The following is a 144,179-nucleotide window of genomic DNA, read 5'->3' as shown; positions in this document are numbered from 1 at the left end:
ATATACTAACTAGTATATGCAGTATATACCTAAAATATACTCAAATTCACTTCTGGATGATAATTTTGGCCAACAATTTCGGGAATTACAGTGGTACTTCAACACGTCCATGGACGTCAAGTTTCCTTCTTTATTTCCTTAAGTGGGTGCGATTGAAGAGTCTTTCGAGGAAGGCTAGAATGATGTTGATAGTCTAGTTAAGAGCAATCAAAACTGTCTATTTTGAATCTTTTGACATGTGTGGCATCAAATTATTTTGTGAAGGGCAATTTGTTGATATGGATCCTAGAAGGCCGTTAATGGTCATGTTAATTCCTACTTGACAGCTTCATTAATCACTGCTTCGAAGGAACTCCATCACCCCGATGGCGGCTCCAACTCCATCGGAAACTCAGTGTCTTCAATCAATTTCTACACTAAAGACGCCTCTCTCATGAACCAAAGTAGAATCCGGCAAATCAACGAGCGGAGCAACGAATTGGGGGGATAAACTTTCCAGAGAGCGTGGGAAAGCAAGAGAGTTGGACGACACATTTTTCTTCAATTCGATGGGTTTCACATACCTCAAAATCACCATTGATGACCCAATTGAAATTTCAAAGTGTGTTTCCTTCTCTGTTTCTTTTCGTGGGCATCGACTGGAGAGTCTTTTGGGGAAGACTAAATAAATTAGGGCTAAGAAAATTTTGGGAAGAAATCGAATAAGATTATTTGGAAACGTAATTTTTGATATATGGAAAGCAAGATGTTTGGAATAGTGATGCTAAAAATTATAAATATTTTTTTATTATTAACATATCTGATAGAATAAACGATTCATTCCGCAGCGAACAATGGACCAAAGTTAGTGGGAACTCCTTGAAAGAAACGAGAGAATTTCGAGAGAATTCATAGAGAATGAAGGTGTACTATTTTGGCTTACCCTAAATGTCCTATTTATAGGAGTTTGAGGTAGAATCTTTTTAATATCACATATTAAAAAATTTTATTTTATTTGATTCTCATAATATTTTATCTATAAAATATTATCTTTTCCTTTTAATGTATCAATTACACCAATTATGAGAATTTCGTGCCAAATAAAATCTTTTAATATCTCATATTAAAATTTTCTATTATTTGATTCACAATCAAATAATTATTTTATTAGTGTATCTTATATATTAATAAAATATTAATTTTACTTTAAATGTATCAAATACATTAATTCATTATTCTCTTTATTATTTAATATATTCCAAATACATTAAATATGAATTTGAACATTTCAAATTCAATTTTCTTTCAACATAATTTGGTCAATTAATGTTATTATGAGCTAGCAAGGGGACATACAGTTTATAAGCTCCAATGATACAAAATTAATTAACTAAACTCATCAATTAATTAACGTTCATTCATTAACTCAAGGTTACTCCACTATAAACCCGGAGTTGCACTTTTACGCACTGTAGAATAAGTTTTGTCTATGAATATAATCATTACATGCAAATCAATCCTTCACGAGTTGTTCGAAATTACAATTGGGTTTAAAAGTCCATTTTACCTCCGTAATTACATCTTATACCTTAAGTACCACTAATACTCTAATGAACAATCTATTATGATCCAACTATAAACTAAGTCCCTCTCGGACCAGTGAGAGGGTGAGGCTCCATTGTTCAAGTACCGAAATCGGCACTTAAGGTAACTACTCATCTACTTACCCTATAATGGGAATGAGTGACTTCTATCTTGTGAGTTTATGTTCTCAGCTCCATTTTGGTCACGTCCCCAAAATAATAGGCTTATTGAATTGGTTAGAAAAATAATTCTTACCCATGTAAATCAAAGGACATGTCCTCACAAGCAGAAGTTCATAAATTACTCAGGATTATTGAGTCACATATGATCATCCTATGAAATTATTATCTTATCTTTTAACAGATTTACAAAGAAAGATTAAATACTTCAGATCCAGTTTTATGTAAACTCAGCGTATATGATACCCTCACTCACATGTCTCCACGTGAACAATTTTTGGATCAAATCATCTCTAACATTTACAAAGTGGATCATATCAATAGTGTTACTAGGATAAGACACACAATCTTATCCATATACTACAGACTCTTTAGGTTATAACTTGAACATGATCATCTTATATGTCAACTACATATTGTTCAAGATTACATTTATAACCTTAGATTTTCACAAAATTGGATCATATTTGCACATAACAAAATAAAATAAAATAAAAATTTTATTCATAAATAATTGAAATTTACAAACTACGAGACTTTATGGCATAAATCCTAACAATATCAATATGGGCAAGTTAGTAATTTATATTTTGGCTTCCTCCTAAACGGACATCTATTTTGACAAATCTATAAATTAGTAAGATTTAAGTAATTTATGTAATTAGGTTATTTAAAGAGTCTATATGTATACTTATCCCTATAAAAAACCACGATTATCCAAGTGCAACCCTAACAAGAAAATTGTTTGGTATAGGCCTAACACCCATAAGAAATAGCACAATTGGGCTAAAAGTAGCATTGATCATTATTGTTACATAAAAAATATGACCCTTCTCACCTAGACTCATAGGCCATGTGTACTTTAAGGGAATCAAATCAAGGAATGTGAATCAATTTTTTCATTCTCTATGTTTACCAAATTATAGGAATAAAATGAAATATTGGGAACCACCTCAAACTTGACAATCTCATTTCCTAAAAATGAGCAAACTCATTCCTCTCCTGTAATCTCATTCCTCTCCTATAATCTCATCAATCTCATTCTCATTCCCTATTTCGTGGATCATACACATTAATTATAGTTACTTTACTATTTTTACCATTTCTCTCTTATGTATTAATGAGACCCATAATTTTTTAATTAATTGTTATATATACTTTGATTATTTATTTCATTTATACTACAGATAATGTTCAAGAACTACCGTAAAGGGTTCACAGGATGTGGATATGGTTGAGTGTCCTATTATAGTTATGTTGTTGGTATAACTCACTTTGTAAAATTTACAAATTATTTTATCATAATCGTTCATAGGAAGACATGTGAGTGAAGGTATCTTATATACAATGGATTTGTGTATGACTGGACTGTAAAATATGTAATCTTTTTTTGTAAATCTATTAAAATGAAAGACTAATATTTCACTAGATGAGCATATGCGACTCAACTAAATTTTGAGTGAGTTATGAACTTTTGCCTACGAAGGCATGTCCTTTGATTTACATGGGTGAGAAATACTTGTATAGTCAATTCAATAAGCATACTATTTTAAGGACAGCCGAATAAGGAGTTGAGAACATAATCTCATAAGATGAAATTCACTAATTCTTATGTAGGGTATGTAGAAGAGTAGTTTATTTAGTGCTGATTTCTAGACTTGAACAATGAAGCCCCAACAAGAGAGAAACTTAGTTTATGGTTGGATCATAAACAGATTGTTCATTACAAGATTAGTGATACTTAAGGTATAAGATGCAATTATAGAATTAAAACAAACTTTTGACCCAATCGTAACTACGAACAACTCATGAAGGATTGAATTTGATATAATCTCTCATTAATGTGAGAGTAATCTTCTTCATTTGAATAAAGAGTATTACAATGTTACTTGAAAGAAAATAGCTAACAACATATTAAAACTCCCCCCCAAATGAATGCTCATACAGAAATGAGTTTGGTTCGAAGATAAGAAGCCTAGCTGCAATGTGAGCTTTAGTGAAGAGGTCTGCCAATTAATATTAGGTAGAAATGTGAGAAAGTTCTACGTCTTTATGAACAACTCGTTCTCGAATAAAATTAAAATCAATCTCCACATCCATAGTATGACCATAAAACACAAGATGCGAGCAAGCTAAATAGCATAAGTATTATCATACCACGACATTGGAGATTTATCACTAAAGATTTATAGATCTTTGAGCAGTTGGCGTATCCAAGAAATTTCAGTAGCAGTATTAGCAAGGGCTCTATATTCTACTTCAATGGAACATCTAGAATATGTAGTTTGCTTCTTTTCACCCCATGATATAGGATTGAAACCCAAGAATATGAGCATTCCTGAAGTAGAGCGCCTATCACAAGGATCCCCGCCCAATCTGAGTCTGAATAAGCATGTAAACGAAAGAAATCCGAGTGACCTTTTCTAAAAAGTAGGTCAAGACCAATAATACCATTCAAATATCGTAAGGTGCACTTAGCAGCAACTAAATGAGAATCATAGGGATTTATGCAGGCACTAAGATAATTTGCTTACAACAAAAGTAATGTCTCGCCTACTAAAGGTTAAGTAGTGAAGAGCTTTAATGAGAGATCTATAATTTTTGGCATCCTCCATGGAAGTTCACTCTGATGAATTAGTTAAGACAAGTTAAGTAGAAGTAGACTTGCCAGTAAGCATGCCATATCGTTGCAAAATGTCTGTTGTATTTTTGGCATCCTTAATAGAATGAAGAGAATCAGACTCTGACTAATTAGTTAAGGCAAGTTGAGTAGAAGTAGGCTTGGTAGTAAGCATGTCAAATCGTTGTAAAATGTCTTGTATACTTGGACCAAGAGACCTTGTGAAGAACGAGATATTTCAAATCCAAGGAAATACTTAAAATTGCCCAAATCAATCATTTCAAATAGAAGCTTCAATTGAGATATTAAAACATCAATATAGGAAGAATTGTTCCTAGTAAGAATGATATCGTCAACATAGAGTAATAAGTAAGTAATGAAGCCATCCATATTTCGAACAAATAATGAGGAATCAGCAATGGAAGCAGTAAAACCAAGTATTGAGAGATGAGACGTGAAACAATCGAACCATGCACGTGGTGCTTTTTAAGACTATAGAAAGACTCGAGAAGTTAACAAATAGAATGAGGATGCTCGAGATCAACTCCTTGAGATTGTTGCATATATACCTCTTCCTGAAGCTCACCATAAAGAAATGCAGTTACGGTAGAGGTCAATCATATTGAAAAGCCAGAGAGAGTAGTCCAAACAGTGAGGTTTTTTTATTATTATTCATGAGTGGACTAAAAGTTTCATCATAGTTTATAACTTCTTATTGATGGTAACTCTTAGCAACAAGACGACAGGCTTTGTATCGAGGAATGCTACCATTAGTATGGTGCTTAACTCAATATACTTGTTTACATCAAATGACATTTTAAAAAACAATATATTTATTTTGTTAATGTAAATTTGTTACTTTAGATGTAAGAGAGATTACATATTTTATTAATATATATTATAAACTTAAAACGAATGTAAAATGTTTTATCTTTTGAGATTTGAAAAAGTAAAAAGTTCTTCCAAGTTAGAGGTTCTTATTAACCTTATCCTGCGATAGAAAACACTTTAGTTTCGTGCAGCACAAACTCACAGAAGGACCAAAACTGGGTACAAATCTTTGGAGAGAATGAAACTCGACCAATAAAGAATACTAATTTCAATAATGAAAATAAAACTCTGAAAATGACTTGAAATGGGGTCGTCAAAAGTGGGCACGCCGCCAGTAGGCAGCGTTGAATGGACTGACATTCCATTCAGCTTCCTACCGAAGAGGCATCTGCTTGAATATAAAACAAAACAAATACCCCACCGTTCCATTCATTCCATAAAGTCAAAATCGCCGTTATGGACTTCGCTGGCTCCCAATATTTTCATCCTGAAAACCGAACTCCCCAATCCCCCACTTCCACTTCCATTTCCACTTCCAATCATGGGGAATGGCAGCTCCAACCACTCCTCATCCTCCTCCTCCTCCGATCCCGATGCCGACGACTCCCGTCTCGCTCGCTTCAAGAATCGTCTGCACCGCCGTCGCTTTCTCCGCCGACGCCGTCGTGCCTCCAATGCCCGGGGTTCTGGTTCCCATACCAAACTCGGCTCCGAGGACGATTTCGCTGGAATCGCTGTTCTTACTCTTATTCGTGTAATTCACTTGCTCTTTTCTCCTTTGATTCTCTCTCTCGTGCTTGCTTTTGACATGCTTCGCTATTCTTGTTTCTCTGTAGGCGCGGATGAAGTTCAAGGACAAGTGGCTCGCTTGTGTCTCTTTTGGAGAGCAGACTTTTCGTACTGGAATCTCTGACCAGTTAAGTGCCTGATTCTTTCATAAAGTACATTCGCTTCCCGTTAGAAGATGTTATTGTTGGAGAAGAAGGAACTTTTAGAATATAAAGGGAAAAAGTGAAAATGGTTCACTGTGTAAGAATTCAAGAAAGCCTCATTGTGTGGAAAAGACGACTATGGGCATTACATTAGGTTATTACAGCTACACGCACGAACCATCTGGGGCGTGGAAAAAAATGGAATTTTTTTCAACTCCTGTGGCTGTGGCTGCTAAAATTGAAATGTGTGTTAAATATGGAATGGAATGTTAGAGCAGAAAAGTGATATTTGGCGGCAGATTTAGAGAAGAAGAGGAAAAACTTTCATTGAATCACATAGTTTCTTACATAAGAAAGTGCTGACAATCGAATACAACTTTTCTGATTGAGATGAACTATATCACTTAGTAGAGAGGATCTTTCTGATCGGAATAACTAATTTAAGAAAAGAAGGTATCAATGACATGGAAATAAGGAGGTGGTGCAATGTCAATGTTGGCACTTTTATTGGGATTAGTTTTTATTTGAACTTAATTTTTATCAGGTTTCAGGACTACAAATATTTGACAAAAAAAAAAGAAAAAAGAGAAAGAAGAAAAGAAAAAGAAGTATAAATGTAATAGTAGGATTTTATTGTAGAATTCCCACCACTTCTTAGGAGCTCTTGGTAAAATTGGAGCATGGTGTCTTTATCTGAATGTTATCTACGACGTAAGAATGTACCATCCTCTTTTATTTTTATTTTCTTCTGAAAAGTAATAGAACTGTATGATATCTGTGACATGTTCATAAAATTGTCACTCAAGTTATTTATCTTATTGTTTTGCGATAGTGGCTCTGCCATTTCAAAGACCCTTACATATACATATACATACGCATAAATATATATATACGGTTGAGTTTGTTGATTGGGCTTCATTGGTTCTGCAGCACTAAAGAACCAGCTTGGAACTCTGTGAGTACTCAAACCTCTATTGTTTTGCAGCAAACTAAATTTTTTTACTTGTTGTCTAATTAATTTTTTATTTGCTTTTGTATTTAGCATGCTTTTCCTATCAAAGTTGGAGTGGATCTTTGTTGTACCATCTTGCACTTTTATTTAAGTTGCACATTTATTTTCTTTTGCAAAAGTCATGTCATGTATATTGCAAGGAAAAATATGATCTCATAGCCAGAGATCAAGACGAAAAAGAAACACATAGGTCTGCCAAAATACCCACAGAGACACCATTAATAAGAAAACAAACTCAAACAAAACAGCATAAGAAACACAGCTCACAATTTGAGCGAGATAAAAAAAATACAAACCCATACATGAAATATAAATCTCAGGTAGACCCTATTAATGGGTGGAAACTAGAACGAATGCTATCTCGCCAAGTAACAACACGAACATACACATCACTCTGAACAAGAGGTAAAATAGTCGTGGTTGGATGAAGAACACTCCATGAATCCTCATGACATTTAACAGGGTCATTTAGCAGCATTCCACGAACACCAACTAGACATGGCCAGAGTAGAAGGATCCTCTGGACTCGAGTGAGACAAATGAGCCAAGTGCCCCTTCTAAAGCTACATAGTTTGTTTCTTAGATAAAACCACAGAGAAATTCTCAGGTGACTTCGTAGACAATTAGCACCCCTATCCTTTGGAGGAACCATAAAATCCGAGGTTCCTAAAGCCAATGATAAGGATCAAGAGGAACTAACCGCAGTTTTAAAGTCACAATCTGAGCGATCTAATATTGAAAACCTATTTGTAGGACCTTGTGTTGACTTTGTAGGGGAAGTGGGAGGGGGGAAATATTGAGAAACATCCACCTTAGCTGGTTGTTGGCTAAATTTTGAGGCATCTTTGGTACCCATGCCTTCTTAGGACCATGAGGGCATAAGGCACTATAATGCCTGTACACCATACACCGATCGTACTTCTTGGGTTTCCAAGAGTACTCAATAGGGATAACAAAATTCAAACCTCGAACGTGAACCTTGACAGAATTAGGAAGAGGATCATCAGCAACCACTTCTACACACATTCTAGCAAAACGCAATTTACTTTCCTCCCCAATAGCTTTATCAAGGCATTGTGGTCTACCAACTGCACTAATACCTTTGAGGAGTTAATCCACAAGGGAAACATGATGAAACTCAAAGCGTTGGAGCACAATAATGGGCATCTACTTCCATAGTATCACAGGCTTTCCTCCGATACGCTATGGCCTATTACCCAAAATCCAGTCTCGAATCTCGAGATTCCACTCCACATGGCGAAAACCAAAATAGAATAAGCCCATTTTCCAACATGATAATAGTAGGCTACTCCAAATTTTGGTCACCAGTTTAGAGAGAACATCAAAAGGGACACACGAATCGATAAATTCCCACCATTGAACCTTACCATTTTTTAATACCCTGTTCTACAACATTATTGACGGAATGACCACATTTTCACCATTAATAAGCACTGGTGATAATTTTTTCTTTGTTTCTACCAATAAGAAACAATATGTTTATTATTTTGATATTTGTGGGTTTCGAGGCCAACTTATATGCACCTTCGCTAATCTCTTGAGATAACCATTTTTTTCTTGAGAAAATTTATGGATGTTTTTGAACTATAACCTAAAAAATATCTAGTTTTATAGCTACAACTATTAGGCCAACCCATGTTGATTTTGATAAAAATAGTATTTCATTAATACGATAAAATGGAGAAAAGGGGGAAGAGGCTGTAACCTGAAGTTATTAAAAAAAGGCTCTGCAGTTCAGACTTCAGAGTGAAAAAAAATAAAGATAGTTGTAGAACTCCTAAAGGAGGAGCTACAGGGAAGAAACAGATAACCTAGAATGCACCTAATTGCATTAATCCAAAAGCGTTAGCTTGTGTGTGATATAGGATTGCCCTATAACTACACTCATGACTTTGGGGTGTCTTTAAGACTCTCTCTTGCCTTCAGGCTCATCCCATCACCTATCTCTTTCTATCAATTATCCCACGAGTCCACCAATGATGATGGGTCTTGCCTTGACTTCCGTTTATTTGTGCCTTCGCTTCACATAACATCATTCATACCTTTGTCGACCCACAATTGGATATTTGTCCCTAGGTTATGTCCTCTGCTGATACCTTTAGTCCATGGAACGCAATGTTTGTGCCGTTGCCCAAGGGATTGCGGCTCCCAATGAAAGACAATGGAGGCTCACCTCAACCCTTATTGCTAGCTCACACCATAGCACACCATGTTCCAAGGTGACTCACGTAGGCTCATGGTTCAAGAATTGTGGAGATTTTACACCATTCCTCATCTATCGTACATTTTGAGCTATCTAGGCTTTTTCATCCATGAATATCAAAATAGCAAGGAGTCACTTGCTTTGTGGAATCTACATTCTTGGCCACATGACCCCCAACTTGGCTTGTCATCATGTGCCATCTTCATATGCTCTCATTTGCATGACTTGCTCATGACACTGCCCAACCCATCTGATTTAGAACATCTTTTCTTGATTAGTTCTTGACACATCTTTAAATGTTGGTTGTAATCTCGATGTTTGAATTACATTCTTGTATTCGGGTAGCCTAAGGTATTCATTTTACAGTAGCTTTTCTTACCTAGCTCTTTTTACAGCAGGTAAATTGTGTTACCTTAGCTGTTGGATTTTACCATGAGTTGGTTGTTAGGCTGTTACTGTGGCCTCTCTATTATAAGCAGAGGCCGCTGAGATTTATTTGAAGCATCTTTAAGTGAATTAATAAAATATTCCCTCATTTGAATACATCAAGTGGTATCAGAGCGCTCGATCCAAGGCGTTTCTTTTGGATCTCTTAATGTTGAGAAACAAAACCATTGAAGTGGGAGCTTCTTCACAAATCCCTCCAGCAGACCAACACTTGCACTCGGTTAAAACAGCAGTGGGTGAAATGAAGAAAGCTACAGGCTGTAAAATGAACACCGTAGGGCTTAGACTACCTGAATGCAAGAATGTAACTCAAACATCAAGATTACAACCAACCAATATTTAAAGATTTGTCAAGAACTAATCAAGAAAAGATATTCTATATCACCATCCTTGAGTCTTAAGTCGAGACATTAATACCCTAAGTCCTAACAGAATAGACAAATAAATAAAGAGAGAGAAATTCCTCTAAAGTCAGCCGAGGAAGAAAGAGAGAAATTCCTCTCCCACAGTTGACTTGACCGGAATTCCACTGTATCTTAAAAGAATTGTTTTCTTAAGAATTCAGCACCTAGCTTCTCAAATCTTCATAAATTTGGATTACCCCTACCAGCGAAAATATTTGATAAGAGAGACTAACAGGCATGTCCTTCATCCGATGTCTCCCTAAAATACCATTACCTGGCCAACCTTTGAATGTAGCTCTCTACTCAATAGGAATTGTTATCTTTGATATCTGGAACCAAGGGGACGTACCCTGAACTACCATAAGCTAAAATATTTTCTTGGAGTTCTGATTCATGTATTATATATTTGAGAATTTAGAGATATCAGTAGGTTGTACTCTTTATATGCAAATGTAAATAATGAATCAATATTAAATAATTTTTTATGCTCATTATCAAGTTTTAAAATGCATTGTTAGGTCACATTCAATATATATATGATATCCAGAAATTACCTGATGCATGCAGCTTTATTTTTGTACAACTTTTCTTCTACAGGAAAAGAAACTTCTCTTGGAGAAAGGTGGACCCCATATGGCGAGAATCTCTGTTTTTGAGGTAGTAATCATCTTTAAGGTTAAATTGCTTTAACTTTGTTTAGGGTTTATTTTAGTTTACTGAAAAAAAAAGGTTTCTAAGCATTGAAGATTTTGGAACTTTTTTTTTCTTCTAATTAGTACTGCAATAAAAATTTCAAAACTAATTAATTTTCAATTCAAAAGTAATATAGTCCTTCAAAGAACTTTAGATATTTAAAATATTAGCTTTGCGTGTAATATATCTTAGTTTAATATAATTTTATTCTTGATTTTATACTTTTCAAAATTTTTATTAAATTTTATAAAATAATTATGTTAATAAAACGAAAACTTCATACTTGATCTGTGAAGGAAAAAAAAAGAAATCGTCGAAAGAAAATCAGAGTATAACTTTTGGAAGTTTTCAAATTCTTCAAGGACCGTATTGGCCTTCAAGCATTGAATTTCTGTCTCAGTTGAGATTACCTCATTCACCTCTTTTTGTTACTTTTCTATTAATAAAAAGAATAGTAATCAGTTATAGAATATCCTTAATGAAATTAATATAAAAAGTATAAATTTGCTTAATCTTTAGAATTCTCAAATTTTACTTGAATCACAAATAAATGGTATTGTAAATTTTACTTGAACCACAAAGAAGACAAGAAAAATCTGATTTTAAAACATCCTGTTCTTTATATGAAGATTGAGCATGATTCTTTGTAGGCATTCATTTATACTTCTTCCATGTAATTGTGTAACCTAAAATATGTAATTACTATCTTTTTGTGTTGCAGACTAATAGAATATCTCGCAACAACCTTGTAGGGTATTGTGAGATAGATCTACTTGAATTTCTATCACAAGTGAGTATCTGTTACCACTTACCATACATGCACCCATCCACGATCATTTAGTTGCATTACTTTGAACACTTCACATAGGAACGTTCATTTCTTTTTCCTGTACTTGTAACATTGTTGGAGTTTACTCTAGTGTTTTACAATTGATGAGTTACCCCCCTTTTTCTATTTTTTATTTTTTATTTTAAAGATAAGAAACCTATATATTAACAAACAAAAACAAACAGAGTACAGACTACTGCCTAAGAGTTGGGAAAGAGAGAACCCCCACCCTCAAAAAAGACTATAGAGCTTTACAGGTTTTCATAATCATGGAAAAATTGTAGTTATAAAAAAATTTCCTATAATTAAGACACCACAAAGAAGAGGTGAGCTTATCCTTCTACAAAAAAATTCAAAAGATGAAGACTTATCTCCAAAGGTGCTCCTTTCCAACCAAATATACCAAAGGAGAGCTCTAGCAGCACAATTCCTAAGAATCTTGGCTTTTAGGGGCAGCAACCAATTTGCCTAAACTTTTAACGGCCAATCGTCTATTTGATTGGGGAAGCAATTAGGGATGCCAAAAAGGTCCATCTGAAAGAACCACCCCGAGTTGCAAAGGGGCCCTGGTTTTATATCATCTATGAATTTAGAACTATTATTGCAACGAAGGTTTGCAGGTTCGAAACCTGCATGGGCCAATTTTCTTCTCTCATTATATTGCATAAGCTACACACTCCTAATGCCTTTGTAGAAAAGGTGGTAAAGGTTTTTGTAATTGAAGATTCCAAGGTTTTTCAAAAGATTCAAAAGTTTGGAGAGGTCTCTTGAATTTGATAGGTCACTTTCATTATTTTTTTATGGGGATCGATTGGAATTCCCTTGTTTTCCCGTAGGTGAATTTGTTTTTTGAAGTTGAAAGCTTACTGATGCTTGGAATTCCGCTTGGTTTCAGCTGTAGGAAGAGCCTTTTGAAGTTGAAAGGTCACAGTTCTTTTTAGTAGGATCTATTGCTCTTTTGTATTTCAGAAGTTGGTGAGGTTTTCTTGCATAAAGAATTCTTTCAATCGGGCAGTCGTGGGTCTTTGAAATGGGTCCCATATTTTCAATTTTTTGCTTGTTGTTTAGTTGTTTTGTCAAGATGCCAAGTGTTTTTTCTTCCATATTTTATTCTCTTGTAATATTTGGTGTTTTGTTCTTTTATTTTGTTCTTTAATCTTCTTTCACTCCCAAAAGGGAGTTCGTATCTTTGAACACTTTTCTTCATTTTCATCCATTAATGAATAGTTCTTTTTCAAAAAAGAAAAAAAGATCGTGTTTCAAAACGTTCTAAGCTTTTTAAAAAAACTCATTGGTCACGTGCCACCTGGACTTGGAGATTTCAAGTTTCCAAGATTGCATATCACTTTATGAATCTCTTCTTCTTCGAGGGTTCTTTCCGACCATATCTTCCAGTCTGTTTCCAGTTGGGACTATTGGATATTTTCTACCACAAACCTTTGACCCTCCGTGATGTGGTACAGATTGGCGAAAAAATTAACAACTTCTTTCTCAATCTCTTCTTCTAAATTTAGTAAGGTGCCATCTTCCTTTTCCAGGATTGAGATTAGGGATTTTGATTTTCTAATCGAAGTCCATTTGTGGAAAAAAAGCAAAATTTCATCTCCCTCTCTGAGCCATTGGAGTTCACATTTTTGGGGCCATTTCCTCTGTTCCTTTAGGCTCAATTCCATAAAAATGGTCCTAAGATCAGATCATTGAGCATTTGAGTTTGCATTAATGCCACCACTATATCAATCTCATCTATATTATCTTGAATCTGCATCAACTGAGATTCCACGTTGCTGAATGCCTACTTAGTCCATCTAATCAACTTGCATTTTAGGTCCTATTGTTTCACCATGGAAGTAAACCTCGGTCAATTGGAGCTATCCTTAAGACTTCCACCACAATCCTAGATTTGTCGGGAAAGAAGGATGATCCAACCACATATTTTCAAATTGGGAAGGAGAAGGGCCCCATTTTTGATTCTCAGATTTATAGAGAAGTGATCTGACATTATTCTAGATAGTCTGACCAACTCTACTTCCTTGAAAGAGTCCATCCAACTATGCAAGAGAAAGGATCTATCAAGGCGGATTGCCACTGGACAGTCTCTACCACCTGACCAAGTAAACAAACCATTCTTCATTGGAATGTTAACCAAGTTTATCTCCTCTATTAACAAATTAAAGTTCCTCATGCTTTTGGCAATTCTCCCTCCACTGGATTTTTCTGCAATTCTACTCACTTCGTTGAAGTCACCTCCAAACTCCAATGCACCAACTCTCGTAACACAGGCTATTGAGTATAGCAATTTCTTGCCTGAAGTCGTCCCTCCCTCTGCATGAAGATGGGCCATAAACCCCAGTAACCCACCCTTTAAAAATCGAAACAATCTTTAAAGTTAATCAAGATCGATACTGAAAAAGAGCCTAGAACTGAATCATGTACTTGTACTGAGTTCTGTTTCTTTCTGCATGATAATAATGCTGCTGCACCCAACTCAGACCAACCTATATGCCTAGAACTCCAAATGGATTTCACCAACTTTTCTTCCCACGAAAGACTTTCGTCTCTAAAAATCTTTGAGTTTCTTTCTTCCCAAAGACCCCAAATCAAGGCTTTTGACAGAATCTATGCACATAACCCTAACCAATAGCAACGACAGTCAGATTTTCTTCTTTTCACTTTGTCTTACTTTGAGAATACGATTATTATCCTACTATGGTTTTGCAGAATTCAGAGACTGATACTGAGGAACTTGAATTGTTGGATCCTTCACCACCTAATGCAGTGGTGGGCAACATTTCTGTGTCATGTTCTATCGAGGTGTGCAACATTTCACTAATATTTCTATAAATGTTTCTGTGTGGTATACCTCATAACATGGGTTTTTAGTTAATTCAAATAAGAATTTATATGAACCAGTTTAATATTATTGGCAGGACCCGATTGAAACAGAGAAACAATTTGCAAAGCGCATCTTATCTATTGTGGTATGTTCCAGTGTTCTCTTCTTATAGCTAAATTTATAAATGATATAAGGAACTATATTTTCACAGTTTTTGATAAGATTTGATATAGGTTGCTTTATTGTTCAAGGATAATTGGTAAAAATGCCTTAAAATCTCAAGTTCTCTTTTCTAACCAAATTACCCTTACCTTCACCTGATCTTTTTTCACCATTTCCTGATGTAACTAACTACACATTAGTTAGTAGAGTTTAAGTTGTTAGTTAAAAGAGTTAGGCGGTTTAGTTTTAAAAGTCTTTAAGTTGTAGCCTATTTGTCTATAAATAGGAAGCTCCATTGTAATTTTCAGTCATGAAATAAGACTACTTTTCTCTCATTTGGTTTACACCATTTCCACTCCCTGATCCAAACAATACTCCCCAAGTAAAAGACTGTTAGAGTATTAATAAGATTGTATTGAGATGGAAAGGATAAGAGTTAAGAATGAGAGAGAATGAAGAAGAAAAAATAACAAAACTTTTAAGAGAAAAAAGAAGAAATGGAGAAAGAAGGAAGAAGAAACTAAGGAGAAAGAAAAGAGTTGGGAATGGAGAAAGAGAAGGGTTGGGAAAAGAAAGAAGATGGAAAGGGAAATAAGAAACCCTAATCTAACTTAAAAAGTTTAAAATAAAAGACTTTAAAAATTAGAAAATTGATGTCCATTCATTTTAAAAGTTGAAAATTTAAATAAGTTAAAAATCTGAAATTCAATTCATTAAAATATGAAGGGGAAAATATACTTTTGGCCCCTGAAGTTTGGGGTACATGTCTATTTGGTCCCTGGAGTTTTAAAATGGACATTTTTAGTCCCTGAAATTTGGAGTTGGTGCCTATTAGGTCCCTAAAGTTCCAAAATGAACATTTTTAGTCCCTCAAGTTTGAAGAATGGTTCTAAATGGTCCCTGAACTATACTTTGACAGTTAGTTGACTAATGTTTAAATGACATGGCAGTTAAACTGTTGACTGTATTTTATTTATTTGAAAAACCCATCGAAGATGGGGCCCGCTTCACCGATGGAGGGGAAGAAAGAAATTGCAAGGTGAAAGGATGGAAATATAATTATTAAAAAATAAAGTCTAGTCATAAAAAAATAAAATAAATTAATATATTTTTTCAAATAAATAAAATACAGTCAGCAATTTAACTACCATGTCATTTAAATATTAGTCAACTAACAGAGTTGAGATAGAACCATTCTTCAAACTTAAGTGACTAAAATGTTCATTTTGAAACTTAAGGGACCTAATAGGCACCAACTCCAAACTTCAGGGACCAAAAATGTCCATTTTGAAACTTCAAGGACCGAATAGACACCTACTCCGAACTTCATGGATCAGAAGTGTACCAAAATGAATTTGATTTGAAAAGAAAAATTACAATATCTGCCCCGAATTAATAAGTGGCAGAGGTAGTACACTTTGACATGTGGTAGTACACGCTGTTCGAGAGAAGGACAATGATGGAGACTTTTCAACTTCTTTCAATTAATTATTAAATATATAATACTTTCTGGTCCACCAAGTCATTTCACTTTACCAGCACGCTCATAGAAAGAAGCTAAACGTGCCACTAGGTATGCACGATATCCACTATTTCCAGGCATTTATGCCAGTCGCCCGGATATTTCACATAGTGCTTTTGCCCATCGAGATGTCGAATCAGCCATCATGCTTACATTGTATCCCATATCTCTAAAGTATTCAGCCAAAGTAATTCCAGTATAAATTGAAGCTTCATGAGCAGCCACAGGCAATTTAGAAGTGTTAGCCACAAGAGTGGTACGCTTCATTACAGATTCTTCACGGCCATCAGGTAACGTCATCATGAATTGAGGAAAATCCATAAGAACTTCAGCCATTTCATTTCCCCTCTCTCTTCAACCAATACACCATAGAATCAGAGTTAGTATCAGAGTTTGAGTATTTAGAGAGAGTTTGACTAATGACTGTTTTTCCACAACCAAATGCTCTTGGAATAACACATGTTCCACCAAGAACGGAAGGGAAGAGGGCATCAAGCACACGCTGCCCAGTCAAAAGAGGGGTATCAGCTGCAAGCTTAGATGCAAGTGGTCTAGGAGTACGCACAGGCCAAGTCCGAAGCATGGTAAATTGCTTTTTAACTCCTTGAAACTCAAGCTCGAGAACAGTATCCTTCAATGAATATTGACTAGGTGGTGCAACATAGGTAATTTTCCCCATAGAATTAGGAGGGAGAGCGATATGGTGCTCCATTAAACTATTCTCAAAGACAGTAGCATACAAGTCTCCTGTCAATAGGTCGCCCTCACCTAGTTTTTTTGGTTGAAAATACTAATTGGTTGAAAATCCCATAGTATGTCTTTGTCAAGTGCAGGGACTGCAACACCACGAGGAATGTAGACATCTCTAGATCTCTTTACAATAGTCTTCAATGGCCTCTGCATGCCATCAATTATATTTCCCAATATTCCAGGTCCTAACTCCCCTGATAGAGGTTTATGAGTTATGAGTCCGTAGAACAGGGTCATTCACCATCAAACCAGCCGTTTCCTCATAAACTTGAATTGTGGCAGAATCTCCTTTTAATCTCATGATTTCACCAATTAGATTATCATGACCAACATGAACCAATTCATACATAGGTGCACCTCCCATGCCATCTGCCACAACAACTGGTCCAAATACCTTCCAAATGTATCCATATTCCTTCTCAGAATCTTCAAAGGTGGTCAACCAAGCTCCATACACGGACGACATTGTGGAAGATATTTGATCGGCAATAGAGTGAATTGAATTCTTAGTGGGAGATAGCAAGGATCAAATAATGAACAAAAAAAGGATCAAAACCCCAAGGACCTGATCGAGTTGGAGACAGAGATCGTGAGCCAGGGAGTGTGTGTGTAGAATGAAGAGTTATAATTATAATATATAATAAAAATATGATATATTATATAGGTATACATTCGGTTAGGTTTTCTAGTTGGTTTTCAACCCTTAAAACCAAAACCGAACCGAAATATTTGGTTTGACCATTGTACTTAACCAAACCGAATCGTGAAGCTGTAGAAACTGAAAATTCAGTTCAGTTTCTCGGTTTAGTCAGTCAATCGAACAGAATCGTGAAATGTAGAAACCGAAAATTCAGTTTGGTTTCTAGTCGGTCTCATCGGTTTGATTGTGCACCCCTAGAAGTAACGGTCTATTTCAACGTGTCATTTAGTCATGATGTATTGGATTTCTTGCAATGACTATGGTAGATTGATTATCATATAGTACCTCTATAGTACCTTCAATCTTGATCTTGAGCTTAGTGAGAAGGCGTTTTTAAGAAATGATTCAATGATTTTTCATTAAAGGTGCTGAAGCCTATTTATAGAGGTTTCAAACTTAAGAATTATGTGAGTAACTATTGTTATTGTGCAGTAAAAATAAAGTTACTTGAATAAAAACTATAGCAGTAGCTAATAAAGAAGTAGTTACTTAACTACATCAGTTTTAACCAAATTCCTTCACGAATCCCATGGGCTAACGATTGAAACTTAGCTTCAGTCTACAACTTGTTGTTTCTTATTGCACCAGGTTACTAAGTTCCTCCATACGTAGGAACAATATCCTGATGTTGACTTCCGATCAATAGGAGGTCCAGTCCAATTTGCATCAGTGTAGATTTCAAGAGCTTGATTTATGGTCTTCTTGAACATGAGCCCATTTTCAGGATTGTGCTTGAGATATCTCAATATTATATACACAACTTCCATTTCCTTTGTTCAGAAATTGACTAACCATGCTAACTGCAAAGCTAATGTCTGGTTAATGACTCTTAATACTGTTGGAACTTGGCAAACAATTCTGCAGGAATCATGACTAACTTGCCAACATCATCTGTTGTAAATGCAACATGTGTAGACTGTGTCCTCTGACCTTTATTCAACAACTTTCTACATTCTCGTTTTGTATGACCATACTTATGACAATAATTGCATACAATGATATCTCCTGAATTCGATTTTGGAGCACTTGAATTCCATCGTTGAGTGTTCGAACTTGTAGAATTTCCTTGGTAGGTGTTACCTCGATATGCATTTGTACGTCCGACCAAAGCACTGTTAGACTTGGATGACAGGACGGGTTGTGACTTCTCAATGCGAATTACTCGAGCGTATGCCTCCTCTAAAGATGCGATTTCCAAACTAGAGTAATTGGTCTTTGGCCACATCAAATCTAGGTGGAAGACTAAGAAGAAAACTCATAATTGCTAGTTGTTCGCGTTGGGCCAGCTGGACTTTTACATCAGTACTATCTGGGAGTAATGCATTAAACTCTGCATAAATTCTTTTTCGCTCCATGAAGTAACTCGTAAGAGAGTGGTCACCAAAGAAACGGCCGAGACAAAAAATAGAGAAAGAACAAAGAGATGAAAAAAAAGTAAAATAAGTTAAAAAAAATTGCAAGTAAAATAAAGAAAGTACCTTGTGGGAGAAGTTGAAGAAGATGAACAACAAAGAAGAAAGCTTGAAATCCGTGAAGAAAAAGCCAAGAAAATTACCAATAAGTCGAAGAAAATCGACGTTGTTTTGTTGTTTTTCGTGGACATCCGTAAACCAAAGGAGGGAGGCAAATGTCTTGTTTTTGGCAGAAATTAGAAATAACCTGATGGGCTTTGGGCCTTTGACTTGGGCTACAATATTAAAAAAGCTAGAAATACTTAATTCATTTAAAAAAAAAAACTGATGGCATGTCGGATGCGTGTCGGTTAATTAAAAAAAGAAATTATGGCACTCGTTTTCATGTGTTGGCGCGTGTCGGTGTGACACCTCGCCCATTTAAGCATGTCGGTGCTTCCTGGGTCCTTGATTTTGAAATATTAGAAACAACGTATATATATTTTTGATAAGAAATTCATTGAAGAAATGAAGTATTGAAAAAAAGATAATGTTACAAGAAAGCAAAGTCAAACTAGGATGATTGTAATAAAAAGAAAAAACATGAATTACTAAAATTACGAGTTACACTTGCCCAAAAGAGAAGCATTAAATTGATCATGCATATAATTCGAATGATGTTTGCTATATGGTTAATTGACCATTTGATTGATGTATATAACTTCAATTGATGAATATACAGGTGCTAGACCATTTAATTGATGTATATAATTCGAATGGATGAATATACGGTTACTGGACCATTTAATGTTTGCTATATGTCCCAATTTGATGTGTATGACTTGAATGATGCTTTCTATACGGTTACTATTCTTGATATACGGTTACTAGACCATGTAAAGAACTGTTACTGAAATTGATCATGAATATAATTGGAATGATGTTTGCTAGACATACATGCAAAATTTTACTCGAAAGAATTCTCCTACCAAAATTTTTTTGACTTTCATATTTTTGAGCGCTGTCACACTTCGACAGGATTATAATCAGGATGGAGAGCTCTCATTCTCTGAATTTTCTGACTTAATTGGTGCTTTTGGAAATCAAGTGGCAGCTTCTAAGGTTTGATGTTAGAATATAATTTTCTCTCTCCCTCTATTTCTTTTCTCCCCCTATATGCCATTGTTAGAAATGATTCTAACGTTGGTTTTATGCAAATAATACGTCTTAACTCTGAATTGTTAAGATTTAAGAACAGCTCAAACCTAGAGTTGATGTGTTAATAGAACTGCTTCTTTGTATTTCTTTCAATTGTAAACGTAGAATTTAGTCTCTTTTGTTTTGTTTTCGTTCTGAAGGATTTCTTCTTATGCTGTCTCTACATCCTTGTTACTCTTTTCTTTGTTCTTTGGGAATAAAAGTTCATTCTACTTGAAGAAAGCTTAGTCTATGCAGTTTTTAGCTCTCTGCTTGTAATTGAATTCTCTTTGAATTGGAAATAAATCTTTTATATCAAAGAATGCTGGTTAAATTCTGCTAGATCAGCTTTGGATATTGATTTTCAGTCTATTCTCCTAGTATGATTTGTCCTAATTGGTAGGCTTTTATATTTCCCTCGTAGTCACCTTTGATTGATTGTACTTTATTGTTGTTCTTCTTTCTTTCCCTTCACTCTTTGGAGAATTTGTATCTTAATTTTTGTTCCTTTTTATGCATCAATCAAAAGTTAGTTTCTTGTTAAAAAAAGATCTTTATGAAATAAATATCTTCATTTACTATCTGGTTTTATATTTGTTTTTCCTGAGCGATATATTTACTATTATTCTAGAAAGAGGAGCTTTTTAAAGAAGCTGACAAGAATGGGGATGGTGTTGTTGCGCTTGATGAATTGGCTGCTCTTCTTGCTGTTCAACAAGAGAAGTAAGGATCCATTTGAATCTAATGCTGTTCCACCTGTTTCTTGTATACACTTGATATTTTGATAAATGAAAATAAGCAGAATTTTCAGGTTTCATGGTAAACTTGTATGGCTGTTGATAGTGTAGTTATATTTGTTTTTGTGCATAGTGTTTTAGTTCAATAACCCTTTAGGGTTTGAGTATTGGCTTCTTTTTCATGAGGTGCACTACATATAAAAAAGGTAAATAAATATACATGTACACTTACATACATGGAAAGAAATGAGGTATAACAAAGTTATAAAGGAAACAAATAATAAGATATAACATATAAAATGCATAAAACTAAGCTAACGAAATAGCAGGTAAAACATGCTCTCTTCCTCTCCTCTTTCTTGTTCATTTCTTTCCGCCTTCGCCCTTGGTTTCTTAGTTCGAATTAGCTTGCAGAGTGATTCTGTAGTAAGATTTTCATTGATTAGTTTGTTGTTCTGCCTCAAGTTGGATTATTTGTGCCTTAAGGTCGTTAGAGTTCACATACTTTGGTTTTTCCTTTGCATGTTCAAATTTTTGGTTTCTTAACTATGCATATCGGGTTCTTCATATGGTGGCAACACGTAGGGTATGCTGGTAGCATTGTGTACTGGATTATGGACACTATTGGTCCTCCTTGCAGAAGTTGTCCAAATTTAAATTTTTGCTATTATATTGCTTATGGGACGTTTCCGTTGTTTTGGCATTCTCCGATTGGTGCTCTCATCAAGGGCTTCTGAATGCGCTTTTCTCTTGTTCAATATATTGGTGTAGCTTTTGCAAATTGATGGAAGTAGTTTTCGGTTGTTTCAGCTTGTCGTTTTGTTCTTTAATGTTTTATTCTCTTGTATTTTTTGGAGATTTGTTCTTTATTTTGGCTGTTTATTCTTTTTTTCGCTCCCTTTCAGAGTTTGTATCCTTAAATATTTTTCTTCCTTTTCATCCATCAATGAAAAGTTTGTTTTTTGTTCAATTGCATAATGCACTTTGGTTAAGGTTGACATTGGAATAATTTTGAATTTCCAACTCACATCTTTTTCACTGCATTCCTTATCATTTTTCTAGCATTTTACACTAGCATTCATGCTTTTCTTTAATTTGCAGGGAACCATTGATGAATTGCTGTCCTGTTTGTGGTGAAACTCTCGATGTTTCTGATAAACTAAACAGTATGATTCACTTAACACTATGTTTTGATGAAGGAACTGGAAACCAAGTTATGACCGGAGGATTCTTGACTGACAAACAGGCTGCATATGGGTAATGTTTATGTGTACTTCTTTAGGTCTTTTTGGGCTCAGTACAAGATAGTTAAACAGGGCAGTGGATCGAGTATGAAAGCAATGTTGATCACTCTTTGCTAGACTAGATCTCACTAAATTTAAGAATTGATCCTTTCAGGTTAATTTACATTCATTTTTTAGATACAAAATACTTGCAATGAAATATCTATCACTAAATACAAAAGTGGGAGAATATGACATATTTTCAGGCAAACGAGTTTAAACAAAACTCTAATTAACTTGAATGTCAAAAAATGGTAAATCACAGAGGGACTGAACCAAGAAAGTCTATTGAGAACCCAAAAGTAGCCGTGTCAACAGTCTCACGGTTAATTAGAGTGGTCATGGAGGCCAACGTATCTAGTGATAAAAGAGCTTTTATCAAAGAAGGGCAGCTCATTGATTCAATATTCATTGTTAATCAAGTTGTAAATAACAGGAGGGTGAAAGTCAACAGGCACCTATCTCTGACCAAGAGGTCATGAGTTCGAATCCCCCGCCTCCACTTGTTGTACTAAAAAAAAAACTGGAGGGTGAAAAATGTAAGGCTTCTTATTTAAGATTGATTTGGAAGGTCATGATTATGTTTTGGCATTTTGTGTATGCTACTTTTGAGAAATATTTTTGACATAAATGGAGAGCTTGAATTTCAGTCTGCTTCGTAGACACAAATTTCTCTGATTGAGGCCCAAGCGGGAAAAATTCAAGCTGAGATTTGAGAAAACAGATCCTCTTTACTTTTTGTTTTTCTTCTTCTTCTAGTCATTTTAGTCATTGATGTTGTTAGAAGGTTCTTCCACAAAGTGGACCTACCATGTGCTCCTTAAAGGCTTTTTTCCTGAGACCAGTTGGTTTTAGTTTTCTCCTTCAATGTACAAATGATTCTCTGTTGCTTTGTTCACAATCAACAGAAATTGTCACATTTTAGAGATTTCCAGACAGTGTCAAGGTTATATTAATGTGAAAAAAATTTAGTTTTAGGTTGATAGAACTCAACCAAATCAATCAAAGTTAGTTGATATTCTCACGGAGAAACCTGAAAAGATTTTCTTTTAGGAAATTTGAAGAACCAGGACCCACATGAGGCCAATCTAGTGTGTCACTCCCCTTCCTGTAAATCTCTCTCTTCTAATTATCTCCTGTCCACTTTTTTTGCACATTGCATGGTACCTCCTCGGCCAATTGACTGCACAAGTCTCCCTTAGTAGGGAACACTGAAAGTGACTTTTTGCTGCACTGAGTAGAAAAAATTGAAGGAAAAGTTCAACCAGTCGAAATCTAATAGTACTAGACTCACCTTCATTTGAGCTACCCTTTTTAAACACTCCTCTCTCTTGTTCTTCTTAAATTACCACTAAATTCAAAACTTAACTTTTAGGTTATATTGAATTTAGTAATTTGATATATAAAAAAAAAATGTAGTTTAGAGTTTTCTTGTTCTCCTTCATCCTTTCTTAATTATTAATTTAATAATTTAATAATTTAATAATTAAAGTCTGAGGTCCACTATGGTGCACTCCTCTTGTGCCCAGGTGTGTGTATTTTCGTGAGGACACCTTGCTCATGTGAGGCAACGAGCACTAATGCACCTAGTGCCTAGGCACATTTTTTTTTTCCAAAACAATGAGTCAGGGAAGGGATGAGAGTGAGTTTCGTCATAACTAATCATATTTCTGTCCTTTTCTCTTTAATGATTGCAAAATCCTGACGCTTTGCAGGTGGATGTTTAAATTAAGCGAATGGGCTCATTTTGCATCTTATGACGTTGGTCTAAACTCTGGTTCAAGTGCATCTCATATTGTAGTATGTAGCTTCTCTAATTTTGACTCCTTTTTCAAATTAAATATCTTTTTGTACACAAATGCTTTTCCATTTAATTAATAACATCTAATTAACGAATGTTTAGTGCACAATTTTGCAGCTTAAAACACATACAGATTTGTAAGGGATTATTATGTAAATGAAAATAAAAAATGGTTTCAACTTGAAGAACATATTTTGTTCCCAACTTCCCAAAGGATCTAGATATCTAAAATTTTTTGTATTGCATGTTTACTACGATTTGAAGTAATGTCAGTAGAGTGGAGAAAAGAAAAGAGATGATTCTGAGCCGCACATGTAAAACTTCATCCATCTCTTTTTTTTTTAAACTAGTTTTGTGGAAATAATTTTGAATTATTTGTAATATTATCTATATCTCTCTGAATTTAGTATTTTGATCTCTACTATTTTTCTTGTTAGCTCACAATTTATTATTTAGGTTTACGATCGGCAGAAAAAAAGGCTTGTGGAAGAGATAATTGATGGAAAGATTGTTTTGTCAATGAGAGCCATCTATCAGTCAAAAGTGGGTCTCACCCTTATGGATAAAGGTATGATTTCGTTTGTGTAGAGAGCTTGAAATGCAACATATATAAACCTGTTACAAAACTAACAGCCATATATATACCTGTTAGAAAACTTATTGATCTTTCTCCTCTATCTCCTCTATACATTGTCTTGTTTGTTATATTCATTTATATCATAATAATATCAAGTAATCCTAAACCACCGGGGTTCACCTAGTGACTTGGGAGCAAGTGAAAAAAGTAAAGGGGATTTGGAGGAATGAGTTCAAAACTTATGGTGGCCACCTAGCTCGGACATTAAAATCTTATGAATTTCTTAACAACTAAATGTTGTAGGGTCAAATGGTTATTTTATAAGATTAGTCAAAGTACATGTAAGCTAGTTCGTCGATATCAAAAAAACAAATGTAATGCTATTGGAGAGTAAAAGCAAGTCCACCACTACCATTTAATCGAATTCGACGGTGAAGTGCTTGGATTCTTCTTCCGTCCAACAAATGTAATGCTATTATCCAATAAACAAATGTAATGCTATTATCCAGTAATAACATTATCAAATAAGAATTTTTAAAACATTTTGTCTATATTGTCGGTTCATTTATCATTTACGCTTCTAATTTCGTTTTTCTACTCCATTTAACATGTGACTTTATAAACAAAACTTGTTTATTGTGATCTCTTTATTTATTTATATGCTCCATTTTTTTACTAATATTGGGTGCTACTTTTTTATTTATTTTATTTTAATTCACTCCTTTGTTCTTTTAATTTAAATGTCTAATATTTTCAGGGGTTAAAGAGCTCTTACATAGCATATCTGAAAAGCAAGGGAAGCGGATGGATTCAGTCGAATCTGCAAAAGATATTCCACATTTCATTGAATCTTTCAAGGTAATCATTATTTCCCCCCAAGTTTCACTTTGTTCCAAAATTAATGTTTTACTGTAGGAGCTTCTGCACATGATAATGCAAAGCACATAAATGTATGATGCGTTTTAAAGAAGATGGTTTTAATACTTACCTAAATAGTAAAATTAAAATGGCATGGTACATATCTTCAAGTAATTTTTTTTTTTGTCTGATGAAGAGGTATATTAAAATTAGTGCTTATTCCATTACTTTCCTTCGTGGAGAACTCTTAAAAGAATTAAGCTTTCAACTAAAATTAATTCAAAATGTTACAATGTTATACTTCTAACAATTACCATAGTCTACTTGGAATGTTATGAGTTGAGGAAATGATGAGATATTTCTTACAGGGAGGCAATTAGGAAGGTAAAGTAAAACATCTTGTTGGGTGGGATAGAGTTTCTAAACCTTTAGAAGGAGGTGGTTTGGGAATTGGTAGCCTGAAATTTAAAAATAAGGCTCTTTTAGCTTAATGGGGTGGGTATTCTTTGAAAAGCCCAATGAATTGTGGCATAAGGTGATCGAAAGCATCTGGAACAAATATTTTTGGGTGGCATACGATTAATAGGAGAATTGTGACTATAAAAGCTCTTTGGGAAGTGTTTCTAATCTATAAGGGCTGGTGGGAAAAATGTTTTATTAAAATGGAGATGATAACAGAGGTTTTTTTTAGAAAGATGTTTGAGTCGGTGACCTGCCTTTTTTTTTTTCTAATAGGAAACAAAAATTTTCAGTGAAAGAAATGAAAAATGACAAGAAAGTTACAATAACCTCCAAAAGTAGAACATAAACAACCCAACCAAGAGCCAAAAAATACAAAAACACTCTTAAGCCTGACCAAAAAGAACCAATACGATTAAGAAACCCTCATGCTTTCGACCTAAACACAAAAAAAAAAACCAAACAAAAACCTAAAAAGGCAGAGGCACACCAAGGACCATGACGAACAGATTTCTGCTCTTTTTAAGAGTTCCTTCAAATACAAATCATATAGTTTTTGATTGCTGGGATGGAGTTTGCCAATCTTGGATAGCTACTACAGTAAGAAAAAGGAATCTGAAATTGGGTAATTAAGTTCTCTTTTGGCTATTGTGGAAGGCATTCAAATTTGGGCAAAAGAATAAAATGATTAATGTGGAAGGCTATTGTGGAAGGCATTCAAATTTGGGCAAAAAAATAAAATGATTAATGTGGAAGACAAACCCTTCTGGTTCATTTGTGGTCAACTCCTTATCAAAGGTGGTTAACAATTGTTTTTCAATGCCTAAAGCTTTGTTCAGAGCTGATTGGAATTCTAAGAGTCTCGAGAAGGTAGATTTTTTCATTTGGATCCTGCTTAACAGAGGTTTAAACACTGAAGAAAAGCTTCAGAGAAAGCTCCTGTTTATAACACTGCAATCTTCTATTTGTATACTCTGTTTGAAGAAGGCAAATGAGGATCAAAATTATATTCTTTTCCTCTACTCATATGTGGAATTGTTCTGTCTGATGACATCTTGATATTTTGCCCCCATTTGTCGGATATGTTAGCCAGCCCCCATTTGTCGGATATGTTAGCCAATTAGTGGGGGGCTCTCAATTTCTTTCTTCTAGCTTCTGAACTTGCCCTAAATGTGGCTATGTCTTCACTGATTGGCATAAATTGTAGTGCTTCTGAAGTTGACTTGTGGACTAGCTTGTTTGGCTGTAGGATGGAAAACCTATCACCTATCTTGGCTTTCCTTTAGGAGGCAATAAAAAATAAGTGGTTTTTGGGGAACTGGTAGTGGACAAAATTAGTGCTAGACTTGATAAATGGTGGAACTTTCAGCTTTCAAGGGGGGAGGTTAACTTTTGCCCAAGCGGTCTTAAATGCTATCCCAGTGTATTGTTTTTCCATTCTTCACGCCTCAAAACGGGTTATTCAAGCAATGGAGAAAATCTTGAGAGATTTTATCGGTAATGGAGGTGCCCCAAACCAGTTTCTAGTCTTGTGAAGTGGAATTTGGTGTGTTTGCCGAAACAACAATGAGGTTTAGGGGTGGGTTTTTTGAAATAGAGAAATCGTGCCCTTCTTCTCAAATGGCTGTGGCAATTCTCCCAAGAAGAAGATAGATTGTGGCGTAAGATTATAGCGACCATCTATGGTCTTCAGCCCTTCGGTGGTTTACTAAATCAGCCATCAGTTTGCCCAAAGGAAGATCTTGGATCGACAGTGACAAGAATAGAGAGGTGTTCCTCAGGTTTGTGGTTTTGTCAATCATCAAGTGGGAGAAGTATGAGATCTTGGGAAGATGCTTGGGTAAATCCCACCCCTCTGTCCATTTTATTTCCCAACTCCTACAGAATGTCATCCAATTCTCCAAAGGAGTGCTTGCTGTTGCAAAGAATTTCAGCCCTCTTTTGCCTAAAGAAATCATCTCGGCAATTTGGTCTTCTAATTCTCCAAAGAAGGTCAGTGTGTTTATATGGATTTTTTTGCAGGGGAATCTTATCACTTCAGATATCCTTTAGAAAAAGCTTCCCAAACGGCTTCTTCAACCTTATTTTTTGCTTCATGTGTCTCTCTCACAACGAGCGTCAAGATCATCTTTTTTTCCATGGCTCTTATGCACTAAAATGTTGGCTAAAACTCCTCTCTTTTTTTTTAGTTTGCATTGGGTTTTCTTCATGGTCCTATTCTTTCTCTGAAGGCCTGTTTGATTTGGGTAAACGTAGTCAAAGCTATTACGTCTGAACTTTGGTTTGAGAGGAATCAAAGACTCTTCCATGAGAAAAGTAAAGATTGGGTGGAATGTTTTGAACTTGCCAGATTCAAAGCCTCATTTTGGTGCTCTACTCGCCAATTTTCAAGAACTACACAGCTAGACGAATTTATGATTCATGGAATGTATTTCTATGTTCTACTTAGTTTCTTATTTCTTCTGTTGTTTAGTATTTTCATTTTTCCTTTCACTCATTTTTGGAGTTTGTATCTTTGAACACTTGTTTATTTTCATTTCTCAATGAAAATTTTTGTATCTTGTTCAAAAAAGAAAAAAGGAGTGCTTCATAGCGGAGTGTTGGGTGCTGGCTTCCCTTTCCTGAGATTTGGGTTTTTGAAGAACTTGTTTGAAAGAGATATCTCTAGATACTGATAGGCAGCCTTAACAGAGTTTCTGGATAACAATGGAGTTTTTTTTGGCAAAGTCAACTTTTATGCATTTAACTAGGCCTTTACTGAAGTTACAAGCGCCAGTGTTAATTACTTTTGGAACTTTCGAGTTCCTAAAAAGGTGAAGTTCTTCCTCTGGTCTCTTTTCTATAGAAGTGTTAACACTGCAGAGAGGCTGTAGAAGAGGTTTCCATTTTGAGTTATTTCCCCCTCTATGTGTAGTATGTGTTTGAGTAAGGCAGAATCCGTGGATCACCTTTTTCGACATTGTCCATTTACCTTCAAGCTGCGGCTTTTATGCGGACGGAACTAGACATCTCTTTTTGTTTTCCTCAAAAGATCGATGACTTCTTGGTGGAGAACTTTGGAGGGGGCCTCCTTAGAGGCAAGGCATCTGTGCTTTGTGCTTTGGAATTGTACGGTAAGGGCCTTGTCATGGCATCTATGGGGAGAAAGAAATAGTTGGGTTTTGAAGAGAAAGAGCCTTTAGAAATGTACATCATATGGCTTCTTGGTGGTCCTTAAATAACAAGAACTTTTTTTTTTTTTTTTTTTGTGTAATTATAGCCTACAAATGATTATCATTGATGGGAAGGTTGTACTTGTGTAGAGCATGGGGGAGGGTGATCTCTACCCTCGACCCTTAGGTTGTTCCTTCTTTTAATTGCTCTTTTGAATACACTGTTTCTTATCCCAATAAAAAAAAAATTGTTGGCCATTCTGTTTACAATCCTTCAACATGCATTGGGTGTTTGAGAAAGATTCCAGGAAAACATTTTTCAGCTTCTATGTGGTGTTAAGCTCTAGCCTCTAATCTGAAGCCAATTTCATTTGGATCACTACATTAATAGTAGCTTTAATGTTGCTAAATTTAAAGTATCTTGGTGTTGATCTTTATCTTCAATTTTTATCAATCATTCCTTAGATGACAGTGATCATAATTGGGGCTTTAATGCAAATTGGATGTAATTTAGACACGATGGTTTTCCTTTTACTATCAAAGAAAGTTTGTATGGACTTTTTAATTTTTTTATTATTTTCTTTTTGTTAGTATTATATTTTAAGAAATATGATACTCTAAAAATAATTAGGAAAATACATTAGTATTTTGAAGTATTTAAAAGAATTGAATAATTTAAGACAATTTTTCTGGCATAAATATTAAACTTGTGACGGGTGAGGACAATGTGTAAAAGTTAACTAAAATCACATTCTCAAAACATGATTTATTCATTTCAAAAAGTGCTCCCTTCAGCCCAAAAGGGGCAGCCTAGTTGGCAAGTGCTTGGGGTCTCTTGGTCATATTAGCTTAGAGATCTCATATTCGAACCTTCTAGTCAGCTCAATACAAAAAACCCTTGATGTCTCTCAAGTTCGGGCCTTGAGACGGGCACGGGTGTCCCTGGATATAGGGGAGGAAAGTTCCGACTCCCGGTTATCAAAAAAGAAAAAAAAAATGATCCCTTTGTCTTCTCTGGCCCTACCTTGTTCTTTACTGTTGTCAAAGAAATCCAGCATTCTTGTGTTGGTATCCAAATAGTTGTTTTTTCTGAATTGTACTGATCCAACTTTCTTATATATTATTCTTGTTGGAAAAGAAAAATAGTTATGTCAGTCGCCCTCGCACCTTGATGTCTAGCATTTTCATGGGGAGAAATCCTTATTTCTTTCTCTGGAAATATCTTTCTTTAAATGTACTTTATAATGGATGACAATGTTTAGTGGGTTTTGTAGGATCAACTCAATTTGAGTGAGGTGAAGCATCCTTTGGAACATTTCAAGGTAGGTTATTGGTTTTTTTATTTTTATTTATTTCTTTTTTCTGGAGAAAATGTGACGACCGTTTTACTAATGCATGCATGTTTTACTATAGCAAGCCCTATGCTATCAACCTTGTTTCCACCGACTATATATTGTTTTTTATGACAACTTAGAAACATACTGTAATTCTATCTTCCAGAAATATTCTATGACGTTTTAAAAGTTGTAGAATTTTGTTGTTTTTTGAGCACATCTTGTTAAATCACCGGTCAATCCAAAAACTTGAACTTTTAGGTTAGGGTAAATTTAATTATTTATAGATTTAACACTTCCCTTCACTTGTGGGTTTGGAAATTTGCACAACGTTTTAAAAGTTGTTGAATTTTGTTGTTTTTTGAGCACATCTTGTTAAATCACCGGTCAATCCAAAAACTTAAACTTTTAGGTTAGGGTAAATTTAATTATTTATAGATTTAACAGTTCCCTTCACTTGTGGGTTTGGAAATTTGCACAAGACCCAACAAGTGATAATCAATAATAAATGGGGAGGAAATAACACTACAGAGGTTGAACACAAGACCTCATACCTAATACCATGTTAATATTCGCAGGGTTCCATTTCAAAACCAATTGCCAATAGAGGAGTAGCCCATGTATTTTTAAACTTGTTAAGTCCCTTATCTTTTTGATGTTGGATTCTTAAGATGCCCCTAGATAGTGGCTGAGTTGTGTAAGAGGTTTTGCCATTACAACTTTTTACCTATCAATGCAAAGTACCATTTTGTCCAAAAGCAGAAAAAAAAAGGAGCATTGTGCATGATAAATAAATTGCTTCCTTTGTCTCTGTGGAAGTGTTTTCTTTATCCTCGTTCTGTTGCCCAAATTTGATAGTCACCATATTTTTTTTGTTATTGCATGATTCTCGGGAATTTTTAGCACAATCCTTTTAAAATATTTGTTCTTGTAGTTTTTTGGTGTTAACAGCTAAAAAGTCTTGCGTTCGTCTTAACCTAAATGCATTTTAATGGTTGATAATACTCTGGCATTGTCAAGAGTCGGGACAAGCACCATTATGTAGATAAAATATATGAACAAAATGTTTAGCTGTTTTTCCTTGTCAAATGTGCTGTTTCCAAGAACTGAGCAAAACATTCGAAATTTGAAGGGTCCATTAGTTTATGACTTTTTGGGTTTTATGATAATAGGCTTACAATTATGGTTAGTATTAAAGTAAAGGTCTGAGCTATACCATATGTTGACATAATAATTGAAAGGACAAGCTCGGCTTAACGACTAAACTAAAAGGATAAATTGACTTTACTTGGACACCCTAAGTTATACAAAAGTAAATATTGAGAATAAGAAGCATTATGAGCTTTCCAAGTGTTAAATAGATGTCTTTAGTTTTTTAGTCAATTTTCTACAATTTTATAATGACTTGCAAATAATACTTTTTTCAAGCATCACTAGAATTGGAATGACGATAATATCACTGCCCTGTTGCATACTTGAGTTTTCTTAATGATGCATATATTACTATATTACGAGGAAGAGTGTTACAAAATTTTATTGTGTTATGTCAGCATGTGCATTACATTTCAAAATGAATATGTAATATTGTATTGTGGTAAATAATAAAACCATTTAGCTTATAGATTTAAATATAAAAACCAGTGAATGTTATTCACGTCAAACCATGTAGACTTTTGTGTTTTACAAGTTTTTAAGTTTCGGTATACTTTTAAAGGAAACAGAACTTTTCATTAAAGGCACCATTATCTTTTTAGAATGTAGTTTAATAAAGGTTTATCACCTCCATTGGTTTCGGATCTTCCCCTTTTGTACATCTATTCTATTTCATTACATTAATGAAATCTGTTTCTTCTAAAAAAAAAGGTTTATCACCTTCTGTAAAGTTGTTTTTCTGTTTGTTCAAATGGCAAAGAAAATGACAAAGATGTAAAAATCTAGTAAAAAAAGACGCCACTTAAACTATTTTAACTTTTTAGATGAAATAGTAAAAAGGAGAAAAAATATCTTCCTTAAGCTGCAATGAAAAAGTATGTGTAGCTTAGTTTGAGATCTTTGGACTGAAGGCTATCATACCCGAACTTGTGCAGAAGAACCCTTCATACATCTGTTGCCTTGAGCTTTTGCTCCACACTGAGATTACAAATATCTAACTTGAATACTGAGAATACTTCTTTCCCTTTTCCTTCATTTGTCTGCTTATCCTTTTTATGCTACTTCCTGTCAATGGAAGCAAAATGCACCAGTATCATTTATCACTCAGTGCCCTACTGTCACTGCACCCTCTGCATTAGTAGTGGCATTAATTAATTTAGCTAAGATACTAACAGCTTTGTTAAATAGTAATGATTTGAAGTGTTGTTTCTGCCAATAAAATATTTTTTGAACTCTCAAATTTGCAGACATTTAACGAATTCTTTATACGAGAGTTGAAGTCTGGTGTGAGACCAGTTGCACACGTGGAATGTGACGATATTGCAGTGTGTGCTGCTGATTGCCGACTAATGGCATTTAAATCAATTGATGACAGCCTAAGGTTGTGGATAAAGGTACTTTTTATCTTTGGTGATGTCAGTATATGGTGTATGGACTGTGCGTGTTTATGTTTACCATTAAAGTTCTTTAACAAGTGGTAGTGGTGGATTCTGCTTATAATTTTTCAAAAGTTGGGAAATTGAAAGAAATTGGTTTTCCCTGGTTGACATTTAACAAACACAGACACTACCTAGACGTTTTAGTAGAAGGAAAAATTGCAAAAAACTAAACAACAAGAAGTTGAAAACTGAGACAAAATTAGATTCAAACTATCTACGTTAAGCCTAAAATAATGCAAAGAATATATACCATCTGGGGCTTATGAGTGGCAAGAAAGAGTGAAGAGTAAGTCTGATCACAAAGAAGAAGAGAAACAATAGTTGCCCAGTTATACCATCTGGGGCTTATTAGTGGCAAGAAAGAGTGGAGTAAGTCTGATCACGTAGAAGAAGAGAAACAATAGATGCCCAGTTGGTTACACAGCCTTTTTTTTTTTTGGGACGAGAAGCGGAAAAAATGTTCTTAGTTATAAAGGAATTTACTGGAAAAGCTGTGTAATGAGAAGCGTTTTTTGTTCTAACATCTTCCATGACCAAGTCATCTGTTGTGTTTCTCTTGGTGGGTTGGGCTTGCATTATATGTTATTGAAAGTTAAACAGATCATAGCAGTAAGAAAATAAAGGGAAGGTGTAAGAAAATAGAAGGAAAAAAACCTTATTTTCCTGCCATTACCGAAAGCTTAAAGATTTGGTGGGGAGGTGGACATTTTCCTTTCAACACCCTCCTTGTAATGGATGAATGAATTCATATGAAAATCTTAGGATGCGTTTGATCGGTAATCTGAAAGCATGAGATTCAGTGAAAACTAAAATAGAGTTGTATTCTATGTTTTTAATGTTTTCGAATATATGTTTGGTACCGGATATGAAAATTGAATCTCAATTTGAAAAATTGCTCTAAGTGTTTAGTTGTATATTTGTAAACTAGTGGCAGTTACCGACTTAAATAATTAGTTCAATTTAAAATCATATTAATTATTGTACTAAAAAAAAAATATTAATAAATATATTAACATATATGGTATAAAATTTGTAGAATTATTATTTTACAATTATATATAATTTGTAATATTTTATCTTTTAAATTTTAACAAAAATGAAATGAGTTTGTAACCTAAAATAGTATATTTATCAAAGTTTTTATTATTTTTAGTGTAATTTTGCATTTCGAGTTTTCAAATTCAAAATCTAATTATACTAAAAATCGAAAAATGTTGTTTTCAGAATTTTTACTATTTGGATAACAGAATCCAGAAACAGTTTCAAAAAACAAATGTCAAACAAATAGTTACTAAAACCATGAATTTGAAACAAGAAACAGAATCCAGATTACAGGTCTTTAGTTAAAGTAGAATCATGCAAAATTTTCAGCCAAGTTTAATTGAAATTATATTCTAAAACATCTAAAATAAGTCTAGTGAAAACTCTCTTATCAAATCATGATACTGGTTGGTATCAGGAAATTTTTTTGATAATGCATTTCATTTCTCGTTATATATTAGGCCTCTGCAAGAGAACATGTCTACGGCAATTGTTATGTAACAGAAGTTGTATAATAATTATATAGGGGGATTTCTTTGTTTATAAATTTTTAATGACATTTCCAAACACTGATTTCACAGAAATGAACAATATATATCTTCTGGGTTTCTTTATTCCTGCTGCACAGATTGATCGATGAAAGCTTATCATCTGAAATTATTGTATTTTGAATAATAGGGGCGGAAGTTTTCGGTTCAAGGTCTTCTAGGGAAAGATATACATGCGAGTGCTTTTACTGATGGGGCGTTGGTGATATTTCGTTTGGCACCACAGGTATAACCTTATTTTTGCTATACATAACGGGGTGATGTATTTAACCTTATGACTTATAAGCAGCTTTACTCTGTTTCAGGATTACCATCGCTTCCATTTTCCAGTTTCTGGATTCATTGAACAAATTGTAGACATACCTGGATGCTTATATACTGTATGTGATGGAATTTGTATCAAATAAATATAAAGATCTGCTATGTTTTTTCGATTTTGTTTTGAAAAGAACAATTTCAGATCTCATTTTTCATTAATTTGTTCTTTTTCTTGCAAGGTTAATCCAATTGCTGTCAATAGCAAGTATTGCAATGTCTTCACAGAGAACAAGCGATCAGTAGCAATAATTTCATCTGCTGATTTCGGCAAGGTATAAAGATGTTTTTATTCATGTCACTCAAATATAAGCTTAATGTCTATTTTCCAATTTACCTTTGAGAATTCATGCTTGGTTCAATCACTAACAATTATAATATAGCTGCATGTTGAGTATCAAATTTGTTTTAATGTCTTCCATCATTGTTTTCAGCTATAGTAACTCACCTTGTGCTATAGCTTTAAACTCATCTCTAGAGACTTTGAGCTACAATAGACTACTTTATGCATCTCTAAGTTACTAGGTTGCACCCACCCACTGAGCATAGGAAACCTAAAGTTGGCTTTTTTTAATTACTCGGAACTTATCCTGTTTGCATTGGGTATTTGCATTACTTATGGTCTTTTTGAATATCTGAGAACGGTATGTACTACTTTCAGATGTTGCTTATAAGGTGATGATACAACTTGATTGGCAATATTTATAATCTTGTTTATTGCCTTGCCTATGTTAACCTGAATTTCAGTAACATGTCGTAATTTCCAATTGATTATTATAGGATTATCTATAAACTTGAATTCTACCAGAGTTGTTTTATTTAAGAGATTAGGAACGTTCCTTTTTAAATTTTTTTTCGATAAATTTAACTCTTTAACTCTTTTTAACTTCTATAACGTTCTAAATCTGGAAGGAGAGCTTTTGAAATTCTCTTCATCACAAGGAACTTCTTCAAGGTTAAGTATCATTGTCACGTCAAAAAACTCAACCAAAAGCCTCTGAAGGTGTTTGAATCGTGTGAGCAAAACAATGAAAATTTGAATTGTAGGTTTAAATTTTCCTATAGTAAATTAGTCCAGCTTTCATCCTGTTGAATCTCAATAAAGACTTCCCTGACATTCGGTAAAGGCTTTATTGTTAGAATTCTGCCTCGGTTTTCATAAATCTCTTTGTTGAGCTGTTGCCAAGGGCATGTAAGTATAAAATATTTGGTGCTTAGTAATTTATGTTTCTTGACCTCTTACCTGTCAACACTGAAAGACAAAAACACCACATTAATCTTTTGACGAAGAGTTTCATAAAACACCACTGTAGGTTGCTTTTGTTGCAATTGGAGCTACAATGGTTGGTAGCATAACCTTCTCAAAAGGGAAGGGAGATTATGTAAAGAAAGGAGACGAGGTACAGCAATTTACTTTACATGCCTTATTTATATGTAACATACTAAGGCTTATCATCTAACTGACGTTTTTTTTTCCTGCAGTTTGGGTATTTTTCTTTCGGTGGAAGTACTGTAATTTGTGTCTTTGAAAAGGTTTGTGTTCAACGCATATCTGGTAATGTCCGTCTTACCAATCATGTAGAGGTTGAAATCTATTTGTACTTGAAATACCATTATTAAAGGAGATACCGAAGCTATTGAGGTTTAGAAAAAGCTGGTGTTGGTGGAAGTCTCTTGGAGATTACATCATTTATTTATGCCACACTAGCAATACTAGCATTCCGGTATTGAAATGTCAAAAAATTGCTTTTTAAAATTTTTTGTGTACCTGGTGGTTGCACTTTCTCCTGGCCATTTAATCCAGCTGCAAAAAAATATTCGTGTTTCTCGTGTAATAACAAAGTTCAGGTCTCACATCAAATCATAATTGATGTTTACTAATTCTGTAACTATGCATAATATATTTTGAGTACTTGTTTGCATCTTTCCGGACGGTAGGATATAGTTCAATTCATTTTATCAAGCATGGTTATGAATATGATCGTGAAACCACTTTAGTCTCCAGATCTTATTACTTGACTTGTGTTCTATACATATGTTTTCTCTCTTTCTTTTTCCTTTCACACATTTTGCAGTTTGTACAGTTCTCCCCCCAACTATGTTACTTACATATACATTAGCATATAAAATAATCTTTTCTTTGTTTTAACAAAGATTCAAAGTTATATAACTGCATATAGATTAAAAGTCTTTTTTTTTTTTCTGAAATTTAGTGTTAAGAAATGGAAATTTGCATTGTTTCTCTTTTACCAGCTATTTATAACAAATTTGTGAAGTTCAAACTGCAAATTGTCGTGCAGGACTCGATCCAGATAGATGAGGACCTGTTAGCAAATAGTTCCAGATCACTTGAAACCTTGGTTCGTGTCGGGATGAAGCTTGGTCTTTCTACCAGAACAGTTTCTCAAGCTGATTTTCCAGACGTAAGAAGTTGTGCCTTAGATGATCGAAAATGAGCTCACTTGTGTATGTCATTTTTTACCCTGTTCATAGTTATCTCGAGTTTTTCTTTTCATCTGTAGATACCATCTATTTTACTCTGGTACTACCCCATTCCCACGTAAAAATAAGAACAGGAGATCTGGTAGATTTTGTGGATACTAATAAAATTTGCATGTATGTATCACAGCAGTGTTGTACGCTGCCTGCAATGATTTCTATCTCAGTTTTTAGGTCTTGGAAACAAGAGAGAAGAAATGAACGTTCTCTCTCTTTCTGTAAATTTACCAGGAACTCAAAATCTGTTATGTAGGTATGGAAGGGTGAGTTTGACATGATTTTTGAATGACTGATTAAATGAACTTTTAAAATTTTCACGATGCTTATTGCTTGTTTACATAGCTGAAAGTCATAAAAACTACTGCCACCTTGTTTTTTGAAAGAGATCGGAGGACAGGTCCCCCGAGCCTCCCCTGGGGGGCAAGTCTCAATTCGAGATCGAGAGAGATCTCCTCTTCTAGTTCTTAGGAATGTACAGATTCGCACTCAGAATTTGAATTGCGAAATGGAAATGTTAGAGGCGGCTCAGAATCAGATATCTCATTTTACTAGAAAATTTATTTGAGAATAAAAAAGAGTGAATATGAAATGCGAAACCGGATTTTCTTCCTGTGCCTACTTAAAAAGTGATTTAAAATAAGTGAATTTGAAATGACTTTATTGAAAGGGTGATGTTCTTTAAGCCAACTAAAAGTACTTAATTTTTGTAGTATTTAGGGGAGAATTGTTCGTGACTTTAGGTAAATGGTGCTTTCGTGTTCTCTCCTGTTCTATAGTACATTTACCTTTCATTCTCTCTTCCCATTACCTCGTCACCGACTTATTTCTAGTCTAATTTTTTTTTGGCTTATGTTCGGAGTTTGTTAGGGACTGTTTGGTAACATATTTTTCATTTATTGTTTCATATGGATTCGACCATTTTTCCTAGCAACATATATGCAGGTGTATTTCCTTTCTCCTCCCTTAGTTGTCCCCTGCTTTCGGATGTTTGGTTGGTTTTTTTGTGGAACTGTTCACCCTTCCATGCCACCCTCCTCCTTAGGACCATCACTTTCCTTTGGTAAGTTGGAAGGGAAGCGTTACGATAATCTAGTACTCGACTAGTTGAGATCTTGTCTCCTATTGCAAGGTATACTAATATTTTACAATGAATGTTAAAATTTGGCGGATAAAGAACTTACCTGACATAATACATGGGGAATTATTGGGAATTTAGAGGAGAACAAATGGTCATCATTAGATAATCTGACATGTCTTTTACCTAATCTATATCTTAAAAAATTTCTACTCTAATTTAACCAAACGAATTCTACAATGTGATTAGATTGTTTGCCTACAATAATTTAGTAATTTCCTTGTACTGTTTGTTATAGGAACTAAATTTTGAGGGGAAAAAACAATGAGAAAAAGAGAAACTAATGACAATGAATTGCCATGGCACCTTTAGAAGTAGAAGAGAGAAAATTAACTAAATAAACACAAAGCAAATGTTCAACAAAATTACTTATTTACCTTGTGTGACCCCCTACCAAAAGTAACAGCACATAGACACATTGTTGGTTCCTTTGCCAAGTAAGAAAAAAAAAAGCAATGTGGAGAAATTACAATGAAAAGAGTAGGAAAAGAAAAGTACTAATAAAAGAGGCATAGAATTACAAAGTGATCAGTTAGGATATTAAAAACCAAACCAAACCATCAAAAACCCTAATAACTGTGTGTGAATCCTCCTGCATAAGGGTTGTGCTGTATTTGCCTCCCATCCCTCGCATATTGCTGCCACATCAGCTGCTCCTCCACCAACAGCTTCTGCTTCCTCTCCATTTCCGACATCTGGACGTACGATGGCGGCGCCACCGCCACCGATGCCGCAAAAGGGTCGCTCGAGGAACTCGAAGCGCCGCCTTCTCCCGGAGGCGGAGGGGCCGGCAAGGCAAGCATGGCAGGCCTTCCTGCAGACCCAAGAGCCATGCTGCTGGCACTCCCTGAGCTGCCCACTCCTGTGACTACTGTGGGCTGCTTATACATCCCATCCAGAAGCAGCATGTCGAATCCACCCCCAAGTTCAGCCCTTTGATGGCTCAAATTGCTTGCTGATTGAACCAACGCAGTCTCCCAATCTGAAGTTTCCTCATTAAAGGCCTGCCATGTTGGCGCTGGCAAAGCCTCAACTTTTGGCCCACTTCCATCGAACAATGCCAACGCCAATTTATCAGCATTCTCCTCTCTCATTATGGCATGATCTTCTCCCAAGTTCAACAGATCACACATCATTGGATTCTCATCCTTCTTCTTCTCGTCTTCCTTTGGTTCACTCTCCTCCTTCACTTCAATGGCTGCTGGTTCTTGTTCAGGCTTGAAATCCTCAGGTGGGGGAAGAGCTTTAATGGCGTTCATGTCTTGATCTTCTGGTTCTTGTTCTTGTTTTGAGTCTTCTTCTTCTTGTTCTGTGATTTGGAGCTGGAGGGGCTTGTTGGGTCTGTCCCTGTTGCACTGGGCCAAGGCGGACTTGTCTTTGATGAAATCGTCCATCACTTCGAGTTTCTTTGGAGTTATTTTCTCGACTTCAGGGTACTCGGAAGAGCGAGCGATTCCAATGGTTTTGCACCAGGAATACAGTTGATCTAGCTCGTCAAACTGCTTCCCGACACGACAAAAGATCTCGTACACTTTGACGCAATCGGGGATGTTCAGCTCCATGAAACGATCGATTAGAATCCCCATTATTTCAGTTATGTCATAATATATTTGGAAACTTTCCTTCACAACTGGATACAATGCCACCAACACCACTCTATTGTTCTTTGCAGCGCCTGCCCAATAACCACACCCGAACATAATCCATTCATTTTCATGCCAACTTGATTCGATCAAAATACTTAGGTGCTAATCGGTCAATAAAAATTTAACAGCCTTTTAGTTTGTAGAAGAAAAAAAAAGGAGGAAAAAACAAATGAATTTAGAGGAGACTTTATTTTCGTTTGTATATGATTTTGAGGATATGGATACAAACCTGTAGGACGACAAGCCAAAAAGCGTTCGAGAAGCTGTTGTAGATGCTGTGTCTTTGAGAATATTTGTTCAGTTGTCATTTCTTGTACCGGTGCGGCTCTTACAACAATGGCTTGGCTGTTGTTGTTATTGTTAGTGTCGATGTTGTTGATGTTGTTTTGATTGTTTTGTTCTTCTTCATCCTCTATTCCAAATGCGCTGCGTTTCCCACGTCGACTTTGCATGCGATACTCGAGCCTTTCATCGAGGTACAATGCGTAAGTGCGAACAAATGCCGAGTAATCCCAAGAGTCTGATTGAGAGACGTCTCTAAAATCTGACATGTTGAGGAACCTGTGTTAAAAGAATATGTGAGTAAATGATTAAATGTATCTAGTACCATACTTTATAAGCTTAAACTTTTGGTGTTAAATTACAAGTTTAGTTGTTGAACTTTCAAAATTATATTACATAAGTGGGTCTAGTAGAAGTTTGCAATATTTTAAATGAGTCCCTAGACCTTAAAAAGTATTTAGTAGATATCCAAACTTTTAATTTTCATTTGATGTGTCACGGTATTAGATATTAAAAAATAATATATTATTAGATACAAAATTGCGTGGTTAGGTGCCTACTAAATATATTTTAAATTTCAAAAAACAACTAGACATAACATTGAAAGTTTAAGACACAATCCTATAGTAGCTAGTTTAACCTGGCATTTAAATTCACTTGCTCTCTAAAGAATATAAATAAACGATTAAATATACTATAACCTATCAAGTTTAACAACCTCGTTCCACGCCTGGTTGAAAAGAAGATCTCTTGCTCGTACGCAGGGTCACCTTCCAACACCAAGCGTTGGATCAGCATGAGCGTCTTGAGCGCGACGGTCCAATTCTTGGTCTTGTTGAGCCTCCTCGAGAGGGTGTTGACGCACGCGCTTATATACGCTCTTGAATAACATGTTAGGCTCAAAATCTCTCGAATGTGGCGCTCCTCCGCTGGGTACTCTTCGTGTCTCGTGGCCTTCACAATCGCGACTTCAAGATCCGACAATGAGGTGCTGCTGCCAACTTTGGCAAGGCCTATGCTCGTCTTGTCCTTCACTGCTCCTAAAGCCCTTCTAATCTTGCTTGGAGCCATAAATATGAAATTGGTCACTTTCTTTGAAATGTTTCAATAGAAAGAAAAAAGAAATGGGTTTTTCTGTAGAATTTGTAGAAATTCAAGAAATGAAAGTGAAAGAAGAGGAGAAAGATTTTATTATGGATAATTATTTTCTTCTCCTCTTCTTCTAACCCTTCTTTTGGTGTTTCTTTTTTGCTTTTCTTCCTCAAATTCAACCTTCAATCAACGTTGCATTACCCATCATTTTAGCATCAAAAAGTGGGAGGTTTGTAATTATATTGTCTGTCATCTAAAGGATTTTTTAGATTTGTCTATTAATAGAACTTCTTCCCTCTTTTTCCTTTTTTTCTTGAAAAGGAAGAATATTTTAGAAAGTTTATATCTGGAACCAATCTTGACCTTTTCAAAGTTGTTCAAACCACCAAAGACAAGTGGATCAATATTTCCACTCAAAGTCAATTATGATTATGATGTGACTCCAAAGGAGAAAAGTACCGAAAATTACAGAGATTTTGTCATATATAGAAGGTATCGTCATACGATATTGACATAACGAGTGAACTGATATTTTCATAGTATCGCAAAACAAAATCGACAAAAAATATTGACATAAATATGATCACATTATGAATATAACGTTAATAACAATAATAATTATTGTTTAACTTAAATATTTGTTTCGAATTGAAAAAATATATATCCATCAATCTCTAAAGGTAGGGATTCTGATTGTACTGATTTTCAGCTTGAGTCTTAAATTGTTTGAACATATTTATTGTTTCTCCTTTATCCTTTTAAGGGAAATAACTGTGTATTTACTATGATCATCCAAAAAACCAACATAATATAGGTATCCATTTGTTGATACATGTAAGGCCATGCTCAAATCTTCCTTCAGACAGCACTTCATTCAACTCTTTTTCTTCACAACACACAGCATTTCATGAAGTTCCACAGCAACCAAGTTATCTTTAGTTAGCTTAGAAACGCTAATTAAACTATTTTTCATGAGTGGAACATGTAAAAAATCTTTAAGGATAGGATTTCTTTCTTTAGCTTTGATAAGATATGTTACAATCTATGCAACAGTAAGTTTATTCCCATCTCCTACCATTATTCTTATGTACCTTTGCATTTGTTCTTTAAGGTCAGAGCTTCAGGTACTGCCATAACAGCTGAGGGCCCTGCAGTTCGTGGTGTTTGAGGCTGAATTTGGGGAAAATTGACAAAATAAGCCTCCTGCAGGCTTTTAAGTTTTTTAATCGTCCTTCTCAAAACACAAGTTTTCTAATCATTTGCTGACATCACCTACTTTGCCAAATGACCTCCAATGCCCCTCCTTAACTTGGCCCAAATTTTAGTTTTCCCTCCTCCCTTACTTGGGTAATACGAATAGTTCGTTCCATCTTTAGCGCACTCACACTGTAGCATTCTTCGCTCGACTCAAATTTGACTGTCTTCACCTGCGATTGAAATTACATTTCTCTAAATCTCGTTATCTTTCTCCTTCGTATTTCGATTGCGACTCGCTAAGGTAACTCTGACCCTGTCGTCTTCAAGCGGTGAGACGAAGTGATTTTGGTTGCAGATTACAACGAAGGAGATTTCATTGTTAAATTTGGGTTAGTGCATTTATCTCTCGAATAGCTTAAGATTTTCGTTTTAATTACCACTATTTTAGCTATTGTTCGTAAGTTCTGTACAACCCCGAAGTTGTTCTTCTGTCTCTTTTGCGATTTTTGTGGATTTTTTACACTGCACACATCTAGGGCTTTCGAAGAAGGGAAAAATAATACGTAATCGGCGCCAGGGAAATGAATCGATGGAGACTAAAATCGTGTTTTTGAAAACTAATACTGAGGGGAGGGGGGCTGATGTTGAAATAGCCAGAGCCAAAAATGAGATCGAGAAATACAGTGAACATGAAAGGTCGAGAGAGAGAGAAATCGGGAGCTAGAACATCGAGAGCTAGAAAGATGGAGAGCGAGACATATCGAGAACGAGAGAATCTCCATTGATTTACAATTATCGTGAGTGTCCTAGGAAGAACGAAATCGAGAATCATCGTGATGGATACAGTGAACTTGAAAAATCGAGAGCTAGAAATATCGAGAGCTAGAACATCGAGAGGTAGAAAGATCGAGAGCGAGAAATATCGAGAACGAGAGAAGCTCCATTGATTTGCAATTATAGGGTGTGAAATAGGTAGAGAAACATCGAGAGTGAGAAACATCGAGAGCGGGAAACCTCGAGATCGAGAAACATCGAGAGTGAGAAACATCGAGATCGAGAAACAGCGAGATCGAGAAACAGCGAGATCGAGAAATAGCGAGATTGAGAAACAGCGAGATCGAGAAAAATTACAGTGTTTTACATTTTGTATTTGAACTAGATGCATGTTTCCCTTTCCCTGTCTTCTTAATCCGTGATTATGTATCATGTTCAATTATTAAATTTTTGAACTACTTGCGTGTTTCCGTTTTTCTATCTGATTAATTTGTCATCATATATCTTGTTCAATTTGTTGCAGGTGCACAATGGACCATCAGTTGAGGATTAAGGAGAATGACCGCTTTCTGGCTCAAGCTACCAGCATGTCTCACTTGAGCAATGTCAACAAGCTTATCAAGGATAAACTCACAGCGGACCAACTTGATATGTTCCGTAGAAGAACAATATTTGGTCGATTTGTCGACTTGGAGATGATGTTCTGCAGTGGTGTAGTTCATCACTTTCTGTTAAGGGAGGTTGCTGGGAGCAGTGACGACAGCATGAGTTTCTTAATTGGTGGCAACGTGTTGACATTCTCGAAGGATCAATTCATGCTTATAACGGGATTGTGGCGGCTGCCCGGTAAGGTGGTCCAGAAAAAGATTGGAAAGAATAGGTTGCGGAGGAAGTACTTCAACGATGAAGCCTCCATGCTGCTCGAAGAGTTTGTGGAGGTTTACAAGCAGACTGATTTCGAGGACGACGAGGATGCCGTTAAAGTGACATTAATTTTGTACACGGAGCTTGTGATGATGGGAAAGAGCAAGAGCAAGTCGAAGGTTGACATCGACTTGTACAACCAAGTCGATGACTTGGACTACTTCAACCATTTGAACTGGGGTTCTGATGTCTGGAGTAGGACAATTAACGGTCTGAAGCGTGCGATGAATGGAAAAGTTGCGCTATACAAGAACAAAGTAAGAACGAACAAAAAGTATCTAGTAAAGTATAGCCTACCGGGATTTCCGCTTGCGTTTCAGATAATCAATACGTATGCATACTTGTTGTCCTTGTTTGTGAAAACTTTTTTTAGGTGTGAGACTGAACTGAAATTTTATATTCAGGTGTGGATATACGAGGTTGTCCCATCTCTCATCACTCCCGGTGTCAATCGTTTGAGGCGAGACCGCCATTCCCCGGATAATTCGGTATTCGTGCAGTAGAGTCGTCGGTACAAAAGATCTGGGGGAGGAGGTCCTTGGTTCAGCGGTGGTAAGTGATCTATAATATGTTTATTGTTGTCTAGTTGTAATGGTATTTACACTTCCTTATGTTCTTGTGATTTACGTTCAGTTGGTCATACTTATCCACTCGTGGAGACAGAGCTGGATAAGGACTATCAAAGGTGTCCATTGGACGAAAGAGAGGTGGTTGATTTAATTGCGCCTGGGTGTTCCACCTCCGACAGTGATGATGGACACAATCCTTCCCCCATCACCGACAATCTTGGCGCCGAAGACGATCTCCCACTCGACGATGCGCATTCGTTGGAAACGAATGTACAGGCAATACCGGATGAATCTTCGGATATGCCACATACAGAGGCCGCATCTGAAGGTGGGCAACGGACACCGGTCAAAGTACTTCGACCAAGTACTTCTATTCTGTCGAATGTGGGGCAAAGCACGCGGCAATCACCGCGAGCGACGTCACGCGATGCTTGCCCTACACAACAGCAAGACACCCGTCGATCAAATGATAAATTCGGGGCTATGGAGAGAAGGCTGGATCTTTTAGCTTCGGACATAGCGGAGGTGAAGACAGATTTGGCGAAGGTCAAGTCCGACTTGAGTGAAATGAAACTCATGCTTCAACGGTTGTGTCAGGTAGCCTTTTCCTATGACTTGGTATAGTTCGTATACTGTATGTATTCATTCAATCGAAGTGCTAATACGTTAATTCGTTTGCAGATCGATAGGCGAGAGGTGAATATTGGTGTCTCTCCGTCGGATACAGTCCACGTGTCACATCCATTGGTATCCAATGTTATCCCCGAGCATGATGGGGATGCTGATGACCATAAACCTGGAGGTTCCGATGCTGGAAAGGAGGACGATGTGGTTCCTGTAGAAGCATCGTTGCATGAAAAGGCAACGGATGGAGTAGAGATGACCATACCCCCATCCGATCTTGGAGATGCAGAACTAGCCAATCCCGCGTGTATTGTCCATTCGGTGGAGTTGGACATTGCAGTGGTGACACCCATTGTTTCGACAGAGATGGTGGAACTCGAAATGGCACCACCAATAGTACAGGATCCACAAGCAGAGACGACGTCCGATCCAACCTTCGAGCCTCCTGCCTCAATCAACATTGATGGTCCGTGTGGCATGATCCATGGGCCTCGTCAAGCAGAGCATATTGAGTTGGCCCTTACACCAGCGGATACAAGCCCTACTACTAAACCTATTCCCACACCTGCACCAGCATATACAACTTCCACCCCTCAACCTATTCCCACCCTTACACCAGCTGAAAACCCCACCACCCGTCATCTGAGTGATCCTGTGGGTTCTATTAACCTCGCGTTAGACAAAATTCCTGAACCATTGGTCATCGTGCACCAGCCAACTAAGGAGAAGAACCCCCCTCATAGCAAAAAATCCACCACAATCCGGTTTACGGCACCGCAAGAAGCCCCACTCGTTGTCAGCGGTTTCGCTGTTCACGAACCCACTAAGCTGAAGAAAATCGAACAACAAACCGCTCCTAAGCAGTCGGCCAGGAAAATCGAGGTATGGTCCTGCACACCCTTTTCTAAACTTAACAAACTACGTACAGCATAAAAAATTACATCTTCCTTGTGTTTTGTAGGTTTCGTATCCCGACGAAACAAGAAAAACTGAGCGTAAGCGGACGGAAACGAAACCATTCAGTCCGGAGGACACGCATCGGCAGAAGAAGAAGCAGAAAATGATGGATGTGGATCCCGTACTTGCCAGCCAGGTTAGGCCATTTCGTCCCAAATACAACCCGTTGCATAACTTTTCGGATGCTAAGTTTAGGGAGATGATGCGTTGGGTACGGGACCCTAGGAATGACAATACAACGCGGCCGTCTACAACTTGGAATGTGCAGAGCGGATATTCCAGAAGATTCTTCATTAACATCCTCAATCCTAAGGAGAAGGTGGAAGACCCGGTAAGTGATACAACACATCTCATTACCCTATGCCCATTACTGCACTGTGTTTCACCAAACATATCTGCTGTCCTCATGTGTGCAGGAAGCTGCTGTCATTCTATATTTCATTATGAGGAAGCTCAGTAGTCGGCCGCACCTGTGCGTTCATAAGTTTTCTGTCCTGGACCCACTACAAATGGTAAGATAGGTAGTTCATTCATACACGCATAATATTTGTGTTTCGACGAACCTAATGGTGATTCTGTTGTGTGTGTGTGTGTGATGTTGCTGTTATGCAGCAAGTTCTTACCGCTGCAGGTGGTCCCTACACACGAATCAAGGGGAAGGTCGTCCAGGACACGACTAATGCTTGGGACGAGTATAAGGAGTGCATGGATGCCGTGTTGGGTCAGGTGGAAGATTTCATTCCATCCTGGGTGGACGTCGACGTAGTGTACAGCCCGCTCTGTATTAAGGATCACTGGGTCCTGGTTGCGATAGATATGACCCAGTCCGAGATTTTTGTATACGACTCATTGCCAGGCCACATTTCCACGTTGAAGTTGCTGACAGACATGCGGCTGTTGAGTCATACAATCCCATCGCTTTTGTACGCATGTGGGCTGATGGATACGGCCGATTGCAAGATGAAGAGGACTCCGTGGCGTGTATACCGTCCTACGACCGACACGAGGCAGAAAGGTAGTATAGACTGTGGTATTTTTGCATGTAAATTTTTGGAATATCTTGTGTCGGGTAATAGTTTAGAAACTCTTGTTCATGCTGAAGTGTCGCACATTAGAAGGCAGTATGCGACACAACTTTGGCATAATGAACCTTACTTTGAATGAACCATTTTTTTTCCATTGCATCTTTGAAGCTCGCTCTCGATTTTATCCACTCCCGATCTCGATCTTACTCGATCTAACCCGAACTGACTCGATCAAAATCGCTCTCGATGTTATCCAGTCTCGATCTCGATCTCGATCTTACTCGATCTAACTCGATCAAAATCGCTCTCGATGTTATTCACTCTCGATCTCGATTTAACTCGATCTAACTCTCTCGCTAACTCGATCAAAATCGCTCTCGATGTTATTCACTCTCGATCTCGATTTAACTCGATCTAACTCTCTCGCTAACTCGATCAAAATCGCTCTCGATGTTATCCAGTCTCGATCTCGATTTAACTCGATCTAACCCTCTCGCTAACTCGATCAAACTCGCTCTCGATGTTATCCACTCTCGATCTCGATCTCGATATTGTCGTTACAGCGCATGATCACGATCATTCTCGCTCTCGATATCGTTTTTTTATTCACAGTCACTTCTACTTATTTCTCTTTTCTTTTCACACACGTCGTCAGATGTATTTAATGCGATGTGGCTGTTTGAACTGCGTGGCAGAGTGTAATGGTAATAACATGTCATTCACCAATCCACTCGAATTAAATTTATTTATTTTATTTTGTCAGACAATTTTTTTTCCCAATATGAAAGAAAAAAAAAACTCATTAAACCCATCCGAGCCCCCCCCCCCACTGCAGCATTAATTTCCTTTTCTTCTTCTTCTTCTTCTTCTTCTTCTTCTTCTCCTCCTCCTCCTCCTTGCTCGGTTGTTGAAGCATCCGAAGGACATTGATTGTATTACACTTCTTTATCACGCTGTAAGCACTCTCTCACAACTATTAATGTGTATTCACGTGTTAAATTAAATATTCTGATGATTGATTAATATATCAGACTTTTACCAACATTCCCTGTCACGTTTTTTTTAACTATCCCACACTCACTGAACTAGACAAGTACGTATTAAATAGCAACCGTTTGAGGACTCTGTGGCCTACATGTTTTGTTCGATAATCTAAAATGCATGTACGTATTTGTCCCCATTCTATAATGCAGGATGAAGATTGGTAAAAGTTTATTCATAAGATTTGGTGGTACGTGGGAAGACAACACAAACTCGTATGTCGGTGGTGAGCTGAAAGGAATAATTGTCCCACTTACAATAACGTATAAAGAACTGAAAAATCGGTTGTACAGACTGATGAAAGTCGACCAGAATGGGTACGACCGGGTAATTAGGGTACTGTACCACTTGGCATGCGATTCACCGCCAATGTTCGTAACGGATGACGATGACCTCCAATTTGCATTAGTCCAAGAACAGGTTTCTAAAGTCCCACTGTTTGTATCGACCGTCCCTCGCGAAAGTATTGACATACAGTCATCTAGATTAAACCAAGATGGAGCGCAGTCCATTCCTAATGGAGGATCTGTACCGGAAGAAGGTTCCACGGGGGTAGATGAGTGGGGGTTGAACGACGTATACATGCAGGACATGTACAGTTCAGACTGTATATACACTCAAGACTCGGAATTGGTCGCCCCCACGACGCGCATGCCTCCCGTAATGCATGTCTCATCAGATGAGATAAATAATACAGCACAAGTACAACATGCAAGTCCTCGTACGGTACATGTATTCCCATTTGATGAATTAAATAACACATCACAAGTACGACATGCAAGTCCTTTGACAGAACATGTTTTCCCATCAGTAGAACCCTCATCCAGTGACCCTCGTAATGTTGGTGATCACCAAATACCAGTACCTCAATCCCCAAGCACCGTGACTATAGAACAGGCCAGAAGGTACAACCTTTTACCAGGCGGATCAGAACTGCACGTGGGGAAGATATTCGTTTCAAAGCAAGACCTGCGTATGGTGCTGTCAAATGCAGCGATGCGATCTAATCGTGAATACAAGGTCAGTAGGTCAACGAAATCAAAGTTTACTGTTCCCTGCATCGACAATACATGCAATTGGAGGGTTGCAGCCCACTCCGTCGGTAAATCTTCGATATTTTGTATATCAAAGTATGTAGATGCACACACCTGCACGATTGACAGTGTGAACCACGACCACAAACAGGCGAGCAGATGGGTCGTAGCGAATCTTATTAATGATAAAGTTGCTGGAACCGGTCGTATTTACAAGATAAAGCATATTAAGGAGGATGTCCGTAAAGAGTACGGGGTGAACATAAGTTATGACAAGGCCCATCGAGCACGAGAGTTAGCATACGCTATTGTTAGGGCAGACCGGAAGACTCCTACATACATCTCCATGCGTACGGTGAAGCGATAAAAATAGAGAATCTAGGTACTATTTTCCACCTCGAGACTGAAGGTTCGCTTAACTTCAAATACCTGTTCATGGCATTGGGTGCCAGCATTAGAGGGTTTCAGTCAATCACAAGGCGTGTAATTATGGTTGATGGCACACATTTGAAGGGGAAGTTCAAAGGAGTGCTACTAATAGGTGTCGCCATGGACGGGAATAATCAAATATATCCACTTGCATTCGCGATTGTAGACAACGAAAGCGATGCATCGTGGAAGTGGTTTATGAAGAACTTGAAGGACATGATCGGAGACCAACAAGAACTTGTATTCATATCTGATCGACATGTAAGTATTACCAATGCAACAAGTGAGATATTCCCGGATGCATTCCATGCTATATGCACTTATCAACTAGGGAACAACATAAAGTCTCGATTCAAGAATGCTGCATTTTACAAATTGTATCAGGATGCAGCGTATGCGTATCGGAAGTCACAGTTCACGTACTACTGGAACCAGATACTGTCGATTGGATCGGGTTCACTTGCCAAATACTTACAAGAAATTGGGATAGAACGGTGGGCCCGATGCTATCAAGTTGGTAGAAGATATGAAAACATGACGACAAACAGCGCTGAGTCGGTAAATGCCATCCTTCGAGAGGCTAGAGAGTTACCAATCACTAAGATTTTCGAGTTCATCCGCGAATTGCTATAGAGATGGTTCCACGAAAGAAGGACTAACTGGTCCACCCAAAACACCTCTCATTCAGACTATGCAGAAGAGCGACTTGCAGTACAGTTTGAGAAGTCTCGTCGCTACACAGTCAAACCAGTCGACTGGTGCATGTTTCATGTTGAGGACGGTGGCTTGGGACGGGACGGTTGATTTGAATGCCCGTACATGTACATGCATGGAGTTCCAGTACATGGGCATTCCATGTTCGCACGCAATTGCAGCAGCGAGGCACAAGAATATAAATTGCCACACGTTGATCGATCCATGCTACAGTGTGGACTCCCTAATTAGTGCCTACGCTGAACCAATCTTACCGGTAGGCCACATGTCGGAATGGAAAAGGCCAGCTGATTACCAGCCTATTCCCGTCCAACCACCACGTCTTGTTAAACGTGCAGGCCGGCGTAGAACGCAATGGATCGCCTCAACCGGTGAGCGTCGTGTTGTGAACAAGTGTTCTCGATGCGGTACATCGGGTCACAATAGACAGACATGTACTAACCCAATTACGTAGGCACGGACATCTAGATGCATATATGGGGGGGGGACGATGTAAGTCAATCAGATAGGGCAGTTCCTCCTCTATGAGAACACCCAACTTCTGTAGTAGTATATACATTTAATCTTCAGTATCTGGAATCTGTCTCGCTTCATGGCTTATTTTGTCTCGCTCTCGTTGTCTCGATCTCGCTGTATCGCTCTCGTTGACTCATTCTCACTGACTCGATCTCGCTGTCTCGCTCTCGATGTCTCGCTCTCGATGTCTCGCTGTGTCGATGTTATGCTCTCGATCTCATTCGCTATCATTCTTCTCCATGTATATTTATAATATCGCAAAGATAAGATAACAACCTATATTTCTCGCTATCTCGCTTTCTAAATTTCTCAATTTCTCTCTTTCTTGTTATCTCGCGTTCTAGACGTATGTATCCATACCCACTTATCTTATAATTAAGAGGTTAGTAAGAGGGAGGGTGGTTAATTAATGCGCCCTTTCAAATCCTCAGTCCCAGTTGTCTTTCCACTTTCCAATGCAGTAATTAATTACTCTTCCTCTTCCTTTCTACCCGTTATCCCAATTTTCGATTTAATTATTTTTTCAATTTTCCATGAAACCAACCAAGAATTTCTCTATATATAGATACCACAAAGTACACAACAACGACATCCAGATTAGAAGTATCTATCTATCTAACATTTATTAGAAGCAAACATGTCAACATCTTACGAGTCGGACGGTTCCTCTTCCGACGGAGCAACCAGTCCTATCTCAAACCATCCCTCCTCCTTCGCGGAGAACGGAGTGCCAATTAACGGTCCTCTTCAACAAGCACGGGAAGAAAACGACCAGCTCAGGAGAGAGCTACGTCGAACGCAACACGAGCTCAACGACACGAGGTATAAGTTAGCCCGGGTTGAAGAAACGCAGGACTTGCTGGAGGGACTGCTGAAGGAGGAGAAGGAGGAACGACTTCGTCTGGAGGACAGGATGGATCAGTTATTGGCCCGTCTACGCCGATACCGTAATAATAATAATGATTTGTAAAATCTCATTTTAGTAGTAGCTTATGGTTGTTGTTTTGTTTAAGCTACTAAAAAAACACTTTTTGTAATGGGATGGATGGATGGAGCCCCTGTTTCCTACTTTAGTGAATCAATTTTTTTTTTTTTGTTACTGCTTGCTTACTTTCTCAATATCCTACAGTCTTCTTTCTCTTACACGCTCATTCTCGTTCGTGATAATTTTCGTTGATTTTCGTTGTACTTCTAAAAAAATTTGTCCTTATTGTCATCACGGTCGCTTACTTATTACGCTATTTCTTCTTCCACATTATTATACATCCACTTATATGCTATTAATCGTTCACGATGACGTCTCATTTTCGTTCAAGCTCATTCTCGTTCAAGCTTATTCACGATCTCTTTCGTTATCTGTTTTGCACTCTCGCTGCTATTTTCCACTGCACCCGTTTATTCTGAATAGACTGAAATCGAATAAGTATAAAAAAAAATATAGATGCAGCCTTTAATTTAAAGAACATCAACCAACAATTGAAAGAATTAATTTCACGTCTTTTCATCTCTCTCGCTCTCGTTCATGCACGCTCTCGATCAAGCCCATGCACGTTCTAGATGTACGCTCTCGTCAAGCTCATGCACGCTCTCGCTGTACGCTCTTGATCGAGCTCATGCACGCTCTCGATCTCGATCACGATCAACCTCATTCACGCTCTCGCTGTACGCTCTCGATCAAGCTCATGCACGCTCTCGATCTCGATCACGATTAACCTCATTCACGCTCTCGCTGTACGCTCTCGATCAAGCTCATGCACGTTCTCGATCTCGATCAGATCTCGCTCTCGCTCATGAACGCTTTTGATCCCCCTCTCGCTAATGAACAATCTCGATCTATAACATACTCCAAGTAGCTATCCATATCCATTTAACGCGCTAACGATCTCCTTTTTCTTGCCTTCACGCCCTGTCCGTCAGCTTCTCTCCCTCCACGTCTAAAAATAAACAACCCAGTAAACAAACAAATAAATAAATTATATGCGAACAAGCCCAACGAAACATTTCAAAACAAAGACCGATGGATAATGAAGTTTGAGCATCGACAGTCAGTGGCCTGTCAAAACAACCCTAATAGTGAGAGAGAAATGGAAGACTGATAGATGCTGGAGTTCAAGCATCGAGAGTTGCCTGTAGATGAGAGAAGCAAAACAAGGGGAAAAAATGAAAGAGAAATGAAGTGTTTTCAAAAAAGGGAGGAGGGAAAACTAAAATTCGGGCCAAGTTAAGGAGGGGCATTGGAGGTCATTTGACAAAGTAGGTGATGTCAGCAAATGATTAGAAAACTTGTGTTTTGAGTAGGGCGATTAAAAAACTTAAAAGGCCCCTGCAGAAGGTTTATTTTGTCAATTTTCCCCTGAATTTGTTGTGAGAAATTTGTGGAAACACTTCCCCTAGTGTTCTAAGCATCATTCTTATCATATCGGTGATAACAAATAGCTGATGGACCTACACCTTTTTGTGCACAACGAAGTCGAAGATCTTAAATAAACTAACGATCAAGCTTTTTGATTTGTTAACTCAACTCGTAAAGGCAAACAAAAACAAAATCCACCTCGATCAAAAGTCTCTCTCCTTAACCTGAGCATTAAGTGAGCAGACTACCTTTCTTTTCTACACTATGATATTTTTTCTTATGAAATTAAAAGTTTGATCGAGGACGTTCTCCTCCATATGAGATAACTTGAGTAATCACAAAACTATTTAAGGATAAATGTAGAGGCAAGATTGGAGGGATAATAAAAATTTAAAAAAGTAAAAAGAGGGACGTGGGTGGGGTCGAACTTGGGTCATTGCAATAAAACACAAGGAACAAATTAAACAAAAAAAGAAAAAAATGGCACGCCTAGGTTGGATTTGATCGGCATGTACACCAAAGAACCAGAAAATAATTATTTTGAACATTAAACGAAATATATAGTATTTAATCTAGATTCGGGGCAGTGCCCTACCCCTCGCTCCAACGTGGATCCGCCCCTACTGGCAAGTTTCACAACTAGTTTTGGCCGAGAGAGGAGTTTTGGCCAAGAGAGGACAAACAGTTGAATAAAAAGAAAAATGCATCAATTTCATAACTGCTCGAAGTAGAACTTCTTCACAAAAATATACAAAAAAACAAAAGGTCTAAAGTTGGCAAGTCTTCCAACCTACTGTGTACTACAATTAAAATTATTCCAAAACGAGCATAGCTCAACGGTAATTAGTATATATCATACCTCCAATTATGAAATTGTGAGTTCGAATCCCCTCCCAAAAGAAAAAAAAGAAAAAATTAATATTGTCATACAGGGAAGGGACATAAATGTTGATTTTGCAGTGGTGGACTATCTTGCTATGTTGCTGACTGTGCATCTATTGTCCACTGTAACGCTGTGTTGGCATATTTGTGAGAAAATAATAATAATAAAATCGATACCAATGCCGATGATTTTCCATTTCTATTGGAAAAGACTTCTCCGGATATTTCTATTTTATCATAGTTCCAATCTCATTACATGTAGGGGAAACAAACAGTAGATTTACAAGATCATTATGCTTATGCTTATGGCTTACAAAACTAGCTAAAAGATTCCTTCCAAGTCGACTCTCTTCTAATCCGTTGCATTCTTACCTCTGCTGCAGGCAGCCTTTATTTCAATCAACTTAGCGCGAAGGAACTATAGCAAACAAAACTCCACATAATGCCTAGAGGGAAGCAAGTTCGAACCTTCGGAATTCAGTTGCTGGCAAGGGCAACGAGTTGCTTGCCAGTGTTTTGTCCAGTGAAGAGGCCAACGAGGGCGGCGGGGGCAGCGTCGAGGCCCTCGGCCACGTCCTCCACGTAAGCAATCTTGCCCTCTCTGATGTAAGGCAGAACAGCGTCCAGAAACTTGGGGTACTGATGGAAGAAATCGGGAGCCTCGAAGCCCTCGATTCGGATCCTCTGCGTCACGACGTACAGTAAGTTGTGTACACCCTCCTTCTGCTCCAGATTGTACTGCGACATCATCCCGCATGCCGCTATGCGGCCTCGTTGCCTCATGTTTTGGAGCACTGCATCAAGCATTTTTCCCCCGACGTTCTCAAAGTATATGTCTATGCCTTGAGGGAAGCACCTGTCCAATAAATTACATGTAAATTACTATAATGTGTTCTCGATTCTTTGTTTCTGGTTTAATTTGGGCAAAAGATTAGTTTTTATCTGTGTGGGACTAAAGTCGGTCAATTTCAATCTTTTAAATATGAATAAGTGTTGTAATTAATGGTTCAATTATACAAAATGAACCTAAATTTTGGAGTTGGTTTCTATTATACTCTTATCGTTTTAAAAATTTCAATTATACCAAAAAAAAAAAAACAAAAAACAAAAACTCTAAAGTTGTTCCATTTTTTTCAACTTTTTCGTTAAAAATAAAATGGAAATGTTAAATGGCAATGAGGTGTGAAAAGTGAGCTAGGCATAAGCATAAATAGTAAATAAAATTAAGGAACCAAAATTATTATTTTTCAATAATACAGGACCCAAAATGAACATTTCCAAAGTATAGGGACTAAAATGAACCAAAATTAAAAATATAGCGAACAAAATGAATATTTTCAAATTACATATATCAAAAAGTGATGAAAATGAACAAAGACTGAAACTATTTTAACCTTAATTTTATTTAGTGGGCCTACTTTTTTTGTACTACTTGCTCTCATGTGTATCATCAAACTATCACACATTATACAACTTCAATCAATTTATGTCACATTTACCAAGTAGCAGTAAGCAAAAACTTATTAGAATCAAAATCAAAGGTTGAAAGACATAATATAAATTTTAGAAACTAAATCAATACAAACAATAAAAATTTAATAACTCAATAAAAAAAATAAAACAAAAGTTTAAATGTTTTTTTTTTTTTTGAGAAAGAAAAATAAAACTATGTTCGGTATGACTGGGGTTTCTTGTTTACTATATTTTAAGGAAAAAACTTGTTTTATAATTGGTTTTTCTTTTCTTGTTCTTTCTTTTAATTCGAGAAAAAATTATCTGCTAATTATTTATTGTTCTTTTGAATTTTAAATTAAAAGAAATTAAAGTTTTACTTGAAATATAATTTTTTAAACAAAATATTCAAAATTATGTTTCTAAATTTATTTATAATCATTATGCATTTTATATGTAGAAAAATAATAAAGTAATTATTTTATTAATGTTGTTGATAAATTGCAATCAGTCAACAAGAAATAATGTCTTTTTTTCCTAAAAATTGTCAATAATTTAGAAACAGTTCTTAAAAATGAAAACAAGACGTGTGATAACAAATGGATATATTTCTCAAAAATTGAAAACCAAAAATCAAAAAATAAGAGTAACATTACCAAAAAATTTCATAGGTTTTAATTTTTTTCCAAATTAAAAAAAAAAAATCAAAAGTTATTAAAGAAATAAAATATTAAAATTAAAAATACTCATGGTCATTATGTTATTTATATATCTATTAAAAAAATATATTTAGTATGTATTTTATAAGTGAAAAGCAAAATAAATAACTCCAAGAAACATGAAATAAAATCCAAAATTTATTCTAATTAAAATTTGTGCCCAATATATTTTGGTAATATTTATTAAAAATAAGAAACAACAAATATGAATCCAGTACCATTTCAATATATTTCTCAAAATTTAAAATAAGAAAACGGAAACCATAAATGTGAAGATTATCAAATAACCCCAAATGAAATAGAAGAGGTAATTAATTTGATTACAAATCTCACCATACAAGTTTAACAATTGTGTTGTTTTTGATGAATATTTAGGAATTTTAGATCACCAAATGTTTAAAATAAACTAAATATGGGCTTAACTTAGCACTAGTTGACACCTATCGTTGCCTTAAGAGGTCATGGGTTCGGATTTACACAAAATTTGATGTACTCAAAAAGAAATAATAAATAAATGAACTCTTTGTTGCCTATCTATTAAAATATTAAAATAATTGAAATTATTTGAAATCAATTCTAATTCCAAAATCAAGTTTTTACTTGAAGTTTTAAACTTTTTATTAAGCTTATTAAGCTAAATCTTTGTGATTTATTTCAAAAATATCCATGTGCTTTCAAAAGTTTCACTACTACCCTTAACATTTTATAAATATTTCAAAAATACTTTGAGCACACGTTAAAATAATTTTGACGTGACAGAATTTGTAACAATGTGACAATTAATGAATTTTACTCTAAAAGTCTTCTTCCTCCATTATCAAAAAAATTTGCTTCTCCATTGTCAACCCAATTTTGCCCTGATCCTCTCTTTTAAAAGTAGTGGCTCATTCCACATTTTCTCTCTTTTCAGACTTAATCCAAGACAATCGTCCACGTCGTTACATAGTTAATCCAAGACAATCTTACACGTCGTTACAGACTTAATCCAAGACAAGCTTCCACGTTAATTGTCACCTCGTTTGATATTTAACGGATGTTTGCTCTAAAAGTATTTTTGAAACATTTATGAAAGATTGGGGGCAAAATTCAGTTTTTTTTTTTTTTTTGGTTAGCCTTTTTATTATTACCCTTCAAAGGAAAGGAGATTTGAAAACCCATCAGCTTTCAAAGAGAGGTTACCATATTTTAATCAATGAAGCTATGGTCAATCCACAAGAATTTTCACTAAAATTTGAAGAGTAAATACTATCATGATTTCAAACAAAGGGCAAAATGACTGACCTTTTCAGTGCTGCGTTTAAGTCTGGTTCTTCCTTGTAGTTGAAAACCTCATCAAACCCAAACTTGTTTTTCAACAACTCGATCTGTGTACAGAGTGAATTAGTTAAATGTGTGTAACTATCTTTGAATAATTATATGTACTTACTAAAATTTTTGTGGTATTTGGCTGCATGGTAAAAAAGTAATCATAGAAACTTTAAAATCACTTTAAAAAAGCAATATTTTAGAGCAATTTCAAAACAAGTGTTTAATAAGTATTTCTTTCTGTAAATAGATATTAGAAAAAGTGTTTTACTTTAAAATATTCTTTTCAAAAAGACATTAAGACATACTTTGATTTCTATGTAATTCAAGCTAAAAGATAGAAGCCTTAATAAGTATGTTGAATGGTAAATTTATAAAAGAAAAGTGTTTTTGCCAACCAAAGTGATTCAAATCCTCCTTGCCTATACACTAACATTTTGGACTTGTTCTTTAACGGGCTTTGTGACTGTTTAAGTTAGTTAGGGCATGTTTATTGACACTTTCTAAAATCGTTTGTATATTACTGTAAAAATTTAGAGCATGTTTTAATGTTGATTATGGCTGGGTCAAAATCACTCTCAGAGATGCCCACAGTCATTGACGAACCCATATAATTTTCATAGTGAATAAAAGTGATTAGTGTCTCTTTTCCTTTAAATGTAGGTTAAAAATATAGTTGAAAGTGCATATAAATAGCTATATAAGTAGCTATTAGACACTTCTTGTTGTGCTATGTCTATGATTTTGATCTTAATTTTTCGCTTTGAGCAGAGTAAATGCAAAGCTATATGCCAAACTTGAGTTCTTAGCTCAATCTCTAGTATGTAGTGCAATTGGTAAGTGAGAAAAATTGAGGTCTATATTGATAACAGATGGATTGGCCCGAATTATGGTTTTTTAACATTTCTCTCATGCTATATATTTTTGTTTGAGCATTAAGAGAGTTAGTTAATTGAATGAAAGGCCATAAGAAGAGCTCATTAAACTATAAGTAGTCATGCTCTTTTAAGGTTGTCTAATAGGTCTTAGAACTATAAAAGGGTTTTCAATGTCAGATAGTAAAAGATTTCTAGACTTTAAATAGTGCCTATCTCTAATAAGTTCAGGCTCGTCTCATAAGTCATAAATTATTAATTTATGAGACATGCCAAGAACTTATTAAAACACAAAATTTAAAGTTCAAGAACTTTCATGACAGTTTTACAACTTTAGATTCTACACAATATTAGAGATCTATTAGACTAGATTTTTTAAGGTTTAGAAAATTATCAGACTAAAGTCGTAATTTAAGTAAGGATTACATACCTTTTTTGCAGTTCCAGCACTCCCAACAACACGGCAACCGACAAGCTTTGCAAATTGGCCAACAAGCTGACCAACAGCACCGGACGCTGCCGATATGTACACCTCTTCTCCTTTCTTGGGACAGCATATTTCATGGAATCCAAAGTAAGCAGTAATCCCAGGCATGCCTCAGTAACACACCACAACACAAACAAATTCATTCATTATTCTATCTCCGCAATTGACCATGAATTAACACAAGATTTTTAAATATGTACGCGGCCAAAACAGATTGGAAAATGGATTTAGACCTTTATACTTATTGAGTTTGTAAAAAAGTGCAAACAAAATCCTACATTAGTTAGAGAAGGAAATCATCTATGATATATAAGAGAGGACAATTAAATGATTATGATATATAAGAGAGGACAATTATCTTTATTGATATGAGGTCTTTTGGGCGAAATCAAGAGTAAAGCCATGAAGGTTATGCCTAAAAACGAACAATATCATAGCATTGTGAAGTACGAAGAGTACCGTTGTCCTTAACCATACTAAGCTCAAGTTCAATTAAACTGATCAGTTGAATTTTGTTTAGAGAACAAGACTGAACTATCTATAGAACTTTAGGGACTAAACTAGGATTTGAACCTTCTTTTTTTAACAAAAAAATGTTATCAATTATCAAAGATTTGAGTATGCTCATAATTTCTTCATTTTCTGATTTTGAAAGTTTAAACAGGGGAAGCACTGACCTAGAATTCCAGTGTAATAGGAGAGAGGCACGTCGGTGTGGTGGATTTTGAAGAGCCTTTCAGGCTTATCAATCACACTGTACTCTTCCCACTTAGTTATGCCCCAAACCAAGTCGCCTTCCTTCAAATTCGAGTGCGTTGATTCCAGTACCTTCGCAACTCCAAACCCAAACAGCACCTGCACCAAATATCATCACATCAGTCGCTCAAAATTTCAATTACATTACCTAAACATTCTCAAATCTGAAAAATAATTGAATACGCCTGGCTACAAAGAGCCAGGAGAATCGGGACCAATTACAGATTCTCAATCATCGCCCCCGCATAAGGCTCCAAATGTATGAATCGCAAGAAAGGTAAAAGTTCTTCAGAATATGGAATTTAAAGATTCTCAATCCGATTAAGAATTGAAAATTGCTAAACAGATGCTGGAGAATCGAGTGCAATTTCAAAGCCAAGAGTGAGAGAACTCGCCGCGAAGAAATATAGAAGTTATTCAGCAATATTGAATCTAAGATTCTCAATCTGAGCAAGAATTGAAAATCGCTACACAGAATGAGGAGAAAATCGGGCTTGGCAGGTACAAATTGCAAGAAATATAAAAGTTGTTCACCAGATTCACAATCCGAACAAGGAATTGAAAGTTTCCACACAGAAGGAGGAGAATCGAGGGAAATTACATCACCGGGAGTGTAAGAAGTTGCGGAGACGGAGACTCCAGGTTTCATGAGCATCCGCATGTAGGGATCGCAGGAAAGGTAAAGGTTCTTGACCAGTACAGCATTAGAAGATTGGGGAAGTTTCAGCCTCATACTGTTGCTGGTAACCGACATATCTGAAACCTTTGGGAAACCGGTGACGAAATCCTTGAAGATGACCCGCTTGTTCATCACTTCGGCTCCGACTTCCGCCATTGCTGCTGCCAAACACTGCAACAAAGCTGAAACAGAGATGGATCAGATCAATTAGGGCGTGAAATTTATAATTGCTAGATTTATGAACGAACTACATACAGTTCGTTTTCTCAAAAAAAAAAAACAAAAACTACATCCAGTTCGAGTTAGGGATTTATCGATCAGTATCAGCTGCTAGTCTCGATCTCATATTGATTTTGAAAGGGATCTACAGAAATTTACTGCTCATAAAGCTAATGAACCAAACGAAAATTTTCTATTATTAGAGTCGTAGTAGAACTTTCATCAACTTAAATAGGTAATACTATTATAAATATTTAATATCAGACGCCTGTGTTTGTTGCGTACAAAGCTCCACTTGTAATATTGTTATCTACGCTTGGTGTCTTAATGCTCACACACCATATCGTAGAAGTTCCCTATAAAAGCTTATCATGGTTGATGAAATAAGATGAGAAAAATTTTGAGAAATTTATACCAAATTTTATATTTCCCTTTTTTTTTAATTTTATCCAATTTAATTTTCTAGTTGTTCATGCTCTCATGCTACTTTGTTCTGCACGTTATCACCCCTGCTATTTTTGTCTGGCTAAAGGTAGGTTCGAAAGGTACGTTATTTGTTTTGATATTTAGTAAATTATATGTCGTTTTACATATTTAATATATATTTGTGGAAGTTTTATCATGACAAAGTGACAAAGTTATGACATTAATTGTCAAAATAATTGTCATGGATGAATTCCATGTGAATGCCATGAATCCTGTAGATTCGTATTGAATATATATGTTTGAAGACAAAGTTTGTATTGAATATATATGTTTGAAGACAAAGTTTGATTAATATACACCTGAAGTTGCATAATTTTGAAACAAAAAATGCTCAATTTGATTGAACGCATCGAAGTTGCATAACTTAAAATCAACAAGTGATTTTAAAATAACGTGCACATGTTAAAGAAGATAGTCATATAAGATATATGCTCCTAAAGTAGCAATATCAAAAAAGATGATATGAAATGCATATCATAAATTGATTTCTATCATGTCTTCTTGTAATTGAACAAATCAACGAGCTGTTTCATGAAATTCATGAATCTCACCAAATCATTATCCCTTGATGTAGATATGGTAATAATTGATCATTGTAGCAAATGTTGAGATCACGAAAGTATTGAAAAATGATTATCTGAAGTGAATGATACAAAGGGACATTACTCTTGTACCGATTGTACATTCAAGCTTATAGTGCAACTAAGCCTCATTAAAGAAAAAGAGGAAGATTGTTTGGAAATAGACTTTGATTGTTTGGAAATAGATTTTGCATGCATACCAAGATAATTAGTCTTTTGACCCTCTACATATGAAATATTTGGATGTTGCAAATGTTTTTAAATCACCTGAAGAGATGATGAATTCTCCTGACAAGAGAATGAATAACGAAGATACGTCTAAAAGATAGTGCAACTACGCACACAATATTGAAAAGTAGAAAATATTTTTCCAAATTGACAATGCTGGAAGCAAAAGTTAATACAATATCAGGTTTTGCAAGCTTGATTGAAGGTTTTGAAAAACAAATATTATTTTGCCTAGAGGAACAAAATTTACAATTGATAATGCATTGTTCTCTAGTAAATCAAAGAAAAATCTATTGAGTTTTAAAGATATATGTTGCAATGGTTATCATATTGAGACTGATAATAAGAATAATATAGAATATCACTATATTATATCTATTGTCTCACATGGCAAACGTATACTAGAAAAGATGTCTACTTTATCTTCTAGATTATATTATATTTATATACGAGTAATTGAAACGTATGCAACAATGAACCTGAAATTTATGAATCCAGATATATTTACTATTTGGCATGATCGGTTGGGTCATCCTGGGTCTATAATGATGAGAAGAATTATTGAGAATTCACGTGTACATTCGTTGAAGAACTAGGAGATTTTTCAATCTAATGAATTATCATGTGATGCTTGCTCTCAAGACAAATTAATCATTACACCATCACCAGCTAAAGTGGAGATTGAATCACCTATGTTTTTAGAAAGAATTCATGGTGATATATGTGAACCCATAAATCAACCAAGTGAACCCTTTAGATATTTTATGGTGTTAATTGACGCATCTAGTAGAGGGTCACATGTGTTCTTATTATCAAGTCGAAACCTTACATTTGCAATATTAATTGTTGAGATAATTAAGTTAAGAGTACAGTTTCCTAATTATACAATTAAGAGTATTCGTCTTGATAATGCTGGTGAATTTACATCTCAATCATTTATTAATTATTGCATGAGAATTGGGATAAGTATTGAACATCCTATAGCTCATGTTCATACACAAAATGGTTTAGCGGAATCATTTATAAAGCGATTGCAGTTAATTGCTAGACCATTACTTATGGGAGCAAAGCTTCCTACATCTGTATGGGGTCGTGCTATTTTGCATGCAGCGTCACTTGCACGCATTAGGATAGTAGCCTATCATAAGTACTCCCCGTTACAATTAGCTTATGGCCAAGAGCCAAATATTTTCCATCTAATAGTTTTTGGATGTGTACTATATGTTTCATAGGAGGCTAGGAGTATACATTGGATTTTATTCTACATCAATCATTAAATATCTTGAACCCTTGACGGATGATGTATTTACTGCACAATTTGCTGATTGTCATTTAATGGAGATAAATTTTTCAACATTAGGAGAAGAAATTAAGAAGTTGAAAAAAGAAATTACATGGAATGCATCGTTATTGTCTCATTTAGATCTCCATATAAATCAATGTGAACTTGAAGTTCAAAAGATAATTCATTTGCAAAATATAGCAAATCAATTACCAGATGCATTTATAGATGCTAAGAAAGTGACCAAGTCAAATATACCATCTGCAAATGCTCCATCGAAAATTGATATCCCAATACAGCAAGTTGTCATAACTAATGAATCTGCGACACGCCAGAAGCGTGGTAGATCGATGGATTCCAAAGATAAAAATCCTCGAAAAGGAAAAGTAGTCAATAATCAAAATGACTCAATTGAGAATGTGGATATTTGTTGCGTCCATACAATCGTGCTGACAACACGTGCAAGTAAACACGAAATTGCCGATTGTAGTATGAAACGAGGTTGAATCTACAGGGACTTTGGATAATATTTTAAACGATGTTTGCAGATACCAAATGTGTAAAAACAAAGAAATATGAGTGTTATGTCGTAACTAAAAAAATATAATAAACAAAGCAGTAAACAAATCTCAACAGCAGACACACTTCGAAAAGCTGATAACAGAAAGAAGTTACAGCACAGAACAGCGAAAATGAGGGGCAACAGATATGGAAAAGTGGGGGAGATTCAGCGTACTTTCACAGGTTATCAACGTACCCTCTATCTTACTAACATTTATTAATGTCCAGCTCGACTAGGTTTCCTTCCGAGACACCCCAAACATAAGTAAGTACAACTTCCGTTGCTAAATACTCAAGCAATAAACGCAAGCTCTAGGCAAGATTAGGGGACCCAATTCCCAAGTATCCCTAAAGCTATAGAAAAGCGCTAATCACAAATAAAGCACATCAGCACCCATAAGCCCTTCCCAGGTCAATAGAGCAGCTAGCAAATGCAACAGAGTGGCCAACAATGTCACGCAAGATTGAAGAAATACAAAACAGCTTTATTAAAAAATAGATGTAGCAGCTAGAGGTTCAGTATCAAGTTAGTTATAGTATGTGAGTCTCCCCCAAGATGGGGTTTAGCTCATAATGGGTAAAGAAAATAAAATGGAAGAAAGAAGAATACAACACATTTCAGAGCAGTAGCAAAAGAAGCAGAGAAGAAGAAGCTGACAGCTCATCGAAGCAGGTGAGCCTCCTTTTCTTCCGATCAGTTATCGCCCCGAAAATGGAGATATTCCTCCCCTTTGTCGTTTCAGCTCTCAAAAGTGTGTCTCCATTGGGATCTGTCGATGGCGGCTATGACAACATACCCCTTTTATTTTGGGTTTCGTTTTTAGGGCACCCAAAATTCTACGGACACGGTAAATCCCGTGTCTGGGCTGTTATTGCATAGTGAATCCATGCTCCAGCTCTGCTTCGCTCTAGCTTTCATATGCTCTGCCTTGAAAATGCTTCATCCACTCTTCTCTAGGCTCAACACTCTTTTCATACTTTGTCTTCCTTTTCCAAACTTGCGCAATTACACCAGAAATAAGAGGATTTTGCGCACTTTTTAGCTAAAGCATTCAAGACTTGGGACTTTGGCTCGATATTCGATTTATAAGATTTTTCATGATGTTTAAGAGCTAAAACTGACACACTTTGACAATTCCTTGTATAAAACTACCCAAATAAATACTAGAATAACTCTCTTTTGGAGAGTTATCAATATTCCAGAAGAAATCTCAAACATGACTACTCATAAAGATACTAAGAAAGATCAAGTATCTGAGGATAATAATTAAATCTCAATAAACTATGTTATGATAGGAAAAAGATGGAACCGAGCTAATGTAGTTATTGAAAACATTTTTGCTTATAATGTTGCTCTTGACATTGTATCCGAAAATGAGGATTCTGAACTAAAATATGTCGAAGAATGTCGACAAAGAAAGGATTGGCTAAAGTGGAAAGAAGCAATCCAGGCAAAATTAAATTAACTCTCAAAAAGTCAAGTCTTTGGACCAGTAGTCTGAACATCAGAAGGAATTAAGCATGTGGGATACAAATGAGTATTTGTAAGAAAAAAAATGAAAACAATAAGGTCACAAGATATAAGGCAAAACTTGTTGCACAAGGTGTCTCGCAAAGACCTGGTATTAATTATGAGGACACATGTTCTCCAGTGGTGGATACAATTGCATTGAGATGTTTAATGGGTCTGACTGTGTATGAAAATTTGGACATGCATCTTATGGATGTAGTCACAACATATTTATATGGATCTCTTCATAATGATATTTATATGAAAATCCCTGAAGGATTTAAAGTATGTTATAGGAAGAAAATAGAGATCAGACTAAACAACCAAAAAGAGGAAATGAAGCCGAAGAAGAAGTAGACCCAAAGAGTGGTAAGTGGCTCAGGGCCCAACAACCTGGGCCAGCCATAGCCGAATTTTGCCTTGACCTACAAATTGAGCATTTAGCAAATGAGATATTTATCCATCACTCAATTTATACAGGAAAATTTTTAAAAGAGTTTTATATGGACAAAGCACATCCATTGAACATTCCAATGGAAGTTCGTTCACTTGATGTGAAGAAAGATATATTTCGAGAAGATAATGAAGAGTTTCTTGGTCTTGAAGTACCATATCTTAGTACAATTGGTACACCTATGTATCTTGCTAATAAGACAAGGTCAGATATAGTCTTTTCTGTAAATTTGTTAGCTAGATATAGTTCTTTTCCAACAAAAAGACATTGGAATGGAGTTAAACATATACTTTGTTATCTCCAAGGAACAATTGATGTGTTTGTTTCATTCTAACAAATCAAATTGTGATTTAGTTGGTTACGCAGATGCTGGATATTTATCTGACCCACACAAAGTTAGATCTCAAACAGGTTATCTATTCACATGTGGAGGAACTAGTATGTCATGGAGGTCAGTGAAATAAACAATAATAGTCCGGAATGCGTATGACTTAGATCAATGACTTAGCACATTCATGAAATTCATGTGGCTTGTCTTCTAGTAAAAATCTTCCAACGATATTATACGAAGACAATACAACATGTATATCTCAAATCAAATGAGGATATAATATAGGGAATTGAACAAAACATATTTCACCAAAGCTTTTCTACACTCATGATCTTGAAGAAAATGGTGACATCAGTGTACAACATATTTGTTCAAAGGATAACCTAGCATATATATTTACAAAGGCATTACCTACAATAATATTTGAAAAATTGGTGCACAACATTGGAATGCAACGACTCAGAGATCTTAAGTGAAGTTTCCACAAGGGGAAGAAGATATATTGTAATCCTTTTGAGTTTATTAAAATTATATGAAATGTGTACTCTTTTTCCTTCAGTAAGACCTCTTCCTATTAGATTTTTTTCTAGTAAGGTTTTAATGAGGCATATATCATATAAATTATGGGCGGGAGTATTATAAATATTTAATATTAGATGCCCCATGTGTTTGTTGCCTAAACATCACATACGTTTAGTGTCAAAAGCTCCACTTGTCATATTGTTATCTATGATTGGTGTCTTAATGCCCACACACGATGTTGTAGAAATTCCTATAAAAGCTTATCATGGTTGATGAAATAAGATGAGAAAAATTTTGAGAAATTTATACCAAATTTTATATTTCCGTTTTTTGTAATTTTATCCGATTTTATCTTCTAGTTGTTCATGCTCTCGTGGTACTTTGTTTTGCCCCTCAATTTTACAACAAATACTACTTAATAACAATTTCATTCCTGGATAAAAACAAAAAGAAATTAAATCATTGATCTATTTTAGTTTCTAAACTTTCTAACCATTAATTAGTCCGAGTATTTTTTATTTTTGTAAGAATTTATTTCCTGAAATTTAATATATAATAATTTAGTCTTTATAATTTAAAATTTGTAATGATTTGATTTTTATTCTAAAAAATGTGGTTAGAATTTTATGAAGTTTCTTAACTAGGTTGATTCATAAATAGATAAAGGATCAATTGTAATTATAAACTACAAATACTAAATTATGACATAATAAAAATCGATACTTAATTTTGATGAAATTGCTAAATTGCTATAAATTTTGCTGACATCACACTTGATAATCTCACTGCCCTTCACTAATTTTTTAGATTTCCCTCTTTTATTTCATTTATGTCCTCTCTCGTTTCTCTTCCATCTCTTCCCACTCTTTCTCCTCTCATTTTTGGGATTAGTACATTGATAGACTATTTAAAGATCCTAATTACATAAAAGGATGAAATGTATAGAATTTACACATTTGTCATGTATCAACCCTATTTAAGAGGGTACCCATCATATAAATTACTTAAATAGCCTCTTGTATTTACAAATTAATTTTAAATTCATTTTAATATGCAAAATTGATTAATTAGAAGGTTATAATTTAGATCACATAATTTTAGGTGAATGATACTTTCCAAAACAAATTAAAACACCAAAACATTAAAAACAAAACCCTAAATTCCCAAAATTGAAATCATAACCTCCCAAAATATCTCCAAATCCCGTCCAAAAATCTCCCAAATTCGAAATCAAGAACTTTTTTCGCTTCATCCATGAGACGTTTAAAATTTCAATTTTGGAGGACCATTTCTACATTACTATGGGATATATGCGTTTATATCTTATATACAGCTATAAGATATATACACATACAATATATACCTATATATACGAATATAATCCGGAATACTAAGAATATAAGACATTTAGAACTACAATTTTCTATACACATAAACAAAATATATCCCCATATGTACCAATCTTAACGGAAGACTAATAATTACAAATGGTATGGAGGACCATTTCTACAGAACTATAAGATATATGTATACACATATAAGATATATTCACATATACAATATATACTTATATATACAAATATAATCAAGAATATTAACACTGTGAGACGTTTAGAACTTCCATTTTCTGTACACATACATAAAATATATCCCCATATATACCAATCTCAACGGAAGACGGGGACAGGAGACGAGGAACACGATGCACGACGTCGGAAACGTCCAAAGACGTCGACAGAAAGTTTATTTAGCGACGAAAATTGAAGGTTTGGACGTGTTTGGGGAAGAAGAAATCAATACCTCGTTGATTTGGTGTACAATGAACGACGTTGGAAACTTGCAAAGACGGGAATGAACGGCGTTGGAAACGTGCAAAAGAAATAAATATCTTGTCCATAAAAGCCCTGAAGATGGAAAATGAAGGTCTGGCAGCCGACGTCTTTGCACCTTGGAAACGAAGACAGCGGTGAAGAAAATCGGCTTTGCACGGTGGCTGGAGAAAATCTACAGCAAACGAGGAAAGAGAATCGGCAACATTTAATTCATTTAACAAAATTGGAAGTTGTTAATTGGTGAGAGAAAAAAATCTTTTTTGAAGAAGAGATTTGTGGAATTAAAGTTGAAATTTTGAATGGAGCCCACAAGAATTAAATGAATATAATTACAAATTAAGGATTCAAATCTTTAAAATTTAAAAATTATAATAAAATAAAAAACAATAAATAAGGGTAGAAACGGTATTAAAATAAAATACTAACTGCAAATATCTAAAAGTGTAAATTTTGAAACCTAAAGACATTCATGTAATTAAGATTTTAAAATAGCCCTCCCAAGATATTATCTCCTCATTTTTCGGGATAAAAGTTGAAATAACCTTTTTCAAAGGCCCATTATGAAATGTGACCCCTCTCTTCATTTTTATGTTGTGTAAACATTTGCGGACATCACCATACATCACCATCCATTCCAAATTACTGCTCTACCCATCCATTAACGTACTTAAAATTTTTACTTTCCCCCTCATTTTTGTCATTTGAACCTCATATTTTCTCTCTTCTTCTCCCTCTTCATTCTTCATCTTCTTCTTTCTCCCTCATCTCTCTGTAGTTCTTCTCCCTTCTCTCACTCTTCTTCTCTCTTTTCAAATTTTCTAGATTTTTACGGATTTCAAATTTCTCCTTTATTTTCTTCAAAACTTTTAGAATTTCTGGATTTCAAACTCTCTTTCTTCAAATTTTCTCAAAATTAAAATGAACAGATTTTTTAGATTTTTCTCTACCTCTTTCCTCTGTTTCGTTTTTTTCGGTTTCGCATGAATCAATGAAAAATCCCTCTCTCCTCTGTTTATTTTTTTTTCAAAAAACCTTTTAAGTATTCTTTGACCAACGAAGTAAGTTATTTTGGTTCTGTACAATATAAAAAACTTCATTTTTTTCTAATTGGAAATACCCCTATTATGGAGAAAATCAAACGAGATTGAAGAAAAAGAACGAGAGAGAAGAGAAAGAAGACGATAACAGAGAGAGAAAGAAAGAGAGAGAAGAGAAAGAGAGAGAAAGAAAGAGGAGAAAAAAGAGAGAGAGAGAGAGATAGGAGAGAGAAAGAAAGAGAAGAGAAAAGCGAGTAAAAAAAAGTGAAATCCCGGACAAATCCCGAACTGTTAGTTCGGGCTCATTCTGGGATTACAGTCAGTACGAGATTTGTTCGGGATTGCAGTTTTTTTTTTTTGCGAATTTAAAAGTATTTGCAAAATTATCTTTCTAAACTTTTTTTAATTTTACAAAATATTTCTAAATAGTTTCAATTCTTTTTTTTTTAATATCTATGCTTTTATGTGTAGCATTAAAGTTGATTTACGTGGATTTGTTTTTCTCTTTTTGAAAAGATGTGCATAATTATGTTATTGGAAGGTTAAGCTATATATAAGTTGATTTTTGTTAATTTGCTGAATTGGTAATTGATTCTCAAATTAAAAAGATTTCAGTTTTGAAAACATTGAAAATTCATTTCAAACATTTCCAAATTTAAGCAGTCAAGTTTAGATTACGCCTCTGTTCTCTCTTGGAAACGTTTGAAATGAGTTTTCAAAATTGAAATGATAATATTTTTAATTTGAGCATCAATTACCAAATCAACAAAAATTCTCTCATATCATAATTCCAATAATAGAATACACGCAAATCTTTTCAAAAAAGGGAAAAAAATCACGGAAATCAACTTAAATGCTCCACATATATTGATATTAAAAAAAGAAAAAAAAACTGAAAAAAAAGAAAAAGAAAAACAGAAACGGGGGATTCAAAAAAAAAATCAAAGTAAATTCGCTCTCTCTCTCTTGTCTCGGTCTTTCAATGATCTCTCTCTTCTCCCGGGGTCTCTTTCTCCTCTCTCGTTTTCTCTCTCCTCTCTCGTTCTCCTTGTCGCTCTCTCTCTTCTCTTTCTCCTCTCTCATTTTCTCTCTCCTCTCTCATTCTCTTTCTCGCTCTCTCTCCTCCCTATCTCGTTCTCTTTCTCGCTCTCTCTCTTCTCTTTCGTTCTCTTTCTCCTCTCTCGTTTTCTCTCTCCTATCTCTTCTCATTTTCTCATTTTAGTAACATATATTGGATAAAAAAATCAAAGAAAAAACAAAGCGAGAAAGAGAGAGAGAGAGCGAATTTACTTTGATTTTTTTTTTGGAATCCTTCGTTTCTGTTTTTTCTTTTTTGTTTTATTTTTTTTATTTTTTTTTCTTTTTTTAATATCAATGCATTTATGTGGAGCATTTAAGTTGATTTATGTGGATTTGTTTTTTCTTTTTTTGAAAAGATTTGCATGAATTCTGCAAGAGCGAGAGTGTGAACGAGAGCGAGAGCGTGAATGAGAGCAAGAGCGAGAGCGTGAATAAGAGCAAGAGTGAGAGCGTGAACGAGAGCGAGATCTAGAGCGAGATCGAGAGCGAGATCTAGAGCGAAATCGAAATCGAGAGCGAGACCGCAACTTTTTATGCACTTATTTTCAAATCTACTCTTAAAACTTATGTATATGCATTTATGATTTTTTGAGACAAAATCAAATGGACCTGCTCTTATGTGTACGTGTTTCTGATTTTGTTGGGAAACAAAAAAATTGAATAAAAAATCAAATGAGGAATGACTATAGAAAAAAAAAAAGGGAAAAAGAGAGAGGAAAAAGCAAGGCGGAAAAAACAACCTCCTTTTTTTTATCCTAGATTGCGAACAAGATCTAGTTTACGCTTGCCATGTTCTTCGAATGGCGGAAAAAGCGAGACAGTTTCTTTCATTTCTTCGTTGAAGATAAAGAAAGTTTGAGGGAGAGGGAAGAGAGAGAAGGAACACGAAGAGAGATGGGGAGAGAAGAAGATGAAGAACGAGAAGAAAGAGAAGGAGAGAGAAAATCAAATTCAAATGAAAAAGAGAGGGAAAATAAAAATTTATCTCAAGTAGTAAAGGAACATCATGGTCATTTGGTTTATTGGATGATGTCAGCAAATGTTTATCAAACATAAAAATGAGGAGACAGTCCACATTTCATAATGGCTTTTGAGAAAGGCTACTCAGCCCAATTTTCCCCTCATTTTTCTCTCTTCTATCCATTGTTTTTCCTTTCCCATTTTTTAGTTTCTACTCTTATATCTCTTCTCTCTCCCTCTCAAACACTTATTTCGTAATCGCCCCCACCATCTCCCTTCTTCTTCATTTTTGGGTTATACAGAATATTCCGCCTTCTTCTCTCTTTTTCTTTGGGTTTTGCGAGTTAGATCTTCCAAATCTCGCTTCAGAATTTTCAGATCTTGCTTCATATCTCCCAGCTTTCGCTCCTATCTTGTTCTCACTCGGGTTTTATGGGTTTGTCTGTTCTTTTAGATCTATCTTATTCTCGCGCAGATCTACATACTCTTGCTCTCTCTTTCGTTCTCTCCCTCTCGACCAAAGATCTTCCATGTTCACTACCTGAGAGTGATTAAAAAAAAGCAAAATGTGAAATCAGCTCAAGGAGAGAGAAAATTTGTTATACTTAGGGGCCAGCGAGATAAAGGCATTGTTTTTTTTTTTCATTTCACATCATTTAATTAAATTTTAAATTATGAATGGATGAGGTGGAAAGCAAGATTGGAGGGGGAGATTATACCGTCAACATTTATTTTTGTAATTAAATTTTAATTTTTTCACATAATTTGATTAAATTTTAAATTATGAATGGAACGGGGAAAGCGAGATTGGAGGTGGAGATTATACACTCAAGATTTTTTTTTGTTCACAAAGTGAATTAAATTTTAAATTTAAAATCCAATCATAATTAAAACTACGAGATATTAAATGAGAGATTAGTTTCCTATTTCAAATGATTAGTTCAAATAATTATGTTTTTTGAGGGAGAAAGAAAAATCAATTACCGAAACAAATTTGGATTAAATTTCAAATTTGGATTAAATTTGAACTTTGGATTGAATACTAATACCTCCAAGACTAAAATTAGGGAGATTGAGAAGACATTGAGATTATGTTTCTCTTCGTTCCAGTTTTAAAATTTTTAATTAAAAAAAATCCTTAATCTCTAGATTACTTGTTAATCATTTTGAATTGAATTTGACTAAACTGTTTCAAATTTTATTTATTTAGTTCAATTCTCAATCATTTAATCTTGTTTCTGATTTCATTTAAATTAACCAAATTTTATTATTTGTACTATCACTACTTTTAGATGAGCAACATTTTATTTCAAATGTTTTGAAATTGTTCACTTTATAAATTTGTTTAATGATTGAATTATAAACATTCATTCAAAATTAATTCAATGATTTAGGAAATTTATTCATTTTATAAATAGATTTTAAGAAATTAAATTATTTGACAAAATAAATTAATTAATAGATCCTTAAAATTAATTGTCAATAAAATAGTCTTTTTTGTTCTCCCTCCTCTCTCACTCTATCTCTAGCTCTCTCTCCCTTCTCCTCTCTCTCGTGCTGTCTCGCTCTCTCTTCTCTCTATGCTTCTCTCTCGGTTTATTTCGATCGATCTCTTTCTCCTTCCCCATATTCGATTGAGATTATCTTATTACCCATCGTAGGTCGAACTTTCTCCTCCCCTGAGCCTTATTCTCTGTCGAACAACCTCCCTCATTGGTTTGATGCACGCATCGCCAAGATTGTTGAAGGTCACCGAAATCATGAAGGCTGCTGGTTAAAAAAAAAAAAAGAAAGAAATAAAATGCATGAAGGCTGCTTGTTTTAAAAAGGAAAAAGGAATGGAGGAGTGGTGACAGCTGATAGAGGACAAAGATAAGAGATTTAGAGTTTTTTTTTAGTAAATTCGTTTTTGTGGTGAGTAAAGAAGAAAGAGAAGAATATAAATTAAGAAAAGAGAGAAAGAGAGAAAAGGAAAAGTGAAACCCTAAGAAAATTTTAGAGAGAATGAGAGAAAAAGACACATAGTTGCAGAAGAGAGAAAAAGAGAAGACAAGAAGGAAGAAAAAAAAGAAAAAAAAACGAGTTAATGGAAAATGAAAGAGGAAAAAAAATTCTCGAAAGTGAGAGAGAGGGAGATAGAGAGAGGAAATAAGAGAAGAAAATCTAAAAAATTAGTGGGAGGGCTTAGAGAGAGGAAATAAGGGAGTAAAATCTAAAACATTAGTGGGAGGGCTTTGAGGGTCCTTTAGCATCCAGGCGATATTAGCAAAATATTAGAAAATATGGGTCTTGAAAAACTGGTTAAAAGTTGGAAAAAGGTTATTCAGCCCAAAAACGCCCAAAAACATTTACATATTCAAAGTGAAGTAAAATAATACCAATTTAAAAGTACTGGATCATAATTATTTTCTAATATAAACTAATAGATTTTACAGTGTATTTGATTACATAAATTCATATTAGATGTCATATATATAGTTTATCTAAAATAGAAATATTATTGTTATTAGAATTTTATAGCAATAAATAATATTTATGTTTTGTTTTGTATAATTAATTTTAGAAACCTTATGTAATTGTGAAACATTAACTACATATCTAACCAAATTAACTATAAATAATTAATATAAATTAACAGATTCTAAATAAGTAGTTAATAATTATTAACAATAATTATTGAAAGATAAATACATCTACTTTTTTAGTATGTTTTTGTTAATAAAATTTTCTCCTATGTTGCCAACCTGACCACAGTTCAATTATCTCGGATCAAAAGTTCATGAATTTGAATCTCTACTCCACGTTTTGTATTAAAAAACTTATTATTCGTTAATTAATTAGTATTTAATAAATAAACAACTGCATTAATTTAATATATTTTATTAATAAACATTTTATTAAATATATATTATTAATCAATTTTGCTTGGGCGGCTGGTGAGTTGGTTTTGATTTGTCAGTTTTGTAAAAATTATCATATGTGTTTGTGTTCTACTCCAACCTTGTATTATGATGATAGCGAAATTGACAGATATGATTCATAAAAGTTTTCATTTTACTTAAATGACCTGCATTTTTTAAATATCTTTATCTGACCTACTTAAGACATTTATGATCATTATATCCCTCAAATTTTGAAGTTTGAAGCAAAAAAAACTATACCACAATTTGGGCGAGTTTGAAGAAGACTCGCCTGAGTTTTTCTAGGTGGTATGCAGGACTAGGTTAACTTTTTATTATATATATTAATTGTTGAATCATTATATCTTAATATTTATTTTGGCTGAGTGATTTAAATCTGAAAGGTTCGTATGATGTGCTTCAGTTCTATTTACATAAAGATTCAAATATGGAAAAGAATTGAAGTTCGTGCCTATAGAGATGGTGATATACAAACAAAAGCCAACAAGCGAAGCAACATTTTGTTTTATAAAATCACACGGATCCATTGTTAGTTGCGACTAGGGAAGACACTTTGTATAACCCATTATTTTATAGTGGATGATTTTCGGAGCTGTCGCGTGGTTTTTCCCCTTACACTGAGGGGTTTTCCACATAAATCTCGGTGTCTCTGATTTTCTATTGTGTGCTTGTGATTTTATTTTTTACAGAAAGTTATCAACTAAATATTAAAAATCCCAACAATATATTACAAAATGCGACTTCAACCAAAATTCGTCCCAAGTCATTGAAACTCGCCCGTGAACCAATGATTTGGGACAAATTTCATAACATGGGTGAGTTTTCTTCGAACTTGCCCGAGTTTTGCATGAATCTCGAGCAAGTTTTCTTGAACTCACCCAAGTTATGCATGAATCCCAAGTTTTTTTTGCCTGAATCTTGGACGAGTTTGCATGAATCTCGAGCTATATTTATGAATTTCAGGTGAGATTTATGCAATCTCGGGTGAGATTCAAGCACGATATTATGTTATTTAATTTCAACAAACTCAAATAAAAAAAATCAAGAAACCGAGATTTATGCAATATGTATTCAAGTCCGAGATCTATTTCTATTTTAGTTTCAACGAACCCAAATAAATCACAGATTTATCTCAATCCCCACATGATTCACAAATCCTTCTTTGGCTTCGTGAAAACACCACACCACCGTCGGTACAGTACATGTTTTTCCAACTTTGAATCTCTCTTTCATTTTTATAAACAAAAACTCAAGCAATTGGAAGAAAGCGACAAAAAAGAGAGAGAGATAGAAGAAGAGATATTTTGTACTTCCACACCTATGGATAGGTAAGAAAAGTGTTTTTTAGGTGAAAAAAAAGATGTTTAGAAAAGTGGGTCATTTGAGCAAACTAGAAACTTTCTTAGGTCACATCTATTAATTTCCCGTGATAATAAGTCCTCAATTATGCTTACGTCTAATTGTATTTTTCATGCTCGAATAAAGTACAATGAGATTGACTTCTATTTTATTTGGAAGAAGATTATGTGCAAGGACCTTTGTCTTAACTTCATCTCTACTACTGATAACAAATCTAATATCGAGTAAAATAAAGATGTCACGCATCGAAAGCCCATCAAACCATACGGGTCTTATAAAAAAAGAACACGAAGAGATCGAGCACAACGACCATATGGTCGAGCGCACTTGAACATCTCGTACAAATGATAGCCAACAAGTAGGGTGCTGACACCATGTACCTAAATCATGATATGTCTAAGAGGATCACCTAGAGTGCTCCCATGCGCTCCATCCATGACACAGAGGGGAAAAGAGGATGTCGATGGTCCCATGGATGTGCCCCATCCATGACACAGAGCGCACTTTATACTCGTTTGCTCCCAATTTGAGTTTTAACTTAATCATTAGATGTGCATTGGGTAGAGCATTACACCAGTGTTATGAAGTGCAAGTCACAAGGCCAACAACTAACTCCATGATCTTCTCAAAGTCAAGTTATATTGTTAACACAATCTCTCATTAGTTTTGTTTTCTAAATTTAGTTCTCTCACCTCTCTATAAAAAGGTGGGAGCTTACAATGTAGAGACACACAGAAATCAAATCATAAACTTCATCTTGAGTTACTTCTTTACTTTTCGTGTTAATTGTTTTCTTAATTTGGTATCAGAGCCCAAAAGCTCAAACGAGCAACCGGTCCAAAAATGGGATCCGGCTAAGATCGATGAGCCAAAAGAACCACGATCTTGAGGAGGCATGTTAAGGATTCCACATTGAAAAGAGAGGGGACCTAACAATGGTTTATAATAGACATGAGCTACTTCTCTCATTGTCAATTGGTTTTGAGATGAAACCCCATGAATATTAATACACCAGTACTAGATTTCTGTATGTACACATGTTTGGGAAAGTTTCTCAATTAAAATCTCCTAATTGGAAAAATAGTTTTAGTTTTTTGTTGTTTTATTAATTCTGTAACACTAGTAAGTTAAGGATTTTCTTGTAAATTCTTTATTAGTTGTACAATTGCCATTCCATAAATTTCACATCACGGCCCTGCATTTTACTGACGGGGTTTATCACCACTTTAGCTACTTTAGCGGCTTGGCCAGTTACTCGAGATTCCCGATTATTCCATTTTCTAATGTTAGCAATGTATAGCGGTCAAATAGGAATATTTTCTGCTCGAGACCTTTTATTATTTTTTATCATGTGGGAGTTAGAATTAATTCCCGTTTATCTACTTCTATCGATGTGGGGAGGAAAGAAACGGTTGTATTCAGCTACAAAGTTTATTTTGTACACTGCAAGAGGTTCCATTTTTTTGTTAATGGGAGTTCTGGGTATCGGTTTATATGGTTCTAATGAACCAACTTTAAATTTTGACTATAGATAGCAATTACTCATATCAGACTTTGTGCACATCAATTACTTTTAATATTTATTGTTACTATCAATTACAATTAACTATTTAATATATTTTTACTAAAAAAACTATTTAATATACTATTATATTTAATTATTATAATTAATTAAATTAGTATATTAACTAATTTTATTTATAAATTAATTTTAATGTAGTTTTATGAATTATATATTTAATTTAAACATATTAACACATTTAAATTATTTATATATTAATTAAATAATATAACAAATATGCACAAAAAAAAAGAAAGAAATAGAAAAAACAAAAACAAAAACACAATCCAAGAGAAAAAGAAAACCTACACTTTTTCATGAAGATAGATCATGACAACCAAACACATTAATCTTCACCAGAAAAAAGAGATGCCGAAGAAATGGTTATTTCCAAAGAAATGTGAATGTTAACGGAAATTCATATGTTTATATATTTTATATATTAATAAATAATATATTTATTTATTTGACTATTATAAATATATATTATATACTATTAATATACAAAAGTTGAATTATGATTGAAATGATTAATTGATTTACCTATGGTATTAGTTTCTATTTATTTTCAAAATATATTTGCAAAATAAGAAGCACGAGAGTTATAAGGTTCTTTTTTTGTTTTTGTTTTTTACTGCTTTATCTACTAGGAAATGGGCAACTTGAGATATGGCAAAAAAGGTTAGGAAAATAAGCAAAATAGCAACAAGATTTGAGTTTTAAACGAAGGCCCACTATGTAAATTCCAATATACCCTGCAGCCCAAAAAACCATAAATACAGCCCATTGGTGGAAGCCCAAAAGAACTCTAGGTTTTTATTTACCTATGATTTCTTACTGATTTCTAATTGATTACACATTCATCTCCTTCCCCTCTCCTTCGAAAGTTACGAAAGATCTTCGTTTCTCAAACTCTAGCTTGTCCACAAATAAAATACAGTAAGTCGTTCCTAGAACCATGTGATTTACTAGTGCATTCGATTTGCATTGGTAAAGCAATATGTGGAGTAACTCCCAATATAGCAGTAAAGGCAAGACATGGAATATGATTCACTTTCAAGATGCCTTGGTGGTGAAATGGTAGACACGCGAGACTCAAAATCTCGTGCTAAAGAGCGTGGAGGTTCGAGTCCTCTTCAAGGCATAATGTTGAGAATGCCCGTTGAATTGGAAGGAATAAGTTCGGCAGCGGATCACGAAATCTTGGCGATCTTCTCTATCTAATGAATGGGAGTCCGCTTTGAAATCGTCCGCCCTGCACCCACCCCCCGAGTTTCTCATTTTCCATGCATGTCATTTCGTGGTAACTTCCATTTCAACCATTTTCAACCGATTTGAAATTATATTTCCCTCTGATTTCCACTTATATATACTTGATATACTTTTAATTTACCACTGATATACAACTAATATAGGATTGAAGTAACTATGATATCTACTCATATAACTTATTATATGATTTTATGATTTACCATGTATTGATTTACCACTGATATAACACTGATATATTTGTGATATATACTTTATATGTATCTGATTTACCACTGGTATAACTCTAATATAATCATGATATCTGCTGATATAACTTCTTATATGATTATATTATTTACTATTGTTTAATTTACCACTAATATAACCCTGATATATGTTTAATATATATTTGAAATACATCTAATATATAGTTGATTTACGTTTGATATAACCTATTATATGATTATATGATTTATCATTGATTGATCTACTAATATAATTTCTGATATAGTACTGATATATGATTTATCATTGATTTACCACTTATATATATTTGATATGTACTTGATATACTTCCAATTTATTAGTGATATACTCCGGATATAACTATGAAATATGTGTATTGATATATAAACTTCTGATATGATTATATGATGTTCTACAAACAAAAAAAAAGTTGTCTTTGAAATCGAAGTTTTGGTTCAAAATGAACAACTGATGTGATTACATGTTGGTATATATAACGTGTGACTTCATGCTGAAATTGTTGGTATATACAATTGATATACCACTTATATAACTTCTTATATGATTATATGATTTACCATTTATTGATTTATCACTGATATAATCGTGATATATGTCAGATATAACACTGATGTACCTATAATATATTTTATATGTAGTATATCAATGTGATATACTCATCTGATATGCTTCCTATTATAATAGAATGAAGAACATAAACACTTCATTAATTTAAAATAAAAAGAATAACAAGATGAACAAAAAACATATTAAATACGGTAAGAAATTTTTGGAATTCTAAAAAATTGAACCCTAAATTGCAAAGAAAAATCCCAATGATGAACAAAAAACCTATTAAATACGGTATATGTCTGATATTTGTCTGATATACTATTGATATGATATTCTAATATACCTGATGTGAGTTTCTATGTAATATATTTCCAATCTACTATTGATATGATATTCCGGTATACTTGGATATGTATGTAATATACTAATGATATGAGTGTTTGATATATTTGAAATATAAATGTATGATATACATTTGATATACTAATGATATGAGTATCTGATATACATCTGATATGCTGCTGATTTATCTTTTATCTACTTTGTTGATATACTTATGACATATTTTGATATATTATATTTTACTTTAATAGGATAATCAAATATGGTATTCTAGGGTTAAAGTACAATAATACTCTAAATTAGAAACAATTAACAACATCTTGAAAATGCTTTCACCAATTAACAAATAACATAGAATAAATAGCAATGATAAAATATATCAATTAATATAAGCAGCCGATATACCATGTATTGAGTATATCAATTATAAATATACTTAATATAAAATATATCATTGTGATATACCTCACTGATAACAAACCCTAATGATTTAAAAAGGATTAACATAAAAAGATGAAAGTTTAATAAAACTCTTCCTTTTTATTTTTTTAAATTCCAAGAACAAATTATCTTTTAAAATAATTTCTAAAGCAAAAAGGTTTATCTTTGAGAAAATAAAAGAAAACAACTAAATAAAAATAATAATTTAAATATATATATATATATATTTTCGGTTGTTACATGATTTCTTATTCATAATAATTTCGAAAATCACCATTGACGTTCATATTCACGTTCCTATCAAGTTTTATTTCTCATTTTCAGTAAGTATCAAAATTTTTTTCTCATTTTCCATGCATACTAATACCTACTGATTTCTAATTGATCAAAAAAATACAAGACAAAGGGTTAAAGCAGGTAAAATAATGATTTACTAATATACAACTGATATAGAACTGATTGACTTCTGATATACTATTGATTTACTTCTGATATACTAATGTTGTCAGATATACTCTTGATATATATGTGATATATAATAACGAAGCGATAACTGAAAAGGGTAATTTGGGAATCCTGAAAATTTTAAAATCAGGATTTTCAAAAAAAATGCTATATCTGAAAATATAAAAATGCATGTTATTTTGTTAAATATAGAAAATTTATATGCTACCCATTACAAATCCCCACGGGGAAATCATAATACTTGTAAAAAAATATGAATTATTGGTCTTTTTACAATGATATTTAATGCATATATCGCCATTATCATTCTTTTTTTTTTTAAATTATCATCTTGGGTCAAAGAAGCCCAATATAATGAAATTTGGCCTCTTTTTTAAGAAAATTCATGGCTTTGAAGTTTAAAGTAGATGAGATCAACTCGCCTTTTTTAAGATTTTCAAAACACATTTTAACCGAAATTTCTTCATAAGTTCGGGAAGAGACTGACTCGTTGTTAGATTCCCAAATACAAGAACCTAACTAGAATACTATATTGCAATTCAAAAGAGAAATTACAATAAATGACTATCTCTGTCGAGTAAGTCTCTCAAGTTACACCCACAATATTATTCTCCAAGATATCCTTCTCTTCTCCCTTCTGCCTCGGTTTATAACAAGTCACTCCTAACTAATTACCATAATACCCCCACTAATATACTAATAATTATTAGTATAATATTCCCAAACCATCCCTTCTACTAGGACTCTCACACTGGTCTTCCTTACTCTTTTTATCACTAGATTAAGGTGTGTTGGCATTTCTTTGGAAAAAGAATTGCACATGAAAATAATATTCATTCTTATAGATTATCTCACCTCACCTAACATGAGATGGAAGAGAGTAAAATTTTAGTTGAGAAATCTTACTTTGACTTTTAAATGTGTGGTATATGAAACTATATGTATATCGTCAAGAAATAGAGCGTTACTTTTTCGGCAAGACCTAAGGTGTTACTTTTTTTTACGATGATAGCCTTGTGAGAGGACTGGGACAAGGAATCTCCATTTAAGCGTCCCGTCTCGAAGAATTTTCCCATTGACTTAAACGGGGATGATGATGGAGAATATTCGCCCCTATCCTCCATCCTTGTCCCCTTTATTATTTTATTTATTAGAATTATTATTTATTTATTTTATTTAAAAAAATCTTAAACATAAGTATTTGTAGGTGAAATTTATGAAACATTGTTGGTTAGATGTTTACATTTTAGGATTTATTTGTATTGATAATTTGAATTGTGAAATTTAAATTTTAGAATTTGTTATTTATGAAGTAGGAGACATTTTTAAGAAGTTTAAGAATTTTTCTTTTTAAATTATGATTTAACCATTTAACTAAGCATCTCCATGAGAATTAACATTTAATTAAGAATTTAAAAAAAATAAATAGGAAATAGTTCTGCCTCGTGAACTTGATCCCTTTAGGAATCTCTGTCCCAATCCCTACAATCAAGAGATATATTGAGCTCATAAGCAATACAGTTGAGTCTTTATCAAATGCTTTAAGAAATATGAAACCACATATACATTGTCATCCATGCTTATACATTGACTATATATTGGCTTTTTAGTACAATTAGTTAATCTCACGTGCATTGCACGTGGTTATAAACATTTTAATATAATATTTCTAACAATTTAGCATATAGAATAACAACTCAACAGAACTTTTAAATGCACTAATATTTTGTTTCAAATAAAATATATTTAATATAATATTTCTACCAATTTAACATATAGAATAATTAACAATTCAACGGAATTTTTAAATGGTACTGATATTTTGTTTCAAATAAAACATATTATTCGTTGTCAATTTTTCTTTCTTAAGAAAACAACCATAATCTTTTTGTGTGTTTTCTTAAATTATTTACTCATTCTTTTATATTTTGTATATTATGTAATAAGCAATAATGAACCAAAATTAAAGAATTGAAATTTGAGAGAGAAACTGAATACTTTGTATGCCATGAAATCATTGAAAAAATGTGGAATAAAGAATCACATAACCAAGAAAAATAAAATAAGAACAACAACAATAAAAAAATCATATTAAGATAAATAAGAAAACTAATACTAAAATATAACATGAATCTATTTTAAAATGTGAAAAGAACCTTAACTAAATATTAAATCAAACTTGAAAATAACATTAACTAAATATTAAAACACGAAGGTATCATGAATATATAACTTAAAAGTAATACACATAAAAATATTAAAATAATCTAAAAGAAATAAAATTTGAAGATAATACGAATACATGATTTTGTTACTCTACCTCTTAGTCGATTAAATATGTTTATAGAATCTCAAATATTCTTTTAACATGGTTCAGTTTTCACTATTAAGATAAGAAAAATCTTCATTAATATTTTGGAAATGAGTTTTAGGTCATAAAAGAAAAAGACATAATCTTTCATTTTATAGATTATTTGCTATGACACCTATACGTGGATAGATGCATCACTTAATCAAATAGTTGTAATTTTCATTGGATTAACTTCTATCAACACACCTTTTCACTCAAACAGTTACAACTCTTTTGGATTAAACTTCTTGTTTCATCGAATGGTCACAACTTTTTGGATTTGTTATCTCAATAGACACTTTAACTCGAACAGTCGTGTTTCTCGTAGAAATTTGAAGGGCAAAATAGGTATATATTCAAAAATTGGGGGCAAAATGGGGAGGCAAAGATTCTCCTCCATAGCCCCATTTAGATATAGTATAGATATATGAGTTGAGAATTCGAACTTACCACATTTTGATTAGAAATAAATATTTTAATCAATTGAGCATGCTCAAGTTGATGACTATATATCATTTTTAATGACCCAAATATAGATTATCTATATTATGATTGATCGATTAATAGTCAATTCACGAGTCATAAATCACATGTGTCTAGACTCAAACTCATCCTAGACTATCCATGAGCCATGTGCATAACCCTATTTATTGAATTTTTGTGTTTAAACTACTTTTTTCTTTGTCTACTAAATAATAACGATTAAATTATACCTAAATTTGAATATTAATTTTTTTTTGCAAAGGTAAATATATTAAAAAAACAAAACGGTGGATCTCACAACCCGAGATCAACGCACAACACCCAACGGACAGACACAAGACAAGAAAACAGAAAAAAAAATCAAGAAAACAAATCTCAGGCCAAGATAAACATAGGATCAGAGCTCAAGTAGCAACTCCTAGGCCAATTAGTATAACAAAAATAGACCTCAACTTTCAAAGTGCGTAGGAAGGTAGAAGGCGACCAGCCCAGCCCACCTCATGAACTCTAGCATTACGGTCCCTCCAAATAAAGGAGACAGTCGAAGTCCAAGCCAAACACCACTGACGACGAGCAGACTTCCCAGCACTAATGTGACAGATCCAAGCAAGCTCAGTAGACCAATATGAAACTCGGTGAAAAGAACCAGCCCAGGCAATCATTCCAGACCAAACCTCCCAACTAAAAGGGCACTCAAAGAAAAGATGATTCCGAGACTCAAAGCCAGCACAAAACACACCAGGAAACAAGAACGGAAGAATCCCAACGACATAAGCGATCCCGTGTAGTAAGCCGATCACGCACCGCCAACCAGGTAATGAAAAAATGCTTTGAAATGTTCCCACTGAACCAAAGCAAAGAAAACCAAGGAACAGAAGGCCGAGTCGGCCGCAACGTAAAGAGCAGCCAGAGCGGCTTCATTATAGTAGCCGAATTCCGAAAAGTCAAGTGACGCACACCTAAACCCCCTTTCCGCAACGGAATACACACCTCATACCACGCCACCTTAGCCCCTGACCGCCCGATCTCACGACCCTTCCACAAGAAAGAACGCAGAATCCGCTCAACATCATGGACAATCCGAGCTGGAAGAAGAAACACACTAGCCCAATAAATCTGAAAACTCTGTAAAACCAACCGAATAAGCTGCAACGAGCCAACAAAAGAAAGTACTTGAGCCGACCAACTCCGAACAAGGGAGACAATCCGTTCAAGCAGAGGCTGACAATCACGATGAGAAAGCATAAGCGAAAGGAGTGGAAACCCAGAGATAACGAAAAGGAACCGTTCAGGTTCGTGGGTGAGCGGAAACCCCACCCGCGAACCTGAACCTCAAAAATAGGCATGGTGTCAACCCAAACTGAATTGACCAAAACACGATCAAGCCGCTTCAGAATCAAACTAGTTCCCAACTACCTATTCGTCCAAGTAAACCATGGCCCAGACACACGAGGCTCAACAAGATCAGCCTGCAACAACGTTTCGTCAAACCGCATCATTTCTGTCAAGATTACCACCCAAAACCTCTGACGAATTACGAATAGCATTAAAATCGCCCATAACCACTCCAAGACCATACCACGACGAACAAATAGACGCCAAAGATTCCCAAAGAGAAACCTGCTCGGAAGGAAAATTCGTTGCATACACACAAAGAACGTGAATTGAAATCTGAGAGGCCTTGTCAAGGACCACCCCATGCACAAATGGGGAAGAAAGCTCAAGTGGAGTAAAAGCATAACGGTCCGGAGCCACAACACCCAAATCCGCTCTAGATCAGAAGAAGAATAACTGCTCACACTACCAATGACCCTGAAAGGGCCAAAAAACAGAATCAAAGTTACAACGCAGAACACGAGTTTCCACCAAACAATAGAACTCAGCACCCACACTACTCAGAAACGAGCGGACCTCCCGACCCTTTGCGGCGGCATTCAAGCCTCGCACATTCCATGAACACCAACTAGACATGGTAAACAGGAGGGGATGAGGAAGCCGCTCTCGTACTCAGAGAACCCGCAGCCGCTGTTTAGCACGTCTGGACACAACTGCAGTAAAACCATCCTGCGCATCACATTGAGGCTCATAAAAACCCCTAAAAGGTGAAGAGAAATCCCTCCTTCGCACCACTTGACCTATGTCAGCCGCATCCTCAATAACATCCTCACAAGACGCCAATGCAGCAAAACGATTTCCACCCACAACAGGTCGATTTGGACCTAGATTTGAAACTACAGGCATCCTATCTGGAACCACAGGCTCCTTATCCAAAACTAAAGGAACCGACACTAGCGAATCCAAAGAAGGTCCACTAACCTTCGGAGCCTCAGTCGACACCTGAGGAACCTTTAGAACCCACACCTGCATGGAAGTAACAGGACAAACCGCATCCGAGTGACCAAAAATACAACATCGAAAAAATTTCTTTCAATTTAATTGGTTCATGAATGATTTTTTAGTGCACTAGCAAGAGGAACCCACACAAACATTCAAAACTATGAATTCTAGTGATTCAAAATTAATTAATTATAATTTATCCACACACGGTTATTTTACTAAAAACTTTACCTTTTTTGGTTTTGTTTTTTTTTTTTTTTTTTAACTTGCACTTTCATGTATGAAATAAACTACATACATACACAAGTTACCCTTTACGGGCCGTAATTAATGACAACAATTGAGGCAGAAGTCTATTTTTTCCTCCAAATAATATTTTACTCCTCAGGTATCAAGTAATCCTTTACTCCTCAAGTATCAAGTAATCCTTTTACTCTAATTAATAATGAATTTATGATTAAACGATGACACCCATTATTCAGTTTTTAAACTAAATCTGTTTTTTTTTTTTTACATATTAATAGATGAAAATGGATGTACACTAAGAGTGATATTGTCTGAAATAGGCACCAATGCCAGAAACATCTATAATATGCAGTAAAAATCTCCTTTGTTGGGTACGATTTCACTAAAAATATAGGTACCGATCACTGAAATTCAATAACACCGAGTTGTTTGTCGATTTTAAATTTCAAGATTTTAAATGATGAAAATGATTTTGAATTTGTAACTGCTTTTGGGAGTTTGAAACCAAATTGATTCTAAATTAATATTCATGAGGAAAAGAAAGTATAACATTTTATTATTATGTCATTTATATTTTGCAGGATATTATATTATTAATAATATAATATTTTAATATAAACTAGTAATTTCAACTTAGAAAACCTAAATAATTTAATCAAATCAACCTAACAAAAGTAGAACTTGTCTCACCTTTATTTTAAAAAATAAATTGAAAAAGAAAAAAACTTGTAAATGTCTTTGATTCAATAATAATAATAAAAAAAAACTTAAAATCAAACTATTCAACTTATTTGCAATAATATGTTTTTTTAATCATAGTTATTTTACGATACACAGTAAAAGCAAAAGGATAAAAGAATATAAAAAAAAAACAAACATATAAAGATTTATACGATATTGGAATATTAGAAAAATTAGGAAAATTAAAAGAGAAAATATACAGGGAGAGTTAGTTTATAGTTATTAGAAAGAAAAAAAGGAACTACTGGCCGCAAATCAAAATTTGAAATTAGGTTCGTGGATACGAAAAAAGAAGGTTAAAGTGATAAAGTTTTTTTTTTCCATTAAAATAAGGTAAAATAGGAATATGTTACGTTTAAACTTAAATCCTAACAAATCCGACCAACGGAAAATATTTGGACCAAAAACAGAATTTGAAATCATTTAGTATTTTAATTTTTTTTAATTCATCCAAACATGTAATATGATTTTAAAATCCCTACCAATCAAGGTTTCCAAACAGGAGTAAACGTAAGAATCTGTATTTTCTTTAATTATTTTTCTGTTAAAAATAAAACATATTTCACAACTTCTTATATTTTATGAACCAAATTGTTATTTTCCAAATTCTTATTCATTCAATCGTGTCCTCAAAATGTAGTAGGCTTCTATTAAACATAATCAAAGTCATTATAATTAAATCAGATATATGATGTCTTATTCGAATTTTTAAAGATATAATATCATATCATGGTCTAAAATTTTGTCAAATTTATTGTAAATCCACATGAACCATTTGAATTAGGTAATAATTATTTGACTTTTATAAAGCAAAACATATGTCATATTTGGCTGTTGCAGCACACCGTTCCAATATGACTGAGGTTTCGTTGACCTTTTATCCATAAATATAACTATATGTTCAAGAGTCTCATATAATGCAAACTTCAATTCCTACCCACCTCACTATAACTCTATTGAATTATTCATTCATCATTAACAAAGGAACAAAGGTGTCGAAGTACCCTATCGAATGAAAAAAAGACGTGTCGAAGTACCTTCGACAACTCATGCATTGACTTTTTTGTAAGGAGAGACTCGAGCATGCAACTTTAAGAGAGGTGAATAATACGTTGACTAATTGAACTATACTAGTATATTCATCTTAGTTTTTTATCTCAACTGTATTTACTATTTACGAATTTACAAGGTATCTGGTTGATACAATGAGAAAAGGAACCACAATCAGAAGCAAGAATTCAAATATTTAATTAGGGCCCTTTTGTAATTTTCTCCTTTGTTGTTGTTTGTTCCTAGTTTTTCCGAAACATAAATGTTTAGTAACTATTTATATTTTTCATTCCTATTTTTAAGAAAAATTTCACAAGTTTCTTTTATCCATTTTCAATTTTTTTTTTCAAAGCATCATTTTATCATTCTTAACCGAAAAAAATCATAATAAATCTTAAAACGTTAATGTAACATAAAAAATTTATAATTTATGCTCTTTTTTTCTTCTTACAAAACTAGACGATATATATATGTATGTGTGTGTGTGGGTCCAAAAAGGAAGAACAAAATTAAGGCAGTTTATGCTTTGACTTTGATCGCTGCTATGAAGACAACCACGGCCAGCTGTAGATACACGTCACATTTTTCAATTTTCCATACGGAAAATGTTGTCTTAATTAGTGTATTTGTATTGATAAATACCATATTATAGATTGTACTTAAAAAGAAAATTCCTGTTACAGATTTCTTATATTTATTCTTTATGTTGTATTGTTCTTATTTCTAGGTGCTTAAATTTAATTCTTCCACGCCTCCAACTAAGAGGTTGTGAGTTCGAATCCTCTCTCCAACATGTTGTACTAAAAAAAAGTTTAAATCCTCCTTATTAACCGTAAGAAAGTCAAGATCTTCTTTAAATTCTAACACTTGAGAGAAGAAAATTATATATGTTATAAAAACTAAATAATTTTAAGAAATTGATACATAAAATTTGCATGCTTCAGGTTTTAAATCTCAATGGTCTAATAATTCATCCGCTGTTATTACTTGAAGAAAAATGTCACTAATAAAGTACTATATTCTCTTTGTTCACACTATAATTTTAACTTTATAAATAATTTTTTAATATTGGTAGATTCCATATCATTTTAATACAATACTAACGTGGTTAGCAGTGAATCCAAAGAGTTTCTATACTCTTGTAGTATCAGAAATTTTCCTACTTACCTACTAGAGGAGAAGAACTAATTGTATGCCGATAAACATAACCCGAAAATGTACGTAAAATCACAATTATGTCCTTAGATGACAAAAGAAATATCTCACGTAGTAAAGTGACAAAAACATGATTAAAGTTACTTGTAAAGACAAAAGTGCTAGAAAACATCATTTATCTACCAATCTAGATGCTAAAATATATATGTTAAAAATTTTGGTACGATGTAAGAGTTACTCCGTTACTTATAGATTAATCGGTGAGTATCTATTTTTTGGTTGGCTACAATAAAAATTTTTATGAGAGAATGTAGAATAAGATTTTCTTTTCCAAAAAACTAAAGACTTAGTCCGAATTTTTAGGTAGTTGTAATTAGTAGAGATGTGAGAGGTATTGACCAGTTAATACGTTTGAGTAATATCATTCTTATCTGTCAAAGTAAATATAGCTTAATGATAATTGACATATATCTCCAACCAAGAAATTATAAGTTCGATCCCCACCCCTACATGTTGTACTAAAAAGAAGTATCGTTCTTACTTTAATATGGAGACATGTGTATCGTATGAGTGTCATCATCACAAGGACACTATATTAAAAGTGTCAACCTAGCATGACAAGGACGAGGATGGCTTCCCTCCCCGTCCTCACTTCTCAAATCATTCCCCATCCCCGCAAAACCCCTATTAAAATCGGTTGTTGGCATTTTCTTTTTATATGTATATATGTGTATGTATATATCTATTTAGGAAAGATTCTACTGCAACATACTTTTTCCAATAGAATTTTCACAGAACAGCTAGATTTCCATTCCCCTTTCCATCTCTCTCCCCTCATCTTTACAATCAAACCACTAATTAATTTGCTACCAATTAATCATATTAGTAACTTATAAATCTTACACACAATCACAAATTAACCAAAACAAATGGAAAAAGTAATTAAGAGTGTAAGAAATGGAAAGAAAACTAGGCATCTTAAAGGCAAGTCGAGTAAGCAGAGGGCTTCTCCCAAATTTTCCATTAGTGCAAAATTAGGAATTAGGTAAATGAAAACGCATGGCAACAATAATTAAGAGACGTGGGGAATATTATTATTGCATTAAATCAATGGGGGAAGTTGGGGAGAAAAAAGTAATTAGCAAAATGACAAAATTTGCCTTCATGCATTTCCTTCTCCAACGCCTTTAAATTCTCAAGCCTTTCAACTGGCTCTGCTTGTTTTTTAACACCTTTCTGTCTCTTTCTCTGCAAATCAATGGCGAAGTTTTTGATGCCTCTCTCTCTCTTGCTGCTCCTCATGAGTTTTGCAGCCATGTCTGAAGGGCAGCTCGGATTTGGGTTCTACTCCCAAACATGTCCTTCTGCCGAGTCCATTGTTCGGTCCGTCGTAAGCGACGCCGTTCGGGCGAGCGCTAATGCGGCCGCCGTGTTGCTCCGCCTTCACTTCCACGACTGCTACGTAGACGTAAGGAAGTACTTGTTTTCATAGTGTTTGGTTAGATAATCAAATTTTTTTTTGAAATTCTCTGTCTAGTATTTTTCTTTTCAAATGTCATCTCAAACTCACTCTTGAGAACTTGTTTTACAGGGGTGCGACGGTTCGATCTTGATCGATAACGGTCCGAGGTCGGAGAAGCTTGCTTTTGGGCATCAAGGGGTGGGAGGATTCGAGATAATAGAGAGAGCAAAGCAAGCAGTGGAAGCAGAATGCCCAGGAGTAGTTTCATGCGCTGACATCGTGGCTATGGCGGCAAGAGACGCCATTGTTCTGGTAAATAACTAACTATGACTTAAATCTACCGATCCAGGTAATTTATTCATCTTTAACAGGAAGTTCTGTGTTTGAATCTCTGTATCGTTGTTTCCTCTTCTTTATATTGATTTTCACCAAAGACTTTTTAGTGAGCGATGGTTTATTCACTCTTAATTTCATTACAGGCGAACGGGCCAGAGTACGAGGTCGAAACTGGTCGGAGAGACGGTCGGGTTTCGGAAATTTCACATGCCGATGATCTGCCGGACGTGGGTGACTCAGTTCAGGTTTTGAAGGACAAATTTGCTCAGAAAGGGATGACTGACAAGGACTTGGTTTTACTAAGTGGTACTGTTTCTCTCTCTTCATCTCTCTCTCTCTCTCTCATGCACGTTTGGTGATATTAAGGTGGTTGGAAAGCCCAGGCATATGAGTTTCGTACCCCATACAAACATTATACTTTTTTGGTTAAATCATAAGTTTAGTCAAACTCGTCACTTTAGAAAGTTTTTAATAAAGTGGACGGCTTCATTTTAATAAGTTTTTCAACTTTCAATTTTGTGTCCCATTATAGCGTTTATGTCATCAAATATATCCAATCGTTTCTGACATAAATGCATGAATCTATCCAAAATCAATCCCATTATAGTCCTTGAATACTTGAGTTATATTAATGACAGGATTAACAATGATCACTTATTAAACATTAGAAAATCTTCAAAATACAAGGTACGAATAAATATAAATATTAAAATTTCACAAACTAATTAAAAGCTTTTTAAGGTATAGGGATTAAATGCATGTTCTAGAGTGATTTTAGGATTCTCATAATCATTTTTGTCATTTTTTTCAAAATCACTCATATTATGATATGTCTAGAAGTGCTTTTGTCATTGTCAAAATCACTTTCAGTAATCTTCTATTGTTGATTTTAGGAAATATCAAAATTACTCTCAAACACATGTCCTAAATACACCGACATAATCTTGAAAGTTAATAACTAAACTTATAATTAATTTAACCAACCTATCTTTCACAAAGATACCTTGTTTTTCACCCCTCATTTCCACACGAACAAATGTTTGGCAAGCAAAAAGATTGATAAAGAATAGCAAAGAAAACAAAGTTTGTCAAAACATTGAAGAGGGCACATAAATGGCAAAACCAAAACCTACTTTTCCATTTATGATTGGGAACCATCGTTAGGTCCAACCACAAGATATTGTAGTAGAGATGTCAACTTTTTCCATGGCAAATAGGGCCACCCATTGCCACCATTTTCTTTAGAGCAACAAATACAGGATTTTGAACCTCTAACTCCAAAAATAGGAGTAGATGTCAATTACTGCTGAGTTATGTTCATGTTGGCAATTGTCACCATCTTAATACACTTGAATAAGGGTCGAGAGATTTTCTAGTTTTTGGAGTTGTACGGGATTTTGAACCTCCAACTCCAAGAGTAGAAGAAGTAAATGTCAATTACTGCTGAGCTATGTTCATATTGGCAATTGTCGCCATCTTAATACAACTTTAATAAAGGTCGAGAGATTTTCTAGTTTTTGGGTGCCTATAAATTATTTTCAACAGATACTTTACCATTTAAGGAAATCATATATGTATTTTGCAATCAAATCCAGATTTTTTTCTTTCCTTTTAAATCTTATCCCATATATTCTATTTTAATCTCTAAATTTTTAAAAATGAATCAAATACAAAACTTTAGAGATCGAGATATAAGATTTCGAAACTTTTTTTTTCTTTTTTCAACTTTTTCAAAAACCCATGTTTACAAGTTATCAAGTCTTGCATATCATACATATGATCATGCCATGTTTACATTGCAATTCTTTTCTTCTAAACCACTCAAAACTTAAAGAATTCATTTCTTCAAGAACTAAAATTGAAAAATATATTTTTTCTTTTTTTTTTTCCAAAAAAAAAAATCCCACACACAAATCTGTATTGAAAAGGGTTGGAAAGATGAGACCTTTTGATCAATCTTTTTCTTTCAATTTAATTAAAAATCAATCATCCCACTTGCCAACTTTGGGGGCGCACTAATTGAACAACACACAGCTGGTGAAGTCACATGGGATTCTCCAAAAACAATCACGGATTTAACTTTGTTAAATTTCTCTTCTAAGATAAGGTTGTCAGTTTTTTTTTTTCCTTATTTTTGTTTTTGGTTTTTTATGCAATATCCCTGCACCCTCTTAAAGCTTTTATTATATATATATATATATATATATATATATTGGTTAGATTATAATTAAATTTGTGTAGTTGAAATTTTAGAATTGTGTCAAATAATAGGTTCTTAAAAAGTATTTTAATATATTTTTTCAACTTTCAATGCTATATCTAATAACTCTCCAAACGGTCTTTCAATCTCTACAATTTTCAATTTTATAACTATTGATTTTCTAAACTTTTTACTCTCATGCATATGATAGAACCTTTATCTATGGATTTTCTAAATTTTTTTACTCCTATATATATGATATTTTTAAAGTTCAAGAACGAACATAAAACTTCTTAGATATTTTTTAAGGTCTAAAAGCTTAATAAACATAATGTATAGATACTTTTCAAAATTTAAGAACCTATATTGAACATAAATATGAAAATAAATATTAGACATCTTTTAAAGTCTAAGAATTTAGTGCCATAGTTCAGCAGTAATTGATACCTATTTTTTTCGTACCTTAATTTATTGTATTAAAAAAAATCTAAATATTGAATCTTTTTAAAGTTTGGTGATTTACTAGAGGTCAAATTTGTAAATTTAACATCAACTAATCGCCTCCCATGAGGGCCAATGCTGAGAGACCCGGATTTCAAAGTGACGCAGTTTGAAACATTGGTCTTGTTTGTTCTGAAACTTAATTAATTAATTAATTAATAATTATTTATGTCATTTCATTTTTCATTCAAATGGTTTTAGGGTTTTGGAAGATAGCTACTAGCTAGCTGCCATATAATACAACGTTTACTCTTCTTACTCTTATAACACACGTCTCGTGACAGAATCACACGTATCTCTATATATATATTTACTTAATTATTTATTTATTAATTAGGTAGGAGTTTGTTTTCTTGTTTATATATATACCACTAGCTAACAGATTTTTACTTGGATTATTTGGTATAAATTTGTGTTTGAATTGTTTTGGAAACTAACTTATAGAAAACTTGTATTTGATTCACGAATCTAAAAGCAATTTGTAAGACTTTTGTGTATAATATAAAAAGTAATCAAAGAAAATGAAGGTTCACGTAATCTAATCCAAACACTCACGAATATATATACATATAAAGTGGGTTTTGTGAGTTTATGTTTATGTAGGATATTGAGAATTAAGATACACAAATTTATACTTAAATTGGTGACATAATGATTAAACTAATGAAGTTAAAATAGGAATCAATTAGACACAGAATTATCGAAATTTTATACATGCCTCATAACCATTTTGTTTTAGTATATTTTTGTTAGCACCGTTGAATCGTTAACCAAATTTGAAAAACAAAAACTAGTTTTTTTTTTTAATTTTCAAAGATACCAAAAAGTGAAGAGGGAAAGAACAAATACATGTGCCAGTTTGATCAGGAAAGAAAGTTGATGTATTGATTGTGTTCTATGCAACCAGCCGCACACACGATCGGAACAACGGCGTGCTTCTTCATGACAAAAAGGCTCTACAACTTCTCCCCCGGCGGCAGCGGATCCGACCCGGACATCAGCCCGGCGCTGCTGCCGGAGCTGAAGTCCCAATGTCCTCCCAACGGCGACGTCAGCACCCGGCTGGCCATCGACCGCGGCAGCCAACAGAGCTTCGACATCCACATTCTCCAGAACATCAGAAATGGCTTCGCCGTGCTCGCCTCCGACGCGCGCCTGAACGACGATGCATCGACCAGGGCCGTCATGGACTCCTACTTTAGCCCCCTCACCCCCATTTTCGGCCCCTCCTTTCAGGATGATTTTGTGAACTCCATGGTCAGGATGGGCCAGATTGGAGTCAAAAGTGGCTCCCAAGGGGAGATCAGAAGGGTATGTTCGTCTTTTAACTCCAGGTAATTAATGGTTATGAAATGGGTATAAGAATTCATGTTGATTAATTACATATATTTATATATATCATATAGATGGGGGAAAGAATATGATCATGAAGTTGTAAGTTGTGTGTGTGTTTGTGTTTGTGTTTGTGTTTGCAAGTATCATCTTAAAAATGAGTGATACCAAATATATATACCATATGATTTTAATGTATATCTTTATATTTCAGTTATTAATTAATTGTTAAATTTATTCAAGTATAAATCTTGTTTTTAAGTTTCAAAATATCTTTAAGTTCTTTGGTCATTGCAGCAAAAGACAAATTAAAATATTTTGATTAGTTATGTTTAATATACATATTTGAATCATATCCCAGGGAGGAAGAACCTCTTCTCTATACCATTTGGAATCATACAACATTAGTATAAGACGCCCAATACAAAAGAATAACCTCATTAATGTCGGGAAAAATAAATGTTGACATTTATATTAAAAAAACAAGATAAATGTCAAACTAAACATAGCTCAATTGGTTAGGATACTTGTATGCGACAAAAAAATCGTGTTTTTGAATTCTCACTCTCATATGTACTCAAAAAGAAAAAAATAAAATAAAATAAATGTTGAACATTTTGATAAATAACATTTGCTATGAATGATGTAGTTTCAGTTTGATCTAGATAATCCCAGACATTGTGTTTGGGGATGCTGATAATTGAGACAAAGGAAAAAAAAAAAACTTTTTAACTCCTAAATGCATTTTTAAATCAACTCTTAAACACACTTGCTAACATGAGTAGTACAACTCAATTCAGGTTCAAAATTTCCTGATATTCTTGTTATACTACTAAAAATAACCTCCTAAAATGCACTTTAAAAAAAAAATTATAAGAAACAATACTTTCATGGAGAGAAATGAAAAAACGATAAGCGCAAACAAAAACAGTCCCAAAGAAGGGAAACCCCAGAAAACGGGCACTTTAAAACTTAAACCAACGCACCTAAAATACTCTAAAATACTCTAAGATGCATAGGAATTCCCACCCAACTTCAAGACTTGTATAATAACCCACTCAACCTCGCCTTGATGCACCAACTTCTACATGCACTATTAGACTTTAACAAACCTATGAGACTTTGAAGTCATCTACTCCTAAATGCATTTTAAGATTTGAACAAACTCAACCAACATCTAAACGTGACTTAAACAAACCCACCCCCAACTCCCTAGATGCATTATTCACTCACACCAACTCTTAATTAAATGCACTCTTAAGGCTTAAACAAACCTTTCCAGACTCCGGAACAAACTCTAACACTTCGGACTCCCTCACCAACTCCTAAATGCACTTTAAAACTTAAACAAACCCAACTCCTAGTTCCATTCAGTGACTTAAGTTCATCGATACCAGTCAAAATGAGGATAGCTTAGCTAGTAGTAAATGACATCTATTGTTTTCTTTCAAGTCGAAGATTCAAATCTTCGTATCCTTACAGCTGTTGTCTTTGAGAGAAGAAGAAGAAAAAAAAAAGAAGTTTACTCATACCAACTCCTTCGTGCACTTTATTAAGACTTAAACCAATCGGTTCGAACTCCTAAATATGCTATAAGAGGTAAACAAACCCTCTAGATTTTAATAAAGCAATCTAAGATAGAAAAGTCATATCCCCACATCCCAATTCCAAAACGCACTTTTAAGACAAATGCACTCTAAAACACATACAAACCTCCACACACCAAATCTTGAATGCACTTTAAGATTTAAACTAACCATCCCAAGTTCCTCGGCGCATTTTAAGACTAACAAATCCGTCAACTCCATAAATGCACTCAAAATGCACCTTCAAGATGTAAATCAATCTCCAACTCCCTAAATTTCTAAATGCAGTCTCTAAGATGCGTAAATACCCCCACCGCACGTTTAAACACACATTTTAAGACTTAAATGAACTCATGCAACTTCTAAATTCACTTGAAGATGAAAAAAACTTCCCCAACTCTCCTAACGCACTCTAAGATGCCAAGACTCATCACCCAACTCCTAAACAGTTTTTTGTTGTTAGATACTTTATGTTACATGGTATAGATCAAAGTCAACAAAATTGTTTTCATGAGCTTTGATGTATACATGGCCAACAAAAAATACATTCATTGACTTTGATATGTACAAAGCTAACGAAATGTCAAATTCATCACTTCAGTTTACCTAGGCTGGCAAATTTCTTTTTGTCAAAGAATGATTTTGTTCAGTGAAACTGATTTTTTTAATAAGAACCCAATGTTATCCCTATCTCTGATAAATCAGTACTTGACTAAATGGCAAGAACATTGAGAATGGATTACTTGAATTATTTTCAAACAGCAACATCATACAATTCAACCATTTGCCTTGTTCTTTAGATATTCTACGGTATGATAGTGATACTAATAAGATACCTGGTCATTTGTCTATTTGGTTGAGACTCCCAGAAAGTGTCAGTGGACAATAAGACCCGAGACCTAAATGGAAGGAGAAATGATCATGGAAGAAGTTAACAGCTGCGGAATCATTCTGTGGAGATGGCAACAACTTGCTTCCCAATATTGCGACCACTAAAGAGACCAATCAAAGCTGCCGGGCCACTCTCGAGGCCGTGAGCTGTGTCCTCGACATAAGTTATCTTTCCTTCTCTAATATAAGGCAACATTGCTTCTAAGAAGTTGGGATAGAGGTGGTAATAATCAGAAGCAATGAAACCTTCCATTCGGATCCGCTGCATTATGATATGTATCAGGTTGTGTACGCCATCCGACTGATCGAGGTTGTATTGAGATATCATTCCACATGCTGAAATCCTGCCATGCAGTCTCATGTTTAAAAGTACAGCATCAAGTGTTTTCCCTCCTACATTTTCGAAGTAAATATCTATACCTTCAGGGAAGCATCTGTTGTCAAAATAACATATAAAATAAGGTTCCAATTCAAAATTACGAATTGGAAGTAGAGTTAATATTTCAATGGAATGTATGATGCTAACCTTTTCAGTGCTGCATTTAAGTCATCTTCTTCTTTATAGTTGAAGACCTCGTCAAATCCAAACTTGTTTTTCAATAGCTCAATCTATGTCGAGCACACACAATATGAACTTAACATTTCAATGGAATTTTTGTCTTTAATAAGTGATATTAATGAGAAAAAACCAGAAAGTATAAAGTGCAAAGGCTAACAACCTAAGCCTAGCTCAATTAGTTAAGGCATTATACATCTGTCCTAAAGGTAGGATATTCAAATACGCCCCATAAATTGTTGATCTTAAAAAAAAGAAAAAAAAAACAGTATAAATATAAGTCCCCTATTCAAAAATCAAAACTTTCTGCACCATGTGTTAAACTTTATCATCCTATGTTAGTTCTTATGTATTTCATAGTTTTATTTCATTTTCTTCTCTAAACTTCCAAACATTATGTTTAGTTTCTGAACTTTGTATAGAAACCCATGCAAACCAATGTTTGAAGCCAATCAAATTACTAAAATAATTTTTTATGCCAAGTTGAAGGACCTAAGACAGTATTTCAAAGTTGGAGACAAAAGTAGAACACTTAAAAGTTTAATGACCAGAACGAAAGATACGAAAGTCTAGGAAGTAGGAAGCTTGGAGACAAAAATAAAATTTAAACCCAATACATATCTATGAATCAACCATTGTTTTTTCTTTTATCGAGAAATCAAGCTGTGAGAGTCCTAGTAGGGATAGTTTGGGAATATTATTATATCCGTGGGGGTATTATGGTAATTAGTTATGGATGAGTGGTTATAAATAGGGGTAGTAGGGAGAGGAGAAGAGCATCGTGGAGAATAGTTTAAGGTGCGGAACTTGAGAGAGTTCTTGGAAGAGAGATAGTCCTCTCGAAAGGCTATTCATATTGTAATTTCTCTTTAATATTGCATTATAGTTATTTAGTTTCGTTTGGTGTAATTGGGATCCTAACACAAGCTTTCATGGAGAATGATGAAAGAATATTATCAATCAACTATTGATAACAAAATATAAAACAGTACATTGCGAAGATGACTAAATATCACAAAATGCTTGAGCAATGAATGAACAGTTTTGTTACAGCATGAAACTGAATTTCGTCAAAGAAATGAATACTTTACTTAGGATAGAAGCAGCTTTAACTAAAATGGCTCACCTTCTCTTTGCTTCCAGCACTCCCAACAACATAGCAACCCACCAACTTTGCTAATTGGCCAACAAGTTGACCAACTGCACCAGATGCTGCTGATACGAACACATATTCTCCCTTTTTGGGGGAGCATATTTCGTGGAATCCAAAATAAGCTGTTATACCAGGCATACCTGTAAAAACAAATAATGTATCAAATATTATATTGTTCAACTAAACTAATGAGAAAACCATCCCTGACTTTTATCACTTTCTCAAATGATAAAAGGTTCATAGATCATGTTTTACCAGGACAACATATGGACAATCCTCGTCCTTCACATTTAGTTATGGGCTGCATAGTGTTGCAAATTATGACTAAGCAATGCTAAGTTGTGTATATCAAGTATTGTTCCAAAACCCAAAGTCATCAGTCTTGACAATAAGAACTCTACTTGCATGTTTTTGAGTTAAATATCCGAGTTTTAAAATCTTACATCCATACAGGAAAGCCAAAGCCTTCATGGAAAGCTCAATAAGAGTCACTAAGCAGATGGTAGAAGATCAGTATCTTTCATCGTACAGCCTAGTAGCTTTGTTATGCATATACTAGAAAAATTCGTTGCTAGAGTAAAACAAAGTCATTAAGTGACAAACATGAAACAGAAGTTCTTACTCTTAGACTATAAAGAGTGTTTTTTAAAACTCGAGATGCACTAAAATGCAATAGTTTAGGACTTAAGTGCAGATTTTTTTTTCACAAGGTACACAGTGCACTATATATGAAAATACATAAATATATATACATATTAACATATATGGAAATAAATGAGGTATAAAAAAGAGAGAGAATCATAGGTGGCTCATTGGTCCAAAAGGGCTAGGGTTAATTAAGAGGGAATGGATTCAAACTCCATGATGGTCACCTACCTCAGGAATTAGTAGTTCTTATGTGTTTCCCAACACCAAATATAGTAGGGTTGACCACCTACCTGAGGAATTAGTAATTCATATATGTTTTCCGGTACCAAATGTAGTAAGGTCAGACAATTACCCCGTGAGATTAGTCAAGGTGTGCGTAAGCTGACTCAAACACTCACGGATATATAAAAATAAAAAATAAAAAACAGAGGGAGGAAGCGTTCAATGTTTTTCTGGAAGAAGAGAGACGAAGAAAATGGTAGGTGGGCTGCTGACTAAGTAAAGGCATAAAAACCCAAAACGTGTGTTTTGCACCTAGTGAATTTTTTTGTTTTAATATTATTTAAAGAAGCCCCGAGGCACTATGCTTTTGCACCTCAGGGCCTCGGAGACACCAATAAGAGTGACTTTGGCATGGTTTTTTGAAAGGTGAAAATGGTTTTTTTTTTGTCACTTAAAACTTAAAAGTACTCTCCAAAATTTTCCGAGAGAAAATCTCATAAACACTTAAAAATAAGAAACTCTATAGTGCTATTAATTAATGCTTCTTCCCAAAGTTGTTATAGAAAAAATGCTCGCTTAAAGGAACTATTCTCAAAATCATCCCAAACCCACTATCTACAATACAATTCTTCAGTCAGTGAATTGAAAATTCAGGCAAAGTATAGACACAGAAACTTTACCAAGAATTCCAGTATAATATGAAAGGGGGACATCAGTATGCTGGATCTTGAAGAGTTTTGTAGTTTCCTCAACGACAGAGTACTCTTCCCATTTCAAAATTCCCCAAACTAGGTCACCTCCATTGTAGTCCGGGTGGGCAGACTCCAAAACTCTGCCTACTCCATACCCAAACAGCACCTGCAAATGTTTTCCTCACACAATTTTACCAAAATCTAAAAGCCTAGTTCACATTCTCGTTTTAAAATTTGTCTATGTTTGTTAGAATTTCAAAACAGAATTTGGTACTCTCACGAGAGCATTCCATCTAAAAATCTCGTGTCCTAAAGAATACAATAACATCCATTAGAACCAATTTCATTCTCCTGCATCTAAATAAAAGTGATAGAGCGAGGGAAATTACCGAGCCAGGAGAGAAGGAAATGTCGGCAGGGCGTTTTTTCATGAGCAATCGCATGTAGGGATCGCAGGAGAGATAGAGCGTCTTGAGGAGTACTCCATTGGAACCTTGAGGAAGCTTCAACCGGATGCTGCTAGTGGTAACGAGGAAATCCGATTCCTTGGGGAAACCGCTGATAAAGTCGCGGAAAATCACCTGCTTGTTCTTCACTTCGTCTCCGAGGTGCGCCATTGCAGAATGCAGTAGCACAAATCCGATAATGGATGGAATCGGATTTAGAAGACTAACATTGTGCTCAAAATTTGTGGCCGATTTGATCGGAACGTAAGTTGGTAGGATCAGATTGGAATATGATTTTAAGAATTATTATATTAATTTGGATTATGTTTAGTTTAGTATTGTATTCCACCTACAAACTGTATTAGTAGTAATTAAACGGAACACTGGCAGTTTGGATGATTAATGTGACCGTTGGATATGGACGGTTTTATTAACAGGATTTGTAACAGTCACAATTGTATTATTGTATTGTTGAAATCGTTGACTTCGACTTTATCCATATTTGTTATCTGAATGCTTAATTTGCGTTGGCATACTTGTTTTTTAATAATAGAAATTTTGAAAAGTTATCGGTGTTTTCAGATTTGTATAAAAACTTAAATAAATATAATATTTCAGATTATAAAATCATTTCATTTTAGTTAAAATTAAAACACATGTAAATTATATAATACTGTAAAATAACAATTATACAAAATTAAAAAAAAATTAATAAATCAATTAATATTATTTTAAATTGAACTAAATATTTAATTAACCATCATCACTGGTTTACAAATATTACTAAACATAAGTCAACAATTTATTAAATTAAGATTCAATTTCTAAATTTGTTATCAAACACATATCTCAAAATACTAAAAACAAATAATACAAATCTACAAACCACGAACAAAATGCACCCTAAATTTTTACACGTTTAAAGCATCTTTTAATGATACTTTGGCCTTTATTTTTCTTTTATATATGTTATTTAATTTAGTCATGGGTTTAAAGGATTGCATGTAGTTATGAGTGGTAGATTTTTAACAGATTCAAACCATAGGCAATAGAAGCAATAAAACTAACAAAATTGTCAAAAGAGACCTATTAAACATAAAATTAAAATTTTACAAATATATAAAATTTTAAGAGTTTAAAGGCTAAATAGAACAACTCTAGAAGTTAACAATTACAAATAGCATACAAAGGCAAAATAGCTAAACCTGTCATTAAATAAAACACTTGGCAATTTCAGTATTCAAACAAATTAAAACACATCAAATCTTAAACAGCCCCCAATAACTCAAATATGTCCATTTTGTTCTTGATCATAAAACAATTACAACTTGAAAATGTTTGGGGGTCACAAAAAAATATTAAGAAACATCTCATATGACAATTGATACAAGAACACAACTATGGAAAGAAAATCATGGGGAAAAAAACAAAAACAGAACCAAAAAGCCAAAGAAGTTTAAAATGTAATTCGTAAACATTTGAAGTCGTAACGGGATCGACAGGAGGGCCTACTATTTGGCTCGTCAGTTTCACCTATAACACTTTCATGGCAGCAAACAAAGATGAGATACATATATAGGGCAAATTACCGGAGACGGTTTCCTTCAATCGCATGGAGAAGAAAAGGAATGGACATAACCCAGAATGGATTTGAAACCAAACTGATCCAGGAGGTGAAAGAGACTCCAAACAAACTTTGGATGGACAGAATCACACATCTGAATCAATCTCCGGAAACAAAACCAAGAACAAGCAGATCCAGAAACAAGGCAAGAACACCAAAGTCTCCCCCAATAAGAGCAAAGTGGAAATAGAACCATAAGTGGAAAAGATGGACAGCAGTTGCCGAACTCATCAAGAGCTTCCAAACAACTTGCCGAGCATTTTAGCGGTACCAAACCCCCTCAACCATAAGCCAGCAGGATATATTTGTAGATTAAGTGAATTTATTTGCAAAATTTCTCGAGCATCCCAAAGGGCTTTGGTAAATTTTAAGTTTAACGCGCCCAATTAACAAGAAACTGTATTATGCACCCAATAAGACCATAAAAAGGAAGGATGCTGCCAAAAAGTTCACAACATCAATATAACACAATACACAGGTCACTTATTAAGACAGCAAGTCAGCAGAAAGAAGAGTAATTACCTGTTAACTCCTGTGGAACTTTTAAGACAATGAGAACAACATTCTGAAATGGAGATTTCACCTCACGTTTCCGGGACAGGACACAGTTCTTCTCTAGTCGCAGCTTATCAAAAACCAGGTCCTCTCAAACCCATCCAACATCAAAAACCAGGTCTAGTTGTAATCTAAAAGCAAATTTTCAAAATGAAATGGTGCAGCAGTTATTGCAATTGCCTGTGTACGTGTCACAAGTAATCCAGCAGCTACAATGGCATTCAAAGACCACAAAACCAGATTTGAATGAATATGTCAAGAACACATACACCACTGTACCAAGATACCAAATTCATCACATAGGAACACACACATCTTAATATTAATGCCAAGTTCTGCACTTCAGAACTCTGAACTGTAAGAGAGACAACCTGTAGAAAGAAACATTAACACTCTGCAGGGCGTAACAGCAAGATCCCACCATGTAAGCTGCATTCAGTGGGACAATACAAAACATCAGTACAACACAACCGTAAAGAACAAGTAAAGTTAAGATAAGTTACACACCTTCACAGAAAAGTCACAGTTCTATCAAGAACGAAAACCACCAGAACTGCGTCGCTCATATGGCCCAGACCGGTCACGATTATGTCGATCGCTTCCTGAACCTCCTCGATCACCACTACTCCTATTGCGCCCGCCAAATCGATCTCCATTTCGATCAGGACCATAACGACCACTGCCACCACCACCACTACTATATTTGTCATCCCTACCACCATACCTACCTCCTCTACCACCTTCACTAGGACACTCCCGAGCAAAATGTCCAGGCTTCCCACATTTAAAACAATCTCCACTGTTAGATCCACGTCCACCGCCAAAATCTCGATTTCGATCACGATCATGATCACGACCACGTGGACGATCGCCATCATGATCTCTACCTGAACCTTGGTTTGGCTGAGCCTTATCAACAGTAATACTCCGGCCATCTAAATCCATTCCATTCATGGCTTTGATTGCCTCATCCATAGCTTTTTTCTCATCAAAAGTGACGAAGCCAAAACCACGGGAACGTCCAGAAAACTTGTCAACAACTACCTGTGAAATGGATGATGCATTGTCAAAATCTTACGGATGACTATGGAAAACCCTTTAGCACCAGAGACCTACACTATCATCCATGCACCAGCCTTAAATTTCTCACATTTCTATCAACCATTAAACAATTGCCATTAAGTTGAAACAAGTACAAAAGAATCATCATTCAAGGAATCCGTTTTCCTTTTTAGATTTTTCTTTTTAATAAGAGAGAGAGGGGGAGAATGATGCGACGGAACCCATTACACCATTTACATCCCCTTGTCACTTGGCAAAAGAAACACAATATGAAGATCCCCACATAGGAAGCAATATCTATCCAATAAGAACCGTATTACACAAGAAAAAATTAAGACCATCATAGTAGATACCTTGGCCTCGAGAAGATGGCCAAACTTTTCAAACGCTTCTTTCAGGCTTCTGTCAGACGTTGACCATGAAAGGCCACCAATAAAGCAGCGATACTCCACCTCTTCAGCCATTATGTAAGCTACGTCGAACAACCGCAGTCAAATCAATCTAATTTCCCATTATAAAAAATAGCGAAAGCGTCGAAGTGATATAAGCAGAAAAACGGGGAAAAGAGTGACAAAGAATTCGAAGAACCTGACATAAAAAAACGAAATTAACTCGTTGAAATCGAAAGGATTTAAAAGAAACAGAAGGAATACTCAAAATTTTCCCGATCCGAAGATTCAAAACACCACAATTAAGCTAAATTATACACACCTAAGTAAGGCAAATCCAACCAAGAATTAGACACAATAGCAATTCGATACCCTTATCCAGGAATTGGAATGAACAAAATCATAAAATGTGAAGAGAGGAACAGACTACCAGCAGAATTGAGCTGAAATTTTCTGAAGAACGAAAAGCCCTTCGAATTCGATTCGCTACGGAGAAAACGTAAAAGAATCAGAAAAATCTAAAAGCCGAAGCGAGGGTGAGATCAGATGGTTATGCTGGTTGTAGGGCAAAGAGCCAGTCAACGGATTGAAGACCTCTGCGGGTGCGGTTATTTATGAATCGTCACGGACGGGCATTTTAGTGAACTCCACTACAGCTTGATCCGTTTCATTTAATTGGGCCTAATAAGGCTCGGCCCAAATTCAAAACTTCAGAAAGAAGGAAGAATTTTATGAAATTGGGATTAGGGGTGAGCAAACCCTCCAAAAAACTGATCCATCGATTTATGGTCGAAGTCGATTTTGTCGTTACAAAAACGATCAATTGTTCAATTTAATGGAAAATATGATTTCCGATCGAACCGATCAACTTTTAAAATTTAATGGAAAGGTCTTCAATGGGGAAGCAAGTTGTTGATGGAAGGTATTCTCAGGAGAATTGGAAATGGGCGAAAGACTTGTTTTTTTTGAAGACAAATGGTTGTCCAGGGAAACTTCTTTCAAGTTAATTTCACCTTGACCTGTTGGGGTGGAATTGAAGGTTTCAGATTTCATCACTCCGTCCAAGCAATGGGATACCCAAAAACTACGACAGACTATTCTAGAAGAGCATGTAGAGACTATTCCGAAAATTCCAATTAGTTGGTATGAGATTGAGGATATGTGGGTTTGGCATCATAATAGTTAAAAGTGGCTATAAGTTTGGCCATCAATTTGAAGATGCCCTCGTGCTCCTCTAGTAATCAAAGGGGGTGAATGGTGGAAGAGTTTGTGGAAGCTAAAGATTCCTCTCAAAATTATAATGTTCGTTTGGCGAGTGTTTACAAAGTGTGTGCCTTCGTTGGAGAATCTAAGGTCAAAAGGCCTAGAAGTGAGTTTGGATTGTGCAATGTGTGGAAACAAACCAGAAACTACAAATCATGCTCTATTCCGATGTAAAAGAGCCAAAGAAATTTGAGAATTGATTTTACCTCATCGGAGCCTTCACAGAAATTTCTCTCATTCAATTCAGGATAGGCTCATATCTCTTCATGAGGAGTTATCTATCAAGGAATTTGAACTGGTTTGTGTTAGTTGTTGGACAATTTGGAATGACAGAAATGCAATTCGGGCCTAAAAACAAATACTTGATGTCAGGAGCAAATGCGAATGGATTCCTTCTCATATGAAGGAAATTAATTCTAGTTTTCAGGCACATCTGTAATATCTGGTCTCCACCTCCCCTGGGGTGGGTTAAATTTCATGTTGATGCGGCGTGTAATCCGGCGACTCCTTGTATTGGTATAGGAGCTATTTGTCGGAACAGTGAAGGGGAAATTTTGGTTACCATGTCCAAAGGCTTCGATGTTCACTACGATCCCCTAACAGTGGAATTACTCGCCATCCGTGAATGTCTGAAGCTCGCTCTTCAGTTAAATTATCGATCTGTGCAGCTGGAGTCGGACTGTCTTCAAGCTATTGAGCTTCACAAAGGGGACAAAGCGATTTGGTTGGAGCCTGGCACCTGGGTTGAGGATATCAGAAATTCCATGATACATTTCACCCCGATTTCATTCTTGCATGTGAGAAGAGAAGGCAATAGGGTTGCCCACAAGCTCGCGTCGAATGTGGTTGCCTCCGTGGGTTTTTGTGTCTGTTCTTCTAATTTCCCAATTTAGACTATTAATAACTCTATAAGGGACTGTAATAGCCTTTTAGGCTTTGCGTTAGTTTTCTAATAAAAGATATAAATATTGTGCGGACTGCATTAATGCCGTCTACACACCATGCTGCAGTTTATATGCAAGATATGACCACGGGTCCTACAATCCTCCTTCCTTTCTTCCACTTTCTTCTTCCTTTCGTTTTCTACTTCCTCCGGCTCTTCTTCTCTCGATCTCATTTTTGTTATTCTATTTTTCTCTTAGATTTCTCGATTTCTTCCGTCGCTCACTAACGTTAGATACCACAGTAAGACTTTTTTTTTCATTCTTGGAATCTTTTCTGGTTCTTTCATTTCTTAATGTGTTTTAGCCTCTTTTTTATGTGTTTTTAAACATGGTTCTTCCTATATTTTTACTTCAACGTTCCACTTTTTGATTAAAAAAAACTTTAAACCAAAAAATCAACCGATCCGTTGGTCGGTGCAAAAAAAAAAAAAAACTAGTCGGTTTTCATTTTTTTAAAAACCATGTGGTTGGTTCGATGTTGATTCAGGTCAAAAACCGACCCCAATTGATGATCACCCCTAATTGGGATGGTGTCCTTATTTATAATATTTTGTTGGTTCATTTTTTTCCTTTTTTACCATTAAATGTCCAATCCCTCCTAAATTCATGCAAAAAAATTAATTGGTGATTGCAAAAATACTAACCTTTGAATTTTGCAAAAATAGCAAAATTTAAAAGCTTCCATCCATGCACAATTAATAAAAGAGATAATGTCTTCGATGAGCTATTTTGGAAATTTATTGTCACACATGTTCGATATTTACAAATTCTACTGTCTTAGATTTATGGATTTAAAATTTTTTTCAAATGTCAACTTTGTCCTTTTTATGGCATTTATATTTATTATAATTAGTCTTTTATTTAAATGTAAAATATTATATTTCAAATTTGATTTTGTAAACATTATTGTGGGATCTAAATCAATCATTCTCACAGGTCCCTAATTTACTCCATAATATATTTTCTTAAAGAATGAAATGTATTACAAAATATTCAATTATTCTCATAATTCCAAAATTTACTCCTTAATATATTCTACTAAATAATGAAATTTATTATAAAATATTTTATCATTTCATTCTAATTTTTGGTCCAATTTCAATACTATAACCATTATAGCATACTTTTATATATATATATATATATATGTAGATACATACATATATGGAGATATAAACTATATCCGACTACCTTTTCATTTATATGGAAATATAAACTATATCTGGTTATAAACTTAAGCAACATACACTTAATAATGGTGATATAAACTATAGTCATTATAACATACACTTATATGGAGATATAACCTATATTTGGCTATAAAGTATATACGATGTCCCTCTACAATTAACAAACAAAGCAAATAACCTACAAACCTTCCAGTCGGTGATTAGACAATGGTTGGGATAAATGAATAGCTCGAATGGTCGACGGGCGACTAGCGACGAAAAAGAAATCTCGGGATAAACGGACAGAAACAATGGACGGGCGACTGTAGACGAAGGAGAAGCTAGACGGACTATTCCGGTGACAAAGAAGAATGGAGACAGCGGTCGGAGACGAAGGAATGGACGGAAACATAACGATGGAGGAAGAAGAAAAATTGGAGGACTGAGGTTTTCGAATTTTTTCAATAATGGAGAATTTTTGGGATTTGGTTAGTTTTGAGATTCGGTATTTTTTTACTCTTGGAAAAGTCTAATTAAGCAAAATTTTAGGGATTTAAAATGTAACCAAGTAACCAATTTTGGATTTTAAAAAATAATTAATATTGAGGTGTATATACAAAAGGAAATACTAGTAAATTGGATGATGGGTACCATATTAAATGAGGTTGTTTCATGAAAAAAAGTGTAAATTTTATACATCAATCCTGATGTAATCATACTTCCTAAATAGCCTATCAATGTATTAATCCCTTAATAAAATGTCTAATTTACCGTTAAACGATTAAGCGCCTAACCCAAATAGTTTAGACCAGTTTCCTTTGGATTTACCTCTTTCTGTTTTCTTCTTCTCCCTAGATCCTATGAATTTTTTATGGGGCAACTTGAAATATGGCAAAAAAAAATTAGGGAAATAAGCAAAATTGCAACAAAGTTTGGGTTTTTCAAATATAGCATTTTTTTTGCAAAAAAACGGAGGCTCATGTTCTAAATTACAAATATATCCTACAGGCCCAAACCAACAATAAATTACTTCTGATTGACTTCTGATATACTAATGATTGACAGATATACTCCTGATATATATGTAATAATATATGTTTGATATACATATGGTATGAAATTGATTTACTTCTGATATAACTATGATATCTACTACTATAGGTGACATATAATTGATTGACTTCTGATATACTATTGATATACTCCTGATATAACTATGATTGACATATATACTCCTGATATAACTATGATTGACATATATACTCCTGATATATATGTGATATGTGTTTCATATATATTTGATATGAAATTGATTTACTTCTGATATAACTATGATATATACTACTATAGGTGATATAGAATTGATTGACTTTTGATATACTATTGATTTACTTGTGATATAACTATGATTGACAGATATACTCCTCATATATATGTGATATATGTTTGATATACATATGATGTGAAATTGATTTACTTCTTATATAACTATGATATCTACCAATTATTTCGAACATATTACCTCTAATATATGTTTTATGATATACTACTAATATATGAAATAATTTTTTTTTCCAGATAAAAGCAATGGTACAAATACGAAAAATGAAATAAAAAAACATCGTCGAAAATGTTGATGTCGTTCGTCCCAAAAGACAACAGAAACAACGCCAAAAGTGTTGTCTATGGAAAAACAGAAATCTTCAAAGATAGTATCTCCGAAAACACGACAATCACTAAGAACGAAGATTGATATCTCAAGCTTTTACCTAAAGATTATACAAGAATGCAACTTACGCTTTTCTAGACTATTGGAACTTATGCTTCTGGAACTTATGCTTCTACTTTTATAGAATTTTAAGAATGACATTGTTAGTCTACTTTTGGTTTATGCTACTGGTTCGTTTTGATGTTTAAATCTTTAAGTTTTTGGTTGAAGGACTTTGCTGCTGATTTGATGTTGATGTTGATACCCAAAAATGATATTTAAACCTTTTAAGAATGACATTGTTGCTGCTTTCATTTTGATCTTTAAAACTTTAAATAAAACTTAATTGTACTATTGATATATGTACAGTGTATACTTGATATATGACTGAAAAACCCTAAGTTTCTATTTACCTCTAATTTCTAATTGATTTCTCATTCATAGTTATTTCGAAAATCACCATTGATGTTCACATTGACGTTCCTTTCAAGTTTTATTTCTCATTTTCAATAAGTATCAAAAAATTTTCTCATTTTCCATGCACGCCAATACCTACTAATTTCTAATTGATCAAAAAAAATACAAGACAAAAGGTTAAAGCAGGTAAAATAATAATTTACTATTATACAACTGATATAGAACTGATTGAATTTTGATATACTATTGATTTACTTCTGATATACTAATGTTGTCAGATATACTCCTGATATATATGTGATATATGTTTGATATATAATAACGAAGCGATAACTGAAAAGGGTAATTTGGGAATACTGAAAATTTTAAAATCAGGATTTTCAAAAAAAATGTTATATCTGAAAATATCAAAAAGACATGCTATTTTGTTAAATATAGAAAACTTATATGCTATCCATTACAAATCCTCATTTTTTATTTACCTCGGTTCTTGATCATGTTAATAGTATATCTTGATCTATTTCATATTAAGTATATCAAATTCGAAATATATCACTTGTCTTTATATCCTTCGTTGTATTCTTTTTTTTTTTAATGGAACTTCATTGCATTAATAAGTAAACGTCACCGGGCTACATTTGACAACAATGAATTGTTAAAAATATTAAGAAGTCATTGAGAAAAAACAAGAATTTCATAAAATAGAGGAGTGAGAAGCAATAACATACTTAGCCAAACGATGAGTTGGTCTGTTGAAACACAAATTTGATCTCCTAAAACATCTCCTTCATCTCCAAAATTTATTGCACCCAAACATACGGTTCACTCAACGTCTTCTTCTCCCTAAAAAAAGGTTGGATCACTTTGAGGTAGTTCGATTTCGAAACCTAACGAGGCAAAGTACTAATTATATTAGGCATATTAGATTTTGTTTTAATTATATTACAATGTCTTTTTAGTCTTTTAATGTATATCACTGATTCATAACTTATTTATACACAAATATTCTAGGTCTCCCTCTTTCACCACAATATGCAATTTTTTACGGCCGCCAATCTATTGTCCATAAAATAAAACATTGGTTTCTAATAGAATGCCCAACAAAAATTATGTAAGACTTGAATGTTAGCGCCCATTTACCTAGTACCAAGATATCACCGAGTTATTAGACCTTTATCTACTCCATACAAGATAAATTAGTTAAAACTTATGTATACTTTGATGTATTCCATATTATATATTTCAGTTATATACAATTGATATATCTTGATGTATTGCAACTAAAGTAAATCAATTAACTAATTTACCTTGATGTACTCTATAGTATATAATTGACATACCACGTATAAACTATATCAAACTATATTAGTTATAGCTGATATACCAGTCCAGGGCACAACAAGATGTATCAGTATATTTAATATACCTAGTAGTCGATAAATCTCAAGGTAAATTTTGAATAATAAAATATGGAAAAAAAAATTCTAGCTACCCATTACAAATATTCATTCCATTATATCAGGCTCAGAAAAGGCCCAAACATTTGTAGTTTAGTTCAAATTTAATCTTATGTTTAAAACAATTTCATTTCATACTCCTAATTTTTGGTTTGTTTCAAAACAACCACCGTTAGCAATTTCTACTAAAATTCTTTGTAACATTTTGAAAAGGTTTCAAATGTTGAGTAAAATTCAAACCAACTACATTTGCCGTATTTTGCCAAAAGATTAATGCATTTATACTTTATATTAAATTTTCACATGTAAAAGCTAGAATCAAGAGTCTTAAAAAATGGCGAAATCTTGCCAAGCTCTAGAGATGGCAAAAAAAATTTGCGAGACCCGATCTCCGTGGGTAATGCGACTCAGCCGGGTCGTGGGAGCTTGGCAAAAAAATCCACGATACCTGATCTCCATGTGTAATGTGACTCAGTCAGGTCGTGTAATCCCTGATTTGACTGGAAACGGGGTCAAATCGAAGATCCTAAATGGGGTCTTCGAAAGGGATGGGGTGGGGATGAGGGAGGTCTCCCCCACCCTGTGCAAGATTGTAGGTGAGCAATTTCTGTTGGGCCTTTATCATTTTTAGGTCTATTTGAGTTTTTATTGGTTGGAACTCCCCCCTTCACGACTTTCATCCCCAAGACTTGCTTGCTTCGTATGGAGTATGCCCCACTGGTTATTATATTTTTTATATAATCATATTAATATATTAATTTTAATAAATACTTTTAATTGTATTTAGTTGAATTTTAAAATATTTCCTAAAAGAAAAAAGATTATATTTTTTAAATAATTAAAATATTAATAAATATTTCTTTAAAAAAATTAAAAAATCTATAGATATGTAGGGGAATTCCCGCTGCATCCTTACCCCAAAATTTTGGAGACAAGGGCAAACATGGGGAAGAGCGATGCTAGCCTTAAATTTGAATCTAAAAAAAAAATAAGATAAAAGTAAATGGTGAAATCTTGAATATACCTTCGTTTCCTTTAAATACTTTATTTTTTTAAAATTGAAAAAAAGAATGCAAGAGTTTTGCAGTCATTTCCGTCCCTTTTCCCCGAAGTTTCCATCAGTTCTTTGTGTATCTTAAATAAGAATCGAGAAAATTGTTACAATTCTCTCAATTTATTTTTTACAACTTGATTTTCCCTCCCACCAAAACGCATAAGAAAAACAAATCAGATTCATCCACCGCGCGTGGCTGCAGCGGCAGCGGCGGCGGCGGCGGCGGAACTGGACGGCCCTCTTCCCGCTCAAATCCTAACGTTCAACGAGTGTTTCAACGTTCCTACATGGAGAACATGAAGGCCCAACGCAATTTTCCGGCTTCCGATCTCGTCGGTGACACTCAAATCCTTGCATACATCCACCTTGAATCGAACCACCGATTCTCCGCCGGCTCCGAGAGAGACCTTTTCGAAACCCAGAAGGTGTTTCTGAGGCGAATTGTGGACTGATGGCGGTGATGAGTACAGAAAAACGGTGTGGCTTCCGCTTCTCTGTCCGACGTTCGTTACTCTCAGATGAACATCGAATCCCAAGTTTTGGCAACTCTGTTCCACGAGGTTGAGCGAGTGGCATTTTGATGAGCGGCAACTGTGGCCTTCCTCCAACGGGATCGATACGAGCTTTGGGGCTCGAACGAGGTGATGATTGTAATCGGAATAACTCAATCCGTCCCCAAATGAATAAACTGTTTCGCCTGCGTAGAATCTGTAAGTTCTTCCTGGGTAGCCATTGGATGAATCTGGTCTCATTTTCATGTTCGTCATTGGGACCTTCTCTACGTATGATTGTGGGTACCAAGTCATGGGTAGTCTACCACCTGTTTGATAAAATGTCTAAGTGAGTTTCGAAATTCTGCTTCTTCATATTCACTGGAGTTAATTGTTCCTTCAGGTTTGTTAGTTAAATAAACTGAATTCTGTGGTTGGAGGATGTTTTACGTGTCGAGAGGTAGACTTACTTGGATTAAAGGACCCAAAAATTACATCGGCTATGGCAGCACCCCCAGCTTCGCCAGGGAAACCAACCCATAGGATGCTAGTGATTTTGTCATCATTTTTGGCAAATGTTACATCCATGCCTCCACCAGTCATTATGACTAGAATTACAGGTCCTTTTGCGGCTCTAGCCACTTCAGAGATTAGAAGTGGCTGCTGCCCTGGAAGATTCAGGTCAACTCTGTCACGACTCTCGGCTTCGATCGATTGATCTGATCCTACTACGAGAACTGTCGCATCTGCAGATGCTGCTATTTTCTTTGCTTCATCTAGCTGGGCGGAGGTGCAAGCCACATTGGCGCAGCCGGGCTGATACGAGGTGGAAACTACGGCTGATAGGCCTTGTAAAGGAGTTGTATATTTGCACGGCGTGCCTGCAAAGTGATAAAGAAGTCAAATTATGGCTCCAAAGTTAGCAAATAGATTGGAAGATGAAGCCTGAGAAAAAGGAGTACCTTCATAGTTTCCAATCATGGTTTTTGTGACATTTGCATTTGGGCCAATGACTGCCAAAGACTTGATTGCAGAGGAAGACAAGGGCAGACATCCTGGGCTGTTTTTAAGCAAAACTATGCCTTGCCTTGCAGCCTCCCGGGCCAACTCCTGATGCTCTGCTGTGCAAACATCTTTTGGACCAAGCTTTCCATAAAGCTGCTTGCTGGGATTGCCATCAAAGAAGCCTAGCCGCATCAGAGTTAGAAAATTGTTCGTAACCGCCTTATCAATGGCCGTCTCGTTCACCAGGCCTGCCTTCACTGCTGCTTCGGTATGTTTCCCGAGAAAATCGCCACAGTCAAGATCTAACCCTGTTAAAATTGGCACATTTAAACCATTATTTGGGTAAATATTCGATTTCATTTGACAAAGTTCTTGCTGAAACTAATTGAGAACACTGGAATTCCTACAAAAACTTTAGTTATTCAAATTTTGACAGAGTTATTTCTGAAACTAATTGAGTGTATGATTTACCTGCCAATATAGTTTTAGCTGCAGCTTCCTCCGGCGACTTGGTGTAGTGTTGTGAATTGTAAAGCACATCTACTGAATCACAGTCCGAAACTATGTACCTGCAATTATCCAATGCGAGTGGAAAATGTGAGTCGAAACTTCAAATTTGTTACATCAACTACTTAGTTGTTGAGCTCTTTGTGCCCTTAAATTTTGAATTATGATTCTATCTAGTCTTTGATGACGTGACATTTAGACAAATTTTGGATAATTTGACCAATACAAATAGACAAAACAAAGTAACATATACAACCTAACTTTTAGAACAACTTATCAAATTCTTTTTGTAACATCATATCAAGTCAATTAATGTTCATCAAACACACGTACGTTGTCAGTTAACAGGATTAACAACCATTACTAGATAGAATCACAATTTAAAATTCAAAAACGTAATCTAAACTTTTCAAACCTTAGGACTAAGTAGCCACCACCATCAAGATTATAGGTTGATTATTTGTAAGTTCACCAAAATGTAACGACTTCATTTCATTCTCTTTTTCAGGGAAAAGACCAGACAGGAGAAGAAACAAACATACCCATTCAATTTCCACTCGCCTCGAATAACCCCAGCAAGAAGGTCTGGATCAGCACAGGTTGGTTTGCCATTAACTTGATTATAAGAACACATGACGCTAGCCACATTGCCATCAATCACACAGCTCTTGAATGGCGGCTGGAACGTATCCTCCAAATCCTGGGCATTCACCTTCACTCAAAAAGAACAAACCCACCTTTAGAAACAGAACCCAGAAGTAAAAACACAACTCAGAGCATTCACAGTGAAAAATGAATGAATTATTATTAGTATTATTTACCACAGCATTGAAGTGATAACGATCTGTGCCTTTCCAGTTATCCAAATCGTAGGCAGTGTAGTGTTTGCAGCAGGCGGCAACTTTAAGGCGGTCAGGGTCACCGTCATCTCGCTGCTGCAGGCCCCGGACGTAGCCAGCCGCGTACTTGCTGGAGAGCAGAGGGTCCTCGCCGGGAGTCTCTTGGCCTCTGCCCCATCTGGGGTCTCTGAATATGTTCACATTCGGCGACCAATAGGTCAGTCCTGCTAATCCCACATTGTACATGGCTCTTGCCTCTGTTGAAACTACCTGTAGAATCCATAAGTAAAATTTCCTAAATTTCAAATCTAATCAAATCTAATCTAATCTCACTCCTTCAAGTAAATTTCTTTCTTTTTCTTTTTCTTCTTTTCCATTTGGATTATCCAGAAAAAAGAATGTGAGCTAGCTGTCGGCAGTGGTTTGTAATGTCTGAATCAAAATCTTCCTTTTGAGCTGGAACCAATCAAAAAGTCTCGAGAAACTCTTGAATTTTTTGTGTATGTTCATGTCTGTATTCCAGTAGGTCAACAACTACCATTTTTTTTGCCTAGCAATTATTGGATAATTTGGCTTTTTGATCAACCATTTCAAGTTTCTCTCTCTCTCTTCTTTAAGGCAATAGATTCCTGAAAAATCTTTCACCCACCTCCACATAACGTGCCTAGTAGCAGCTATTCAAGGTAATCTAATATCTGCTTCTCTGACAGAAAATGAGATGGAAATAATCAAAAGAAAAAAAAAAGATTTTTTTTTTCCTGAAAATATAGCTGAAGGACTTCAGTTTTGCCTTAATTGATTGATCCCACTTCAGCATCCACCTTCCGAGAGATAATTTATAAAAATTCTCTCTCAGGCAAATGAGGTTTTTTTTTTTTTTTTTTTTTTCATTTTTCAAGTGGAAGAAAATAAAAATCATCATACATTCCACCAAACAAGGACTCATCATTTTCTTCCTATGAAAATGCGATCTGCATTACCAAACAGAAAGAAAACTCAAATCTTTGATCTTAATGGCTATACTCATATTAGCTCCGAGTTGTGCACTCAACTCAATGAGTCACAGTTCCGAGTCCTATGTGCCATATGGAAAAAGGAAAAAACATCTTTTTGATCAAAAGCATTGTTGAAAAAGCATTTTCCTATCCCACATTGTCCAATAGAGAGAGAGAGGCATTGTTTTAGAGAGAGAACAATTATTTCATAGCTCCCCTCTAATAACTTTTTCTCTATAGTTTGATACAGATCCAAATAACTGCTCGGAATATAGAATCGTCAATCACATTGTTCCAGTTCCAGTTCGAGGAGGGGCATTGTATTAGAGAGAGAGAAAGAGAGGGAGCATTGTTTGTGATACCTTTCCAATGGCTTCAAACAGAGAAGCATTGAAGGAAGCCGCCGTCAAGATGACCTGAGGGAAGCTGGTGGCGCCGGGAACCACATTCGAAAACTTAGTCCCGGGACCGACATAGGACACGCCGTGCAAGGCCTCCGACCACCACTCATACTTGGGAATCCCCAGCCGACTCACACTTCCGGCGTTGTTAATCAGAAACCCGATCTTCTCCTGCAGTGTCAGCCGCTTCACCAAATCCTCAACTCTTGATTTGAAATCGAGCGACGAGTCGCAGAAGCCGAACCCCACCACGGCCGGATTGGTCCCGACATCGCAGGCGAAGGCCGGCGCCGACTGGCCGGAGCTCCGGCGAGGAGACAGAGAAATAATGAGAAAGAAGAAGGATAGTGCCAAAACAGAGAGCTTGGGTGCTCTGTTTTGAAGGGCCATGGCGAGCTGGATTTTGGCTGCCATGGAAGTGAGTGAGCTGAAATGGAAAAGAGGAGAAACAAAAGGGGTATCTTCTATGGACATGCAATGAACAATATTTTATAGGGAAAGAGATGGGGAAATTATGGATGCGCCAAAATGAAAACACGTTTTCCCTTAGCAACCCGTGATGGATAATTGGAAAGATGAAAAAAAAAGAAATAGAGAGAAAAGACTTTTTTTAGTGAGTTTTTTAATCGTGAATATATATGCAAACCAGTTGAGCTAAGGAAGAAAATTGTTAAATTCTGGTTTTGGACCAATTTAACACTCAGGTCTTTATAGTTTTAAAATTTTTATTATTGACCATACCAAAACATTATTGTCAATTGTCATTCAAGGTTAACCATTTTCTTATAAGAAAACATTGACTTACATATGTATTATTTATTTAAAAGATAAGTAGATCCTACTAATATTTTTCAGTCAAGAAAAATAATTCATATCAAAAAGGATGACAGAAATATGTGTAGATAAATATTGTTCGTTCAATGTACTAATTTTCTCTAAAGAAAATAATTTACCTAAGAAAGTTATGATTATTCGTTACAGAACTCAAAATTTTAAGTTGATGGATTAGGACGAATTTAATCACCAAATTAAACTATAAGAACTAAATCAAATTAAAGTAGAACAACTCCAAAGGACTAGAATGTAATTTAACCAAAGAAGAAAAGGAAAAGGTAAAAGTTTTAGGTTTTGGATTGGTTGTTTGGGGAAAAGGGATTCAAGTGGGAATCTAATTTAATGGAACAAAATTGAAAAAAAAAATACTTTCTTTTTTCTTTTCTTCTTATTCACATTTTCTTTCTACTTTTTATTTGGCAGCTCTGTTTTTGTAGGCCATTTAATACTTCAATTGCAGGTTTCATTTGTATTTAGAGAACTGCTTCCAAACATGTCAAAAGCGGTAAGCACTTTTTTCTGTTTATCAAAAAATAAAAGAAAAAAAAAATGGAGCACCTTTTTTTTAAGTAAATCTTCCTTTTAAAAATTGGGTATTTAATCCAAAAGTCTTCTAAATTGATTTTTCAATATATTTAAAATTAAAAAAAATGTCCTTACACCTTATTGGTAGTGTTTTTGTATAGTTATCAATAATTTTAAGATATTAAAAGATTGTTTCCCAGAGGAACACACTATTTATGTCTTTGCTTGTCGTTTATTTTTCTTTTTAAAATTTTGATTTTAACTGAATTTAAAATTAGAATTTGTTTTTCTTAAAAAGTTTTTTTTAAACAGTTTTTCCAGTAAAAATCATTTTTTTTTTCACATAAAACAATCAATAAATTCTCTTAAAGATACAATAAATAAATCAAACCGGTTTGGTTTGCAAATCATCTTATCCTAATTAATGTTTTTTTAGGAAGTGGTCCTAAAAAATTACCAACCACCTAATTTTCAAGATTTTGTAATTAATTTTAAAAAAATAAAGAATATAAATCAATTATTACTAATCAAATTTATTTAAATAGAATAGAATACCAACCGGCCATACTCTTAGATATTGTGACTTACTAAAACTTTAATATAGAATTTTATTAATATAATTTTAATATAGAAGATGAGTAATAATGATTTAATAAAAGAGAAGTCGTGTTTTATACAATGTAGTACGTACCAAATACCATCAAATATTGAGATTATACCGAAATCTTTTAGTTAGAATTTTATAGTGTAATAATAAGCATATATCTTGAAAAATTTTACTCCCATGGTAAAAAGAGGTATATTTACCAATTTACCGTAGCTAATTGTAAAGTAATGTGTCAAAAAGTCAAAAGACAATTTGTACTATATTAGTGGAAGTACTTTCCTTGCACCCATCCCTATCTTTTGAATGGCAATATGATGGGTTGGTGAGCTACTATTGTTAGAGTATTAAATTTTTGTAACATGTTAATATTTTGATGGATATTTCACATGATAGGTAGGTTTGGAATTTCTTTATTGAAAATGGTTAAATGTTTATTTATTAACTTAAATATATTTTTAATCAATTTCTTGATTTTTCCAGAGATATTTATGGCATTTTCATCCATATTTCTATAAAAAATTGAGACATTAATATTTTTGTAGCTCTCTCTTTTAAAAAAAAAAATTATCAATTTAGAATTAGACATGATCTAAGTATGCCTAGGCACTCATACTAATGCAAATCTCTTAGGTACATGCGTATGATTTAGACTTTTAGCTTTAGTTTATTTTGATCTATATATTTTGATCTACAAAATTTTAACACAAACTTTATACATAATGAAAACCTTTTAATATAAATTTTATTGGTAAATTTTAAGAAATTTAATAAACGAATTATCACGTTAAAATTTTGATCAAAATAAATAAGATAAAAAGGAAAAACAAAAGGACCAAAATGGTCACTTTTTTTAAAGTACAAAGATGATCCAAACAAATGTTTCGAAAAATATAGAGACTAAAATGAGTCAAAGAGATTAGAAGTATAAAACGTAAAACAACCCTGACGAGTCTTCTTGGTGCCAAGTTATTTCTGAAAAAAACAATCAACAATTTAAAGTTTAAGTTAATTAAATTATAAAAGAAATAAGATTATTGGAGAACAGGTTGGGGATAAAGTTAAAAGAGGGGCAGGGATTTGAGAAATTTGGGTGCATATGAATCATGAAAAATGTCTTCTGACGAAGGAAGTTCACGTGAGAGATTTTAAAGACAGATGTTTGGGGCTATCACTTCAATGTGTGCTATGCAACATATAAAGCCAATTTCACTGAGTTAATGCCACAAACACACACAACCAAAACCCAAACTCCCAACCAACAACCTCAACTTGACCTCGACTCTCACCAGTTGAATGTTCAAATCACTGTTCTACCACCTACGTACACTTATAGTATATGGTAATAATGTAGGAGCGTAGAGCAATATACATGAGTGAAACAATAGCCTGACACTACGTTATAATGAGAGAGATTTGAAGACTGTGCAAGTTTGGTCGGAAAAGAGTTAAACAATCGATGTCTACTATTTATTGTGAAACATATTGAAGAGAGCCTGATCTATAAGAGAAGGAGGTGGAGGCAAGCTATCTCACATCTAAGCTACGGTTGTTTCAAGTTAAGAAATATAAAATACTTATTTATTAATTTGAATAAATAAATAAATATAACCTCAACCTTTTAAATCCTTTTCAATCAATTCAAGAGTTTGAGTTGGGGGTTGGGTCACACAGCTTGTAAAATTGTGACTTTTTTTTTTTTTTTGGGTGTTTGGAAAAAGTGGATAGGTGAGGTGAATCGTGTGAATTACAATAGCTCTAGAGAGAGAAACAGAAAATTGAAAGGGATTAGGAACTGTTTGGCTGTCAAACATTAATGTGTTTTTTCCTTTTCCTTGTTCTCCATTCATGTGACGGAACTAGAAAGAGACCGATAACAGGCAATATGAACTTAGATCAGCGGTAATTGACATTTATTTTTTATCAAGGAGTCATGAGTTCGAATTCCCGATTCTATTTATTGTACTAAAAATAAAAGTCGAAGAAAATGTCTAATGTCTTTTCTTTTCTCTTTTTGAAAATATTGATGTTGAATGATATTTCTAAAAATTTACAAGTAAAAAATTATTAATATTAACACCGTATTTTTAATATTATATTGATATATTTTATATTTAAACGGTTTTTTTCTCGTCGATGGACAGAAATTTAATACTCTTGGAAATAGAAACACATCAATCAAATAAATATATCCAAATGAAACTTTATGTTAAAATATGAGACATAAAACATTACAAAAAGGATTTAGAATTGAAGAAATTAGGAGGCTTCCTTGAGTTTCCTCAATTCTTTGTAGTGTAATGCTTAAAGATGGAGACAAATTAAATCCCCTTTGGGCCTTGCCTAATTGGCTTTTGTAGGCCCCATAGCTTAGCTGCCTCCACTAGAATTCATTTTCAAGTTGCTTTGTGGCAACTCAAATTCCTTCAATCATTTTTTCTATCTCTTCATTCATTTTCTATTAAAAAAACAAAATAAAAAAGAGATATAACCCATTACTCTCACTCTCTCTCTCTCTATATATATAAGAAATAGATACATTTGAATCTTCCTTTCGAGGTATATTTTCAAGAATAATATTTAGGTGTTTATTGGTTAATATGTATTTTCTTACATATGACAGTTAAAAAATTGATGGCTATATATTTATTTTTTTGAATTGTTTTAATTTCTTTTCTCTTTACTTTATTTATTTATTTAGTTAGTACAACAAGTGGGTAGACAGATTAACTCCCACCTCTTTTTCGTTTATGATATAATATTCAAGAAATAATAAACGAAAAATAGAGATGCAAAAAGATCATTTTTTACTTTCTAATCAAGTATATAACTCACTGATTCAATTTTAACTTTTAACGTTTTAATTTTATAAAACCAAACACTAAATTTAAATAAGCGTTGCAATTAATATCTCTTTAAATTTAAATTAGAAAATTATTCATGAACCAACTAATAAACCCTAAAAAGTTTAACTAATAAAACACTCAACTCATAACCTTAAGAAAAAATAGAAACTTAACTGAATGGGAGTATTTCCTATACATTAAAAAAAAAAAAACTAATACAGAATACTATATTGGAAAAATTTAAGTTTAAAGTTAAAATTCACTTACTTACCTAAGTACTTGGATAAAGATTGAACTTTTATTTTAAAAAATTATTTTATATATTTAATAGAATATTAAATTGGATTAAAAAGACTCCAAGAATTTATGAGTTTTTATTATCTAATAATATCTTCAAAGTTACAGTTAAATCCAATCACTATTAGAGCTATAACATTATAATTTAATTGCAACAAGTTAAATAATTTAAGATGTAATTACACAATTAAAAATTAAACCAACTTCAATGGTTGAAGACTTTTTATATCTTCTAGTTTTTTTAGAAATGTTTATGGTAAATTTTACACATTAGACTTTTATACATATTACTTTTTTTGGTTAAAATTATACATCTTTATATTTTAAAAATTGTATAATTTCTTGAAACAAACTTTTATTGTAATATTAACAAAAATATTTGCATCGTCAAATCGAGTATAGCTCAAGTCAAGTTGATTAAGGCACCTATCTCTGACCAAAGATTGAGTTATAAAAAAGAAAAAATGAAAATATTTGCATCTTTAATCAGGAACTTCTCGTCTATAATCATTTCAATATTTAGTTTATTCATTTTCTGTTTTCATATGAATTTGATATTTTCGAAAAGTACTTTTTCTTTTTTAAAATTTCCTAAAGTTCCAAAATATCTCCTATTCATAGTTCTTTTTCTTCCTATTGGTCCCCCCTCTTTCTTAGCAAATCAACTTTTTCCTTTTTCCTATATATATATATTTTTAATTTGAGATATTTAAATTGTGTGATTATCAATATTCCATCTCCAAACTTATGCCCACTTTATGCTTTGTGTCACAACTGAAATTACTAGACTAGCCTTCTCTCTTCCTTCACAACTATATTCCAAATCAAGTTTTTTGGGATTGACAAAGTCATTTTCCATCCCTCTCTTTTTCATAATTAATTATTGGACACTCAGTTGTTTGAATGTACTTTTTAAAATAATTTTATAAATCTTCTACACATTTGACAAAATATAAACTTGGAAATGGAAATTGAAAATAGAAAACATAAATTTTGTTTCTGTTGGAAACTCAACATGAATTTTCCACCAAAATCCACCCAAAATTTTCACTCCCAGATAAACCATGAATTGCCACTATTTATAGACAATTTGTACAACATGAGGTGTTACCATTGGAGTAGAAAATAGACACATGACACATTTTAGAATTAAGTACTAGGACATTGTTCAATTTGACACTTTGGAGACACTAGACAAATGAAGAGGTTGACACAGGGGTTACGATTTATTTATATATCTATGTTTTTGACATCTATTTTGATAATGTTCGTACGTGTTTATGCAAGGATATGCACAACAATGTATTTCAGATTACAGCTCGAACTCGGCCTCCGGACCGATCTGAATACTTGGGCGGACCTGCACAAAAAGGTGAGCACTCCGACGATCAAGTCAGTATAGGTCGGATTCCCAGTTTAGTTCGAGGTCAGAAATCATCGTACCTGATCGTGGAGTGAGGTCCCCTACTTATGGGTGGTAGTCCCGCTAATCTCGCGACGGTTACACCCGGTAATCTCGGGACCGTCGGTTACACCCGGTAATCTCGGGACCGACGGTTACACCCGATAATCACGCCGCTGACAGTAGCTCACATCGGCCCCTACCGAGCTTCCCGGTAGGTCGGACCTCGGCCAGGTTCACCTCGGCCCTCATACTTAGCATCTGTCAACGCTAGTGGTGGTGATCTCGGCGGTCCGAGCTGGGCATGACTCATGAGTCATCTTGGAGCACCAATAGGGGTCCTCCACGTGTCTAGAGTATTCTCTTCCCCAAACATTGGCCCCCTCTCTGTCTGGTCCGATCTCGACCTGGCAGAGAAGTTCATTCGACTTGCTTTGGACGCGTGGCGACTTCCTATTCGTGGGAAAATATAATCGTTGCGGTAGATTTATCGTCGGAATATTCAAATATTCCGACGCTTCGGATCATAGGGAGGATCCTAGCCGCTCGTTGATTACACGTGTACGGTGGGGAAATTTTTCCGACGAGCTATAAATACCCCCAATCCTTCAGGTCATACCTTACGTTCCCTGAATTCTTGGAGTTCGATCTGAAGGTAGCTCGAACCCTTGGTAGGTCGGTCTCTTCCCTCACTTTCTCTTTCGAACGTAGTTGCAATGTCGTCCTCTTTTAGCAGCAACTTAGGATCCAATGAGGATTTAGCTCGTAGGTTAGAGTCCGAGCTCGAGGAGATAGAAAACTTTAGGTTCTCCGATGACGGGGAGGATAGTGATGCCTCCACCTCGGGTCAGGGTTTGGAATACCCTTCTAGGCTACCTGAGCACTACCTCGGATCCCTTCGTAGGGGGTTCGCTATCCCTGAGAACATCCTCCTTAGGATTCCGGAGGAGGGGGAGAGAGCTGACAATCCTCCAGAGGGATGGGTCACTCTCTACTTCAAAATGTTTGAGTACGGCCTCAGACTTCCCCTCCACCCTTTTGTCCAAGAATTTCTCTTCCGGACTGGGTTGGCTCCGGCTCAAGTGGCCCCCAATGGGTGGGGTGTCATTTTCGCTTTGGCCATCCTTTTTTGGCTACGAGCTCGGGATAGTGAAGAGGCCGAGCTGTTAGACGTAGACCAGCTCCTCGCGTGCTTTGAAGCGAAAAGGATAGCTAAGAAGCCTGGTCGGTTCTATATGTGCGCAAGGAAAGGCGCAGGCGGTATAGTTAAGGGGCCGACCTCCATCAAGGGATGGGTGAGGAAGTGGTTCTACGCTTCTGGGGAATGGCTTGCAAAGGACGAGTCAGATCGTTCCTTCTTTAACGTTCCCACTAGGTTTGGGAACCTAGGTACGGAGTAGTTCTTACTTCTTGTGATAACTTTCTTTCTTGTTATTCAGGTCTGACTCAAATTTTGTCTTTGTGCAGTTTCAATCCGACCAGTCCCCGAGCTTACGCAAGTCTCCTTCGACACGTTGAAATATTACAAGGAGCGTTTTCCGAGGGGTAGGAAGGTCGGAACCTTGGTGACCGACAAGCTGCTGCTTGAGTCCGGGCTGCTAGATTACAACCCCGCAGTTCGTCCCATTGAATCCTCAAGGCCGAACTCCGAACTTGGTATGCCGAGCTTGCTTCCCTCCTTTTTCCTCTAACCTTGTGTTGACCCCTGTTTTTATTTTGCAGCCATGGTTTGCAGATTTGCAAGCAACGTGAAGCGCAAGTCCAAGGGCCGAGCCCATGCTCTTGAGGCCGCCCAGAATTCGAAACCTGCCACTCCTGCTGTGGTAGGGCCAGCCTCGGAAGATCCAGCCCCAGTGATCGAGCTGGAGTCTTCTAGGGGTCCCTCGAGGGAGAAGCGCCCCAGGGATCAGACCGAGGCGGTGGACGTCTCGCCCTTGGGCGAGGAGGTGAGGGAGGAAGTCCCTCTGAAGCGAAGGAGGAAGAAGAAGAAGACCACCTCCCCCTTGGAGGTCGGAGCTCGTGGGGTCTTGCCTGCGAGCTTCACAGATCAGGTGGACGATCCTGAGGTCAGGATGGGCGAGACGTCCAATGTGACGGCACGGTTCAGAGTTGAGCCGTCAAGTTATAGGGTGAGGGACCAGGTGTCCCGCATCTCGGCCGCAAGTTTGGACCGCTGCCTAAGGAGGGCGTCCAAATTTGTAAGTGACCCAGGGTCCGTTCTGCAGAGGACCATCGACTACGCCGCTGAGGTAAGATTGGTGTTTTTGCTCAATTTACCTAACAGGTAGCTCGGTCTAACTTCTTATTTGTACCTTTTCTCAGGCGTTCGTTGCTTCATTCAATCGGCTCTGGCCGTGAAGGCCTAGCTGGATGGGAGGGAAGTTCTGGCAGCGAGGGAGAAAGAGGAGTTCTCTGCTGCCTTGGAGGCTGCTTCCTCCGCCATGAAGGATGAGCTGCTGAAGGCTCACTCTGAGGTGGAAATTTTGAAGGCCGAGGTGGAGACCAAGACCGAGCTGCTGAAGAAGGAAGAAGACAGACGCAAGGCCCAGCTCCGAGCTGCCCATGCTATCACCAAGGGCTTGGAGAAGGAGAAGTTCCAACTCTTCAAGGAGAAGGACGACATGCTCCAGGCGCTTGAAGCGAAGGAGGAGGAGCTGAAGCATGCGACTGCCGAGCTGGAGACGGTGAAGGAGCGTCTCAACAATGGAGCCCTATTAGAGGAATCGTTTAGGCAACATCCTGACTTCGATGGATTTGCCAAAGACTTCTCTGACGCGGGCTTCAAGTTTCTCATGAAGGGCATTGCTTCCGACATGCCTGACCTTCAGATCGATCTCGGTGGTCTGAAGAAGAGGTATGCTGAGCAGTGGGCGTCTGGGCCTAGCGGCACCCCTGACCCCCAAGCGTTGGTGGATAAGTACGTCAAAGATCTGGACTCTGACTACTCCGACCTCGAAGAGGATCAGGTCGACACCACTCAAGAGGGCGCTCCTCAAGCAGGCTCTTAGGCGACCACCCTTCAAGAGGCTTTTCGCTGTCTTTCTTCTATTCTCTTTTGTTTTTTGTTTGTAAGTGTCAGGGCAGAGCTGCAAGGTCTATAAGCCTTGGCTCTGCTCTCCATTCAATAAAGAAGCTCCCATTTGTTTTTACTTTGTTGTTGGCAACATCTTTCCTTTCTTTGCTTTTTCTTTGAACTGCAGCCAATGTCACCTCGCACCTCTTACTTTTGAGGTCGCGCCTTCAATTAAAATAATTTGAAAGTTTGAATTTGAATCTCTGTCTAGCATTCAATGCATTGCACCAACTCTGGATTTTTTAACATCGCACCCTTAACTTAAAAACGTTAAAAGACTAAAATCCTAAGTCCGCAGCTGTTCTTCATATCGTACATCGTACCCTCAGGTTCAGAGGCTTGATCATTTTGAACTTTTCACATCGTCCCTTTACCTTGAAGGTTTGAATTTTAAGTTCATCAGTGGTTTTGGCATCGCACCTCGTACCCTTACGTTTTGGAGGATTGAATTTTAATCGACTGCTGGAATGTGATCGCGTGGGAGTCCGTGGCCCCCATTTAATTTCTGGTCGAACTCGGAATCATGAAATTAAATCATCACATTTATTCCGATCATAATTCTTTTGAAACAGTTTTTACAGATCCATTGAAAACCCTTTTGGCATTTCAAGGATAATAACGCTTCAGGTGCTCTGCGTTCCACGGGTGCGCGAGGACGTCTCCTTTCAAATCGGCCAATACGTACGTCCCAGGTCGGACTATGCCCTTGACCTCAAACGGGCCCTCCCAGGTCGGATCAAGGGCACCCACATGGGTTTGGACCCTCCTTAAGACCAGATGTCCTACCTGAAAGGTCCGAGGTCGAACGCGGGCGTTGTAATGTCTGGCCATTCTGCCCTGATATTCCGCCAGGCGTAGCTGGGCCATTGCTCTTCTTTCTTCCAACAAGTCGAGGTTGAGGAGTAGCTCTTCCTCATTTGCCGTAGGCTCGTAATGCTCTACTCTGTCAGATGGCATGTCGATCTCAACCGGGACTACAGCTTTGGAGCCGAAGGCCAGGGAGAACGGGGTCTCACCCGTCGATTCTCTTTGGGTGGTCCGGTACGACCATAGAACCTCTGGTAGCTCCTCGGCCCACCTGCCTTTCTTGCAGTCCAGTCTAAGTTTGATGCCTCGCTTGATGATCTTGTTGACTGCCTCCACCTGCCCATTTGCTTGCGGATGTGCGGGGGACGAGCTAAGGTGACTTATGCCAAGCTTGCTGCAAAAGTCTTTGAACTTGGCGTTGTCAAACTGCTTCCCATTGTCTGTCACAATGGCCTGCGGTATACCAAAGCGACATATGATATTTGTCCATACAAAGGACGTGACTCTGGATTCCGTTATGTGGGAGAGCGCCTCGGCCTCAGCCCACTTTGTGAAGTAATCCACAGCAACCACAGCGAACTTGGTCTGGCCCTTGCCCAAAGGGAAAGGACCAATGATATCTACCCCCTACTGCGTGGCCACGGGGTCGAGATGGGGGTGAGCAGCTTGGGAGGTTGGTGGATTATGGTTCCGTAGCGTTGGCAATTGTCGCAAGTTCTAACGAACTTCTTAGCGTCCTGGCTGAGGGTCGGCCAATAGTATCCTTGTCGGATCACTTTGGCTGACAGCGACCCGGCGCCTGAGTGATTGCCGCACACTCCTTCGTGGATTTCTCTGAGGACGTACAGGCCCTCTTCAGGGGTTAGGCATCTCAATAGAGGCAGGGAAAAGCCGCGTCGGTACAATGCTCGACCTCGGACCACGAACGGAGCTGCTCGCCTTGCCAAACTTTCTGCGCTCCTTGGGGTCTTGTGGTGAGTTGCCTCTAATGAAGTCCGCAATCGGGTCCATCCATGAGGACTCTGGAGCGCCGATCTCCATCAGATCTGGCTCTGAGATCGAGGGATTATCTAAGATCTCGACGGGGACCGACCTGGCCAGGTCGGTCTCGTACGCCGATGCTAACTTGGCCAAGGCGTCAGCATTAGAATTTTCTGCTCGGGAAACCCGGCTTACTTCGTAAGTTCGAAACTGGGCGAGGTACGATCTGACCTTGCCCAAATACTTCTCCATTTGGGAGTCTTTGGCTTGGTACTCTTCCTTGATCTGGCCCACAACCAGCTGGGAGTCGCTGAAGACCTTAACACAAGAGGCCCCCAATGCTCTAGCGATTCGCAGGCCGGCAATAAATGCTTCATATTCAGCCTCGTTGTTAGAAGTCCGGAAGCCGAACCGCAAGGCATACTCAAATCGCTCGCCTCCTGGTCCGATCAAGAGGACCCCGGCCCCGCACCCCTTATCGTTGGAGGATCCGTCGACATAGATTGTCCACGGTAGGTCGGACTCGCTCAGCTCGGAAGGTGGTGTGAGCTCGGCTATGAAATTTGCCGTTGCTTGTCCTTTCAACGCAGTTCTGGGTTCGAACTGGATGTCGTACTCACTTAGCTCCATTGCCCACTTCATCAGGCGTCCAGAAGCTTTTGGCTTATGGAATATGTTTTTTAGGGGCAAGTTAGTGAGCACCACCACAGTATGAGCTTGGAAGTATGGTCTAAGCCGTCGGGCCGAGGTGACTAAAGCAAGAGCCAACTTTTCCATTTGAGGGTATCTGGTCTCGGCTTCGGTCATAGCCTTGCTTGTGTAGTAGACCGGGTTTTGCCGCGCTTCCTCTTGCCTGATTATAGCCGAGCTGACGGCGCTGTCAAACACTGCTAAGTACAATTGGAGCTTGTCCCCCGGCATGGGCTTGGCGAGCAAAGGTGCCGAACAGAGGTAGCTTTTCAACTGCTGAAATGCTTGCTCGCACTCCGCTGTCCATCTTGAAACAAACCGGTTCAGGGCCGCAATCCTGCCATTGAGGCACTGAAGCTGCTTCAGCGTCTTAGGTGCCTCCATCTCGAGCACGGCTTTAATCTTTTCGGGGTTGGCCTCGATTCCCCAGTTGTTCACCATGAAGCCAAGGAATTTTCCCGAAGAGACTCCAAAGGCACATTTAGCTGGGTTGAGCTTCATTTGATATGTCCTCAGAACCTCGAAGGCTTCGGTCAGATCGGAGAGATGCGACTTAGACTGCTTGCTCTTGACAAGCATGTCGTCCACATACACTTCCATATTCCGGCCGATCTGCTTGGCGAACATTTTGTTCACCATTCTATGGTAGGTCGCTCCTGCGTTCTTTAACACGAAGGGCATGACCTTGTAACAGTACAGACCTTGGTCTGTTATGAATGCGGTATGACCTTGATCTGGGACATGCATCTTGATTTGGTTGTACCCAGAGTAGGCGTCCATGAAGGTGAGCAGTTCGTGCCCCGCTGTGGCGTCCACGAGCTGATTAATCCTCGGCAGTGGGAAGCAATCTTTCGGGCATGCCTTATTTAAGTTCGTAAAATCTACGCACATTCTCCACTTTTCGTTAGATTTTTTAACTAATACAACATTGGAGAGCCACTCGGGATACGAAATTTCTCTTATGTATTCAGCTTTCAAAATTTTGCTAACTTCCTTAACAATTACATCACTCCGCTCCTTGTTTATAGGTCTCCTTTTTTGCTTTACAGGTCGGAATGACGGATCTATGCTGAGGCGATGCGTCATAATTTTCGGGTCAATGCCAGGCATGTCCTCATGGGACCACGCAAAGACATCCGAGTTGGATCTGAGGAAGTGGATTAACTCCTCTCTGTCGGTGGCCCCCAGCTTGGTTCCTATGCTTACTTGCTTCTCGGGACTAAGCAGAGGAACAAGCTCGAGCTCCTCAGTGGGTGCGACAAACTCCCTCCTCGGCAGGTCGGCCTTGAACTCGAGCGTTCCATCCCTACTGGCGAGAGTTTCAAGGGCGCAGACCAATGAGCCTTTGAGTGCGGAGGCATAGCACTCCCTTGAAGCGGTCTGTTCTTCTCGGACCGTGCCCACGCCATTGGGGGTGGAATACTTCAAAACTTGATGAAGTGTCGAGGGAATGGCCCGAAATGAGTGGATGATGGGTCTCCCAAAGATGGCGTTATAGGCCGATCTACCGTCAATCACCACGAACTCAGCCATTTGGGTGACCCGAGTTTGGTCCTGCCCAAGCGTGACCGGCAAGTCGATGCAACCCTCTGGGATGACCGATTCTCCAGAGAACCCAACCAGCGGTGTCGGGCTTTTCTTCAATTGCGACCTCGTCCATCCCAAGGCGAGGTAGGTCGGTAAGGACAGGTGTTAGCAGATGCGCCTTCGTCTACCAGCACCCTCCTGACCACCACATGATCAATCAAGGGAGCGATCACAAGTGCATCATTGTGGGGCAGGTGGACCTCCTTCAAGTCTGCACCGTCGAAGGTGATTGAGCAGGTCGGCCTTTGCTCCCTGATGATGCACACCTCGCGCCTGGCTGCACGAGCTAACTCCTTTCTTTTATGTCCGGACTGACCCCCGCTTGGCGCTCCGAAAATGGTATTGATGACCGCAGGTCGGTCAGTGCGCCGGGGCGGCGTCCTCGAACGCTTCCGCTCTTCCTTTTTCTCTGCCGAGCTGGTCCTGGGCTTTCCCACAAATTTCTTGAAGTAGCCATCTTGAATTAGATCCTCAATTTGGCGCTTCAACTCCCAGCAGTCCGACGTGTTATGGCCGTGCTCCCGATGGAAGCGGCAATACTTGTCCTTGTTGCGCCTCTCCGGGGCTCCCCGAAACTTCTCAGGACGCTTGAGTAGTTTTTCCATTCCAGACTCCTCGATGTTCGTTAGGATCTCGGAAATTGGAATCGTGGTCGGGGTGAAGCGTTCGTAAGGTCGGCTCCTGGTAGGTCCGTTCTCCGCCCTCCGATACTCAGCTCGGCCGCTGGAAAAGGATCCCGTGTCCTTGGACTTGGGATCTGCCTTTTCTATATCTTTTCCACTTCTGTCTCGGCCGATCTTTCGTTCTGGTCGGCCGGTTTTGGTTCGGAGGAGCTCCTGTCCATCGATGACTTTCTTCGCCTTCTGAAGCACCTCGGCGAAGGTGGCCGGGGCCTCCTCTCCAAGCTTCACCGTGAGGGCTTCGTCGGCTAGACCGGTGAGAAAATAGCACATGGCCGAGTCATCGGAGCAGTGTGCGACCTTCAATTGCTCCTCCTGGAATCTGGTGACATATTCTCGCAGCGTCTCACCCTCCTTCTGTCTGATGGTGGCGAGATGGGTCGCTGTCTTTTTGTCATAATGTCGAGAAGAGAACTGGGCGAGGAACTCCCTTCTCAGCTGAGAGTAGGTCGAGATCGACCTGGCTGGTAGTCTCCGATACCACAATCGCGCGCTGCCAGTAAGCGCGATCTGAAAGGCGCGACATTTGATTGCGTCTGATGCCGCTTGGAAATCCATGAGGCCTTCAAAGACCTCAACATAATCCTTGGGGTCCTTCGACCCATCATAAGGTTTCACGGTAGGAGCTTTGAACTTCGGAGGGATCGGTGCTTTCAAAACGTCCGAGGTGAAGGGCGATTCTCCCAAGTCGCCATCGTTCAGTGGACCTTCCTTCTGCTCACATTTGGCGTTTAAGGCCTCCACCTGAGCGTCGAGCTGGCCCCTTAGCTGGTCGAACTCCTCCTTTGTAATCACTCCTGCAGGAGTTACTGGGTTGCGAGAGGATTCAGCCTGCTGGTTGGAGGTTCTGTGTGAGCGGGATGGTGACTGTCCTTTTCGGAGAGATGAGCCTCTCTTTCTGTTGAGGTGTTCACGGAGGTCTCATCTCTGGCGAGTGTGTCCCTCGCTCTCGTTGTCTTCGGGATGTTCCTCCTCGACTGGGGAGGTGGGAACCCCTTTGCTCGCGTATGCCAACGCGCGTCACTCGGTTCTCAGATCGGGACTCTGCGCCTGCAGCTAAATATCATTTCGTTATACATTTCCTCTATGGACCGCATTTTCGTGCGCATTGCCTCCATTTCTCTCTGGAGTGCGTCCAAGTTCTCACTTGTCGGGGCCGGGGCTGGACCCCGGGCGCCCTTCTTAGAGGTTCCACCTCGGCCACGGGTGGCCTTGGATGTCCTTGGGGGGTGCGCAGGTGGTAGGACAGGCGCGGTGATTCGTGCCGACCTGCGGAGGGGTTCTGTTGCTAGGCCGTCGTGACCTTGCCTCTCTACCACTGCTGCTCCGACCTCCCTCTGGTGGGCATCGTTGGCAGCTAGAGTCCTTCGATCTGCCGTATTGGTCGAGTTTGCTGGTTGAACCATTTTCGCTCGCGTATTGGTTTAAAAGGATTGGGATGACTTAGATTGTCGTCCCCACAGACGGCGCCAAATGTTTATGCAAGGATATGCACAACAATGTATTTCAGATTGCAGCTCGAACTCGGCCTCTGGACCGATCTGAATACTTGGGCGGACCTGCACAAAAAGGTGAACACTCCGACGATCAAGTCAGTATAGGTCGGATTCCCAGTTTAGTTCGAGGTCAGAAATCATCGTACTTGATCGTGGAGTGAGGTCATCTACTTATGGGTGGTAGTCCTGCTAATCTAGCGACGGTTACACCCGGTAATCTCGGGACCGTCGGTTACACCCGGTAATCTCGGGACCGACGGTTACACCCGATAATCACGCCGCTGACAGTAGCTCACATCGGCCCCTACCGAGCTTCCCGGTAGGTCGGACCTCGGCCAGGTTCACCTCGTCCCTCATACTTAGCATCTGTCAACGCTAGTGGTGGTGATCTTGGCGGTCCGAGCTGGGCATGACTCATGAGTCATCTTGGAGCACCAATAGGGGTCCTCCACGTGTCCAGGGTATTCTCTTCCCCAAACAGTACGAATTTTGAAAATTATTTATAATGACATATTTTATTTATCTAAATATTTATTTTGGTCCCTATAATTTCAAAATTTCTGATCTCACAAATGTTGCAAGCCGTGTAGTGCTCCACGCAGGTGAGGGTGAGCCCGACTCTTATGAGTGAAGAAATTGAGCAAGGTTATCCAATAGAGCTCATTTGAATACATATGAATAAGAAGCTAGACATTAGTGTGATGTCGGCCCAAGTACTCATAACCTCATGGTTAGAGATAGGTGCCTTAACCACTTGAGCTATGCTCGTTTTAGCAATAATTATTTAACTTTTAATTAAATATCACATATTTAATTAAAACCATATATTTAAATCATATTCAAATCTCTCTTGTATATCTTATAATTTTAATATGAATCTCATTCATATTAATTATTATTTGAATCTTATTCAAATATTTCTCTCATAACGTATAGTTTAATTCAAAATAAACTATATATAATGTATCATTATATACATTCCCTAATAATTTGAACATTTAAAATTCTTAATCCTTGTTTTACCCGTTGTGAGCTAGCAATAGGACCTAATGGACCTACAGGTCAGAAGCTCCAATGATACGAGATTAATTGATTAAACTCATTAACCATTTTCTCACTGTAGAATATTTTGTATCCACGGATTTTGACCACTATAGTAAGTCAATCATTCACGAGTGTTTGTAATTACAGCTGGGTCAAATTACTGTTTTATCCTTGAGTTAAATTATCGTTTTATCCCTGAGTTACCTCTTTCACCTTAAGTACACCTGTTTATGGTCCGACCATTAAACAAAAGTCCCTCTCGAGCGAGTGAGAGGGTGGTGGCTCTTATTCAAGTCCCAGAGTCAGCACTTAAGAGAACACTCATCTATTTATTCTAAAGTCGGGAAGAAGTGAATTCCGTCTTACGCAGTTATGTTCCCAGCTCCCCACTTGGTGTCGCCCCCAAAATGACAGGATTACTGAGTCGGCAACTCGGGCCACTCTCACCCATACAAATCAAAGGACAATCCCTTATAGGCAGGAGTCCATAACTCGCTCAGGATTAAGGTCAAGTTACCTTGGTCATTCTATAAAATATCAATTTATTGGCTAATGATGTTAGGGCTAATTGATTAATTATTTCGCAGTCCGGTCTTATACAAACTCATTGTATAGGATACCCCCACTCGTATGTCTCTACATGAACGACCTGGATAGAGTCGTTTGTAACTATTACAAAGCAGGCCGTATCCATAGTGTTACCAGAATAAATTATCCAATATACTCTAGACCATTTAGGTTATTATTGAAACATTATCTACTTGTATATTGATAGTATATCATTTATATATACCAGGTACATTAAATATATACATGTTCCAGCTTATACATTAAATAACTTTGGATCTTAGTTTATTAGAATACAAGTAATGCAAAGAAATAAGTCTTTATTGAAATAGATTGGTTATTAATTACAAATACATGAGCTAAGGGCACAAAACCCAACCGTTAATACTAAGCTTTTCAATTAACTCTGTGCACTTTCAAGCTCATATTGTCTTATGGCAACCTGTGACAATCGCTAGTGCTGAACTTGAGGTGCAAGACCTATGGTGCCGTGAGAGGGAAGGTTCCCTTGTTGCCATCAAGGGCGTTGATGCTGCGGGATCTGAGCTGAAAAAGGCCCAAATTCTCAAGCAAATATTGACGAGCTTGGGACTAAGCTAGAGAAACCTAGGCGAAGGGTGTTGAATAGCAACTAAGAAGGCAAACAAAAGGACCAAGACGATGGAGAAGGTGGAGATGAAAAACATCGAGCTCGAACAACAGCTCTTGGATGCCAAGTTCCTTGAGAAGGGCTTTAGAGGTCTTTCGATATTTTTGGACTTCTCCCTGGGGCTTACTAATAATCGCTTTGATTTCACCATAGTCCATGTTATTAGACATCCAATATATGAATTAAATTTACCCAACTCATCAGCTTAAGTTTTTGGATTGAATGGTGGTTTATTCATCATTAAGACATGTCAAGAAGAATTTCCTAAAGCTCGACCTACCGACAGTTCATGCAGCTTACAAGGACAAGCTTTTAAAAGCATACCTTCTTCCACATGTCATCTATTTTCAAACTTAATAGCTTCCATGTTAATTGTCTTGTAATTCTATGCCATATCAACTTTTCGTTTAAAATATTAACGAATATTTTCTCAAATGATATTTTTAAAACGTTTATGAAGGGTCAGTGGTAATATTGAAACACTTGAAAGGATAGGAGTATTTTTCAAATAAAAGATAAAGTGTAAGAGTATTTTTTATAATTTAATCTTGTCCAATTTGTCCTTATTATATATTAAAGTTGAATCGTACTTAGAATATGGTAGATTGCGTGCAATGCAAAGTAAGTAAGATAGAATGATAGATAAATAGGCAAATATGGGGCATTTGAAAGGCCCACATGTCTATATATGTTTAAAAGCCTATCATTTTTTGCCTAAAAAATAAAGAATGCCATCATTTCCTCCATACCCTCTCTCAACAACTTGCTTCAACACTTTCACAGTTGTTAATGAGTGCTACATTTGCTTTTCTCACAAGTCTCCTTCATCTCTCTATCTCTTAAAAGCTTGTCTTAATCTTGCAATCACCTTCTATTAATATCGTTCATTTTGGTTCTTCAGTTTTCAACGTTGTTTCACTTTGGTCTATTTGGTGCCGTGGTTGTGCAATCTCTTATGATGTTGTGGTTGTGAAATATCTTTGGGATCTTTAAGATGATTTCGTACCTGCTGGGTTTGTAAGAAAAATGCAGACAAAGTCCTACATTGACTAGGCAAGGGAATGAATCCATAATATATAGATGATGACAATTATCTCACAATTGTGGAGATATTTGAGAGATATATGGGTACCGTTGTCCTTAAAAATGTTAAGTCTAGTTACCAGCTATATCGATTCAATAAAGGTCTAAGTTGAAACAACAAGGCAAACGCCAAATCGAACAAAACTAAACTGATTAAGACACCTATCTCTGATTAAAAGGTCGTAAGTTCGAATACCCACTCTCACATATTATACTTAAAAAACAACAATAACAACAACAAAATGAGGCTGGTACATAAATTTATAGTGCAATTTCTCTCTATTTACTCGGGTTACTTTTTCTTTTGATATTATTTATTGTAAGATAAATTTAGGATCCAATATGACCCTTTAAAATCTCTAACATAATTATTAATTAGGATTGAAGCAGCCAATTTGCAGAGATCATATAACCATGCTAATATATGTACATTGCTCAAACAAGACTCAACCAAGGTAATTTTTTAATATTATTGTTACTGGTTCTTTTTGTTCATTTTGTTCATTGTTTATTTATTTATTTTTGGGAAATGAATATTTTTATTCGAAGAACAAGATTTATCTCTTTTGAAGTAAATAAATCTTTTATTTATGTATAAATAGGCTACAATGATGTGTTTCTAAGTTAAGTATTCAAGAAAACATCAATAACATTTTTTTTTGTTTTCTATTTTTTTTCTTGAATTCTTTTTACACTAATTAAACCAAAGCTAATTAAATAGAACCACTCTGTTCATTTAGAGATACGCCAACATTTCGATTGTCTCTCGATTTAGTTCGGACTTTCAATGACTTTGGCATCCGAGTGCTTACTCTGTTTTGTAAGTCTTCTATGTGACATTCGAAGCTCACTGTCCAGCTCATCTAGTGTGAGTCGACGTTCGCAGAGTTGAATGATTTCTTGATTCAATACTCTCTTTATGTTGTTTATTTCTCGTTTTCTCTTTTTCAATTAAGCAAAACATAATTGCGTTTGATAAATGTTTCTTATATCTTGTTTTTTTTTAATTAATTAGTAAAAGAAACTAAGACATGTTTGGTAACCATTTTTTTTTATTTTTCTCTCTAAAATTTTAAATTAAAAAGTACACGTTTTATCATATGAAAATTTATTTTTCGAATTTAATATTAAAAAATTTTACATTATTTATATACATTTTATAAGTAAAAATGATAAAATAATATTTTTATCTATGCTTTGGAAAAAAATAATTGCAAATTAGAAACGTGAATAAGAAACCAGGAACAAGGAACCTTGTATTCATCTTTTTTCAAAATTTATACACGATTATTTTGAAAACGTTCCTTGGAAATGAGAAACGAGAAACGAGAAACAGAAAGAGTTACACCAAACGCTTATGTTTCAAAGAAATTGAATTTACCCGAATAAGAATGTTTCAAAATACTACAAATGGAACGATTTTTCTCCCTCTAAAATAAATAGGTTACAAATTTCATTTTCAAAATTTGGAAAAATTATTGAAGGGGATCATGGCTACGGCTTCTAATAACTATAACATCAGTCATCAACTTGGCATATACTCATTCCTTCGAGGTCGGAAGTCCGATCATCCATATCTCCAAATGGTCGTAGATGAAAAAATAACCCTAAAAACTATAGACATTTTGTAATTTCATTCTCCTACATCCACTCCCCACAATGTCTCATTCTCCTCCAATAATTTCTTGAAGAAAGGGACCATCGAGCTTTTTTCACATCAAGGAAGCAATGTTAGTTGGAGTGGGGCTCTATAGAACTTACCTACTTTGGTTTTGCCATTGAAGAGTATATTTAATATCTGCTTTACTCCTCCACTTGGAACCTATTCATAGGAATGTCTACAAATTATATATTTTTTAAATGATATATATATTTTTCTATCGTCAGGTTATCATTTGTTAGCATAACAAAGATAAAATGTTATAAAAATAGAACTTAAATTTAAAATTTGAATATACATATAGAAGGATTATAGTTAATATATCAATTATTACATCTAACCTAAATGGGTAAACATATTTGGTGATTACAATTAATTAAGATGTAGACATAAGTGATTATATGTGTAGGTATATTATTGACCGCTATTTGTTAGAGGTAATCAAAATATCGATGTAGGCACAACAGTGACTACATTCAATAAATATTTAGGTATAACAATGATTAATATTAAAAAAACACTATAATTACAATATTTGTTTATAAAAAAAATTATTATATTTGAAATTATTTTTTTTTTATAAAAATATTTATATATTTAAGTATTTTAGAAAATTATACTATCCATCAAAATTTCCGTAACATTTTAATGCGTGAATTTTTATAATGATAATGTGAAATGAGTAGATTTTCATCAAATTAAAATATAACGTAATTTCCACTTAATTAATAAAACATATTTTGACACTGCAACATCATTAATATTTTGTCAATAAATTTCTATGTTTAATGGGAAAAATCAATACATAGAGAATGATATTGAACCATTATTCAAACATCAAAGACAAAATTAAATATTTAAACTCAAAACATACTAACTAAACACTTCTTTTAAGATATATTTTGAGATTCGAACTCAAATTTGAGTATAGTTTTAAATTGGTCCCTATAATTTTAGAAGTTAGTACCTATAGTTTGGACTTAGTTTCTATTTGATTCTTATGGTTTTAAAAGCTTTAAGTTGGTCTCTATAGTTTGAGCTCATATAAAATTTGGTCACTATTATTTGATTAAACCTCATAAATTATTTATAAATTATTTACAAATTGAGTTTTACCCATTTGAAAAATCTACCCTATTTTCTTTTATTTTTTACCTATCTCTATAATATAGTAAACTAATCTTTTTTTTTTCTTTTTAATTTCTTACTTAAGTAAACTTGGATCCAAATCGATAGCATCAGTTATCATTGTCACAAAAGGGTTTTTTTTCTTCATTTTTATTTAAAATGTGTTAATGGTAGGAATGATTTGTGAAATTTAACTAAACTATAAGGACCAAACTAAAACTTTTAAATCCTTTGGGACTATATTGAAACTAAACTCAAATCATGGAACAAGTTAAAACTTTCAAACCATAGAACCAAATTGAAACTATAACCAAATTATTAGGAACAAAATTGAAATTAACCTAAACTAAAAGATCGCACTCTTGTGAGAGTTATATCAAATAAAAGTTTAACTGCATTGTTTAGACATTGATGATTGGCTTGAAACTTGTGTCATTTTAAGCATAACTCAACTAGTTAAGGAATATATTCTCGATTAAAAGGTCGGAAGTTTGAATACTCACCCCACCATATTGTTGAACTCAAAGAAAAAACAAATTTTTTGCCAACATGAGTATAAATATAATAATTAAGACATCTACTCATTTCTTTAATATTATTATAGGTTCAAATCTTTAATCCTCATAGTCCAAAAATTTAATCCTCATATTTGTTATGGTCCAAAAAAATGGTTGACTTGACACTTCATAATGTATTATCCAAAATGTATTTAATTGAACTAAAATTCTCAATAGTGTAGTTTTTGATGAATGCTTTCCAACTAACCTTAAAAAGAAAAAATATATAATAATTTGAAAATGAGGAATAGAAATAATAAATTATTAGCTTCAAAATTATCTCAAATTATTTCAATTAACCAATAATGAAATTAAAATTTGACCAATAAATCTATGCTTTATCAACTTAAAATGAAGAAGTAAATGTTATGGAAGATAAAAGGAGAATGGCCGACTCAGCAAAAAAAGGGGAGATCAAATTGGAAGATCAAATGCACAAACCAGGTAGGCCCGAACCTAGCAGCCCGAGTCGACCACAGCCGACCTGAGGTCGGCGTCGTGGTCGAGAACCCTAGCAGTTCTCTCTCGATCTCTATGCCGCCCGACCTGAACCTACCTTATCTCGACCCTCCATTCGATATTAAGCCCACAACGAATTGCATGAGCTTAAAAGTCCAGATCTCTTGAGCACACTAGGATTCGACTTATGTAAATCCTAAAAGGATTGTGATTCAACTTCCATAATTCCTAAAGGGATGAGGATTCGACTTATATAAATAAGAGGGTGAACTAAACCCTAAAGTACGCTACAAGTCCCTACTATTTGCTACACCTAAATATCCTACTCTCCATACTCGACTAATCCAATTCTGACTTAAGCTTTGGAGCCTGTGTGACAAGAGCCACATCGGTCTTTAATGCTAATACGTTTTGCAGGTCTCGTCAATCCTTTTTATTCTTGAATATTGGTGCGAATTTGGCAAGATCCACAGTGGCCAAATTTCTGCATCAACAATTGGCGACGTCTATGGGGACGATTAAAATCTAAAAGTCAAGACGATTGATGATGAATTGACTGAGAACTGCTCAAATCCGAGGAGATCTCGTGCGATGTCCAAGTAGAGGGAAGGGTACATGAATGAACCGATACCACATCCGAATGAGAGGGATCTTGAGATAATGGAAGAATCGTCAAGAAAAACTTAAAAGAATTGATAGTCACTACCTATATTAACAAGGTGCAACTTTCTTTTCGATAACTCAACTATAAGAACTCCAAAATTAAGCGTGCTTGACTTGAAGTAATCTTCGGCTGGGTGACCGATCAGATCAATCATTCAAAGTGGGGTCTTGATATCAAATCAATGGGACAGGACAATGTTTTTTTTTATTACTTGCATGTTAGACAACATAGTTTAGGTTATCATTTGTTGTGATTCAAATGGCGTTTGATTTTATGTTTCCAAGAATAGGTACTTGCTTCTGATTATCTAGTTAGTTATAACATCTGTATTTTAGTTAGTTCTTTATTATTTGAGTATTTATCTTTTATTATCAATGAAAAATCCTCAAGCTAGGGCATAAGTAAGTTAATCAATAGCTGATCAAGGAACTCGAATTAGGACAGACCGAAAAGCAGGCCGATAAACTAGAAGTCAATCAGTGAAACCGGGGAAGAGAATCCTAATGGTGTTGAAACCCAGAGTATAAAACCATTTGTCAAAAGCCAAAATAGGTTAGAAACCCACGGGTGTTGATTAAGCAAAATAAGGTTAAAAACTCAAGGTTGCTGACTAAGTTTAAAGTATAAAATCGTTGGCAAAAGCCAAATAGGTTAGAAACCTAAGGGTAAAGCCTCAGGTATAAAACTGTGAGCAAAAGACAAATAGGTTAGAAACCCAAAGCTATTACCACTGGTTCTACTAAAAAGTTAGATCTCAAGGCCGAAATCTAACTGTTAAACGAACCGTATAGAAGAGTCCAAGAGACTTGATTGTGACCAACAACAACAAAAGAGAATGGGGGTTAGGAATGCCAGCCCATTAGGACGACAACCAACAGGGACAAAAAGGTAAGAAGGCTATTCCACAAAAATAGTCATCCGCACCGAGCTCTCAATATATAAGCCTTAGCATGTTTTTTGCCTTCTATTTTAAGAGTGGGGGCTATTATTATAGGAAGATAAAAGGAGAATGGACTAACCGAGAATGGGAGATCAAATCGGAAGATCAAACGCACGAACCAGGTAAGCCCAAACCCAACAGCCCGAGTTGACCACGACCGACCCAGACGACCCGGGGTTGGCACCGAGAACCTCGGGGGTTATCTCTCGATCCCTATGCTGCTCGACCCAAACCTACCTTGTCTCGACCCTCAATTCGACATTAGGTTCACTACGAAACGCATGGACCTAGGAGTCTAGATCTCCTGAGCACACTAGGATTCGACTTATGTAAATCCTAAAAGGATTGAGATTCAACTTCCATAATTCCTCAAGAGATTAGGATTCGACTTTTATAAATAAGAGGGTAAAGAACCAAACCCTAAAGGTACCCTACAAGTCCCTACAATTTATTACATCTAAATATCATACTCTCCATACTCGATTACTCTGATTCTGACTTAAGCATTGAAGCATGTGTGACAAGAGCCACACCAGTCTTTAGTGCTAATATATTTTAGAGGTCTCGTCAATCCCTTTTATTCTTCAAGATTGGTGTGAATTTGACGAGATACATAGAGACCAAATTTCTGCGTCAACAGGGAACATATTAAAAATTACTTTAACCCAAAGTTACGTAATATAAATTAATGTATAACTAATGGCCAGTAGTGAAAATAAGTAAAACTTTATTAAACGTATAAAAATAATATCAATAAATTTAAATTAATTAGAATTATAAATTTTGAATGGATAAATACATTTCATTTGTAAATATCGGCTTTTATATACTAAGAAACATATATTTTATTTTATGAAATAATTGTCTGATTTACTTGTCAGTTCAGCATAACTTAATAGATTATATATTACCATTTCGAAGAATGGTACATTCTTCCACTGCTAGTGGTGGTTTGGGTGGAAGATTTATTGGGTGGTAATGAACATGGATAAGTAAAGTTCTTATTTTTTTTGACATGTCCGAAATTTTTTTTTTGGAACATCTTATTCTCCGACATCCTTTATTCCTATAGACAAGGATTTTCTTGCCCTCCCATGATTCATGAGTTTGTCCATGGGTGATCAAGATTGCGTCGATGGTCGAGATGCCTACGCGTGGGGCTATTGCTAACGCCCCTTGCATTCCAAACAATTTCAATTGTTGTGTCAAGTTTTTCATCTCTTTCCTTTCCCATAAATTATTCTTTTTAAAGGTAATAATTTAGTTTATTTTATTAACATTAATTAATTAAAATTAGTCAAAATATTTAAATTAAATTTATAATTAATAAAACAACATTAAAAATTTATCTGAATTAATTATTCTATGATAATAAATTAATTTATTAAAGCATATTATTAATTTTTTCTATAAAAAATTAATAGATTGATGCAGTTGATAGAAGATTGATGCAGTTGATAGAATGAAAATGATTAATTTTGTTAAAGATATTTGACAATTATTAATTATTAAGATTGATTGCTAAATAAAATCAACAAATAAATTTAGATATATTTTTTATAATATATTTACTCTGGGAGTGAAACTTAATATTTTAAATTAATAAATATGTATATATTAATTAATGTAAATTAATTTTGATTAATTCTAAAGCTTTATACGCAGATATCATTTTGTTATATATATATTTGAATTTTAGGTAGATAATCTTTATTATTAATTGTTCAATTTATCATTATGCTAATTAATATAATTTATAACTTAAAATTATTAAATGTATATAATTTGTTTTTAATTAAATTTAATTAGTTATTAATCAATATTTACAATGTCATAAAATGCATATTTCTAAAGTAATCACACAAAATAAACATATATATAATTTATTTTCAGACATCTTTATCTTAGTATCTTAATCCCGGACATATATATACAACCAAACGTAAATATTTTTGATTCCCAAACATCTAATTCCTAGGCAACTTAGGATTTATTTGCGAGTGATGGTAGAATCAGTGATTTTGAAAAAATATATTTAAGTATAATTGATTTTCCAAAATTAGATACCTTGAAAATCAATTTAAAGTGATCTTAAAGCTTTCATAAAATCAATTTCTTAATTTGCCGAACAATATGATAAATTAAA

The 144,179-nt window shown here is 35.5% G+C and overlaps 7 protein-coding genes, 1 long non-coding RNA gene, 1 other non-coding gene and 1 pseudogene across 14 annotated transcripts; 4 read left to right on the top strand and 6 right to left on the bottom strand.

Annotated features, from left to right (window-relative positions):
• The first annotated feature begins 5,617 nt into the window (after nucleotides 1–5,617).
• Nucleotides 5,618–37,762, top strand: LOC111021669 (phosphatidylserine decarboxylase proenzyme 2). Of its 2 annotated transcripts, none has more exons than XM_088122344.1 (21): nucleotides 5,618–5,947; nucleotides 6,030–6,109; nucleotides 7,056–7,080; nucleotides 10,780–10,869; nucleotides 11,627–11,695; nucleotides 14,453–14,545; nucleotides 14,662–14,712; nucleotides 20,131–20,214; nucleotides 20,921–21,012; nucleotides 22,128–22,283; nucleotides 24,025–24,109; nucleotides 24,567–24,678; nucleotides 25,445–25,545; nucleotides 30,431–30,478; nucleotides 32,890–33,036; nucleotides 34,801–34,896; nucleotides 34,976–35,050; nucleotides 35,168–35,260; nucleotides 36,299–36,385; nucleotides 36,468–36,518; nucleotides 37,286–37,762. In XM_088122344.1, the coding sequence occupies exons 1-21, from the start codon at nucleotides 5,735–5,737 to the stop codon at nucleotides 37,439–37,441; spliced, it is 2,004 nt and encodes a 667-aa protein (XP_087978470.1). In that variant the 5' UTR covers nucleotides 5,618–5,734; the 3' UTR covers nucleotides 37,442–37,762. The 2 variants fall into 2 exon arrangements, with proteins under 2 accessions (XP_087978470.1, XP_022154387.1); XM_022298695.2 differs by having other exon boundaries at nucleotides 5,620–5,947; nucleotides 10,810–10,869.
• On the bottom strand, nucleotides 16,124–18,870 carry LOC111021663 (V-type proton ATPase catalytic subunit A pseudogene; annotated as a pseudogene).
• A 1,155-nt stretch (nucleotides 37,763–38,917) lies between the features above and the next one.
• LOC111021688 (putative clathrin assembly protein At1g03050) lies at nucleotides 38,918–41,792 on the bottom strand. Its single transcript, XM_022298720.2, has 3 exons — nucleotides 41,266–41,792; nucleotides 40,495–40,826; nucleotides 38,918–40,294 (listed from the first exon to the last, which is right to left on the bottom strand). Exons 1-3 carry the CDS (start codon nucleotides 41,616–41,618, stop codon nucleotides 39,189–39,191), a joined length of 1,791 nt encoding a protein of 596 aa, XP_022154412.1. The 5' UTR covers nucleotides 41,619–41,792; the 3' UTR covers nucleotides 38,918–39,188.
• Nucleotides 41,793–54,837: 13,045 nt separating this feature from the next.
• On the bottom strand, nucleotides 54,838–61,400 carry LOC111021664 (2-alkenal reductase (NADP(+)-dependent)). 4 transcript variants are annotated; one of them, XM_022298688.2, is made up of 6 exons: nucleotides 61,242–61,400; nucleotides 60,874–61,133; nucleotides 60,194–60,371; nucleotides 59,460–59,626; nucleotides 58,131–58,213; nucleotides 54,838–55,534 (listed from the first exon to the last, which is right to left on the bottom strand). In XM_022298688.2, exons 2-6 carry the CDS (start codon nucleotides 61,105–61,107, stop codon nucleotides 55,156–55,158), a joined length of 1,041 nt encoding a protein of 346 aa, XP_022154380.1. In that variant the 5' UTR covers nucleotides 61,108–61,133; nucleotides 61,242–61,400; the 3' UTR covers nucleotides 54,838–55,155. The 4 variants fall into 4 exon arrangements, with proteins under 4 accessions (XP_022154380.1, XP_022154382.1, XP_022154379.1 ...); XM_022298690.2 differs by having other exon boundaries at nucleotides 60,874–61,122; nucleotides 61,242–61,377; XM_022298687.2 differs by having other exon boundaries at nucleotides 61,207–61,375.
• Nucleotides 61,401–78,938: 17,538 nt separating this feature from the next.
• TRNAL-CAA (transfer RNA leucine (anticodon CAA)) lies at nucleotides 78,939–79,019 on the top strand. The gene has a single exon. It is a non-coding gene; the product is annotated as a tRNA-Leu (tRNA).
• An 11,748-nt stretch (nucleotides 79,020–90,767) lies between these two features.
• LOC111021694 (peroxidase superfamily protein) lies at nucleotides 90,768–95,584 on the top strand. Its single transcript, XM_022298730.2, has 4 exons — nucleotides 90,768–91,023; nucleotides 91,147–91,329; nucleotides 91,497–91,659; nucleotides 94,962–95,584. The coding sequence occupies exons 1-4, from the start codon at nucleotides 90,814–90,816 to the stop codon at nucleotides 95,390–95,392; spliced, it is 987 nt and encodes a 328-aa protein (XP_022154422.1). The 5' UTR covers nucleotides 90,768–90,813; the 3' UTR covers nucleotides 95,393–95,584.
• A 2,116-nt stretch (nucleotides 95,585–97,700) lies between these two features.
• On the bottom strand, nucleotides 97,701–102,159 carry LOC111021674 (2-alkenal reductase (NADP(+)-dependent)). The gene is made up of 5 exons (XM_022298704.2): nucleotides 101,524–102,159; nucleotides 101,123–101,300; nucleotides 99,546–99,712; nucleotides 98,390–98,472; nucleotides 97,701–98,297 (listed from the first exon to the last, which is right to left on the bottom strand). The coding sequence occupies exons 1-5, from the start codon at nucleotides 101,749–101,751 to the stop codon at nucleotides 97,919–97,921; spliced, it is 1,035 nt and encodes a 344-aa protein (XP_022154396.1). The 5' UTR covers nucleotides 101,752–102,159; the 3' UTR covers nucleotides 97,701–97,918.
• Nucleotides 102,160–103,901: 1,742 nt separating this feature from the next.
• ATRZ-1A (RNA-binding (RRM/RBD/RNP motifs) family protein with retrovirus zinc finger-like domain-containing protein) lies at nucleotides 103,902–105,806 on the bottom strand. 2 transcript variants are annotated; one of them, XM_022298701.2, is made up of 4 exons: nucleotides 105,641–105,806; nucleotides 105,175–105,409; nucleotides 104,267–104,803; nucleotides 103,902–104,188 (listed from the first exon to the last, which is right to left on the bottom strand). In XM_022298701.2, the coding sequence occupies exons 2-3, from the start codon at nucleotides 105,283–105,285 to the stop codon at nucleotides 104,291–104,293; spliced, it is 624 nt and encodes a 207-aa protein (XP_022154393.1). In that variant the 5' UTR covers nucleotides 105,286–105,409; nucleotides 105,641–105,806; the 3' UTR covers nucleotides 103,902–104,188; nucleotides 104,267–104,290. The 2 variants fall into 2 exon arrangements, with proteins under 2 accessions (XP_022154393.1, XP_022154392.1); XM_022298700.2 differs by having other exon boundaries at nucleotides 105,175–105,293; nucleotides 105,641–105,805.
• Nucleotides 105,807–113,162: 7,356 nt separating this feature from the next.
• Nucleotides 113,163–117,901, bottom strand: LOC111021667 (beta-xylosidase/alpha-L-arabinofuranosidase 2). The gene is made up of 7 exons (XM_022298694.2): nucleotides 117,422–117,901; nucleotides 116,047–116,334; nucleotides 115,768–115,937; nucleotides 115,190–115,287; nucleotides 114,676–115,026; nucleotides 114,184–114,594; nucleotides 113,163–114,042 (listed from the first exon to the last, which is right to left on the bottom strand). Exons 1-7 carry the CDS (start codon nucleotides 117,872–117,874, stop codon nucleotides 113,471–113,473), a joined length of 2,343 nt encoding a protein of 780 aa, XP_022154386.2. The 5' UTR covers nucleotides 117,875–117,901; the 3' UTR covers nucleotides 113,163–113,470.
• On the top strand, nucleotides 114,922–116,391 carry LOC148211723 (uncharacterized). The gene is made up of 4 exons (XR_015790332.1): nucleotides 114,922–115,060; nucleotides 115,202–115,315; nucleotides 115,734–115,983; nucleotides 116,084–116,391. It is a non-coding gene; the product is annotated as an uncharacterized LOC148211723 (long non-coding RNA).
• Nucleotides 117,902–144,179: the final 26,278 nt, after the last annotated feature.

The sequence above is a fragment of the Momordica charantia genome (genome assembly GCF_013281855.1).
Source record: "Momordica charantia cultivar OHB3-1 chromosome 4 unlocalized genomic scaffold, Mcharantia_2.0 BLBB01000004.1, whole genome shotgun sequence".
Taxonomy (NCBI): Eukaryota; Viridiplantae; Streptophyta; class Magnoliopsida; order Cucurbitales; family Cucurbitaceae; genus Momordica; species Momordica charantia.
This window is presented reverse-complemented; position numbering and strand designations above follow the sequence as displayed.

Bases quoted from the DNA above. Each gene is read 5' to 3' on its own strand.
- LOC111021688 (XM_022298720.2), bottom strand. From the start codon at position 41,618: ATGGCTCCAAGCAAGATTAGAAGGGCTTTAGGAGCAGTGAAGGACAAG. The intron at 40,827-41,265 runs GTTGTTAAACTT...CTTTTAACACAG, and splicing joins TCAACCAGGCGTGGAACGAG to GTTCCTCAACATGTCAGATT. The intron at 40,295-40,494 runs GTTTGTATCCAT...GTTATTGGGCAG, and splicing joins TTTGGCTTGTCGTCCTACAG to GCGCTGCAAAGAACAATAGA.
- LOC111021694 (XM_022298730.2), top strand. From the start codon at position 90,814: ATGGCGAAGTTTTTGATGCCTCTCTCTCTCTTGCTGCTCCTCATGAGT. The intron at 91,024-91,146 runs GTAAGGAAGTAC...CTTGTTTTACAG, and splicing joins TCCACGACTGCTACGTAGAC to GGGTGCGACGGTTCGATCTT. The intron at 91,330-91,496 runs GTAAATAACTAA...ATTTCATTACAG, and splicing joins CAAGAGACGCCATTGTTCTG to GCGAACGGGCCAGAGTACGA.
- ATRZ-1A (XM_022298701.2), bottom strand. From the start codon at position 105,285: ATGGCTGAAGAGGTGGAGTATCGCTGCTTTATTGGTGGCCTTTCATGG. The intron at 104,804-105,174 runs GTATCTACTATG...TCCATTTCACAG, and splicing joins GCCATCTTCTCGAGGCCAAG to GTAGTTGTTGACAAGTTTTC.
- LOC111021674 (XM_022298704.2), bottom strand. From the start codon at position 101,751: ATGGCGCACCTCGGAGACGAAGTGAAGAACAAGCAGGTGATTTTCCGC. The intron at 101,301-101,523 runs GTAATTTCCCTC...AAACATTTGCAG, and splicing joins TTTCCTTCTCTCCTGGCTCG to GTGCTGTTTGGGTATGGAGT. The intron at 99,713-101,122 runs GTAAAGTTTCTG...TTGTTTTTACAG, and splicing joins ATATTATACTGGAATTCTTG to GTATGCCTGGTATAACAGCT.
- LOC111021669 (XM_088122344.1), top strand. From the start codon at position 5,735: ATGGGGAATGGCAGCTCCAACCACTCCTCATCCTCCTCCTCCTCCGAT. The intron at 7,081-10,779 runs GTGAGTACTCAA...TGATGCATGCAG, and splicing joins AAGAACCAGCTTGGAACTCT to CTTTATTTTTGTACAACTTT. The intron at 33,037-34,800 runs GTACTTTTTATC...TTTGAATAATAG, and splicing joins GCCTAAGGTTGTGGATAAAG to GGGCGGAAGTTTTCGGTTCA.
- LOC111021667 (XM_022298694.2), bottom strand. From the start codon at position 117,874: ATGGCAGCCAAAATCCAGCTCGCCATGGCCCTTCAAAACAGAGCACCC. The intron at 115,288-115,767 runs GTATGTTTGTTT...GGATAATTGCAG, and splicing joins GGCGAGTGGAAATTGAATGG to GTACATAGTTTCGGACTGTG. The intron at 115,027-115,189 runs GTAAATCATACA...CAATTTTAACAG, and splicing joins AGCTAAAACTATATTGGCAG to GGTTAGATCTTGACTGTGGC.
- LOC111021664 (XM_022298688.2), bottom strand. From the start codon at position 61,107: ATGGCGGAAGTCGGAGCCGAAGTGATGAACAAGCGGGTCATCTTCAAG. The intron at 60,372-60,873 runs GTAATTTCCCTC...TATTTGGTGCAG, and splicing joins CTTCTTACACTCCCGGTGAT to GTGCTGTTTGGGTTTGGAGT. The intron at 55,535-58,130 runs GTCAGTCATTTT...TTTATTGGACAG, and splicing joins TTAAACGCAGCACTGAAAAG to GTGCTTCCCTCAAGGCATAG.